Source organism: Moschus berezovskii, chromosome 25, assembly GCF_049115385.1.
Source record: "Moschus berezovskii isolate FMDL1 chromosome 25, NW_MosBer_1.0, whole genome shotgun sequence".
In the NCBI taxonomy this organism is placed as follows: domain Eukaryota; kingdom Metazoa; phylum Chordata; class Mammalia; order Artiodactyla; family Moschidae; genus Moschus; species Moschus berezovskii.
Window position 1 is genome coordinate 29,711,792 of NC_142484.1, and position 137,818 is coordinate 29,849,609.

General features: G+C 38.7%; 1 protein-coding gene across 1 annotated transcript; it reads right to left on the reverse strand.

Annotated features, from left to right (window-relative positions):
• Positions 1-1,465: 1,465 nt before the first annotated feature.
• On the reverse strand, positions 1,466-111,906 carry LOC129548370 (glycerophosphodiester phosphodiesterase 6-like). The gene is made up of 16 exons (XM_088832221.1): positions 111,727-111,906; positions 105,611-105,714; positions 94,958-95,051; positions 91,816-91,875; positions 86,069-86,167; positions 85,904-85,997; positions 84,985-85,062; positions 84,054-84,199; positions 83,603-83,685; positions 60,503-60,659; positions 49,099-49,320; positions 46,030-46,184; positions 22,051-22,198; positions 12,394-12,476; positions 11,568-11,620; positions 1,466-1,776 (listed from the first exon to the last, which is right to left on the reverse strand). The coding sequence occupies exons 1-16, from the start codon at positions 111,904-111,906 to the stop codon at positions 1,466-1,468; spliced, it is 2,067 nt and encodes a 688-aa protein (XP_088688347.1).
• Positions 111,907-137,818: the final 25,912 nt, after the last annotated feature.

Sequence of the window (137,818 nt, forward strand, 5' to 3'; positions counted from 1 at the left end):
GCTGGAGATTCAGACAGGGAACCAGCTTCTGTGCCTTACCTAGGGCCAGTGGATCCAGAGTGGCCCTTACATCCTGCCATAAATGTCTCCTTGGTCAATCAAGAAACCTCCAAGAACCCCAGAACCTCCAAGAACCGTGCTGCCTGGGGGTTAAATCTTTATGTCCAGTGGGAGCCTGTAAAATATTACTTTGTTACCAGGATGGAACAACCAAGTTTGGACATGACCTGGGCAGCTCTGGGGTGAGGTCTTCAGACAGGGGAGGTGTGATGTGGGGGTGGAACACTCCTCTGGGCTGTGGCTAGGCTGAGAGTTTAGAGAGGTGACAGGAGAATCCTCTTGCCTCTGGCATGTTAAGGATTTGTCCTCAAGGCCCCTGATACTTCAGTTCAGCCAGCCTACCTCACTTGCCCTCAAATGCTCAAGAGTCTGGGGTTGCCTGCATGTAGGTGACAAACTATTCCACAGGGAGTGCTATTCCTGGTCTCCAGATGCCTGTGTGGGAGGGGGAGGGGCTGTTCCTGAAACAAAGTCCCCAAACCACACAGCCCTGTTTTCTAGGATGACAATGCGGCCATCTGAGGCAGCCCTGCCCCACCAATGTTTACAGGACTCCACAGTCAGCCCAGGATAAACCTGAGACACAGGGAAGGTGCTATGGTGTCTGCCCCGGCCCATCACCATATACACGGGAACATGAGCCCTGGACAAGGAGGGTGAGTAGGTGATGGTCACACAGTGGAACACAACTTCCTGCTTCTAACACAGGGTTCTCAGTTCGAGTCAAAAGTCAGCTTCAAGGTCAAAAGCCACTGGGTGGGCATGGGAATATGCCCATCACCCCACTGGAGAATCAGCCAGCGACAAGCTATGAGGACGCACCCCACGCACACTGTACGACAGGATGTGTGAGTGGGGTGAGATCTTTGCCCCCGCTCATGCCCATGCCACCTCTCCTGCTCTGACTCTGGACGGCATCTCTCTGGCACTCCTCCCTTGTCTTTGTCAGCCTTAGTGACCACAGAGGGCCCCAAAGATTGTATCAATTACCTTCTCAGTTCCTGAGAGGCTGCCTTTATTTATAGGCTGATGTTCACCACAGCCACTCCTTTAGCAGGGAATATTATGAAGGGTTAGGATGAGACAGATCCTCTGACACCTGGAGAACAACCAGCTCCAACTCCAGGACCACACTCCTTCCCCTCTGCTCATCCCCTGGAGAGGAAAGGCGAGACCAGAGTGGTTTTCCTGAGAGCTTCCCTGGCTCTTCCGCACCCTTTTCCTGACCTTTCTCTACCATCAGGTCACCCTGGGCACAGAGAGGGAGAAAAAGGAGAAGGAGGCAAGTTGAGGCTAATTATTCTTTGAAGACAGCCCAAAACGGGGAGAAGGACATGCTGGGTGTGGTGGAAACCATCATAAAAGAGGATTATTGGGGGCAGTCAATGGTGGGGGGCTCTTCAGATTACGTTTCAGGAGGAGGCCTCTCCACAGAGGGAACCATTGGTTCATTTGCCTCCAAAGTAGGCAATATGGTTCGGAGGGTAGCCTCTCTGTTGGCTTCCGAAGTGGGTGCTTGGATGGGTTCAAAGGCTGGCTCAGTGGGCACTAGTTGTCCAATGTCATCTGTGGGATGCATGGTTAGTGCAGTGGTTTCCTTGACAACCTCTGGTATAATGACTTCAGAGTCTGGATATTCCATTTTGCTCTTGGTTGCAAGTCCAGGTATTTCCACAACTTCCAAAACTTCATCATGGATGCTTGCACTTGGAGTTTCTGTGGGACAGAAAAGAAAACAACACAGATTCTTTCAAAGTCACTTCTCCAATCTTTTCCCGTCATGTGACAGAATCCTAGTCATCTTTAAAATGTCAGCTCCTCACTTATCATTTTAGATTCTTTCCCCCTAGTTCTCCTCCCTATCCAGCCTTTGGGCAGACTTTGCTATGGTCCTCAGTTTATCAAGGTGCTGGAGTTTAAGAGTCTGTTGTGTGAAGTTCTCACTCAAATGGGAGCATTCAGAAGGGTGAAATCAACATTTGCTTAAAGTTCATGGATTTCATAACCACTGCTTCCAAAGCAGCTTGAATAGAAAAATGAACACATCCTCAATTAGAATGGGAGCTTTTTAAGGACAGAGACTTTGTCTTGCTTGCCACCACATGTACAGTGCTCAGGAATATCTGTCACACAGTAATTGCTCAGAAAATAGTTTTTTATTTCTTTCAAAGTGAACGGTAGAAAAAATAGATGATGGAGACTTTTTCTAGTAATGCAGCTAGGAAATGGACTCCTATCAAGGACAAATTTAGAAACTGGATACTGTACAAAACTAAGAAGACATCTTAAATTTAAGATGTCTAAGAATTTACAATGTAATGAGGAAAAGTAGAGCCAAAATCTAGAAGAGAGTGAAAATCCAAAGAAGTCAGTCCAGAATCCAGTTATTTTTGCCCTGAGTGTAATTTCACTCGAAGAAACAGCTGCACACATGAGCTTCGTTTTTTTGTCAGCTTCATAGAAAGAAGGGGATTTTTATTGCGCTTGAATTGAATTTGTAATTCAATTCAATGATATCAAATATCTACAATATTAAGTTTTTAAATTATTTATGTGTTATATTGCTCCATTTATCTAGGTCTTCTTTTTCCTCATTAAACTTTTTGTAGTTTACAATGAACAATCATCTATCTTTGTAAGAGCTTACAATAATTTCCCAAAACTCCTAGCTAATGTTTTATGCTGTTATCAGTTCAATTTTGGTTGCTAGGTTGTGTCCAACTCTTTGCAACCCCATGGACTGCAGCACACCAGGCTTCCCTGTCCATCACCAATTTCTGGAGCTTGCTCAAATTCATGTCCATTGAGTCCATGATACCATCCAACCATCTCATCCTCTGTCATCCCCTTCTCCTCCTGCCTTCAATCTTTTCCAGCATCAGAGTCTTTTCAAATGAGTCCGTTTTTCACAGCAGGTATTGGCCAAGGTATTGGAGCTTCAGCCTCAGCATTAGTCCCTCCAATGAATATTCAGGACTGATTTCCTTTAGGATTGACTGGTTTGATCTTCCTGCAGTCCAAGGGACTCTCAAGAGTCTTATCTAACACCATAGTTCAAAAGCATCAACTCTTCTTTTATTTTTCATTTATTTTAATTGGAGGCTAATTACATTATTGTATTGGTTTTGCCATACTTTGACATGAATCTGCCCTGGGTGTACATGTGTTCCCCATCTTGAACCCCCTTCCCTCCCCATCCCATCCCTTTGGTTCATCCCAGTACACCAGCCCGAGCATCCTGTATCATGCATCGAAACTGGTCTGGCGATTCATTTCACATATGATAATATACATGTTTCAATGCTCAGCTTTCTTAATGGTCCAACTCTCACATCCATATGTGACTACTGGAAAAACCATAGCTTTGACTAGGCAGACCTTTATCAGCATTTATAACTTTGCTGTTATAAATGATGCTATTTCAATTTTTAAAGTTTCTAATTATTCACTGATAATATATCAACATACAATTGGTTTTTCTGTATATTGATCTTATATCCTGAGGCATTGCTTAAGTCACCAGTTGTATTAGATTTGTTGTTTGAGTCCTTAGAATTTTTTAATGTAAATAATCATATCTTTGAATCAGGAGTTTTATTTCTTCCTTTATGCCTGTTATTTATCTTACTAAACTGGCTAGGATCTCCAGTACAATGCTAAACAGCACTAGTAAGAGAGATAGCCTCACTTTATTTCTGATCTTAGAGAGAAAATGCTGTTTCACCATTAAAAAGTATGTTGGCTGGAGGTTTTTTGTGTAAATATCTCTCATTCGATTGAGGAAGTTTCATTCCAGGTCTAGTTTACTCAGAGCTTTGAACATAGTTGATTTTGTCAAATATGCATTTTCTATTTAACTTTGTTAATATGGTAGATTAATTTGATCAATTCTCAAATGATAAATTCATCTTGCACTACTGGTATAAACATCACTTGCTCCCAATGTTTCATCCTTTTTTCTACTGATGGATTCAATCTGCTAATGTTTTGTTCAGGATTTTTATGTCTAAGCTCATGAAAGATATTGATTTATGAATTTAGTTATTGTACTTACTTTCTTTGTCAGACATTTTTTATATGAGACTATTGCTGACCTCAAAGAATCAGCCCCTCTTTTTTTCAGAGTTGGTATAAAAATTGGTATTATTTATCAAATATTTGATTAACTGATGTAACTTGTTGGGCCTGGACTTTTCTTTGGGGTAGATTTTTGATTCACAGATTTGATTCTGATAGTCAGTGAGTTACTACAAATTTCAGCTTCTTTCAGTTCTGATAAGCTGTACATTTCAAGGAACTTGTCTACTTCATTTAAATTGTCAAGTTTAATGGTTTAAAATGTTTAAAATTTTTCTTTTTATTTCTAGGATTTGGATTTAGTCCCTCTTTCATTAATCATTCATCATACTGTCAATCAATTTCTCTTATTAAGAATTTATCAATTCTATTAATCTTTCCTAAGAACAAACTTTCACTTTTAAAAGATTTCTCTGTTGCTTCATCTTTTCTATTCCATTGCTCCTATCCATCTTATTTCCTTCCTTTTACTTGGAAAAAAATTTACTTAGCTTTTTAAGATTGGTTACATATTGATTAAGTTTCTACCTTAACAATCTTTCTTCTAACATTTAAAGTTACAAATTTCCCTCTAGGTTCGGTTTTACACTGTACCCCACAAATTCTGCCATTATATAGGCATTATCCTTTAAAAATATTTTCCAATTTCCATTGTGATTAATCCCTTTATCAATGAACAGTTTAGAGATACATTAATTTCAAGTATTTAGAGGACTATTTAGATATTTTCTTGTTTCTAACTTAATTCCTTTTGTGATCACGGAACAAAATGTGTGATTTTTATCTTTTGAAATTTACTGATGACACAGTTTATTATATTTTCATATTTTTGGCATCCCTAATTATTGTAATTTTAGTCATTTTTACTACTTTTGTTTTTTTAATCTTCATACTTTCTTTAGAAGTGATCCATCTCCTACCTTTATTATACATGTACATTTTCCAGCGAGATTTTTACTTTTGCATGCTTCCTTATTATCAGTTAGTGCCATTTCTTTTCAACTTAAAGAACTCCCTTTAACATTTCTTACAGAACTGGTTTAGTGGTGATGAACCTCATCTAGCTTTTGTTTATCTGGGAAACTCTTGATCTCTCCTTCAACTCTTGATGGGTAGAGAATTCCTGGTTGATCAGATTCAAGACCATTAATATTAACTCTTTATCAGGTAGACTGCTCATCTCAATTTCATTTAGTTCTTTTTCTGAGGTTTAGTCTTGTTATTTTATTTGGAACATATTTCTCTCTCCCCTCATTTTGCTTAATTCTCTCTGTATTAGGTAAATCAGCAAACTCTTCTAGATTCATTTTATGGCTAGCAATGTACATTTGAAAATGTTGTGTATTCTGTAGTTGTTAAGTATATCTTCTGTCAATTAGGTCATGTTCACTGAAAGTATTCAGATAACTTTTCTGATTTTATTTTTTGGGTGTTTAGTTGTTCTTTCAGGTAATAAGAGAAGAATCTTAAAATCCCTAAGTATGATTTCTCTCTTTCAGCTTTTGTTTAATATGTTTTGAAGCTCTGCTATAAGTATGTATAGTGGCTTCCTGATACATCAACCATTTTATCATTATGAAATCCTCATTTCTAACAATGCTCCATGCTTTGAAGTTTTTTCAGATATTATTTCTGAGTCTTATTGTTTACATGGCATATTATTTTCTATCCTTGTGGTTTTACTCTGTGTTTTTGTATTTTAAGTATTTCTTTTGTAGACAGCATATGTGTTGGTCCTGCTTCTATCCAGTCTGACAATTCCTACACATGTTTTGAGAATTTGGTTCATTTATATTTAATGTAATTAATAAAATGGTTGAATTTGTGACTACCATGTTTCAACTTGTTTTCTATTTGCTTTGTGTATTATTTTGTTTCCTTTGTTTTCTTTTTCCTCAATCCATCTGCTACAAGAGATATTTTCCTGCTGGCTTTGAAGAATTAAGATGTCACGCTTTGAAAAAACCTTATGACTAGGACCTGAAGGTAGTCTCTAGGATCTTAGAGTAAAACTATTCTAAGAATGATTAAGGAAACGGATGGCTTCAGTGTTGTAATTTTAAGGAACTGAATTATGCCAACAACCCATGAGCCTGGAAGAGGACTCTGGTGTCTCAGATGAGATTGCAGCCCAGGCCAATACCTTGATGTTATCCTCATGAGACCCTGTACAGTGGACTCAGCAAAACTGTGCCTAGACTCCTGGCCCAATAAACTGTAAGATGATAAATTTGTGTGGTTTTTTTGAGCTGCTAGGTCTCAGGTAATGTGTTACATAGCAATTAAAAACTAACCATACAGTAATACAATATTTCCAAAATGAAGCACAAAATTAAATAGGCTAGGGACTTCCCTAGCATGGCTAAGACTCCATGCTTTTAATTTAGGGGGCCCAGATTCACTCCCTGGTCAGGGAACTAGATCCCACATGCTGCAACTAAGAGTTTGTGTGCAACAACTAAAAACTCCACATGCCACAACTGTGACCTGGTACAGTCAAAAAAATTAAACAGGCTAAAAATAAAAACAAATCCAAATTGGCTGGCATATTGAGTGCAGCACTTTCAAAGCATCATCTTTCAAGACTTGAAATAGCTCAACTGGAAATCCATCACCCTCCACTAGCTTTGTTAGTAGTGATGCTTTCTAAGGCCCACTTGACTTCACATTCCAAGATGTCTGGCTCTAGGTCAGTGATCACGTTATTGTGACTATCTTGGTCGTGAAGATCTTTTTTGTACAGTTCTTCTGTGTATTCCTGCCTCCTCTTCTTAATATCTTCTGCTTCTGTTAGGTCCATACCATTTCTGTCCTTTATCGAGCCCATCTTTGCAGGAAATGTTCCCTTGGTATCTCTAATTTTCTTGAAGAGGTCTCTTGTTTTTCCCATTCTGTTGTTTTCCTCTATTTCTTTGCATTGATCACTGAGGAAGTCTTTCTTATCTCTCCTTGCTATTCTTTGGAACTCTGCATTGAGATGCTTATATCTTTCCTTTTCTCCTTTGCTTTTCGCCTCTCTTCTTTTCACAGCTATTTGTAAGGCTTCCTCAGACAGCCATTTCGCTCTTTTGCATTTCTTTTCCATGGGGATGGTCTTGGTCCCTGTCTCCTGTACAATGTCACGAACCTCCGTCCAGAGTTCATCAGGCACTCTATCTATCAAGTGGGCCTTAGAAAGCATTACTACTTACAAAGCTAGTGGAGGTGATGGAATTCCAGTTGAGCTATTTCAAGTCTTGAAAGATGATGCTGTGAAAGTGTTGCACTCAATATGCCAGCAGATTTGGAAAACTCAGCAGTGGCCACAGGACTGGAAGAGGTCAGTCTTCATTCCAATCCCAAAGAAAGGCAATGCCAAAGAATGCTCAAACTACCGCACAATTGCACTCATCTCACACGCTAGTAAAGTCATGCTCAAAATTCTCCAAGCCAGGCTTCAGCAGTATGTAAACCGTGAACTCCCAGATGTTCAAGCAGGTTTTAGAAAAGGCAGAGGTACCAGAGATCAAATTGCCAACATCCGCTGGATCATGGAGAAAGCAAGAGAGTTTCAGAAAAACATCTATTTCTGCTTCATTGACTATGCCAAAGCCTTTGACTGTGTGGATCACAAGAAACTGTGGAACATTCTGAAAGAGATGGGAATCCCAGACCACCTGACCTGCCTCTTGAGAAACCTGTATGCAGGTCAGGAAGCAACAGTTAGAACTGGACATGGAACAACAGACTGTTTCCAAATAGGAAAAGGTGTACGTCAAGGTTGTATATTGTCACCCTGCTTATTTAACTTATATGCAGAGTACATTATGAGGAACGCTGGGCTGGAAGAAGCACAAGCTGGAATCAAGATTGCTGGGAGAAATATCAATAACCTCAGATATGCAGATGACACTACCCTTATGGCAGAAAGTGAAGAGGAACTCAAAAGCCTCTTGATGATAGTGAAAGAGGAGAGTGAAAAGGTTGGCTTGAAGCTCAACATCCAGAAAACGAAGATCATGGCATCTGGTCCCATCACTTCATGGCAAATAGATGGAAAAACAGTGGAAACAGTGTCAGACTTTATTTTTTGGGGGCTCCAAAATCACTGCAGATGCTGATTGCAGCCATGAAATTAAAAGGCGCTTGCTCCTTGGAAGGAAAGTTATGACCAACCTTGATAGTATATTAAAAAGCAGAGACATTACTTTGCCAACCAAGGTCTGTCTAGTCAAGGCAATGGTTTTTCCCATGGTCATGTATGGATGTGAGAGTTGGACTGTGAAGAAAGCTGATCGCCGAAGAATCGATGCTTTTGAACTGTGGTGTTGGAGAAGACTCTTGAGAGTCCCTTATACTGCCAGGAGATCCAACCAGTCCATTCTAAAGGAGATCAATCCTGGATGTTCATTGGAGGGACTGATGCTAAAGCTGAAACTGCAATACTTTGGCCACCTCATGCAAAGAGTTGACTCACTGGAAAAGACTCTGATGCTGGGAAATGTTGGGGGCGGGAGGAGAAGGGGACGACGGAGAATGAGATGGCTGGATGGCATCACCGACTCTGTGGACATGAGTTTGAGTGTACTCCGGGAGTTGGTGATGGACAGGGAGGCCTGGTGTGCTGTGATTCATGGGGTCGCGGAGAGTCGGACACGACTGAGCGACTGAACTGAACTGAACTGAAAAATAAAAACAAACGGTCTTGGCAACCCATAGGATAATAAGAAACCACCTAACATCTGATAACAGAAAGAGGGTAGTGGCAGAAAAATATTAGAAAAAATACAGACTGAAAATTTATACTCTTACTGATCTAAGAAGCTCAGCAAGATAAACACAGTCATATACACTAAGGTAAATCATCTTACTGAAAACCAGCAGTAAAAGGAACAATCTTCAAAAGTAGCCAGAGTAAAAGAACACGTTACAAGTAGAGGAACAATGATAAAAAACAGAAGACTTCTTTCTTGAAAGAATTTTCACAAGAAACAACTACATACAGAAGACAGAAGATTGGACTTTTTTTAAAGGGCTGAAAAATGCATCCTAAAGCCAGAGAGGTGGCAGCAGCAGGACACACCTCTCTCTGAGGTAGTCGTGGTGACACTGCTAGTGTTGGAGGCTAGATTCTCCCCACTCTGGTTGGGTCTGGGCTGTGGCTCCTGCTTCTTTCCAGTTTTCCTTGTTCCTTCCCTGATTCTAAACTTAGGCCTTTGCCTTGTAGGCATCTCTCTGAGGTCCTCAAAGAGTATTTCTACACATTTATGTAGATCATGCAAAACCGGTTTTTGTAAATGGGCAACTAAAAACTCTCAAAAACAGGAAGAAGTCTTAATTTATTTTCTACTCATCTTATTTTCTTCACATTTCAACCTGGTGGGAATTCAGGGTCAAGTAAACCGTGCTTTCCGAAGGCATTATAATTACTGCCTTCATTCAAACTTAAACAGTTCTTTTAACTTTCCTTCAAAACTTCTCTTCCATCCATGGTTTTCTCATCGTTTTCACATTTTTATTTCTTGGTTGGATTACTGTTATGGGCTAAATTGTATAACACACAAATTCATATGTTAAAGCCCTAACCACTAGCACTTCGATATAGGACTAATTTAGGAGATAAATCTTTTAAAGACAGGATCAAAATGAGGTCATTATGGTGAGCCCTGATCCAGTCTGAGCAGAGAAGAGAAAATCTGGAGACACTGAGGACACTGGGGGTTCGTGTGTGCGCAGAGGAATCGCAGTGTGAGGACACAAGAAAGTGGCCATCTGTAAGCCGAGGAGAGAGGCCCCAGAAGAAAGCAAACCTGCTGATGCTTGTGCCTCTAGCCCCCAGAACTGCAAGAAAAATCAGTTTCTGTTGTTAAAGGCACCCAGTCTGTGGTATTTTGTTTGGGCAGCCCTAGTTTACTAATATAACTACTAAAAAGCATAAGGCAGCTGGAACACAGACTTCAGTCATCTTAAAAGCCAGCAGAGTGATCTTTTTAAAATGCATAAAACTCAGTTACTGGAAATCTCTATCTTAAGAAATTTGGATCAGCTTGGTTAAACCACTCAATTTTACAGTAGGAAAGACAATTGCTCTTCACATTTCTGAACTTGGTTTTCATGGTCCCTATGGATCCATTCCTGCAACTCTAAGTAATGTATGTGTTGAATACTCTGCCAGCTGGTACCCACCATCTCATGATCTTTACCATTGTCCACAAGAAATTAAACCAATTCATGATTTTGTGACTGCTTCAACTTTACTTAAGGCTCCACGAGCCACGGGAGGAAACTGCATTATGTACTGCACAGTCCTCTGCCTCCTAAATGGTTTTCCCTTGGACATTGCACTGGCTTCCCAAACCAGTGACTCACTGTGTGATTATCCCCACCACCTCCCGAAATATAAACTTTAGCTTCCCTTCCTTTACTGGACCTATCTCACTTACTCAGCCGTTAGTTATGCTGCTGATCAATAAGTTATTCTGCTATTCTTTTTTTTTTTTTTTGATCTTTATTTATTTTTTTTTATTTTACAATATTATATTGGTTGGTTTTGCCATACATTGACATGAATTCACCCCAGGTGTACATGAGTTCCCCCTCCTGAACCCCCGTCTCACCTCCCCCCTCCCTTTATCCTTCCTCTTGGTCATCCCCGCACACCAGCCCCGAGTATCCTGTAACATGCATTGACCCTGAACTGCTGATTCGTTTCACATATGACAACATACATGTTTCAATGTCATTCTCTCAAATCATCCCACCCTCACCCTCTCCCACAAAGTCCCAAAGACTGTTCGATACAACTATGTCTCTTTTGCTGTCTCGTACACAGAAGTCTAAGCATATTACTCCCTTGCTTGAAACTCATTCTCCATTTCCTGATTGCTTATATGCAGAGCCTAGATTCTAGACCAGAATTTCAGGATCTCTGCAATTTTCTCCTTCCACATTCCAACATACATCACAACTGAAGCCACACAAAACACACTGAGCTGTGATGAACACGGCAGCCTCTCTGTCCTGGAACTAGATACCTGAACCAAAGATGTCAACTGTTATACCTTTGCCTGCTTCCTCACTGCTCTCTGTGGGCCAGAAGATCTTTTCTCTTGAACCACCCTCCACAGACAGCTTTCAGGTACTTCAGCCTCTCAGAATGCCTGGCACAAAGCAGGGACTCAATAATAATCGTGTGATGAATGAATATATGAACAAGAGAGCAAATATACACCCACATTCAAAATCTTCCAAGAACTCTCACTGCTTAGAAGATAAAGTCCACAATGAATTCTGATGTCAAGAGCCCTCTAGAATCTGTGCCCAGCCTGTTTCTCCCAACTTCTCACTGGTTCCCATTCCACAATTTTAGACTCCTTAAATTCTTGTTAGAAACATTAAAGGCAGGCCCTGCTTTCTGGAGGCAATGACTTCCTAAAGGCCTCTGACTTTACCTGTGTAACTGGTGATACCATGGAGGGTTTTTTCACTCTGGCTCTCTCTCCTCCTAGAATGAAGCAGAGGGACCATGAGCCTCAAATACCTCTTTCAAAGTGAAAATAATACAGGCAGTGGCCACAAAAGAACATTACCCAGTCAAATGTTACCTTAGGTGGAGGGTTTGTAGTTTCCCCCTTTAAAAGATAACTCAAATGAGGGAATGATGGGCATGATGAGATCTAAAGAACCATGTAGTCTCTTTCAGCTAAAATTCTTCTACCAGATGTCCCGTCTTCTGCCTGAACCTTGTAATCTTGTAGCATTTTCCCCTCAAGAATTCCCAAATGTCATTTTCTTGGACAGATACAAAGACTATGATCTAGAAAGGGGCAGTGATTTTCCCAGGGTCACCCAGCAACTACAGGAAAAGCCAGGACCAAAACCCAGGTTTCCTGGAGGTGAGCTTGCTCTTCACACAGCACCCTGCTGTGTCCCATCCTATGGAAGGTGGGGAGGTGGAGGCACTTGTTCTGAACGACCTTCAACTCCTGTCCTCTCCCAACTGATCCACAAGGGATCTGCAGTAACAGATCTGCAGTAAGCTTTAGTGAGAGTCCTTGACCTTGGGATATGGTCTCACATTGAGGAGGTAGGCAGGGTGTGAGAAGCTGCAGGCAGTATAAGAAGAAATAGGAGGTTTGAAAGAGAAAACCCTGTCTCCCTGAGGATTTGCCATGTGGGACTATGAGAAGAATGTAACTGTTTTTTCTTAAAGTTCCATCAAATCATGTATATTTTTATTTGGGGGAAAAATGTTTAAAATTACAAAAATATGCTTACCAATAAAAATGAAATATGGCAACAATGAAAACTGCAGATAGAATATCCAAGAAAATCCACATGAACAGATAGAACTTTGGTGTCTGCAAAACAGAAAACACAGTTTTAGGCATTTACAGTTGGAGAAGATTGTAAATCATGTGACTCAAGTCCCTTGCTTGAGCGGGAATGGAGAGGGGGCAGAGCAGGAGGAGGAACCTTGATTGCCGGGACTGAAGTCAAACACAGAGAATACCTGCTGCTAACCTAACAATCCCTCTTTACATGGGCCGAGGACTCTACAAGGACTAAAACACTTCACACACATCATTTCCCTAGACCCTCGACAGAGGTCAGAGGGAGTCACAGAGACGTCACAGAGCAAGTCTTCTCTGGACCCAGGACTGCAGCCCAAGTTCCTTGACTTCTAGTGCTCTATGTGCTCATGGCACAGGTTCCCAAACCTGGCTGTGCATCCAGATCCACCTGAGCCGCAGCCTTTCGTAATACAGCTTCCTGGGCCTCGTTAGCGACTCAGGAATCAGAATTTCTTCATCTTTAACAAGCTCCCCAGAAACAAGCAGCCAGTCTGTGAACCAGCATTTAGGAATCATTCTTCTAAGTCATTGTGCTTCAAATAAGCATGCTAAAATTATAATTCTTAACTAAGACTAGCATGCCTACTTGTTGAAGCTCCTTGACTGAATCACCCATTTTACAGACCTCCATATCCTAGCTTCTGAGTTTTTAAATTCCTAGCTTCATCTCCTGGCTTATGAGTTTTTAAATTCCCTGGTTTGATCTTCCCTTTCTACTTTCAATATTTCACCTCCAATACTACATGATGGTACTGGGTCTGGCATTTTTTTCTTTCTTATGCCATTTTCTACTCTATCTCAAGGTCTTTTCTTGGACTGATTAGTAGAAAGAAAGAAGAGAAAGAAATAAATGATAGTAATGATTTTATTATTAGTAATGATAATATTATCATTATTATATTATATAATAATATTATCATTATTATAATATTATCGTAACAATAACACAAATGATGGTGATGATGATAAGAACTAATATTAATGAGCAATTATAGGAGCTAAGGAAGTGTTCTCAGCATATTAAGGGTATTTTCACAGTTAATCCTTCAAACAGCTCTAGTAGGCAGGTACAGCAGAAGCTTTCAATCAAGTTCCACTAACCTAAGGCTCTTAATGCCCTCTCAGAACATGACCAATGCCTTGGCCTGTTCCAGGATGCCCACCAGGTGGGCTGCACAGTCAATGAGAATCAGTTGTTTTTACTGTCCATATGGCTTTAGAACAGCTGCGCTTGTTATGATTGTGTGGTATAATTAAATGGTACTTAGATCTGTACATCCGATCTATCGTTTAGTCCTCACTGTCAGACGGTGAAATACCTGATATTTCATGAGAAATGTTGTAGATAGCAATTTGTGTGTGAATTTGGATGGATGGATGGATAGACAGATGGACAGATGTATATATCTTTTTATCTATGAAATTCATTTTCACACATTGGAGAAGGAAATGGCAACCCACTCCAGTGTTCTTGCCTGGAGAATCCCAGGGACGGGGGAGCCTGGTGGGCTTCCGTCTATGGGGTCACACAGAGTCGGACACGACTGAGGTGACTTAGCAGCAGCAGTAGCAGCAGTAGATCTGTAAAAGCTGAGTAAGAAAAATATGGCATTTTCAAAGGATACTAAGTCAATGCTTTTTAAAAGTTGATGATGTCAGGAAAAGTCATTAAAAAATAAACTGGAGGACTTCCTTGGAGATGCAGTGAATTAAAATCTACCTACCAATGCAGGAGGTGCAAGAGACATAGGTTCAATCCCTGGGTTGGGAGGACCCCCTGGAGGAGGAAATGGCAACCCACTCCAGTATTCTTCCTTGGAGAATACCATGGACAGAGGAGCCTGGTAGGTTACAGTCCATAGGGTTACAAAAAGTCAGACACGACTGAGCATGCACACATTCACTGAAGGGGACATATGATCAATCCCTGCTCTGGGAAGAGTTCACATGCTGCAGAGCAAACTAAAGACCACGTGCCACAACTACAGAGTGAGTACTTTAGAGCCCGCAAGCCACAGCTTCTGAGCCTGTGTGCCACAACTACTGAAGCCCACATGCTCTAGGGCCCAAGAACTACAACTACTGAGCCTGTGTGCCCTAGAGCCTGTGTGACAAGAGAAGACACTGAAGTGAGAAGCCTGCTCGTTTCAACAAAGAGTAGCCTCTCCTTGCTGCAACTAGAGAAAGCCCATGCAAAGCAACGAAGGCCCAGTGCAGCCCTAAATAAATAAATAAAAATAAACTGCAAATGAATTAGATGTGAATGACACACTAAGAGACTGGGGGTGAGGGGATTATTATAAAAATCTGGGTGGATTCCTCATTCTCCCAATGACTTTAAGTTACTATTGTGCTTTAAGACTCGGACATGACTTAGTGACTGAACAACAAATACAAGGAAGCAAACTTAGAAATCATAGCTGGTTCATTTGGAAGTATATATAAGCAAGTGAATACAGAATTCAATCAGCTAAAATACCCTCAAAGGAAAGACCTTGCGTCTATGTCAAAAGGTGAATGAATATTTTAAAATGTATTTGCTATGTATGTGGTAGATTGCTTATGAAACAATCACAATCAGTTCAGTTCAGTCACTCAATTGTGTCCGACTCTTTGCAACCCCATGAATCACAGCACGCCAGGCCTCCCTGTCCATCACCAACTCCTGGAGTTCACTCAAACTCATATCCATCGAGTTGGTGATGCCGTCCAGCCATCTCATTCTCTGTCATCCCCTTCTCCTCCTGCCCAAAATCCTTCCCAGCATCAGAGTCTTTTCCAGTGAGTCAGCTCATTGCATGAGGTGGCCAAAGTATTGTAGTTTCAGCTTTAGCATCAGTCCCTCCAATGAACACCCAGGATTGATCTCCTTTAGAATGGACTGGTTGGATCTCCTTGCAGTCCAAGGGACTCTCACGAGTCTTCTCCAGCACCACAGTTCAAAAGCATTAATTCTTCAGCAATCAGCTTTCTTCACAGTCCAACTCTCACATCCATACATGACCACTGAAAAAACCATAACCTTGACTAAACGGACCTTTGTCGGCAAAGTAATGTCTCTGCTTTTTAGTATACTAACTAGGTTGGTCATAACTTTCCTTCCAAGGAGTAAGCGTCTTTTAATTTCATGGCTACAATCAGCATCTGCAGTGATTTTGGAGCCCAAAAAAATAAAGTCTGACACTGTTTCCACTGTTTCCCCATCTATTTCAAATCCCTTATGATTATACAGTGGAAGTGAGAAATAGATTTAAGGGACTAGATCTGATAGATAGAGTGCCTGATGAACTATGGACAGAGGTTCGTGACACTGTACAGGAAACAGGGACCAAGACCATCCCCATGGAAAAGAAATGCAAAAAAGCAAAATGGTTGTCTGAGGAGGCCTTACAAATAGCTGTGAAAAGAAGAGAAGCGAAAAACAAAGGAGAAAAGGAAAGATATAAGCATCTGAATGCAGAGTTCCGAAGAATAGCAAGGAGAGATAAGAAAGCCTTCCTCAGCAACCAATGCAAAGAAATAGAGGAAAACAATAGAATAGGAAAGACAAGAGATCGCTTTAAGAAAATTAGAAATTCCAAGGGAACATTTCATGCAAAGATGGGCTCGATAAAAGACAGAAATGGTATGGACCTAACAGAAGCAGAAGATATTAAGAAGAGGTGGCAAGAATACACAGAAGAACTGTACAAAAAAGATCTTCACGACCCAGATAATCACAATGGTGTGATCACTCACCTAGAGCCAAACATCTTGGAATGTGAAGTCAAGTGGGCCTTAGAAAGCATCACTAAGAACAAAGCTAGTGGAGGTGATGGAATTCCAGTTGAGCTCTTTCAAATCCTGAATGATGATGCTGTGAAAGTGCTGCACTCAATATGCCAGCAAATTTGGAAAACTCAGCAGTGGCCACAGGACTGGAAAAGGTCCATCTTCATTCCAATCCCAAAGAAAGGCAATGCCAAAGAATGCTCAAACAATCACAATAACCCTCCCCAAATGCAGGCCTGTGTGCAATATGACTTGGTTGTTCCTCTCTGTCAAGAGCTAACGTCTGTTGCTCCCTGCCCGACCTTGAATCTGGACTTGACCATGTCATTATCGTTGGTCTGTGGAACATTAGCAAACATCAGATTAGGAGATCCTTAGAAAGGCACATGCACTGGGGCTTGACCTCTCTCACTACTGAGAACCCAGCACCACCAGGCAAACATGAGTAAAACTGGCCTCCTTGAGGATGAGTGGCCAAATGAAGGGAGACCACAGTCATTCCAGGTAAGATCCTACACATGTGGATGAGGCCATCCTAGACACCCAGTTCAACCAAACTGGAGAAAGCACTCAGCCATTATACAGAATGTGAAAAACAAATATTTTAAGCACTAAGTATTAGGTAGGTTTTTTCCGACATGGCCAAATCCAGGCTTAGACCAAAAAAGTGGGGAAAACCACTAGACCAGTCAGGTACAACTTAAATCAAATTCCCTGTTAATACACATTGGAGGTGATGAAGAGATTCAAGTGATTAGATCCAGTAAACAGAGTGCCTGAAGAACTGTGGGCAGGGATCCATAATACTGTACAGGAGACAGCGAACCAAACCATCCTAAAGAAAAAGAAATGCAAGAAGGTAAAATGATTATCTGATGAGGCTTTACAAACAGCTGAAGAAAGGAGAAGTGAAAAACAAGAAAGAAAGGGAAAGGTATACCCATCTAAATGCAGAGTTCCAGAGAATAGCAAGGAGAGACAAGAAGGCTGTTCTTCAAAAATAGCGCAAAGAAACACAGGAAAATAACAGAAAGTATAAGATTAGAGATCTCTTCAAGAAAACTGGAAATATCAAAGGAATATTTCATCCAAAGATAGATACAATAAAGGACAGAAACAGTAAAGGCCTAATAGAAGCAGAAGAGATCAAGAAGAGATGGAAAGAATACATAGAAGAACTGTACAAAAAAGATTTTAATGACCCAGATAACCACAATGGTGTAATCAGTCACCCAGAACCAGACATTCTGGAGTGTGAAGTCACATGGGCCTTAGGAAGCACTGCTGCCAATAAAGCTAGTGGAGGTGATGGAATTCCAGCAGAGCTACTTAAAATCCTAAAGATGATGCTATTAAAGTGCTGCATTCAATATGTCAACAAATTTGGAAAATGCAGCAGTGGCCACAGGACTGGAAAAGGTCAATCCTTATCCCAGTTCCCAAGAAGGTTCTAAAGAATGTTCAAATCACTGTACAATGGCTCTCATCTCCCATGCTAGTAAGGTTATTCTCAAAATCCTCCAAGCTAGGCTTCAGCATTATGTGAAACAAGAAATGCCAGGTGTTCAAGCTGGATTTAGAAAAAGTAGATGAACCAGAGATCAAACTGGCAACATTTGCTGGATCATTGAGAAAGCAAGAGAATTGCAGAAAAACATCTATCTCTATTTCATTGACTACGCCATTGACTGTGTATATCATAACAAACTGTGGGAAACTCTTAAAGAAATGGGAATACCAGATCATCTTACCTGTCTCCTGAGAAACCTGTATGCGGGTCAAGAAACAGCAATACCCTGAATGGAACAACTGACTAGTTCAGGATTGAAAAAGGAGTACGACAAGGCTATTTATTGTCATCCAGTTTGTTTAACCTATATGCTGAGCACATCATGTGAAATGCACCGCTTGATGAGTTACAAGCTGGAATCAAAATTGCTGGGAGAAACAGCAACAACCTCAGATATATGAATGAAGCTACTCTAATGGCAGAAAGCAAAGAGGAACTAAAGAGCCTCTTGATTAGGGTAAAGGAGGAGAGTGAAAAAGCTGGCTTACAACTCAACATTGAAAAAAGTAAGATCGTGCCATCCAGTCCCATACTTCATGGCAAATAGAAGGGAAAAAAGTGAAAGCAGTGACAGATTTTATTTTCTTGGGCTCTAAAATCACTGTAGCTGGTGAGTGCAGCCATGAAATTAAAAGAAGATTGCTTCTTGGCAGGAAAGCTGTGACAAACCTAGACAGTGTATTAAAAAGCAAAGACTTTGCAGACAAAGGCCTATATCAGTCAGTTCAGTCGCTCAGTAATATCCGACTCTGCAAACCCATAGACTGCAGGACGCCAGGTTTCCCTGCCCATTACCAACTCCCTGAGCTTACTCAAACTCATGTCCATTGAGTCAGTGATACCATCCAACCATCTCATCCTCTGTCCTCCCCTTCTCCTCCCACCTTCAATCTTTCCCAGCATCAGGGTCTTTTCCAATGAGTCAGTTCTTCGCATCAGGTGGCCAAAATATTGGAGCTTCAGCTTCAACATCAATCCTTCCAATTCAGGATTGATTTCCATTAGGATTGACTGGTTGGATCTCCTTGCAGTCCAAGGGACTCTCAATAATCTTTTCCAGCACCTCAGTTCAAAAGCACCAATTCTTCGGTGCTCAGCTTTCTTTATAGCCCAGCTCTCACATCCATACATGACCACTGGAAAAACCACAGCCTTGACCAGATGGACCTTTGTTGGCAAAGTAATGTCTCTGCTTTTTAATGTGCTGTCTAGGTTGGTCATAGCTTTTCTTCCAAGGATCAATGGTCTTTAAATTTCATGGCTGCAGTCACCATCTGCAGTGATCTTGGAGCCCCCCAAAAATTAAGCTTCTCACTGTTTCCATTCTTTCCCCATCTATTTGCCATGAAGTGATGTGAGCAGATGCCAAGATTTTAGTTTTCTGAATATTGAGTTTTAAGCCAACTTTTCTCTCCTTTTTCACTTTTATCAGGAGGCTCTTTAGTTCTTCTTCACTTCCTGCCATAAGGGTGTGTCAACTGCATATCTGAGGTAATTGATAGTTCTCCTGGCAATCTTGATTCCAGCTTATGCTTCATCCATCCTAGCGTTTCTCATGATGTACTCTGCATAGAAGTTAAATAAGCAGGGTGACAATATACAGCCTTGACATACACCTTTATCAATTTGGAACCAGTTTTTTGTTCCATGTCCAGCTTCTTGACCTGCATACAGATTTCTCAGGAGGCAGGTCAGTTTGTCTGGTATTCCCATCTCTTGAAGAATTTTCCACAGTTTTTTGTGATCCACACAGTCAAAGGTCTGTATACAAAGGTCTGTATTCAAGACTGTGGTCTTTCCAGTGGTCATGTATGGATGTGAGAACTGGACCATAAAGAAGGCAGAGCACTGAAGAATTGATGCTCTCAAACTGTGGTGTTGGAGAAGATGCTTGAGAGTTCCTTAGAGAACAAGGAGATCAAACCAGTCAATCTTAAAGTAAATCAACCCTGAATAATCATTCGAAGGACTGAGGCTGGCTGAAGCTCTGCTGTGTGCTTAGTCACTCAGTCATGACTGAGTCTTTGCGACCCCAGGCAGGAGCCTGCCAGGCTCCTCTATCCATGGGGATTCTCCAGGCAAGAATATTGGAGTGGGTTGCCATGCCCTCCTGCAGGGGATTTTCTCAACCCAGGGATCGAACCCAGGTCTCCCGCATTGCAGGTGGATTCTTTACCATACGAGCCACAAGGGAAGACCTGGATAAAGCTACCTGATGCAAACAACTGACTCATTGGAAAAGACCCTGATGCTGGGAAAGACTAAAGGCAGAAGAAGAGGGTGACAAGATGATGAGATGGTTGGATGGCATCACCAATTCAACAGACATGAACTTGGGCAAACTCCAGGAGATAGTGAAGGACAAGAAAGTCATGGGGTGCTGCAGTCCATGGCGTCATGAAGAGCTGGACGAGACTTGGTGACCGAACAACAACAACAACAAAAATGCTAACAGACCACACATCATTTATTTCACAATTGCTCGTTTTAAATTTCTGAATTAACAGACCAATAGCAGAGAGGATTCTATTGGATAAAAATGCTTCCATTGTAGTACTTTTAATCCTCAATTTACAAATAAGCAAACTCAGGCCGAGACAGGCTAACTAACATTTCCAGTTCACACAATAGGTGGTCAGGATCTGAACCTCCATATTCTAACTAGGGTGAGGGTTGCTTAGGAGGGTCCCTGGGATACTGGCTCCACCTTCCTGAACAAACTGACCGTGGGTCCTTTAAAACAAGTCCAGGCCAGGTGTAGAAAGAAGTTTTTAACTTACGTCTTTTACACTCTGAATTTTGATTCACATGAACTTATTAACAATTCAAATATTAAAATGAAAATTTTACTTAATAACGCTTTATTTAATATATCCAAAGGGTCAACTATCAGACATCACTGATGTAGGAGGATAGGATTATGGAGGGGTATACTGCTTTCTAACTTATGCATTTTATAATTATTAATTTTATATACTGAACAAGTTTACTCTGTAATCAATTTTTAAAAATAAAATTGTTAGAAAAGTGTATAGTCTATGCATGAAGGAGGATAGTACAGAGACAGACAAGTGGAGAGGCTTGCCAAGGGACCTGCCACCCAAGGTTTCCTTGAGGGTCATCTGCAGAGTGCTGCCCAAGGCACCAAGGTAGAAGGGGTAGGCAGTTTTACACTGCCACCATAAGGCCTCAATGCGATTGTGTTGGCCTCACTGGCCCTATGAGATTGTGTGCTTGGCCCCGATCACCTCGCACCTGCTCCGGACTCTGATCAAATCAGAAACAAGGGCCAGTGAGGCTGGAACTATGGAGAAAGCAACCTAAAATATTTAAGCTTCTCATTTAGGTGTCTCTGACTAAAACTTTAATGTTCAAGGCAGTTTAGAGTTTGGGTTATTACTCTGGATTAGACACTTGATGCTAAGCTGAGGCCTTTTGGTGATTAAAAAGAACTTTAAAAATTATCTCAGAGTGACTAGAGAAACTATGAAATCTGAGTGAGAGCTTATTCAGGGGTAGGGAAAGACCTAGCTCACAGAGCAGATTTCTGCTGTGGGCTATTGTGCCTGACTCCGTCATCCTGCTCTTTGCTGATAAAAAACACAGGCTCTATAGTAGTTAACTGGTTAGCTGGGGCTCTCTTCATAGATAAGTGATGGGATTTAGTTGCAAGTGTAAACCAGGTGTTCAGATCCCCATGCTTCTAACCAAAAGCAGTAGCTGGATACTCACACTCTCCTTTGCAAAAGCATTTTGCTTAGGACACACAGTGTTCATTTTGGAATCAAGTATACTTGGTTTTCTCCACAAACCTCATGTCACTATCATTGTTGCTCTGCCTTCAGAAAGGAGGGGCTGCAGTAACAAAACTCTGGAGTCAGACCTCATTCTGAATCTTGCATCACGTGATGATGTCAAGGATATTAATAACATCAAATTTCAGATTTCCCATGGGGATACTCCTAGCGGATAACCCAGAGGGCTGAATTACATTATGCATGAAAGGCACATTGTGAGGATTCAATAAAGAGTGATGATTATACCAATAATAACAATTCCTGCCTGAAAATCACAGAAGAATCTGGGTGAGAGAATAGAGAATGCCCCCTCTCCAATGTCACATAAGTCTCTGCTCTTAACTAGCTCCCCTGCAGACTGCACAGGGGCAATGTAAGGTGGAGAGGGGACAGAGACTCCTACTGTACCAGACTTGGAAGAACAACCTGAAGAACAGCTCACCATGAAGTAGTAAGGGTGATTTATCTCCTTCAGGACCTGAATGTTGTCTGTGGTCACGGAGGGAATCCTGGAGCACCAGGCCAGTGAGAAGAGCCAAGGTTCATTGACAAGGTATAAGTTGATGCTGATGTTAGCTGCTTTATACTCTCTGGGAAGAAAAAGAACCCGCAGGAAATTAAGACTTAGTCTCACACTCATCATCTAAAAGGGAACTGGCCACCATATTTGTAAAAGGCTTTTGCTTAAATCACAAGAAGCAGTTGGTCATGTGACATCTTATGATATGACATGCTGAATTAGCTCATCTTGCAATGACAAAGGACTAGATTTAATACCTTTGCTCCTGTACCAACAGTAGTATTTTTCTATTTTTAAAAAATTTTATTGAAATATAGTTGATTTACAGTGTTATGTTAGTTTCAGGTTTATAGAAAAGTGATTCAGTGTATACCTACATCTAAATCTACATTCTCTTTAGACACTTTTCCATTGTAGGTTACTATAAGATCTTGAGTATAGTTTCGTGTGCTGTACACTAGGTCCTTGTTGGCTAGCTATTTTATATATAGTAGAGTGTTTATTTTAACTCCAAACTTCTAATTTATCCCTCCCCCATTTATCTTTGGTAACTATAAGCTTGTTCTCTGTGTTAACAGTAATAGTAAATTACATGCCCTAAAACAAAAAAGGAAGAAAGAAAGGGAGGGAGGGAGGAAACAGGAAAGCCCTGTTAGAAGGAAAAGGCAATCCACTCCAGTATTCTTGCCTGGAGAATCCTCATGGACAGAGAAGCCTGGCAGGCTACAGTCCATGGGGTTGCAAAGAGCTGGACATGACTTATGTCATGTAAATATTCCTACAGTTTGCACCCATAAGTTGATATGCGCCAGCTCCAGTACACTATTGTGTAGCAAATGCACTTACTTTCATCAGAATGCTTAACACCCATTACTCTATCTGCTTTCCTATCAATCTTCTTTACTTGACTGTAGCAGATTAAAAGCAGAGATTCTGTGTTACTTATCTCTGTATACCCAGTACCTGCTTCATGAACAGTTAACTGAAGGAAAAGAGAAATGAATACCAATATGGTAAATATTTATACTTCAAATATAAAGAATTTTTTAAAGCACTTAGTAGGGAAAATGGGACCCAAATTTCCCTATGCGCTGCATGCGAAGTCACTTCAGTTGTGTCCAACTCTTTGCAACCCCATGGACTGTAGCCCACCAGGCTCCTCTGTCCATGGGATTTTCCAGGAAAGAATTCTGGAGTGGGTTGCCATTTCCTTCTCCAGGAGATCTTCCCAATCCAGGCATCAAACCCACATCTCTTATGTCTCCTGCACTGGCAAGTGGATTCTTCACCTGTGGAGAATTCTTCAGGTGGATTCTAGCACCACCTGCACATCGGTAGATATTTGTGCACTGTCTATAGAGACAGAAAATAAGTGGAGCATCTAGTAGTTCTAATCAAGTTGTCATTTTCAGGGAAAACTCACAAAATATACCATGTAAATCCCTTCAAAAATTTTGTTTAACCCTGAGATGACATAGTATATTGGAAACAGCTATGTGCAAGTCTGCATTTGAATCTAGATTTGTCTTATACTAGCTTCACAGGCTGTTAGACACAGTATATAAGCTGTAAGATAAAAATAATACTACCACTTTCTCAGCAGCACTTGCAATTAGTTACCTAATATGCTAGAACTGTCTCTAAGACAATTCTTCAGATCACCAGAAGATTAGGAAACAGAAATAGGGAAACAGTAGTAAAATTTTTTGAAGCCAACACACAAAAACCATTCACAATTTCTATATATTAATAATGAGCCTATAGAAACTGAAACACAATATACCATTAACAATCACCCCAAAGAAATGTAAATACAGAGGTATTAACAAGCATAGGATCTTTAAGCCCAAAACTACAAAGTACTGATGAAGGTAGTCAAAGAATATTTTAAAAGTGAAGAGACATACGTATTTATGAACTGGAAAAGTCAACATCATAAAGATGTCAATTCTCATAGGTTAATGCAATTCTTATCAAAATACCACCGAATTTCCCTTAGGTTTGTTTTTTTTTGTTTTTTCTGTACAATTAACCTGTGCATGTGTGTGTGCTAAGTAGCTTCAGTCATGTTCGACTCTTTGCGACCCTATGGACTGTAGCCTGCCAGGCTCCTCTGTCCTAACTGATTCTAAAATGTATGTAGAAAGGCCCAGTCCAAAATTAACTAAAACTATATTGAAAAAGAAGAATAAAGTGACAGAGAATAACTGCACCCAGTATTAAGGCATACTGTATAGCTACAGTAATCAAAACAATACGGTATTAGGGAAGGAATAGACATGTGGAACATAATTTTAAACCCAGAAATAGACCCACAGAAATGTCAAAATGATTTTTTACAAAGATCCAAAAGCAACTTAATGGGATAAGGAGAAGTTTTTTCAACAAACTGGAATAGAGCAACTGGCCAAAAACATACAGGCATAGGCAAAAAAAAAAAGAAAATTTCAACCTAACACCACACACTTAATATAAAAATTGACTCAATTGGATCATAGACAAATACATAATGTAAACTATAAAACTTTCAGAAAAAATTGAGACGTGTGGGCTAGACAAAGAACTCTTAGACTCAATAGTAAAAGCATGATTCATAAAAGGGAAAATTGATGTTAGACCTAATCAAAATTTTAAAACTCTTCTTCTGTGGAAGACTGTGTAGGAGATGCAACAGACCAGAAATAGACTGGGACAAAATATATAAAAACAAAATATCCAAAGAAGGATTATATCTATAATACAGAAAGAACTCTCAAAATTCAACAGCAATAAAATTCAGTTAAGAATGATAAGACATTTCACTGAAAAGGACAGACCAAGGCAACTAATAACATGATAAGATATTCAGTACCATTACCCACCAAAGAATGAAAATTAAAACCACAGTGGGATATCACTACACACCTATAGAATGGCTACAGTAAAAATGACAATGGCTGGAGTAGGAAATGGCAACACACCCCAGTATTCTTGCCTGGAAAATTCAAAATTCCATGGACAGAGGAGCCTGGTGGGGTACAGTCCATAGGGTCACAAGAGTCGGACTCAACTGACTTTCACTTTCAAAAGAAAGAATGAGAAAGAAAAAAAAAAAAAAAACCACCAGCTAACAGTCACATATTTGGTTCTGAAGGACAACTGTTATTTGATACTGTTTTGATTTCTGGAGAAGATCAGATTTTTTAGTACTCATGTATAGGTTTTCTCCTTTCCTTTAGTATTAAAGGACAAAATTGAAAGAGTATTCTATATATCTATGAAAATTAAAGTGCATATCAAATGCATATCCTATCCCACAAGGATTGATTTATTAGTACTTGCAGAGCCTTGTGAAAAGTACATGACGCACCAGTTCCATTAGGGGCACATTCATTCTCACAGAAAAGAGTAGCATTTCAGGGTCAGGAACCATAGTAAAAACCACCATATGACCCAGCAATCCTACTCCTAGGCATATGCCCTTAAACCAAAACTGAAAAAGACACATGTATCCCATTGTTCATTGCAGCACTATTTACAATAGCTATAACATGGAAGCATGTCCATGCCCATGGATGTCCATCCATCGACAGATGAATGGATAAAGAAGTTTTGCTACATAGACACAATGGAATCTTACTCAGCCATAAAAAGGAATGCATTTAAGTCAGTTCTGATGAAGTGGATGAACCTAGAGCCTATTATACAGAGTGAAGTGAGTCAGAAAAAGAAAGATGAATATCGTATTCGAACACATATATTCTGAATCTAGGAGAATGGTACTGAAGAACTTATATACAGGGCAGCAATGGAGAAACAGACATAGACAATAGATTTATGGACATGGAAGAGGGGAGGAGACAGTGAGACGTGTGGAAAGAGTAACATGGAAACTTATATTACCGTATGTAAAATAGATAGCCAAGGGGAATTTGTTGAGTGGCTCAGGAAACTCAGACAGGGTCCCTGTATCAAACTAGAGGGGTGGGATGGGGAGGGGGATGAGAGGGAGGTTCTAAATACCTATGGTTGATTCATGTTGAGGTTTGACAGAAAACAATAAAATTCTGTAAAGCAATTATCCTTCAATAAAAAATAAAAGGAAAACAAACAAAAAAACTATTACTTACAAAATGTTAAACTTAAAATATTGAAAACTTTAATTTTCATGTCAGATATTTCGATATCCACAAAGCAACTATATGGCAAAATAATTTCTATTCAGTGTTGGTGCATTAAATGGGTTAGCACTGATTCGCAATAACAGAATAAACCGAACTATGGACTAATATATATAAATAAAGCTCAGGGTAAGTTAAACAAATATTTTGGAAAACAATTATGTTCAATATCTAAAAATAAATGGAAATGTATGACTAAAAAAGACACAAGACCAAAGTCTCCAAGCCTTGTAGACTGCTGATTAGAAGCTTCAGGTAATTTCAGAACATAAATCTTTGCTTTGTGTGCTCTTTATTCAAACAAATTAATTCAACAATGTGCAATAAAAATTTTCTCAAAGCAAAAAAGATAAAAATAAAAAGACAATGGCAAAAACTGGTAAGAAGAGAGAGGCTTTGAATCATAATACATTGCTGGTGGGATGTAAAGAGGCACAGGCCCTCTGAAAATGTTTGAAAGTGTCTTACAAACTAAATAAAATTTACAAAGTTTCCTATAAAACTTTGAAAACTACCATATCCAAGCAATTGCATTCTTGCCATTAATCCATTAATCCACTCTTGCCATTAATTCTAGCCATTAATCCCACATAAATAACAACTTATATTCATGGCAAACAATTCTCAGAAGATACAGAAAAAGAAGCCCCTGGAAACTGATCTCATCCTGGACAATTACACTGGTAAATCTGTCTAACATAACTATTAATATTTTTATACCATGGAGACTATTGAAGTCCTACCACTTTCAGAGAAGCTCTAGATATTATAGTTAATAAGTTATAGCTCAGTTCAGTTCAGTCGCTCAATTGTGTCCGACTCTTTGCAACCCCATGAATCACAGCACACCAGGCCTCCCTGTCCATCACCAATTCCCTGAGCTTACTCAAACTAATGTCCATCAAGTCGGTGAGGTCATCCAAGCATCTCCTCCTCTGTCTTCCCCTTCTCCTCCTGCCCTCAATCTTTCCCAGCATCAGGGTCTTTTCAAATGAGTCAGCTCTTCGCATCAGGTGGCCAAAGGATTGGAGTTTCAGCTTCAACATCAGTCCTTCCAATGAACACCCAGGACTGATCTCCTTTAGGATGGACTGGTTGGATCTCCTTGCAGTCCAAGGGACTCTCAAGAGTCTTCTCCAATACCACAGTTCAAAAGCACCAATTCTTCAGCACTCAGCTTTCTTTATAGTCCAACTCTCACATCCATACGTGACTACTGGAAAAACCATAGCCTTGAGTAGATGGACCTTTGTTGACAAAGTAATGTCTGCTTTTTAATATGCTGTCTAGGTTAGTCATAACTTTCCTTCCAAGGAGTCTTTTAATTTCATGGCTGCAATCAACATCTGTAGTGATTTTGGAGCTACCAAAAATAAAGTTAGCCACTATTTCCACTGTTTCCCCATCTATTTCCCATGAAGTGATGGGACCAGATGCCATGATCTTAGTTTTCTGAATGTTGAGCTTTAAGCCAACTTTTTCACTCTCCTCTTTCACTTTCATCAAGAGGCTCTTTAGTTCTTCTTTACATTCTGCCATAAGGGTGGTGTTGTCTGCATATCTGAGGTTATTGATATTTCTCAGCAATCTTGATTCCATCTTGTAATTCATCCAGCCCAGTGTTTCTCATGATGTACTCTGCATAGAAGTTAAATAAGCAGGGTGACAATATATAGCCTTTATGTACTCCTTTTCCTATTTGGAACCAGTCTGTTGTTCCATGTCCAGTTCTAACTGTTGCTTCCTGACCTGCATACAGGTTTCTCAAGAGGCAGGTCAGGTGGTCTGGTATTCCCATCTCTTTCAGAATTTTCCACAGTTTATTGTGATCCACACAGTCAAAGGCTTTGGCATGGTCAATAAAGCAGTAATACAGGTTTTTCTGGAACTCTTGCTTTTTAGATGCTCCAGCAGATTTGGCAATTTGATCTCTGGTTCCTCTGCCTTTTCTAAAACCAGCTTGAACATCTGGAAGTTCATGGTTCATGTATTGCTGAAGCCTGGATTGGATTGTGGTCAATTTCAGCAATTAACACAGTAGAAGAGTCAGACACAACTGAGCGACTTCACTTTCACTTTTCACTTTCATGTGTTGGAGAAGGAAATGGCAACCCACTCCAATGTTCTTGCCTGGAGAATCCCAGGGACCGCAGAGCCCAGTGGACTGCCATCTATGGGGTCGCACTGAGTCGAACACGACTGAAGTGACTTAGCAACAGCAGCAGTTATCCATTCCACATTCCCAGCCCCATGACAGGCAGCTGTGCCCATGTTCCTAGAGAAGTTTGCACACAGCTTGTGGGAGCCAAGATGGGCAAAAAGGTCACTATCCTTCAATTATTGAGGATCTGTGCTCTGATCACTGATTGCTGCTCCTGCCACAGACGTGCACAGAAAGAGGAGTGCAAGCACTGTTGTTGTCTTCCTCCCTGCCTCCTTCCCCCCAACACCACCACTGTGGCAATCTTTCTTCTTCCCACTAAAATGATTTCCAGTGGTTTAAAGGTCCAGTGCTCTTCCCTTCCCATCTTTCAGTTATGTCTTTTTCCCCTTTTGGGAGCCAGACATGAAAGATTCAGTTCAGTTCAGTTCAGTCACTCAGTCGTGTCCGACTCTTTGCGACCCCACGAATCACAGCACACCAGGCCTCCCTGTCCATCACCAACTCCTGGAGTTCACTCAGACTCATGTCCATTGAGTCGGTGATGCCATCCAGCCATCTCATTCTCTATCGTCCCCGTCTCCTCCCACCCCCAATCCTTCCTAGCATCAGACTCTTTTCCAGTGAGTCAACTCATCGCATGAGGTGGCCAAAGTACTGGAGTTTCAGCTTTAGCATCAGTCCTTCCAATGAACACCCAGGATTGATCTCCTTTAGAATGGACTGGTTGGATCTCCTTGCAGACATGAAAGATTAGGACATCCAAAAGCAATTACATATATGGGGAAAGTTACAAAGTTACATATGTCCAGGGAAAGGCACATTAGAGACCTGAGAAGACCTTAAGTTTATACCCCTAGACTGACTGTTGGCATAGAGACAGCCAAATACAAACAAATAACAAAAAAACCAGCAAACCCTGGGGAAAGGGTAGAATCTGATTTCAAGAGTTTCCAGATAATTATTTTCAAATGTCCAGTTTTTAAGAAAAATCACAAAGTGTAAAAAGAAACGAGATTGTAAGGTTCATTCAAAGGAAAACCTAAATCTAAAAAAAAAAAAAAAAAACTGTCCCTGGAAAAGAGCTGATGGCTGATACACAAGACAAAAACTTCTTAAAAAACCATCCTAAAGATACTCAGAGAACTAAAGGAAGATGTAGCTAGAGTTTTTTAAATATATTAAGAAAATGGAAATATTAATAAAGAGACAGAAAACCTAGAAAATACTAGAGCTGAATTCTAGAGCTGAAAATCACAATAACTGTAATGAAAAACTGACTATTAAGATTCAAAGGCAGATTTGACCAGGCAGAAGAAAGAATCAGTGAACTAGAAGATAGATCAATAGATATTTATGATTCTGAAGAAAAAAGCAAAAAAGATTGAAGAAAAGGGAACAGAGCCTAAGATATCTGTGGGACATCATAAAACAAGTCAATATGTGTAATTTTCGGTTCCAAAAGAGGAAGAGAGAAAAGAGGCAGAGAGAATATTTGAAGAAATAATCACTGAATGCCCAAATCTGATAAAAGATATGAATGTAAATATCCAATGAACTCTAATTAAGATGAACTCAAAGAGATACACCCTATGACACACTATAATCAAACTTTCAAAAGCCAAAGGCAAAGAAACAGTTTTGAAATCACCAAGAGAAGCAACTTGCCACATACAAGGTATCCTCAATAATATTCTCAGACTTCTCATCAGGCTTTGGCAGACAGTGAGCAGTAGATCCAAATATTCAAAGTGTTAAAAGAAAAAAACCATCAACCAAGATTCATAAACCCAGCAAAACTTATCTCTCAAATATAAGAGGTATAATACCAAAGAACAAATCTGAGTCCATATTAGACATTTTTTATACATACTTTAATCTGTGTATTCTATTGCTTTTGAGACAAGCAAGAATGTTGCCTACAGCCTGAAATGCTCAGGATAACCCATTCTCAAGGTTCTGACCTCTAAAGGTATAACATTTTCCTATTCGTGGAGAGATAAAAAGTTTAAGAACAGAGAATAACATTTGTCTTGTTGGAGATTTACAGGCACAAGGGGAAATTTAAGACATTCCCAGATAAACTAAAGCTGAAGGAGTTCATGACCACTAGACCAGCCCTGTAGGAAAAACTCAAGAGAATCCTCCAGTTCAGCTCAGTCACTCAGTCATGTCCGACTTTTTGTGACTCCATGGACTGCAGCACGCCAGGCCTCCCTGTCCATCACCAACTCCTGGAGTTTACCCAAACTCATGTCCATTGAGTCGGTGATGCCATCCAACCATCTCATCCTCCCCCTTCTCCTCCTGCCTGCAATCTTTCCCAGCATCAGGGTCTTTTCCAATGAGTCAGTTCTTTGCATCAGGTAATCAAGGGACAGTGAATCAAAGTCTTACAGACACATAAAGATCTCAACAAAAGTCAATGGCAAATATAAAAGTTAATATTATTTTTAACAATTTTGTATCTATAGTCTTTATTTCACACATAATTTAATAAAAGATCTAAAGGAGAAAGTCAGAATTATTAGTCTAACAGCTAGTAATTTTGTAACTTTGTTTTATCAACTCCACATGTTGTCTTCTGCATAATTTGAGAAACTATTGCATTTATAAAAATTATTAGTTTATCTTTGAGGCACATAGTGTATATAAAGATAAAATTTTCTGACATCAGTAAGAGAAATTGGAAAGACTGGAGTTATAAAGGAGAGGAGTTTCTGCATGTTACTGAATTTAAGTTGGTAAAAATTCAATCACAGTGTCATAACTTTAGGAGGGTAAGGGTAATTCCCATGGTAACCACAAAAACAGGTATAAAATGCATAAAAAGGGAAACAAGAAAATTAATTATTTTACTACAAAAAAAACCAACTTAACATAAAGGAAAACAGTAAAGTAGAAAATAAGGGGGAAATTATAAGGTATATAAAAATAACAAATTAAAATAACTGATAACAGATACAATATTCACAAGAAAGACAGCAATAAAAACATGACAACAGTCTTCCATCTTTTCAGTAATTATTTTAAATGTAAATAAATTAAACTCTCCAATCAGATTGGCAGAATGCATAAAAACATATGACCTGTCTTTATGCTGTTTACAAGAGGCTCATTTTAGATCCAAAGGCACAAATAGATTGCAAGTGAAAGGAAAGAAAAGATATTCCATGCAAACAGTAACTAAAAAGATCATGGGTGGCTATACTAACAACAGACAAAACAGGCACTATGTCAAAAAAGCTTGTATGTGGGAAAAAAAGACATTATATATTAATAAAAGCTTCAATATAGCAAGAAGATATATTAATTATAAACATTTATCTGCCTAATGACAGAACAGTAAAATTTACAAAGTAAACACTGCCATAACTGAAACTGTATAATAATAGTTGGAAATTTTAATATCCCACTCTCAATATGAATAGAACAATCAGACAGAAGATAAGTAGGGAAACAGAGGACTTAATCAACACAATAAACTATTTCTAAGACACAGACTGCTCAACCCAATAACAGCATACACATTCTTCTCAAGTGTATATGTGACAATTGCCATTTTAGATATAGTAGACCACAAATTAAGTCTCAACAGATATAAAAAGATAAATATCAAAGTAACCTACCCAACCACAACACAATAAAGTTAGAAGTCTAACAAAAGGAAAATTGGAAAATTCACATATTTGTGGGACTTAACACACCTCCTGAGCGTCCCTGGTGGCTCAGATGGTAAAGAATCCACTTGCAATGCAGGAGATCTGGGTTCGATCCCTGGGTTGGGAACATCCCCTGGAGGAAGGCATGGCAACCAGCTCCAGTAATCTTGCCTGGAGAATCCCCATAGACAGAGGAATCTGGCAGGCTATAGTCCATGGGGTCACAAAGAGTTGGACATGACTGACTGACTAAGAAAACAATACACTTTCAAGAAACTAATGGATAAAGAAAGAAATCACAAGGGAAATGAGAAAATACATGGAGATGAATGGAAATGAAAACACCAAAATTCATGGGATGCACCAAAATTCATAGATAGTGCTGGAGGAGGGGGAATCCATAGCTATCAATGCTTACGTTTAAAAAATCAGAGGATTTTTGCATCTATGTTCATCAGTAATATTGGCCTGTAATTTCTTTTCTGTGATATCTCTGTCTGCTTTTGGTATCAGAGTGATGGCAGCCTGACACAATGAGTTTAGAAGTGTTCCTTTCAAACAATATCATCAATGTCACAGAAGAACACAGGTGCAAAATTCCTCAACAAAATATGAGCAAACCAAATCCAACAATACATTAAAAGACCATGATCAAGTGGGATATATCCCAGAATTGCAAGAATTTTTCAATAGTATCAAATATTGTGATATACCACATTAAGAAACTGAAGAATAAAACCCATATGATCATCTCAATTGATGCATAAAAAACTTTTGATAAATTTCAACATCCATTGATTAAAAACTAAGAAAGTGATAAAACAGAGAATATACCTCAACATAGTAAAGGCCACATATATGACTAACATCATACTCAAAGTTAAAAAGCTGAAAGCACTTCCTCTAAGATCAGATCAGGTATAAGACAAGAAGACCCACTCCCATCACTTTCATTCAACACGGGTTTGGAAGTCCTAGACACAGCAATCAGAGAAAAAAAGAAATAAAATTAATCCAAACTGCAAAAGAAGAAGTAAAACTGTCAATGTTTGTAGATGACATATTATCCACAGAAAATCCTAAAGACACTACCAGAAAACCACCAGAACTCATCAATAAATTCAGTAAAGCTGCAAAATGCAAAATTAATGTGTATAAATCCATTGGACTTCTATACAGTAACAATAAAATATCTGAAAGAGAAACTAAGGAACCAATCCCATTTACCATTGTATCAAAAACAATAACATATCTGGGAATTAACCTACCTAAAGAGGCAAAAGGCCTGTACTTCAAAAACTGTTAAAGTGCTAGTGAAAGAAACTAAAGACAGTACAAAAAGGATGGACAGATATACTATACTTTGGAATAGAAAAATCAATACTGCTAACAACTTACTGACCACAGACCTATCAATAAGTTTTTTGTTACCCAAATATTACTGACTGGAGATGTATTAATATTCACTAACATAACAAATTGCTGGCCACAGGTGTTAGCTTCTGCAAAATTCCCGTTGTCAATAATTTGTACCCAAGGCAATACACAGATTCAGGTAAATCCCTATCAAATTACCAATAGCACTTCAGAACTAGAACAAAAAATTTAAAAATTTGTACACAAACACAAAAGACCCCAAAGAGCTAAAACAATCTTAGAACAAAGGGGCTGGAGGTCACAGTCCCTCACTTCAGACTATACCACAAAGCTCTGTAATCAAAACAGTATAGGACTGGCACAAAAACAGAAGTATAAATAAATGGAACAGGATATAAAGAACAGAAATAAACCCACACATATATGGTCAATTAATCTACAACAAAGGAGGCAAGAGTACATAATGGAGAAAAGGAAGTCTCTTCAATAAGTGGTTCTGGAAAACTAGACAGCTAGAAGCAAAATAATGAAATTAGAACATTCTCTAACACCATACACAAAAATAAAGACCTAAACATAAGACAAGCTACTACAAAAGTGTTAGAAGAATACATAGGTAGGATACTCTCTGACATAAATCACATCTTTTTCAATCCATCTCCAGGAGTAGTGAAAATAAAAACAATAATAAATGGAACCTAATTAAACTTAAAAGCTTTTGCACAGCAAAGGATACCATAAACAAATGAAAGGACAACCCACAGAATAGGGGAAAATATTTGCAAATTAAGTGACTGACAAGAGATTAAGCTCCAAAATATACAAACAGCTCGTTCAGCTCAATAGCAAAAAAAGCAAACAATCCAATAAAAAATTGGACAGCAAATCTAAATAGGCATTTTGCCAAAGAAGACATGCAGATGGCCAAAATGTACATGAAAAGATGCTCAACATCACTAATTATTCAATTCAGTTCTGTCACTCAGTCATGTCTGACTCTTTGCGATCCATGGAATGAAGCACAACAGGCTTCCCTGTCCATCACCAACTCCTGGAGCTTGCTCAAACTCAAGTCCATCAAGTTGGTGATGCCATCCAACCATCTCATCCACTGTTGTCCCCTTCTCCTCCTGCCTTCAATCCTTTCCATCATCCGTGTCTTAATGCAAATAAAAACTACGAGGCATCACTGCACACTAGTCAGAATGGCCATTATTAAAAAATCTACAATCAATAAGTGCTGAAGAAGGTGTGGAGAAAAGGAATCCTCCCACACTCCTGGTGGGAATATAAATTGGTACAGCCACTGAGGAGAACAGTATGGAGTTCCCTGAGAAAGCAAAAAATATAGTTACCGTATGATCCAGCAATCCCATTTGGGCACACACTCAGAGAAAAAATCTAATTCAAAAGATATGTGAACCCAGTGTTCACAGCAGCAATCCTTACTATAGCCAAGCTAAATGTCCACTGACAGATATGTGTATAAAGATGCTATGGTGTGTGTGTGTCACAATGGAATATTACTCAGTCATAAAAAGAATGACATAATGCCATTTTCAGCAACATGGATGAACCAAGCAATGGTCATTTTAAGTGAAGTCAGACAGCAAAAGACAAATATCATATGATATCACCTTTATGGAATCTGAAAAAATTATACAAACAAATTTATTTACAAAACAGAAACAGACTCACAGACATAAAAACAAATTAATGGTTGCCTAAGGGGAAATGGTGGGCAGGGATAAATTAAGAGTTTGGGATTAAGATATAAACATTATCAAATATAAAATAAACAAGAAGGGAACTTGTGTATAGCACATGAAATCACATTCAAACCTTGTAACAACCTATAACAGAAAACAATTTGAAAAATTGAATATGTATATACATATATATGTGTGTATATATATATGAAACAATTTGCTGTACCCCTGAAACTAACACTACATTGTAAATCAACCATAATTCAATTAAAAATTTTTAAAAAGAAATACTATGAATATAATGTACAATATGAAAAATATAATTAACACTGCTGTATGTTATATGTGAAAGTTGTTAAGTGAGGAAATCCTAAGAGTTCTCATCATAAGGAAAAACCTTCTATTTCTCCATCTATATGAGATGATGGATATTCATTCAACTTCTTGTGATAATCATTTAATGATGAATGTAAGCAAATTCATTATGTATGCTGTACAACTTAAACTTACAGAGCTATATGCATATTTTAATAAAAGTGGAAGGAAAGAAGAATTTTAAAAAACAGGAAAGATTTCATATCAACAGTACAACTTTTCAACTTAAGAAACTATAAAAAGAAAAACAAATTGAGCCCTGTAGCAAAAGGAGGAAAATAATGAAGACTAGAGAAGACATAAACAAAATAAAGAACAGAAACCAATAAAGAAAATCAAAGAAACCAGAAGTCAGTTCTCTGAAAACATCAACAAAATTAATAAGTTTTAGCTAGAGGTACTATGATAAAGAGAAGAGACTCAAATTACTGAAATCAGAAGAAAGTGGGCACATTATTACAAGTTTTACAGAAATAAAAGGATTATAAGGGATATAGCAGTATGACCAATTGTATCTCAACAAATTGAATAGCCAAGGTGAAAAGGACAAATTCCTAAAATGAAGAAACCTACCAAGACTGTATCATGAAGAATTAGAAAATATGAATAGATATATAATCAGTAAGGAGACTGAACTATTAACCAAAGTTCTTCCAACAAAGTAAAGCCCTGGATCCAATGACTTTGCTGGTGAATTCCATCGTACATTTCAAGAAGAATTAAAACCAACCCATTACAGCTACATCAGAAAACCAGAAATCAACAAGGATGTGCTAATTTAGAGAAACTGAAACATTGGTGTCGTCCTGTTTTTAGAGATGCTGTGGAAAATGGTAAGGTGGTTCTCAAAAAATTAAAAATAGAATTACTGTATGATTCAGCAATTCCACTTCCTGGTGTATGTCCAGAAGAACTGAAAACAGGGTCTTGAAGAGCTATTGGTACCTTCATTTTCATAGCAGCTTTATTCACAATAACTAAAACATGAAAGCAACCCAAAGTGAAGTGAAAGTGAAAGTTACTCAGTCGTGTCTGATTCTTTGTGACCCTGTGGACTATGCAGTCCATGGAATTCTCCAGGCCAGAATACTGGAGTGAGTTGCCTTTCCCTTCTCCAGGGGATCTTCCCAACCCAGGGATCAATCATAGGTCTCCAACACTGCCGGTGGATTTTTTACCAACTGAGCTATCAGGGAAGTCCATTTATTGATGAATTGATAATCAAATAATGGTATACACATCAGTGAATTATTATTCAGTTAAAAAGGAATACATTTTTCAATGGATGAATTCAACATGGAGGAATCTTGAGGACTTCATCTTAAGAGATACAAATCAGTCACAGAAAGACAAATACTATATGATTCCACTTATATGATTCAAAATCACAGACAGAAAGTAGAAATGTGGTTTCCAAAGTATAAGGGTGGGGAATGATGGGAGTTCATTGTTTAATAAGAATAGAATTTGAATTTACAAGATGAAAAGTGTCAAGTAGGTGGATGGTGGTGACTGTTGCACAATGTATTGACTGCATATTAAAATCACAGAGTTGTATATTTAAAAATTATTGAAAAAGTAAATTTTAAGTGCATTTTAACATAATTAAAACAGTTTTTAAAGAGAGGGAAGGGCTTCCCTGGTAGCTCGGAGATAAAGAATCCAACTACCAATGCAGGAAACATGGGTTCAATCTCTGGTCCAGGAAGATTCCACATGCCATGGAGCAACTAGGCCCTTGTGCCACAACTACTGAGCTTGTGATCTAGAGCCCGAGAGCTGCAACTACTGAGCCCATGTGCTACCACTACTGAAGCCCATGTGACCTAGAGCCTATGCTTTGAAATAAGAGAAGCCACCACAATGAGAAGCCTGCACACTGCAACTAGAGAGTAGCCCCCGCTCACTGCAACTACAGAAAAGCCCTTGTAGCAACAAAGACCCAGCACAGCCATAAACAAAAAATAAAGAGAAGACAGTCTGAATCAGTTATAAAATCTTAGCTAAAAATTATGTTCACATGAAAACCAGTACTGAACAATGAAAACCTACACACAAATATTCATAACTTTTATTTATAATAGTTCATAAACTGAAACAACCAGGTATGTTTCAGGTGATGAATAATTAAACAAACTAGTACATCCATATAATGAAATACTATTCAGCAATGAAAAAGAACCAGTTACTGATACAAGCAACAATCTTTATGAATCTCAAAGGGAATTATACTGAGTGGAAAAAAGTCAATCATAACAAGTTGCACACTATGATTCTTCTCGCTATCTTTCTTAAGAATATAAAATTACAGAAGTAATTATTCATTGAGGAGGTTAGGGTTTGAGCTGAATTGGATGTGGAAGGAAGGGGAATGTGGTTATCAAAAGGCAACAAAAGGAATACTTCTGGTGATTAAATAGGTTTATATTGGTTGTGGTGTTGGATCCACAAACACACATATGATAAAATGGCAGAAAACTACATGTTGTTGTTCAGTCGCCAAGTTGTGTCTGACTCTTCACGACCCCATGGATTGCAGCATGCTGGGCGTGTCTCAATATAGAGAACTAAATATATTCATACCAAAAAAAACACATAAAGATGAATATAAGTAATGCTGGGGAAATTTGAATAAGATTGATACATTGCATCAATCTCAACTTCTTGGTTTTTATATCGTATTAAAATTCTGCAAGATTTATCATTGGAGTAAACTGGGTAAAATGTACACAGGATTACTTTGTATTGCTTCTTACATGCTAACCTGCAACCATCTCAAAATAAAAAGATTAATCTAAAAATATTCTACATTTTTAAAAAAATGTAATAAAATATCGGAGAAGGCAATGGCAAGCCACTCCAGTACTCTTGCCTAGAAAACCCCATGGATGGAGGAGCCTGGTAGGCTGCAGTCCGTGGGGTCGCTAAGGGTAGGACACGACTGAGCAACTTCACTTTCACTTTTCACTTTCACACATTGGAGAAGGAAATGGCAACCCACTCCAGTGTTCTTGCCTGGAGAATCCCAGAGACGGGGGAGCCTGGTGGGCTTCCGTCTATGGGGTCGCACAGAGTCGGACACGACTGAAGTGACTTAGCAGCAGCAGCAGCAAGGACTTAATATTCTACATTTTCTATATTATTCAGTTCAGTTCAATCATTCGGTTGTGTCTGACTCTTCAAATCTTCATGGGCTGCAGCATGCCAGGCTTCCCTGTCATCACCAAATCCTGAAGCTTGCTCAAACTCATGTCCATTGAGTCAGTGGTGTCATACAACCATCTCATCCTCTGTCATCCCCTTCTCCTCTTGCCTTCAGCCTTTCCCAGAATCAAGGTCTTTTCCAATGAGTCACCTCTTCGCAATAGGTGACTAAAGTATTGGAGTTTCAGTTTCAGCATCAGTCCTTCCAAAGAATATTCAGGGTTGATTTCATTTACAATTGACTGGTTTGATCTCCTTGCAGTCCAAGGGACTCCCAAGAGTGTTCTCCAACACCACAGTTCCAAAGCATCAGTTCTTCAGGACTCAGCCTTCTTTGTGGTCCAACTCTCACATCCATACATGACTACAGGAAAAACTGTAGTCTTGACTAGATGGACCTTTGTCAGTAAAGTAATGTCGCTGCTTTTTAATATGCCATCTGGGTTATAGCTTTTCTTCTGAGGAGCAAGTGTCTTTTAATTTCACGGCTGCAGTCACCATCTGCAGTGATCTTGGAGAACAAGAAAATAAAGTCTGTCACTGTTTCCATTGTTTCCCCATTTATTTGCCATGAAGTGATGGGACTGGATGCCATGATCTTTGTTTTTTGAATGGTGAATTTTAAGCCAGCTTTTCACTCCCCTCTTTCACTTTCATCAAGAGGCTCTTCAGTTCCTCTTCACTTTCTGCCATAAGAGTGCTGTCATCTGCATATCTGAGGTTATTGATATTTCTCCCGGTAATCTTGATTCCAGCTTGTGCTTCATCTGGCCTGGCATTTCGCATGATGTACTCTTCATCTCAGTTAAATAAGCAGGGTGACAATATACAGCCTTGACGTACTCCTTTCCCAATTTGGAACCAGTCCGTTGTTCCATGTCCAGTTGTAAATGTTGCTTCTTGACTTTCATACAGGTTTCTCAGGAGGAAGGTCATATGGTCTGGTATTCCCATCTCTTTAATAATTTTCCACAGTTTATTGTGACCCACACAGTCAAAGATAGAATAATATTAATTCAAGGTGGATTATAATTAATTAGCAATACTTTTTATAATCCCTAGAGCAGCCACTAAGAAATAATTCAAAAATGTAAAAAGCCTACAGAAGAGACATAATCCTAAACAATACTAATTTAAGTAAGAAATTTAAAGATAGGAAGGAAAGACTGAAATAATCCACCAAGAATAGAGAGCATACAAAGAAAAAATGTCATGATGGTAATACAAATCCAAGTACATTAGTAAACTAAATATTAACTGACCAATGATTCCCATTAAAAGATTATCCTCATGAATATAAAAACAATAACCAGTAATATTATGCTTATGAGAGATGTAATTTAAATATTGGGAATTCCTGGTGATTCAAGTCTTAGAGGACTCTGGGCACTCAACACTGAGGGACTAGGTTTAGTCCTTGGTTCAGGAAATAAATTCCCACAAGTTGCATGATAAAATAGCAAAACAAAGAAACAAATTAAAATATGGAAAGGAGTTGAAAGAAGGACAAAAAATAACACTAATTATAAGCCAGCATGGCAATATTAAAAGAAGTAACCATTGGACAATTATAACCACAGACAATGAGCATTTCATAAAGAAAGGGTGAATTCACCAAGAAGACCTAACAATTTTAAATGTAAACGCACCTAATAAAAGTATTTATAATATAAGAAGAAAATATGGAAGAATTGCCCTGTATAAATGATTTGAACTACTCTAAGGACACAACTCTTTCTTTAAGCCCACCCACATGTGTCTATCCACGTGCTTTTTTCCTAAGCCAAACAACCCCACCAATAACAAGAAAACAACAATAAATAGAGCGAAAGGGAGAAATACACAATTACAGTTGGAGATATTAACACTCACTTCTCCATAATTGATAGATGAGGCATATAGAGCCCTTAATTTCTCTCTGACTGAAGAGGTTGTACCCAGAAGAAAGAATGCAGAAGACATGGTCTAACCTTCTTGTCAACATGATAGCTATGTCTTTTCTAAATAGAATAATAATATTTGCTAGGAATAGAGGCCTTTATTTATAGAACATGTTCTAAAGAAGGGTGAATAATCCTTTAAGAAGGATGAACAATCCTGGTTGAATATTTCTTTATTACATATTTTGTAAATAAATATTGAATGTGAATTTATGATGCATGGGTCCCTGGAGAAGGTCATATAAGCTAAACAACCCTCTGGGTGTACTTAATGGAGATGTTTTATAAATCAAATGCTTCCCTTCTAAGTGAAACAACTCTACAAAAACTAACTTGGAGGTCTTATATATTATTGTGGGCCATAGTGTCTAATAAAGGAAGGTACATACAAAGCTGAAATCAATATCTCTGATCTCTTCTTGGTTTGTCTAAGCCTCTTGATTGCCTCCTCTATGTCTAAAATTGATTATAAAGTTTCATAGTAAGTTCTCTGATATATGTGAGTTTAACAGGCAACCTAATTCTATGGGTTAACTCAAAAGTAAAAGTAGGGGGTATAATTCAGTATAAAATGTTTTAAAAGACTGTCAACCAATTTTAACTTATTGATATTTATAAAATACCACACCTAACAAGTGCAAGCACATCATTTTTAGATGGACATGAGAAGTCCACCAAGATGAAAAATACAGTTGCCTATAAGTTTAAATACATTTAATATACTGAAATCATACAGAATGTTCTCAGGTCACAATGAATTTAAATCAGAAGTCAATAACACTAAGGGTAGATAAAAAATCCTCAAAGTTTTAAAAAGTTAGCAACATACTTCTAAACAATCCATGAATCAAACAAGAAAATTTTAAAATAATATGAATTAGATTATTAGACAATATGTCAAAACTATTTGTGGAATGCAACTAAAGCAAGGTTTAAAGCAATGAGAAATTTAAAGCATTAAATGTTTATGTTAGAAAAGAAGATTCAGAACCACTCATCTAATTTTCTACCTAAAGATGCTAATGAAAGAAGGGTGAAAGTAAACCTAAAGGAAATAGAAGAAAAAATTAAAATAACAGCAGACAATGAAAAAGGAAAGCAGATGTGCAACAGAATAAAGCTAACAAAGCCAACATCTGGTGTTTGAAATGGTTAGTAAAATTTATAACACCCTAGCAAGACTGACTGCGAAAATAAAAATTTCCAGTACCAAAATGTACTGGAATTAGAGGTGACAGCCGCACAACATCCTGAGTGTACTAAATGTTATTTTAGAATGCTTAGCTTTATATGAATTTCAGCTCACTAAATTAGTTCTTAAAAATAAAAAAATTTTAAAGCACTTCAAAATTTTGACATCAGAAATCATGGGACATCTGTGTATTCATATAATTTGGTAAAAGTAATATTTTCAAAGCATTCTCAGCAAAATGTCAGTGTCATAATATCTTGTGATATTTATCAGTGGTCTGATAAATGTGAGCACTGACCATAGAGAATGTACTGGAAATGTGACCATAATAACAAGTATTCTGGTCATAAATAGTATAAAAATGACTTAAGGTACAACTCTTAAATTTCTTAAAATTTAGTTGTTCTTGAGGGGAATAACCTGGAATAAAGTTTGGTTCACAAACTATCAAGATTAACTTTGCAGTATAGGTATATGGAAAAAAAATCCTTGTTCTTACTAGAATATATGGTTTCCTTAAGAAAAAAGGATGGTCCCTTGTTTATGTTGAATTTTCACATAAAACTAGTGTGGTGCACTGTACATATTGCTTCTCAGTATATATATGCTCTGTCAAACCAAACTGCTTGATTTTCCAATAGAACTCAGTATATGATCCTTCTTAAGTCTGATGCTAGTTGAAACTATGCCCATATAATAATGGCCAAAGAATAACTGAAGAATTACCAGTGAAAGAATTTGGACTTCGGAGTCTATGAGCCTACATTTAAATCTCAGTGTAGTGCCTTACTAAACAACTATACTAACTTTGGTAAATTAACTAACATCTCTGAACTTTTCCTCTTTAGAGACAAGTTTTCTCATTTGAAAAATAGGGATGGTGGTAATTTTTAGGGCACAGTATGTAAGGACTGAGATGATAAAACACCAAGTAACGGAGATCAATCCTGGATGTTCATTGGAGGGACTGATGCTAAAGCTGAAACTGCAATACTTTGGCCACCTCATGCGACGAGTTGACTCACTGGAAAAGACTCTGATGCTCGGAAAGGTTGGGGGCGGGAGGAGAAGGGGACGACGGAGAATGAGATGGCTGGATGGCATCACCGACTCTGTGGACATGAGTTTGAGTGAACTCTGGGAGTTGGTGATGGACAGGGAGGCCTGGCGTGCTGTGATTCATGGGGTCGCGGAGAGTCGGACACGACTGAGCGACTGAACTGAACTGAACTGAACTGAACATCTATGCTGTTTGCATATTTGCCCAGCATTTTGCTCTATACATATATGAATTATCTCACTTAATATTTTAACCATTCCATCAAGTATCTGTGATCCTTAATTTATAAATGCAAACTGATGATGAGAAACTTGTCCAAGTCATAAGTGTAATCATCACCTGGCTGATGGGTAGGCCAGAAATAGAAAATGAGCCTATGGTCTACCAACCACTTCACACACACACACACACACGCACACACGCACACACAAACCCTCAACAAATGGAGTTATTATAATTAATTTCAACTACTAGAGTAATCTCAATCATGAATATGAAAGAATAAAATCATTTCAGAGCCATTTCCTATTTGAAAATAAGCTGGGCAAAGAAAAATCTTCTGGAAAGAAATAAAAGAGAAAACATATATAATTTTCTAATGCTAAAAGAAAAAAGACATTTTTTAATGATCAATTCCACTGTGGCTAGAAAGGCAGGAGAAACAGGAAAAGGAACAAAGGTGGATCAAATAGCCTAGTTCAAGCCATGAAATACAGAAAGGTATTAAGGGGAATTTTACTACCCCAAGGAGATTTTGGATATACATCTATAACTATATATACATCTATATCTGTATATGGAATCAAGATAGCCTAGAGAAACATCCATAACCTCAGATATGCAGATGACACCACCCTTATGGCAGAAAATGAAAAGGAAATAAAGAACCTCTTGATGAAAGTGAAAGAGAAGAGTGAAAACGTTGGCTTAAAACTCAACATTCAAAAAATAAAGATCATGGCATCTGGTCACATCACTTCATGAGAAATAGATGGGGAAACAATGGAAACAGTGACAGACTTTATTTTCTTGGGCTCTAACATCACTGAGGATGGTGACTGAAGCCATGAAATTAAAAGACACTTGCTTCTTGGAAAAAAAGCCATGACAAACCTAGACAGTGCATTAAAAAGCAGAGACATCACTTTGCTGACAAAGGTCCATATATTCAAAGCTATGGTTTTCCTGTAGTCATGTATGGATGCAAGAGTTGGACCACAAAGAAGGCTGAGTGCTGAAGAATGTATGCTTTGGAACTGTGGTGCTGGAAAAGACTCTTGAGAGTCCCTTGGACTGCAAGGAGATCAAACCTGTCAATCCTAAAGGAAATCAGTCCTGAATATTCATTTGAAGGACTGATGCTGAAGTTCCAATACTTTGGCCACCTGAGCTGAAGAGTCAAATCACTGGAAAAGACCCTGATGCTGGGAAAGATTGAAGGCAGGAGGAGAAGGGGACAACAGAGGATGAGATGGTTGGATGGCATCACTGACTCAATGGACATGAGATGGTGAAGGACAAGGAAGCCTGGCATGTTGCAGTCCACAGTGTCACAAAAGGTCAGATATGACTGAGCAACTGAACAACACCAACAATATCTATATCTATAAATTTTAGCTATATCTATATGTCAAAGGAAACTTTGATGAATTTAGAATTATCTGAAAAAAATACCTTAAAATCTAACAGAAAGGTTATATGGATTAATGTAAACAGTGATTAATAAATTTTGAAATGTTATTTTACTCCCAGGTACTTTTAATTCTGAAAATGTATCTCTAATAATAATAATTATAAATGTGATGATTAATAATTTTTCTTTCTTCTCATACTTGGCTGTCTCAAATTTTTTAAAACAATGATTTAGCTATTTATTTATTAATTATTACTATAAAAGATCTGGATATTGGGATCACAAAGCCATTTATAAGGTACTGGAATCTGGAAGAGGAAATCAATAACTATTTGAATTCTGACTTTTCAATACTTCAGTTCAGTTCAGTTCAGTTGAGTTGCTCAGTCGTGTCCGACTCTCCGCGACCCCATGAATCACAGCACGCCAGGCCTTCCTGTCCATCACCAACCTCCGGAGTACACTCAAACTCATGCCCACAGAGTCGGTGATGCCATCCAGCCATCTCATTCTCGGTCTTCCCCTTCTCCTCCCGTCCCCAACCTTTCCCAGCATCAGAGTCTTTTCCAGTGAGTCAACTCGTCGCATGAGGTGGCCAAAGTATTGCAGTTTCAGCTTTAGCATCAGTCCCTCCAATGAACATCCAGGATTGATCTCCTTTAGAATGGACTGGTTGGATCTCCTTGCAGTATAAGGGACTCTCAAGAGTCTTCTCCAACACCACAGTTCAAAAGCATCGATTCTTCGGCGATCAGCCTTCTTCACAGTCCAACTCTCACATCCATACATGACCACTGGAAAAACCATTGCCTTGACTAGACGGACCTTGGTTGGCAAAGTAATGGCTCTGCTTTTTAATAGACTATCAAGGTTGGTCATAACTTTCCTTCCAAGGAGCAAGCGTCTTTTAATTTCGTGGCTGCAATCAGCATCTGCAGTGATTTTGGAGCCCAAAAAAATAAAGTCTGACACTGTTTCCACTGTTTTTCCATCTATTTCCCATGAAGTGATGGGACCAGATGCCATGATCTTTGTTTTCTGAATGTTGAGCTTCAAGCCAACCTTTTCACTCTCCTCTTTCACTTTCATCAAGAGACTTTTGAGTTCCTCTTCACTTTCTGCCATAAGGGTGGTGTCATCTGCAATACTTACATTGTATAAAAAGAAAAATACCAAGAATACACAAAAGTGGGTTGATTGGAAGACAGGCGAAGGGGCCGAAGACTATGTTCCAATAACAGAGTCTACCCTTTGATAAACATTTTAGGGCAGACAGGGAGAAAAGGATAACAAGAGGAAATTTGGGAATTCCTCAAAGATGGCCAAACCCAGAAATCCTGAGTTGGGAGGGGGAACCTAAATAACTTGACTAGGATGCAGATTTTGTGCAAGAAAGGCAACACATGCCAAGAGGGGTTAAACACTTACTTCAAGCCATTGTAGAACAACCTCTTATAGTCAACATTTATTCTAGTGATATTTTCTTTTCTAAGTTCTTCAATGGTGAATAACCGGCCAATGTGCTGAAAACCAGGAGCTTTGCTCCTGACATACTTCCTATCAGAACCTGGTAACCAATAAATCTGCAAGGAGAAACAGGAAGTCTTTCAGTGGAAAATCAGCTGTGTTGGTACAAACAGCCCCATGTAGAATGGGAGGAGTCTCATTCCAGCATGGGCAATAGTCTATAGGGAGCAGAGATTCTAGCCTTTGATGAATGAGTCAACCTGCCCTAATGCTGTCCAGTGAACTCTTAAAATGGGGCTGTCACCAGTTTTGTTCTGGAGCTGAGTTTTCCCAGTTAACATCACGGGACCAAAGGTGAACTGTGTCACCACACTAGCTGAAGAGGATGAGGAGTTTGTAGGTGTGGATAAAGGGTCAGGATCATAAACATCTCCTCTGGCTGATGATGCTATAAATCATTTTGAGAAGAGTCATTTTCTGCCAACAGGAGATGCTATTATGACTCATCTGTGGAAAGAGTTCTATTTGAAAAAAGATACATATTTGTTTCTCTCATAGCATTCTTCCACATTCTGAAAATTAAAGATATTTGGAATGACTGACTGACAAAATGCAGAGCATTCTGGAAAACATGATGAATGAATCTCTGTTCAAATAAGAACTTTCTCCCAGCAAAACCAATACAATAATGTAAAGTAATTAGCCTCCAATTAAAATAAATAAATTAAAATTTTAAAAAAAGAACTTTCTATATCATAAATGGACCTGGTATTCAAAGCCTTAGTGTTCCATACTCAGGCCCTTTTCTAATAGATAGATGTACTTTGGTGATGATGCAGCTCACATCATATAGCCATTACATACATTCCCTTTTATTTCATTTGGTTTGGAACAGCAAACAGCCTCAATGTTTTCCGCACTGATATAAATTTAACTGTCTCATTCTTAGATTGGCACATGTATTGGATTGACCAAAAATTTTGTTTTCTTTTATTATTTCCTGTAAGATGGTTCTAGCAGCACTTAGTTGTCTTTAACTTTATTTAAAACAATTTCCTTATATTGCATTGTAACAGCTGGCACTCATTAGTGACCATTTAAACAAACATAAATTTGGAGAATTTTTGTATAGCCATTTTAATATTGAAGATTGAATAAAAAGTCACATTTTTCACATATTATGCTTTATCATTTCAAGAAAGGTAAAAACACAACTGAAATGCAAAAAAAAAAAAAAAAAACCAAACAAACAAAAAAAGATTTGTGCCATGTATGGAGAAAGTGCTGTGACTGATGGAATATGTTAAAAGTGGTTTGTGGAAGCTTCATGCTAGAGATTTCTCACTGGATGATCCTCCATGGTCATAAAGACCAGTTGAAGTTGAGAGTGTCCAAATCCAGTGTAGAAAATCATTTTTACCACCTTGGTTATGTTAATTGCTTTGATGTTTGCATTCCACTTAAATTAAGCAAAAAAAAAAAACTTTCTGAAGGTAATTTTTGCATGAGATTCTTTACTTAAACATAATGAAAATGTTATGTATTAAAACATATTGTGATGGGTGATGAAAAGCAGATTCTGTACAATAATGTGGAATTGAAGAGCCCATGGGGCCAGCAAAATGAACCACCACTAAACACACCAAAGGCTGGTGTTCATCCAAACAAGGTGATGATGTATAGGGTGGGACTGGAATGGAGTTCTCTATTATGAGCTCTTTCCAGAAAACCAAATGATTAATTATTCAAGTACTGTTCCCAATTAGACCAACTGAAAGCAGCACTCAACAACAAGCAACCAGAATTAGTCAACAGAAAACAAATAATCTCTCATCAGGATAATGCAAAACCACCTGTTTTCTTGATAACCAGGTAAAAACTGTTACAGCTTAGGTGGGAAGTTCTGATTCATCTGTCGTATTCAACAGACATTGCATCTTTGGATTTCCATTTCTGTTGGTCTTTATAAATTCTCTTAATGGAAAAAATTTCAAATCCCCAGAAAACTGTAAATGGCACCTAGAACAGTTCTTTGCCAAAAAAATAGTTTTAGGGAGATGAAATTATGAAGTTGTCTGAAAAATAACAGAAGATAAGGCTTCCCAAGACTATGGTTTTTCCAGTGGTCATGTATGGATGTGAGAGTTGGACTGTGAAGAAAGCTGATCACTGAAGAATTGGTGCTTTTGAACTGTGGTGCTGGAGAAGACTCTTGAGAGTCCCTTGGACTGCAAGGAGATCCAACCAGTCCATTCTAAAGGAGATCAATCCTGGGTGTTCATTGGAAGGACTGATGCTAAAGCTGAAACTGCAATACTTTGGCCACCTCATGCGACGAGTTGACTCACTGGAAAAGACTCTGATGCTGGGAAGGACTGGGGGCGGGAGGAGAAGGGGATGACAGAGAATGAGATGGCTGGATGGCATCACCGACTCTATGGACATGAGTTTGAGTGAATTCCAGGAGTTGGTGATGGACAGGGAGGCCTGGCGTGCTGTGATTCATGGGGTTGCAAAGAGTCGGACACGACTGAGCGACTGAACTGAACTGAACTGAACTGAAGGCTTCCCAGGTGGAACAATGGTAAAGAATTCCCCTGCCAGTGCAGGAGTTGCAAGAGACATGGGTTTGATCTCTGGGTTGGAAAGAATCCTTGGAGTAGGAAATGGCAACCCACTCTAGTACATGGACAGAGGAACCAGGCAGGTTATACTCCATAGGATTGCAGATAATCGGACACAATTGAGCACACACCTTTACCTTATTTTAAGTGAAACAAAACAGTGAATACATTGTTCGATAAACTTCTTGATGAAAATGAAAAATGTGTCTTTTATTTTTGCTTAAAAAATGAAGGAATTTTTGGCCAACCCTGTAGCTATATAAGCAGCCAATTCCATTTCTCTAGGGAGTAGAATTACTTAAGCATTCCAGGGAAGATCTACAAGGTTCATCAGGTTCAAACGCTATGCTCCTGAAACAAATTACCCACTTCCCAACCTCTAGCATGAATACTGAGATAGACATACCAGATGTTGCTCAATCTTAGAGTCAAGGATCACGCTTACTACAAGATGGATATACGATGATCTGGAAGGATGTGATTGTGGAGGAGCATTAAGATCAAATATAACCAACTTTTTTTCTTTCTGTGCAAGTTCCAATAACTCAGATAGTTTTGGAATCTTCTGATTTCTTGCTCTTTTCTTATCAGCCTCTGATAAGGGTTTCATACGAAAAAATGGTTTGATCTAAAAATAAGTACATCAGAGAAAACATTGGCTCCTATCAAAAGCATTTTCCAATTCTGCTCTTAGCCCCACACCCAGCCCTATCTCTGTGCTAATCCATTACCATTCAACCCACCAGGACTTCTGAAATACTGGTGCTGAGACAAGAGTTGCCAAGAAGAGAAATAAAATATAATCTCCATAGCTAGTAATGGTATTTGCAATGATTAATTCTAGAACATAAAGGAAATACAATACTGTGGAATTAAAGAGACCATGTGGCCAGCAAAATGAACCTCCATTAAGCACATCAAAGGCTGGTCTGCATTCAAAAACAGTGATGGTGTGTATGGTGGGATTCTAAGGGAGTTCTTTATTATGAGGTCCTTCCAGAAAACCAAATAAATAATTCTGCAAGTACTGCTCCCAATTAGACCAACTGAAAGCAGCAATCAACAACAAGCCCGTCACATGTTTTATTTTTTAAAGAAATGCAATGAGTCAAATGGTCATCTGAGGAGGCCTTACATATAGCTGAGAAAAGAAGAGAAGTGAAAAGCAAAGGAGAAAATGAAAGATATACCCATCTGAATTCAGCATTCCAAAAAATAGCAAGGATAGATAAGAAAGTCTTAAGTAAACAATGTAAAGAAATAGAGGAAAACAATAGAATGGGAAAGACTAGTGATCTCTTCAAGAAAAATGGAGATACCGAGGAAACATTTCACGCTAAGATGGGCACAATAAAGGATAGAAATGAAGTGGACCTACCAGAAGCAGAAGATACTAAGAAGAGGTGGCAAGAATACTCAAAAGAACTGTACAAAAAAGATCTTCATGATCCAAATAACCACGATGGTGTAGTAACTCACCTGGGCCAGATATTCTGGAGTGTGAAGTCAAGTAGGCCTTAGGAAGCATTACTGTGAACCAAGCTAATGGAGGTGACGGAATTCCAGCTGAGCTACTTCAAATTCTAAAAGATGATGCTGTTAAAGTGCTGCACTCAATATGCCAGCAAATTTGGAAAAGTGAGCAGTGGCAATAAGACTGGAAAAGTTCGGTTTTTATTCTAATCCCAAAAAGGGTAAAGCCAAAGAATGTTCAAACTACTGCACAATTGCACTCATTTCACATACTAGCAAGGTAAAGCTCAAAATTCTCCAAGAGAGGCTTCAATAGTACATGAACCAACTTCAAGAATTACAGGCTGGGTTTAGAAAAGGAAGAGGCAGATTCATGTTTATGTTTGGCAGAAAACAACAAAATTCTATAAAGCAATTATCCTTCAATTAAAATAAATAAATTAACTTTTAAAAAAAGAAAATGCAGAGGAACCATAGATCAAATTGCCAACATCCACTGGATCACAGAAAAGCAATAGAATTCCAGAAAACCATCTACTTCTGCTTTATTGACTACACCAAAGCCTTTGACTGTGTGGATCACAACAAACTGTGGAAAATTCTTAAAGAGATGGGAATACCAGACCACCTGACCTGCCTCCTGAGAAACCTGTATGCAGGTCAATGAGCAACATTTAGAACTGGCCATTTAATAAAGGACTGGTTCCAAATTGGGAAAGGAGTACATCAAGGCTGTATATTGTCACCCTGCTTATTTAATTGATATATAGAGTATATCATGCAAAATGTCAGGCTGGATGAATCACAAGCTGGAATCAAGATTGCCAGGAGAAATATCAACAGCCTCATATATGCACATGATACCATCCAATGGCAGAAAGCAAAGAGGAATTAAAGAGCCTCGTGATGAAGGTGAAAGAGGAGACTGAAAAAGCTGGCTTAAAACTCAACACTCAAAAAAACTAAGATCATGGCATCTGGTCCCATCACTTCATGGCAAATAGATGGGGAAACAACGGAAACAGTGAAAGACTATTTTCTTGGGCTTCAAAACCACTGCGGATGGTGATTGCAGCCATTAAATTAAAAGATGCTTGCTCTTTGGAAGAAAAGCCACGACAAACTTATATGGAGTAGTCAAAAACAGAGACATCACTTTGGAAACAAAGGTCCATCTAGTCAAAGCTATGGTTTTTCCAGTAGTCATGGATGCAAGAGTTGGATCATAAAGAAGGCTGAGTGCCGAAGAATTTATGTTTTCAAACTGTGGAGCTGGATAAGACTCTTCAGAGTCATTTGGACTGCAAGGAGATCAAACCAGTCAATCTTAAAAGAAATCAACCCTGAACACTCACTAGAAGAACTGATGTTGAAAGTGAAGATACAATACTTTGGCCACCAGATGCAAAGAGCTGACTCATTGGAATAGACCCAAATGCTGGAAAAATTAAGAACAGGAGGAGAAGGGAATGACAGAGGATGAGATGGCTGGATGGCATCATAGGTCAGTGGACATGAGATTGAAACAACTCCAGGAGACAGTGAAGGAAAGGGAAGCTTGGTGTGCTGCAGTCCATGGGGGTCACAAAGATTCAGACATGAATGAACAACTGAGCAACAACAATTCTATAACATAGAACCTGCTGTATTTGCACTGAAGGGTATTCTTATTCTTCTCTAGACCTCCCTTTTCAACCTTTTTTTTAAACTTAAGGTAATAAAATTCATATTTTCTTTCATTGGTTACCCACATTTTCTCTTACTGTTTTAGTTATTTGTAGTGAAAAAAAAAAAAGACTTTAGCTTCAGACTGAATTGGACTCAATTCCCACTCTATCACTTATTTGCCTTCCTTGCTGTGTGTGTGTGTGTGTGTGCATGCACAATGTGCCCTCTGTCACGTTCAACTCTTTGCAACCCCATGGAATGCAGCCCAATCTGCCTGGCTCCTCTGTTAACAGGATTTTCCTGGAAAAAATACTGGAGTAGGTTGCCATTTCCTTCTCCAAGGGATCTTCCTTGCCATATTCAACTGTTAAAATCCTTTCCTCTATTTGCAAAGTTCAGTTCAAATGGTATCTCCTTCATGAAGACTTCCTCAAATATTTCTGAACTAAAGTGTCGGACACGACTGAGCGACTGAACTGAACTGAATTGAAAGTGAGCTTGGTGGCATTCAACTCCAATGGTTCATTTTTAAGCCTCTTTAATACTGCGGTCTATCCTTGTTTGTATACGTCTTACACCAAATTCAAATTCTGGCTTCATACGCTCTTGCTTTGTGTAACCTTGATAAAATCACTTATATTTTCAAAGTCTCTATTATCCAAACTATAAAATGGGGAAAGGGAGGAATAATCTACGTATTTCTCAGGGTTATTTTGTTGACTGAACATGATAAAATATTTTCTAAATCTGGAGAATGTCTTGTACACAGAATATTGTGCAATTCACAATAGTTCCCTCACTCTACTGCTTCTACTGACTGCAACTTTCTCACAGTTTCTCAACTGTCACATTTTTGTATATTACACAGCATTTCGTCTTACACCTCAGTCCATATATGTTGCCTATATTGAACTTAGTAGATAGCTACTTTTACCATCTTTGCCAATTTTAGATCAGTTGTTGGTGAGAGAAGGCTATCTCTCAGAGGAATGAAAGAGTAGCTACCTCAAACTTTCTCAAGAATAAAATATGCTCCCTTTGTCTCCACACAATTTTTTTCTTCACACTTAGTCCACTCTTTGTATTTGTTCCCATTCCTACTCATAGAAAACAGAAACCAAAAAGACCTTCAGTGACCTCAAAATATCTATTCAACAGTCATCTTTGCTGAACTTGCTCACCTTCATGATCTTCCAGATAACCGGAAAGCTTTTCTCTTTAAAAGGACTCAAAACAGGAGGCTGAGGTCTAAATCTACCAACAAGTTAACACACATCAAAGACTCATTGCTTAAGGTCTATTCCTTGATCTAGGAGTAACACTTCTTATTTTTGCCTCAGGAGAAAAAAAATGCAGTCTTGGCCACATTAGTCATCTACTCATAGCCTATATGATGAGACTTTAGAGGAAAGGTTTTAGCAGATCATCATACAACATGGAATGCTCTGACTAAAATCCTTAGACAAGGGCCTCTTGCACAGAAGAGAGACCAGTCTATGGAATTCACATATTCCATCACTGATGTATAGCATCTGATCCCCAATTCTGAAAAGAAACACTAGATCAACTTAGGTTTTGAGCTTCATGATGGCAAACTGGTAGTACCAATTAAGCTCAAATGGGTATTTCTTCAAATCTTCCATGATACAACTCACCACAGTAGGGAGAAATTGACTACAGTATTTTTTTTTCCTTTGGACTGTGCAGCGTCTTTGTTGCTGTGTGTGGGCTTTCTCTAGTTGGGGCGAGTGGGGGCTACTCTCTAGTTGCACAGCACAGGCTTCTCATTTCAGTGGCTTCCATTGCTGTGGAGTCCAGGATCTAGAGCATACAGGCTTCCACAGTTATGGTACATGGGCTTATTTGCCAGGCAGCATGTAAACTCTTCCCAGACAAGAGATTAAACCCATGTCCCGTGAATTGGCTGGTGAATTCTTAACCACTGGGCCACCAGGTAAGTCCAAAGTCACTATAGTATTAAATAAAAACCGATGGGGTAGCTTTCTGAGACATCAGAAGATATAAGCAGTTCTTCCCTAATCTATAACCGACATAATCCTAGAAAAACTATAAAGGTCAGACATGAATTGGAACCTTGCGCCAAAGGATTCTTTAAGGATCTCCAAATAAATTTTATTTAATTTCTTCCCTCTGTGGGTTATGAATTTCTACCAGTAATTATATGATTATTTGGGTTATTATATATTTGTGTTCTTTACCTAAGCCATTCCAACCTAGCTATTTAGTGAGAGGTGAAAACATTTTCTTGGGAGTTTTACTCTAAATTAGGTAAAGCTTTGCTCCTTACTAAAATAATTTCCTGTCCTTTAACACAATACTCTTGAAAAGTGGGAAGAATGCATAACATGTAAAAAACTGCAAACAGCCAAACTTCAGATGCTCTTGACATTCCATACCCTCAAAGACCACTCATTTTTTCTTCAACTTTGTGTTCTTTCCCATCAGGTAATCCTAGATTTGCTATTATTATTATTCAGTCTCTAAGTTGTGTTGATTCTTTGTGACCCCATGGACTGCAGGACACAAGGTTCCCCTGTCCTTCACTAGCCAAGATCCTAGATTATCTTCTGTCAGCTAATCACTTGCAGGCCTACATTTCAGAAATGTCTCTACACTAGCTTTAAAACTTTCCAGCTATAGTTTACCAAGATTCTTTCAGGCAAATATTAAAAGGGATTAGGCAATATATCTCACTCATATAATTAACAGAATGGCTCTTTTCCTTGCCAACCACCTCATCAGTGAAATCCAGTGTATAGAAAACAACTCATAGAAAGACTGCCATTGAACATCACTGGAAAGGACCATATCGAATACATCGAATATTCTTAACTCAATAGAGCCATTAAAGCAGAAAGAATTGATCCCTGGATACACATTTCCCAAGCAAAATCACAATACCCATCTGACAACAATTGGAGGGTCATACCCATTAGCAATGATAAACCAGGTTTCCCAGAGAACCACAGAAGTCAACAGTTCAGTTCAGTTGATCAGTCGTGTTTGACTCTTTGCGACCCCATGGACTGCAGCACACTAGGCTTCCCTGTCCATCACCAACTCCCGGAGCCTGCTCCAACTCATATCCATTGAGTCAGTGATGCTATCCAACCATCTCATCCTCTGTCAATCTTTCCCAGCATCAAGGTCTTTTCCAGTGAGTCGGTTCTTCAGATCAGGTAGCCAAAGTATTGGAGCTTCAGGTTCAGCATCAGTCGTTCCAATGAATATTCAGGGTTGATTTCCTTTACAATTGACTGGTTTGATCTCCTTACAGTCCAAGGGACTCTCAAGAGTCTTCTCCAATACCACAGTTCAAAAGCATCAATTCTTCAGAATTCAGCTTTCTTTACGGTCCAACTTTCACACCCATACATGACTGCTGGAAAAAGCACAGCTTTAACCAGACAGATTGTCAATAAAGTCATGTCTCTGCTTTTTAATATGCTGCCTGGATTGGTTATAGCTTTTCTTCAAAAGAGCAAGCATCTTTTAATCTCATGGCTGCTGGCACCATCTGCAGTGATTTTGGAGCCCAAAAAAAAAAGCCTGTCACTGTTTCCACTGTTTCCCCATATATTTGCCATGAAGCAATGGGACCAGATGCCATGATCTTAGTTTTCTGAATGTTGAGCTTTAAGCCAACTTTTTCACTCTCCTCTTTCACTTTCATCAAGAGGCTTTTTAGTTCCTCCTCACTTTCTGCCATAAGAGTGGTGTCATCTGCAAATCTGAGGTTATTGATATTTCTCCCAGCAATCTTGATTCCAGCTTGTGCTTCTTCCAGCCCAGTGTTTCTCATGATGTACTCTGTATATAAGTTAAATAAGCAAGGTGACAATATGCAGTCTTGACGCACTCCTTTTCCTATTTGGAACCAGTCTGTTGTTCCATGTCCAGTTCGAACTGTTGCTTCCCGACCTGTATACAGGTTTCTCAAGAGGCAGGTCGGGATGGTATTCCCATCTCTTTTAGAATTTTCACAGTTTATTGTGATCCACACAGTCAAAGGCTTTGGCATAGTCAACAAAGCAGAAATAGATGTTTTTCTGGAACTCTCTTGCTTTTTCCATGATCCAGAAGATGCTGGCAATTTGATCTCTGGTTCCTCTGCCTTTTCTAAAACCTGCTTGAACATCTGGAAGTTCACAGTTCACGTATTGCTGAAGCCTGGCTTGGAGAATTTTGAGCATGACTTTACTAGTGTGTGAGATGATTGCAATTGTGCGATAGTTTGAGCATTCTTTGGCATTGCCTTTCTTTGGGATTGGAATGAAAACTGACCCTTACCAGTCCTGTGGCCACTGCTGAGTTTTCCCAGTTTGCTGGCATATTGAGTGCAGCACTTTCACAGCATCATCTTTCAGAATTTGAAATAGCTCCACTGGCATTCCGTCACCTCCACTAGCTTTGTTCGCAGTGATGCTTCCTAAGGCCCACCTGACTTCACATGCCAGGATGTCTGGCTCTAGATGAGTGATCACGTTATCGTGACTATCTTGGTCGTGAAGCTCTTTTTTGTACAGTTCTTCTGTGTATTCTTGCCACCTCTTCTTAATATCTTCTGCTTCTGTTAGGTCCATACCATTTCTGTCCTTTACTGAGCCCATCTTTGCATGTAGTGCTCCCTTGGTATCTCCAATTTTCTTGAAGAGATCTCTAGTCTTTCCCATTCTGTTGTCTTCCTCTATCTCTTCGACTGATCGCTGAGGAAGGCTTTCTTATCTCTCCTTGCTATTCTTTGGAACTCTGCATTCAAATGGGAATATCTTTCTTTTTCTCCTTTGCTTTTCACTTCTCCTCTCTTCACAGCTATTTGTAAGACCTCCTCAGACAGCCATTTTGCTTTTTTGCATTTCTTTTCCATGAGGACAGTGAAGACTCAGCAGATGGAGAAGCTCTATACAGGGCATTGCAGTCATTCACATAAATCGAATAGAAATATACCCCCCTTTACACTGGGATATAACTGGAAAAACTGTGTTGTCAATGTCATATCTGAAGATCATATTTGAGATTACATGTCATTCAATCTGACATGACAAGCCCCCAGTCCCCACTAAGGATTCACACAGAATTGGTATTTGGAACCAATGCCTACGCGCCTTCCTAGGCAAACTCTATGGTGTCACTCACGCACATTGTCTCAGAATTACAGGTAGTAAGAAAGATCAATGATGAGCAGGAAAAGGAGAGGGAAATTTGCCCATATTTGTAGCTATACATGTGAAAACTGGTTCAAAAACTTCTAATTTTTAAAGTAGTAGTGAGAAAAAGAGCTCTGGAATGATAGGGACTATTAAAAGCAAAATTCTAGATTCTCTATATACTCTCTAGACAGAACCTCATTTAATAGCCTTAGTAGTTGTTTAACACAATCTGACTCTAGATTTACTGATTATACAAGGAACTTTATGTGTGTTAACTGATCCTTTTAACTGCATTGATGTAAATCAATAGAGCCAAATAATACAAAATCACAACAAGACCAGTCTCTAAATAATCTACAGAGTTTATTTATGATCACAAGAGAGAGGGCCTAAATTATTCAAAACTCAAAATTAAGATTTGTTGAACCCTCCAGCATCAGGGTAGCCCTTTTTCTTACCAGGCACACCTAAGTGTCATTGGATTCTTAGGGGAATGTACCTTTCTTTGAATTATTTACTATTAATTAGGGATAGGCAATATAAAGTTAGATGTTGACTTCTATAAAACTGATAAAAGAGGAAAATATTTTTGTCCAGTCAAGATGCAAATGAGTTTTGATAGAGAACTCTAAAAGTAAACTTTATCATCACAGATTATATTAACCAAAATAATACACTAGATTTGTATCCAACTTAGCAATGTAATTTCAGCATTACTTTGTTGTACTGAATATTTGCATGTTGTTTTCTCACTTTTCTTTTGAGTGGGTTTTGTCATCTTTTTTGTTCCTACATTAACATGTTAATTAAAACTTATACCCTGCTTACTATCTATATGTATGAGAATTATATCTCTGTAATTTTGAGATTTATACTTTCACAAAAAGGATATAAAAATGTTCCACACAAAGGTTGGTTTTACTGGATAAAGGGGAACTCAGCTAAGTTTCCAGGGACAACTCCTAGAATTTCTGTATCTATTTTTATTTCACTATTGATCAGATTAACTACTTAATTTTCACAAGAGATCTCAAGAAGAACAAATATACTAACAAATAATCATCAACTCACTACCGTATCAATCCATAATGATACCCATCCAAATGAAGAGCAACCCAGAATACATTTCACAAAGAAAACCAATTTATCTTGCTATGCCAAATTATCCAAACATCCAAATCTTTAAATTATGTGCTATCATCACTCTGACCACCTGTGAACACACAGCATGCAAGCAAAAAAAGTTCCACAGTCAAACCTGGAGTTTGGTAGGCTACAGTCCATGGGGTCGCAAAGAGTTAGACATGACTGAACAACTGTTACTTGCACTCAGATAACCCTATTTGAAGTTGAGGTCTCAGGATACTCCTCAGTAGCCAAAGCAATAGCAAAACAAAGCACTGCAAGCATACCATCTAAATATGCTGCTGCTGCTGCTAAGTCACTTCAGTCGTGTCCGATTCTGTGTGACCCCATAGACGGAAGCCCACCAGGTTCCCCCGTCCCTGGGATTCTCCAGGCAAGAACACTGGAGTGGGTTGCCATTTCCTTCTCCAATGTGTGAAAGTGAAAAGTGAAAGTGAAGTCGCTCAGTCGTGTCCGACCCTTAGCGACCCCATGGACTGCAGCCTACCAGGCTCCTCCACCCATGGGATTTTCCAGGCAAGAGTACTGGAGTGGCTTGCCATTGCCTTCTCTGAAAATATGCTGATAGGAAACTGTTAATCCTAAAAGAAGCCACCAAAATTTATTACAATAACATATCCAATCACACCACTTACCAGTGTGACTTTTACCAGCCATATGTTACAAAATAGATACAGTAATAATCTTTTCATCTGGAACATGCACTTGACAAAACATTATCTACGGCTAACTAAGCCAATATATACAGACATTCTTAGGAAGCATCTCTAGTTTCTGTGTGTCTATTCATGTATGACGAGATATATACAGAGCCTACACACAGAAACCCATACTATCAGATTGATCCCATTACTTTCACATATGATAATAGTGTTTATAGGCTATGTACATATATGAGAATAAGCATTCTGAGGGATACAGTCATTACAAATCAGTCTTCAGCTATTCTTTATATTAACACTAGTTAATAGAATGAATTTGAAGTGGATAAATCTACCCTCACATAATTCTTTACTTTTCACATTTTTATTATGAAAAAAGATTAAATTTGTCCTCTAGATTAACATTAAATATAAATAATTCCTAGTACATAATCAAAAGTATTTGAAAATTTTATTCCCTAATTACACAATTACCTGATAGGAGAGCTATTACCACAGCTGCCCCCAACTATCCTAGTTATGCTGCCATAGGTGCTAGTAATATGAATGCTTGCTTCTCATATATTTGCTATCAAAATCAAAGATTCAAAATGCAAAAACCATCACAATATTGTAATTATCCTTCAATTAAAATAAATTAATTAATTTTTTAAAAATGAGGATATCTGATTGATAAAACTTAGTTCATGTGGATTTACCTCTAGACATATGATAACCTGGAAAATGTAAGATTTTTTTGTTTTCTTTAACTATTCTGAGAATAATTCTGAGAAAGTCAGGCTTGACTTCCATCACATGCAAATTTGACCTTTTGTTTTACCCATTTAAAAAACTCAGGATAATTCTAAACTCTCTAACTTGTTATTTAAGCACTACTATAGTCTCCTTATGGAGAAGGCAATGGCTAGCCACTCCAGTACTCTTGCCTAGAAAATCCCATGGATGGAGGAGCCTGGTAGGCTGCAGTCTATGGGGTCGCTACAAGTCAGACATGACTGAGCGACTTCACTTTCACTTTTCACTTTCACACATTGGAGAAGGAAATGGCAACCCACTCCAGTGTTCTTGCCTGGAGAATCCAAGGGATGGGGGAGCTTGGTGGGCTGCCGTCTATGGGGTCGCACAGAGTCAGACACGACTGAAGTGACTTAGCAGCAGCATAGTCTCCTTATAACATATTTTCCTGATTCTTCTCTCAATCTATCTCTCCCTTCTCCTCCCTACCACTTCTTCCCTTCTTCTTTCTTACACACTCATACACACACACAAACACATACAGACATACTCCATATCCCACTTGTCCGTTATAGTATAATCTCTGAAACAAATCACTATCATTGCCCTTGGTTCCCCTTAAAAATGATCTTATTGATTGGTTTTGCCATACATTGACATGAATCTGCCCCGGGTGTACATGAGTTCCCCTTTACCAACCAATATAATATTGTAAAATAATTAGCCTCCAATAAAAAAGATAATAAGAAAAAAAAGAAAAAGAAAACTAAAAAAATGATCTTATTTTAGCTCAAATGGTACCTTTGCATGAAATGTTCTTCAACTCTCTCAAGTAGAAACCTTCACATTTGCATCAAAATTACAGCTGTACACACTGTATTTATCTCCAGGAGTAGCATATGACCATACAAGAGAGAGTAGATGCAGGGTTTTGGACCCGGGAAATGCGTCTTACCCATGAATCTGAAAACCATTTGCCTGCATTCAGAGTTGACAGGAAATCCCAATTAAAAAAGCTACTGTGTTTGTGGGAGGCATTTGGCATGACTTCCAAGATATTGGTTGTTCTTCTCAAGTCATAATCATGCATGAGAAAAGCCACCTTATCCAAGCTGCAAGCAGAGGGGAAAAGAGGAGAAAGGATCAGTATATTGAATTCAATTATCTTGGTAGATAGGGTTCTTAGAAAGGCCATCAAGGTCACAATACTAGGGTTCCGTACTCCAACCCAACTCTCAGCACGCAGTTATGTTCAGTTCAGTTGCTCAGTCGTGTCCAACTCTTTGCGACCCCATAAATCACAGCACGCCAGGCCTCCCTGTCCATCACCAACTCCCGGAGTTCACTCAAACTCATGTCCATCAAGTCGGTGATACCATCCAGCCATCTCATTCTCTGTCGTCCCTGTCTCCTCCCACCCCCAATCACCCCCAGCATCAGAGTCTTTTCCAGTGAGTCAACTCGTCGCATGAGGTCTAGGTACCAGTAATTCATAGTTGACGTCAATAGTTTAATGTCCTAGGGATCAACCTTTTCTGGTGTATAATAATAATGTTTATGATGAAAGAATAACTTCCCTGTGCATGAAACTTTCAGAATGGAGAAAAAGACATATACAGAAGTGATGGGAATGTAAAGTGAATGAGGTGAGGATGGGGCAAGGCCTGTGGGCCTCAGAGTCATAGGAAGTAGGCACTCAGGCAATCTTCTTGTGTTTTTCTGGCCCATTTGCTAGCTAGGCACCTGCCATGAGTATTTCTTGTCCCAGACACTTCACATCAGATGGTGTTATTAGAAAAGATTCTGGTTTTGTGTTCTGATGTATACCTTGAAGAATCTCTGCTTTTACGAGAATCTCTCTTCTTTTCTCATTCAAAGACCCAAGAAGTGAACTCTGTAATGGCTATGACAGAGTAACAGGATGGAAACTTAGCATCCTTCCCATAAATCACTAGAAAAATGGACAAAATAAGGCAATGATTTTTTTCAGCCAATGGACCACAGGGAGCACAGTATGATGGTCTTGGAGAAAAGGTAAACAAATAAGCAGGCTCTACCATTCTCCAGGCTTTTCTCTTGCAGGTGAATACTAGACTGTACTACTGGGGAAAAAAAAACCCTAAAAGGGATCCAAAAATTGTGTGAAATGAGAAAAAAAAAAGTCAGATGAAGGACAGGTCAAGAGACTTTGTGGACTAGAGTTCCACAGGGAATTGAGCTATGCTAAAAAGAAGATTGTTAGGGAAATACATAAAGATTTTCCTTCAGTTTATGACTAAATATCAAGGTGTACCCTTGCAGAGTAAAATTCTCTGAAGCTTGCCAAGATCAAGGAAAAGAAAAATTACCAGAAATTTATAAGACAATTTGGATACCTCCTACTAGGTGTGTAAATTATTCAAAGTCTATCCAGTGAGAATGAACAGATGTCAGTAATTACTCAGGCATTCTCTAGAGACTACAGAGGGCAACACTTTTGAAATGGGGATAATTTAGAACTAGAATGACTGTAGCACTTCCACTAAAGAACTTAAAAGCAAGCCTCCAAAGCATTGAACTAATCTCCAAATCAACTTAACTGCCTGCTACAGAAAGTCTAAAATTCTTTCAAGAGAACAAGAAAATTTAGCAACCAGCATGGTAAAATCACAAAGTGCAGCATGTACACAAAATTTACCCGACAGGTAAAGAAGCAGAAAAACACACCTCTCATCAGGAGAAATTATCCAATGATGACAAACTTGGAAATAAAAGAGGTGATAAAATTAATAAATAAGGATATTAAATTATATAAAACATATATATAAATGATGTATAAAACAGATGTAAAATATGAACGTAATGAAGACATCCGTTCCGTTCCGTTCCGTCGCTCAGTCGTGTCCGACTCTTTGCGACCCCGTGGACTGTAGCCTACCAGGCTTCTCCGTCCATGGGATTCTCCAGGCAAGTATACTGGAGTGGGTTACCGTTTCCTTCTCCAGGGGATCTTCCCGACCCAGGGATCGAACCCGGGTCTCCCACATTGGAGGCAGATGCTTTAACCTCTGAGCCACCAGGGAAGCCCAATGAAGACATAACCATAAGAAATAAAAAATGAAGGAATTCCAGAGCTGAAATAATAACTGAAATGAAAATTTCATTGGATGAAATTATAAGCAGATTAGTTATTACAGATGATGTAAAGATCAATGAATTTTCAATGTAGGAATAGAATTTATCCCAATTATATATGTATGATTAGAGTCCTAAGAGGAGGGGCTGAACAGGAAAAAAGTCTGAGGAGATGAAAGTTTAAAAAAATCTCCAAGTTTCATAAAAAGTTTGTACCAATATATCCAAGAATATCAATGAATATGAAAAGTGATAAACATGAGTACACATACACATACGTTAAAACTATTATAATACAATCCTACAGGTTTTCAACTCCTCCAGAACCACAAGACATAAAAAAATAGGAAAGTACAGTCCATTCAAAGGCAAAAGTTAAACCAACAGAAACTATCCTTGAAAAAGAGCTCATATGAGATATACTAGATAAAGATATTACATATTAAAAATACTCAAAGAACTAAAAGAATTTGTGGATAAAGTCAAAAAATAATATATGAATAAAATGGACATATTAATAAACAGATTAAAAAACTAAAAAAAAAAACAGAAAAAAAAAGTTCTGGAGCTAAAATGTAAAAGAACTAAATAAAAAATTGACTAGAGGGATCCAAAAGCAAATTTAAGGCAGAAGAAAAAAATCAGTGAACTTGAAGATAGGACAATGCAAGTTACTAAGTCTGAGGGAGAGAATAAAAAATTGTAGAAAAGTAAAGAGTCTAAGGTCACCCAGACACCAAAGCTAGACAAGCATTACAAAAAAGGAAACTATAGATCAATATGCCTTAGGAACAGTGATGCAAAAATGCTCAACAAAATACCAGCAAACAGAACTCAGCAGTTTAATAACAGGATTATAAACCGTGACCAAGTGGGATTTTTTCTGACATGCAAGGATAGTTCAACATATCAAAATCCATCAGTGTCATACACTACACTGATAGAATCAAGGGGTGGGGAATGATCATCCCAATTGATGCAGAGAAAGAATTTAGCAAAATTTTACACCTTTTCATGATAAAAATACTAAACAGACTAGAAATAGCAGGAAACCACCCCCCGGGACTTCCCTGGTGGTCCAGTGGCTGGGACTCTGTGTTCCCAATGAAGAGGGCTAGGGCTCAATCTCTGGACCAGCAGCTAGATCCCGCATGCTACAACTGGGAGTTCACACGCTACAACTGGAAGTTCATAAAGGATCTGCCGTGTGGTAACTGGGGATACTGTAGGCTCAACAAAGATCCAAGATAATGCATGATGCAACTAAGACCCACCACAGCCAAGTAAATAAATATTTTTTAAAAGAATAAAAAGAATATCACAATATAATTAAAGACATATATGAAAAATCCAGAGTGAACACTGTGCTCAATGGCGAAAAACTGAAAGCTTTTCCTCTAAGATTAGGAAGAAGGGAAGGATGTCTGCTTCTGGGACCCCATTCATAGCAATCCTGGGAATTCCAGCCAGAGCAATTAGGCAACATAGGGAAACAAAGAGAATACAGACTGAAAAGAAATAAATAAAATTAACCTGTGTTTTTAGATGATATTATCTTTTATACAGAAAATTCTAAGATTCAGTTCAGTTCAGTTCCGTCATTCAGCTGTGTCCGACTCTTTGTGACCCCATGAATCACAGAAAGCCAGGCTTCCCTGTCCATCACCAACTCCATCACATACAGAAAAGAAAACCAATAAATGAATTCAGTAAAGCAGCAGGATACAAAGTCAACACACAAAAATCAGTTGCATTTCTATACACTAAGATTGAACAATCTGAAAAATTACAAAAGCAACTGTATTAAAAACCATTTAGCAAAAGAATAAAGTACATAAAAGGGGGTAAAAGATATATACAGTGAAGTTGAGAACACAAGCTGAAATAAAGGATAAAGGACACAAATAAATGGAGACAATCCCATATTCACGGACGGAATATTGACTGTTAAGATGTCAAATCTACCCAAAGCAATCTACAGATTCAGTGTAACCTATTAACAAAATCTCATTAACATTTAAGAAATAGAAAAATTCAACCTAAAATTCACATGGAATCACAAGGATCCCACATAGCCAGAACAATCTTGAAAAAGAAGAACAAAACCAGAGGACTCACATTTCCTGATTTCAAAACGTACTATAAAGCAACAGCAATCAAAATAGTATGGTACTGGCATAAAGACAGATAGACAATACAATAGAATAGAAAGCCCAGAAACAAAGCCCCACTTATATGGTCAAATGACTTTTGACAGGACTGCCAAGGCCATTCAACAGGGAAAAGACAATTTTTTCCACAAATTGTCAGGAAAACTTGTATATTCAAATGAAAAGAATGAAACTGGGCCTTTACCTAATATCATATATAAAAATTAACTCAATATTAATCAAAAACCTAATGTAAGAAATAAAACATTAAAATTCTTAGAAGAAAACATAGAGGAAATAATCATGACATTGGATTTGGCAATTTTTTTTTCTAGGATGAAACTAAGGGCAAAAACAAAAATTTAAGCAAATTGGCTTCATGAAAATAAAAAATGTTACACGTCAAAAGACACTACTGACAACCTAAAAAGGCATCCCATAAACAAGGAGAAAATATTTGCAAGTCATATATGTGATAAGGGATTAAGATTCAGAATATAAAGAAAACTCCTAAATCTCAACAACAACGAAACCAAACAATTCAAAAATGGGCAGAGGACTTGACTACGCATTTGTCTAAAGAAGACTTGGGCTGGGAAATAATTAAATGAAAAGGAGTCAACATCACTAATCACTGGAGAAACGTAAATCAAAACTATAATGAGATACCACCTCACAAAGATTAAGATGGCTCCTATCAAAAAAGCAGAAATCAATAAGGTCTGTTGTTGGTGGTGAGAATGTGGAGAAATTGGAACCCTTGGAAACTGTTGGTGGGAACACAAGGTGGTACAGCCACTTTGGAAAAGAGTAATGGCAATTCCTCAAAAAATTAAAAATAGAATTACCGTATGATCCAGCCATCTCACTTCTGCGTATACACCCAAAAGCACTGAAAACCAGGTCTCAATGAGGTATTTATGCACCCGTGTTATGTGGTATATACATACAGTAGAATATCATTCATCCTTTTAGGAGGGAAATCCTGCAATATGCTACAACCTTCAGGACTTTAAGCTAAGTGACACAAGCCAGTAACATAAAAAAGTACTGTATGATTCCACTTATATGAAGCACTTAGGTAATCAAAATCATACAGGAGGAAAGTAGAATGGGAGTGAAAGGGTTTGGGGCTGAGGAGGAGGAGGGATTCGGAATATTTAAAGAGTAAGAGGTTCCGTTTTACAATGTAAAAAGAGTTTGAGAGATGAATGGCTGAAGGTTGGGCAACATGATATATACATATAATATACAAATTTTATAATATATATATATATATATTCAGTTCAGTCACTCAGTCGTGTCCAACTCTTTGTGACCCATGAACCACAGCAAGCCAGGCTTCCCATTCCATCACCAAGTTCCCAGAGCTTGCTCAAACTCATGTCCATCGAGTTGGTGATGCCATCTAGCCATTACATCCTCTGTCATCCCCTTCTCCTTCTGACTTCAATCTTTCTGAGAATCAGGGTCTTTTGAAATGAGCCACTTCTTCGCATCAGGTGGCCAAAGTACTGGAGTTTCAGCTTCAACATCAGATCTTCCAATGAATATTCAGGACTGATTTCCTTTAGGACTGACTGGTTCGATCTCCTGGCAGTCCAAGGGACTCTCAAGAGTCTTCTCCAACACCACAGTTCAAAAGCATCAATTCTTTGGCACTCAGCTTTCTTTATGGTCCAATTCTCACATCTGTACATGACTACTGGAAAAAACATAGCTTTGACTAGATGGACCTTTATTGGCAAAGTAATACTGCTTTGTAATATGCTGTCTAGGTTAGTCACAGCTTTTCTTCCAAGGAGTAGGCGTCTTTTACTTTTATGCCTGCAGTCACCATCTGCAGTGATTTTGAAGCCGAAAAAGATAAAGTCTCTCACTGTTTCCATTGTTTCCCTATTTGCCATGAAGGGATGGGACCAGATGCCATGATCTTAGTTTTCTGAAAGTTGATTTTAAGCCAACTTTTCACTCTCCTTATTCACTTTTATCAAGAGGCTCTTTAGTTCTTCTTCACTTTCTGCCATAAGGGTAGTGTCATCTGCATATCAGAGGTTATTGACATTTCTCCTACCAATCTTTATTCCAACTTCTACCATATCCAGCCTGGCATTTCACATGATGTAATCTGCATATAAGTTTAATAAGCAGGGTGACAATATACAGCTTTGATGTACTCCTTTCCCAATTTGGAACAGGTCTCTTGTTCCATGAACAGTTCTGTTGCTTCTTGACCTGCATACAGATTTCTCAAGAGGCAGGTCAGGTGGTCTGGTATTCCCATTTCTTGAAGAATTTTCCACACTTTGTTGTGATCCACACAGTCAAAGGCTTTGGTGGAGTCAATAAAGCAGAAGTAGATGTTTTTCTGGAACACTCTCGCCTTTTCAATGATGCAATGGATGTTGGCAATTTGATCTCTGGTTCCTCTGCCTTTTCTGAAACTAGCTTGAACATCTGGAAGTTCACAGTTCATGTACTGCTGAAGCTTGGCTTAGAGAATTTTTATCATGACTTTGCTAGCGTGTGAGATAAGTGCAATTGTGCTGTGGTATCAACATTCTTTGGCATTGCCTTTCTTTGAGATTGGAATGAAAAGTGACCTTTTCCAGTCCTGTGGCCAATGCTGGGTTTTCCAAATTTTCTGGCATATTGAGTGCAGCACTTTCACAGCATCATCTTTTAGGATTTGAAAAAGCTCAACTGAAATTCCATCACCTCCACTAGCTTTCTTTGTAGTGATCTTTCCTAAGGCCCACTTGACATCAGACTCTAGGATGTCTGGCTCTAGGTGAGTGATCACACCATCGTGTTTATCTGGGCCATGAAGACCTTTTTTGTATAGTTCTTCTGTGTATTCTTCCCACCTCTTGTTAATATCTTCTGCTTCTGTTAGGTCTGTACCATTTCTGTCCTTTATTGTGCCCAACTTTGCATGAAATGTTGCCTTGATAGCTCTAATTTTCTTGAAGAGATCTCTAGAGTTTCCCATTCTATTGTTTTCCTCTATTTCTTTGCATTGATCACTGAGGAAGGCTTTCTTATCTCTCCTTGCTATTCTTTGGAACTCTGCATTCAGATGCTTATATCTTTCCTTTTCTCCTTTTACTCTAGTTTCTCTTGTCTCAGCTATTTGTAAGGCCTCCTCAGACAACCATTTTACTTTGCATTTCTTTTTCTTGGAAATGGTCTTGATCACCGCCTATTGTACAATGTCATGAACCTCCACCCATAGTTCTTCAGGCACTCTGACTATCACATCTAATCCCTTAAATCTATTGGTCATTTCCACCGTATAATCATAAAGGATTTGATTTAGGTCATACCTGAATGGTCTAGTGGTTTTCCCTACTTTCTTCAATTTAAGTCTGAATTTTGCAATAAGGAGTTCATGATGAGCCACAGTCAGCTCCCAGTCTTGTTTTTGCTGACTGAATAGAGCTTTGCCATCTTTGGCTGCAAAGAATATAATCAATCTCATTTCAGTATCGACCATCTAGTGATGTCCATGTGTAGAGTCTTCTCTTGTTTTGTTAGAAGAGGGTGTTTGCCATGACCAGTGCATTCTCTTGGCAAAACTCTGTTAGCCTTAGACCTGCTTCATTTTGTAATCTAAGGCCAAATTTGCCTGTTACTTCAGGTATCTCTTGACTTCCTACTTTCGCATTCCAGTCCCCTATCATGAAAAGGACATATTTTGGGGTGTTAGTTCTAGAAGGCCTTGTAGGTCTTCATAGAACTGTTCAACTTCAGCTTCTTACTGGTTGGGACATAGACTTGGATGACTGTTATATTGAATGGTTTGTGTTGGAAACAAGTAGAGTCTTTCTGTTATTTTTCAGATTCAAGTACTGCATTTCAGACTCTTTTGTTGACTATGAGGGCTACTCCATTTTTTCTAAGGGATTCTTTCCCATAGTAGTAAATATAACGGTCATCTGAGTTAAATTCACCCATTCCAGTCCTTTTTAGTTCACTGATTCCTAAAATGTCGATGTTCACTCTTGCCAACTCCTGTTTGACCACTTCCAATTTGCCTTGATTCAAGAACATAACATTTCAGGTTTCTAGGGAATATCACTCTTTACAACATCGGGCTTTAATTCCATCACCCATCACATCCACAACTGGATGTTGTTTTCGCTTTGCCTCCATCTCTTCTCTTTCTGGAGGTATTTCTCCACTTATCTCCCTTAGCATATTGGGCACCTACCAAGCTGGGGAATTCATCTTTCAGTGACCTATCTTTTTGCCTTTTCATGCTGTTCATGGGGTTCTCAAGGCGAGAATACTGAAGTGGTTTGCCATTCCCTTCTCCAGTGGACCACATTTTGTCAGAACCCTCCACCATGACCCATCCATCTTGGGTGGCCCTACAAGGCATGGCTCATAGTTTCATTGAGTTAGACAAGACTAATATATATATTATATTATATAGTATTATATTATATTATAATATATTATATTATATATAGTATATATATATATATATATATAAAACCACTAAAGCATGCATTTAAAAATTATTAAGATGGGGATCATTCTGTTGTTTTTGAGATTGCACCCAAGTACTGCATTTTGGACTCTTCTGTTGACTATGTGGACTACTCCATTTCTTCTAAAGGATTCTTGCCCACACTAGTAGATATAATGATCACCTGAATTAAATTCGCCCATTCCAGTCCATTTGAGTTCACTGATTTCTAAATTGTCCGTGTTCACTCTTGCCATCTCCTGTTTGACCACTTCCAATTTACCTTGATTGATGGACCTAACATTCTAGATTTCCTATGTTCTTTACAGCATTGGACTTCAATTCCGTAATCAGTCACATCCACAACTGGGCATTGTTTTTGCTTTGGCATCATCAGATGGTCAATACTGAAATGAGATTGATTATATTCTTTGTAGCCAAAGATGGAGAAGCTCTATACAGTCAGTAAAATAAAGATGGGGAGCTGACTATGGCTCAGATCATGAATGCCTTATTGAAAAATTCAGACTTACATTGAAGAAAGTAGGGAATCCACTAGACAATTCAGGCAGGACCTAAATCAAATCCTTTACAGTTATACAATGGAAGTGACAAACAGATTCAAGGGATTAGATCTGATAGACAGAGTGCCTGAAAAACTATGGACAAAGGTTTGTGACACTATACAGGAAGGAGTGATCAAGACTATCCCAAGAAAAAGAAATGCAAAAAGGCAAAATGGTTGCCTGAAGAGGCCTTACAAATAGCTGAGAAAAGAAGAGAAGCTAAAGTAAAAGGAGAAAAGGAAAGATATACCCATTTGAATGCAGAGTTTCAAAGAATAGCAAGGAGAGAAAAGAAAGCCTTCCTCGGTGATCAATGCAAAGAAATAGAGGAAACAACAGAATAGTAAAGACTAGAGATTTCTTCAAGAAAATTAGAGATATCAAGGGAACATTTCATGCAAAGTTTGGCACAATAAATGACAGAAATTGTATGGACCTAACAGAAGCAGAAGATATTAAGAAGAGGTGGGAAGAATACACAGAAGAACTATATAAAAAAGGTCTTCATGACCCAGATAACCATAATGCTGTGATTAATCACAGAGAACCAGACAACCTGGAGTCTGAAGTCAAGTCGGCCTTAGGAAGCATCACTATGAAGAAAACTAGTGGAGGTGATGGAATTCCAGTTGAGCTATTTCAAATCCTAAAAGATGATGCTGTGAAAGTGCTGCGCTCAATATGCCAGCAAATTTGGAAAACTCAGCAGTGGCCACAGGACTGGAAAAGGTCAGTTTTCATTCCAATCCCAAAGAAAGGCAATGCCAAAGAATGTTCAAACTACCACACAATTGCACTCATCTCACACGCTCGTAAAGTCACGCTAAAAATTCTCCAAGACAGTCTTCAACAGTACGTAAACTGAGGACTTCCAGATGTTCAAGCTGGTTTTAGAAAAGGCAGAGGAACCAGAGATCAAATTGCCAACATCAACCGAATCACTGAAAAAGCAAGAGATTTCCAGAAAAAATCTACATCTGCTGCACTATGTCAAAGCTTTGACTGTGTGGATCACAGCGAACTGTGGAAAATTCTTCAAGAGATGGGAATACCAGACCACCTTAACTGCCTCCTGAGAAATCTGTATGCAGATCAAGAAGCAACAGTTAGATCCACACATGGAACAACAGACTGGTTCCAAATTGGGAAAGGAGTACATCAGGGCTGTACATTGTCACCCTGCTTTTTTAACTTATATGCAGATTACATCATGTGAAATGTCAGGCTGGATGAGGCATAAGCTGGAATCAAGATTGCTGGGAGAAATATCAATAATTCCAGGTATGCAGATGACACCACTCTTATGGCAAAAAGCAAAGAGGAACTAGAGCCTCTTGATGAAAATGAAACAGGAGAGAGAAAAAGCTGTCTTAAAGCTCAACATTCAAAAAATGAGGATCATGCATGCGTTCCCATCACTTCAATGCAATTAGATGGGGAAACAATGACACACTTTATTTTCTTGGGCTCCAAAATCATTGCAGATTGTGACTGCAGCTGTGAAATTAAAAGATGCTTGTTTCTTGGAACAAAAGCTATGACCAACCTAGATAGCATATTACAAAGCAGAGACATTACTTTGCCAACAAAGGTCCATCTAGTCAAAGCTATGGTTTTTCTAGTAGTCAAGTATAGATGTGGGAGTTGGGTCATAATGAAAGCTGAGTGCCAAAGAACCGGTGCTTTCAAACTGTGTCATTGGAGAAAACTCTTCATAGTACCTTGGACTGCAAGGAGATCAAACCAGTGAATCCTAAAGGAAATTAGTCCTGAATATTCATGGAAAGAACCAATGCTGAAGCTGAAATTCCAGTACTCTGGCCACCTGATGTAAAGAACTGACTCACTGGAAAAGACCCTGAAGCTGGGAAAGATTGAGGGCAGGAGAAGGGAACAACAGAGGATAAGATGGTTGGATGGCATCACCCACTCGATAGACATGAATTTGAGTAAGCTCCGGGAGTTGGTGATGGACAGGGAAGCCTGGCATGCTGCAGTGCATGGGGATGGGGTTGCACAGAGTCAGACATGACTGGGCAACTGAACTGAACATTTTATGTTTTCTAATTTTTCCACAATTTTTTTAAATTGACATAAAATAAAGGCCACCATAATATATGCCCCTTCGGCGATGAGCTTTCTTCACAGTCCAACTCTCACATCCATACATGACCACTGGAAAAGCCATAGCCTTGACTAGACGCACCTTGGTTGGCAAAGTAATGTCTCTGCTTTTTAATATACTATCTAGGTTGGTCATAACTTTCCTTCCAAGGAGTAAGTGTCTTTTAATTTCATGGCTGCAATCAGCATCCACAGTGATTTTGGCCACTTCATGAGACGAGTTGACTCACTGGAAAAGACTCTGATGCTGGGAAGGATTGGGGGCGGGAGGAGAAGGGGACGACAGAGAATGAGATGGCTGGATGGCATCACTGACTCGATGGACATGAGTTTGAGTGAACTCCGGGAGTTGGTGATGGACAGGAAGGCCTGGTGTGCTGTGATTCATGGGGTGGCAAAGAGTCGGACACAACTGAGCGACTGAACTGAACTGAACTGAATATATGCCCCTAGGTAACCAACACAGATATGACGTTTGTTTTTTGGTGAATATTGTATATCTCAAAATGGAAAGATGTAGAATTAAAAATATGTATGCTTAAAAAAGTCATACCTATGTTATTAGTACTATGCTTAAGAAACCTGTGTATTTAGATATGTAAAATAGATAGTCAACTGGAATTTGCTACATGGCTCAGGAAACTCAAACAGGGGCTCTGTGTCAGCCTACAGGGATGGATTGGGGATGGAGAAGGGAAGAAAGTTCAAGAGGGAGGGGGCATATATATGGCTGATTCATGTTGAGGTTTGACAGAAAATAAAATTCTGTAAATCAATTACCCTTCAATTAAAAATAAATAAAAAAATAAATCTTGGTATTTCAGGTAAATTTATATTTGGGCCCAGTATACCTTTGTAACTTCAATTTAAAATGTGAAATAGAGCAACTGACTGAGATTTATGATTATAAAATAAAATCTTATTACATTTACAAAATGATTTAAAAGATATAAAAGCATGAAAGTCAATATAGTTATTCATCTAATGTGCTAGATTTATATGAGTTACTTAAGTATTTTGAAAAGACTGAAATCAGACTACTGGGCACCTAAAAAAGAAATATGTTAAATTTATGACTGCAGTTTAAAACATCTAAAGTATTTAATTAACTAAAAAGTGCACTAACTACTTTTCAAAAGCTCTCAAATAAAATGTTAGACATATAGAGGACAGCATCAGCTGAACATACTTTGACATAAATCACAGCAAGATCCTCTAGGACCCACTTCCTAGAGTAATGAAAATAAAAACAAAAATAAACAAGTGGGACCCAATTAAAGTTAAAAGCTTTTGCACAGCAAAAGAAACTATACACAAGGTGAAAAGACAACCCTCAGAATGGGAGAAAATAATAGCAAATGAAACTGACAAGGATTAATCTATAAAACCAACAAGCAGCTCATGCAGCTCAATACCAGAAAAACAAATAACCCAATCAAAAAGTGGGCAGAAGACTTAAACAGATATTTCTCCAAAGAAGACTAAAGAGACAACAGATGGCTAATAAACACAGGAAAATTTTATTATTAGAGAAATGCAAATCAAAACTACAAGGAGGTAGTCATTGCACTGGTCAGAATGACCATCATCAAAAATTCTACAAACAATAAATGCTGGAGAGAGTAAGGCGAAAAGGGAACCCTGTTGCACTGTTGGCAGGAATGTAAACTGATACAGCCACTATGATGAATAGTATGGAGCTTCCTTAAAAACACTAGGAATAAAATTATGATATGAGCCAGCAATCCCACTACTGGGCATATAATCATAGAAAACCATGATTGAAAATGACACATGCATCCCATATAATTGAGAGGACAGTGCTGACTCATCACAGGTCCTGAGGAGGTACTTCTCTCTCTTCCCCACCCCTCCCTTAAGCATACACACAGACACAAAGACACACATATAGCCTGACCATAATACCTGCAATCACTGGCCATTCCCCAACACTTAACAATTTTAGTCCTCTGAGGATTTTACCCATTTGTACATTTTTAAATTACCACCTAGGTCCTTTCAAATCTAGATTTGCCAGCTCTAAGCTGTAAACTTTGAGCATATTACACCTCTTGTTTCTTTTTCTTTCACTATTTGTAATCTGTTATCTTATCATTCTAGGTAAAATTCAGGAAATGAAAAAGAAAAGAGTTCATCATTGTCCCCTTTAAGTTCTTGCTCCCAGAAACATTTCCTGAAATTCACTGGCCACATACACATACACGTGTGTACAAACATTCAATAGCTAGGACTGGGAAGCAACCTAGATCCCTCAACAGATGAACAGATATAGAAGAGGTGGTATATATATATAAAAAAATATTACTTAACCAAAGCAAGGAAGACATCTGAGTCAATTCAGATGAAGTGGATGAACCTAAGAGACTGTTATATATAGTGAAGTCAGTAAAAGAAAAACAAGTATCATATATCAATGCCTATATATGGAATCTAGAAAACCAGAACTGATGAACCTATTTGCAGGGCCACAGTTGAGAACAGACTTTGTGGACACAGTGAGGCAATGAGAAGGTGAGACAAATTGAGACTCTACATTGACACATATATATTACTATATGTAAAATATATAGCCAGTGGGAATTTGCTGTATGATACAAGGAGCTCAAACCTGGGGCTCTATGACAACCTAGAAGGGTGGGATGGGGTGGGAGGGGGGAGGATGATTCAAGAGGGAGGGGACATATGTATACCTATGGCTGATTCATGTTGATGTATGGCAGAAATCAAGACAAAATTGTAAAACAATTATCCTCCAATTAAATATAAATAATTTTTTTAATGTGGCTAATATGGTAAGTGAATGTTTAACTTTATAAGAAATTGCCAAACTATGTTTCGGAGTGGCTACACTATTTTACAATCCTCCACAATATATAAGAGATTCATTCAGCTGTCTGCATCCTTGCCAGTATTTGCTAGCCAATATATTTTTTCCAACCATTATATTTGTGTGTAGTGATATCTTATGATGACTTTAATTTGCTTTTCTCTAATGGCTAATGATGTTATCCATATTTTCATGTTCTTGATTGCCATCTGTGTATTTTCTTGGGTGAAGTGCCAAGAAAGCATTAGAAGCCCACTTTATAAAGGGCTTGTTTCTTTACTGTTCTGTCGATAGTTTTATTCTGTATACGAGTCCTATGTTGCATATGGATTTGCAAATATTTTCTCCCAGTCTGCATTTTGTTTCTTCACAGGATCTTTCAAAAGACAAATGTTTACTTTCATAAAGTTTAATTTTACAGTTTTTCTTTATGATACATGTTTGTAGTGTCATATCTTCACCTAATCCAAGCTCACAAAGTTTCCTATGGTTTTTTGTCAAAGTTTTGGAGTTCTACATTTAGATCTATTATTCATTTTGAGCTACTTTGTGTATAAGGTATGAGGTAAAGGATGAGGTTCTCCACTACTCTCACCTCCACAATGGAAGTTCAAGTGTTCCAATGCCATTTATTAGAAAGACCGTCTTTATTTTACTGATCTTCAACCTTTGGTTAAAAAAACAAAACACATACACAGGTTCATGTGCTGGGATCTGTTTCTGGAATCCCTATCCTGTTGAACTGATTTGCATGTCTGTTTCTTCTCTATTACTGCATTGTTCAGATTACTGTGGCTAGACAGTATGTCTTGAAATCACATACTGTGATTCCTCTAACTTTATTCTTCTTTATCAGTGTTGGTATAGCTATCCGAGTTCCCCTATCTTTCCTATAAACTTTAGGATCAGATTGTCTGGGTTTTTTTTTTTTTTTTAAGCTGATGGCATTCTTTTCTGTTTAAAAATTTCTATTTTGAGATAACTGTGGATTCACTTGGGTTTGCAAGAAATAATATCATGATATTTCCCGAACAGTAATGTCTTGACCATAGCACAATGTTGCAAGGAAACTGATATTGATAAAATCACTGATCTTATTCAGATTTCATTAGTTTTACATATAATCGTATGTGTGTGTGCTCATTTTACCACATGGACAGATTCAGGTGACAACCACCACAGTCAAGAGGCAAAGCAGTAAAGATGTGAGAGCAGTCTTTTATCGTTTATAGCCACAGCCACCATGCTCTCGCCCCTTCATCATTCCAGGCAACCACTGATTTATTTCCAATCACTTAATTTTATCATTTTGAAAATTATATAATAAAGGAAGCATATAGTAAGTAACCTCTAGAGAACAGCTTTTTTCATGCAGCACAGTTCCCATGAGACTCACCCAAACTGTTGCATGAATCAATAGATCATTCCTTTTTATTGCTGAGTAGTAGTTCATGGTATGCATGTAACACAATTTGATCATTTACCTCTTGAACCTCTTGAAGAACAATGGGGTTGTGCAGATACTGCTCATTATAAATAAAGCTGCTATGAACATTAACATAAAGGTCTTTGTATGAACGTCAAGTTTTTCCCCCCTCTGGAATAAATTTACAGTAGTGTGATTTCTGGGTTGTATGGTAAGTGCATATTTGGCATTTTAAGAAAGTGCCAAACTTACCAGAGCAGTTACACCATTCTACATTTCCACCAGTAACGTGTAAGTGATCCAGTTTATCCACCATCATTAGGAGATTAACACTACTTGTTAAACTTAGCCATTCTGATCAGTGAGTAGTGAGAGAAGTTTTCATTTTCCTAGTATCTAATGAAGTTGGACATCTTTTCATGTGCCTATTTGCTATCTGTGTATCCTTTCAGGTAAAGTGACTGTTCATGAATTTTCTAACTGGATTGTTAGGAATTTTTTTTTCTATCTTGTTGAGTTTCAGTGTTTCCTATATATTTTAGATACAAGTCTTTTGTCAGATATATATTTTACAAATATTGCTTCTTCATCTGATACTTTGCTTTTTATCCTCCTCACAAGATCTTTCACAAAACAGAAGTGTTTTACTTTGAGATCCCTTTATGATTTTTTTTTTTCATTTCACGGATAGTGCTTTTGGCATAAAGTCTAAGAACACTTTGCTAGCCCTACATCCCAAAGATTTTCCCCTCTTTGGTTTTCTAAGTATTTTTTAATTCTACATTTTGTGTTTAAATCCATAATAAATTTTCGGTTTTTTTAATTATTTCCTTTCTAGACCATGAGGATTAGGTTGAGGGTCACTTTTATTGTATCTGATGTCCAGTTGCTCTGGGACTCCATTGAAAAGGCTGTTTTTCCTCCAGTGTTTACCTTTTTTTCATTTATATTCATTGTGGTAAAATATATAAAACATAATAGCTGCCATTTTAAAAGCATTTTAACTATTCAATTCAGTGGCACTGCTTGTATACACAGTGTTATACAAACATCAATACTATCTATTTCTAAAACTTTCTATTACTGCAAACAGAAACTCTGTAACCGTTAAGTAACAACCCAGTCCTCCCTCCCCTAGTCCTGGTAACTTTACTTTCTGTCTCTACATATTTGCCTACTGTAGATATTTCATACACACAGAGTTATACTGTATCTTTTTATTTCTAGCTAGTTTCACCTTAGCATATTATTTTCACCTTCCCTGATAGCTCAGTTGGTAAAGAATCTGTATGCAATGAGGGAGACCTGGGTTCGATCCCTGGGTCAGGAAGATCCCCAGAGAAGGGAAAGGCTATACACTCCAGTATTCTGGCCTGGAAAATTCCATGGTTGCAAAGAGTTGGACACAACTGACTGACTTTCATATTGTTTTCAAGGTTCATCCATATTATAACAACCCTGTTGTAGCAGACTTTATTCATTTTTTATGGCTGAATAATATTCTGTTCAATATATATATACATATATGTATATGAAAATATATATACACACCATATTTTATTTATTAATTCACTTGCTGATGAATCCTTGGTTTGTTTCCAACTTTTGGCTATTATTCATTCCAAAATCCAATATCATGAATTACCCTTGCATTTTCTTTTAAGAGTTTTATGCTTTCACCTCTTACATTTATGTCACTGATCCATTTTGAGTTAACTTATATATATACATATAACTCATAATATATGGTATGAGGCAGTGATCAATGAATTGCCCTGTGTCTTTGTCAAAATCAAATGGCATCAAGAAAATGAAACAGAACTCACAACAGAATGAAATTTTTGCAAATCACATGTCAAACATAGAGGACATTCTCTTTAGCTCATGAATGATCTAGAAGTGGATTTGTTTAGTTACCAAGTGTTTGGAGATTTTCTTGTTAACTTTGTCATTCATTCCTAGTGTGATTCTGTTGTGGTCAGAGGACTCATTCTGTATGATTTCAGTTTAAATTTGCTGAGGGTTTTTTTTGGGGGGTGGGCAGGATACAGTCTATATTATATGATTTGCGGACACTGGGAAAGAACATGTCTTCTGCTGTTCCTGCACTGCGTGTTCTATCAGTGTCATGTAGATCCTGTTGGCTGATGGCATAGTTCAGCACCATCTTGTATCTTTAATAGTTTTGTTTAGTCTTTACATCAGTTACTAAGAGAAAGGTGTTGTTCTCAACTATAGTTTTAGGTTTTTCTATTTCTCCTTTAGATTTGTCAGGCTTGCTTTATGTACATTGGAGCTCTATTCTTGGGTTCACACATTCAGAATTGTTATGTCCTCTTGATGAATTTACTGTTTTAAAGTCATTATGCAATGCCCCTTGTTTCTTCTGTTTTTCTTTGCTCTGAAGTTTACTTTGTCAAATATTAATATAACTACTCCATCTCTGATTTGTATATATTTTCCATTTTTTTATTTTAATCTACCTATTTGTTGCTTTTCATTCACTAAGTCACGTACAACTCTTGGGCTACAGTCCATGGGGTCACAAAGAGTCAGACGTGACTGGGTGAGTCTTAGGTACTAACTTTGTCAGATATTTTTCTGAGTTTCCCTGGTGGCTCAGATGGGAAAGAATCTGCCGGGAATGTGGGAGACCTGGGTTCGATCCTTGGGTTGGGAAGATCCCCTGGAGAAGGGAACAGCTACTCACTCCAATATTCTGGCCTGTAGAATTCCATGGACTTCTCCATGGGGTCGCAAAGAGTCGGACACGATGGAGCGACTTAAACTTATTTTGTCCAGCTCTTTGCATCCCCATGGACTACAGCACACCAGGCTTCCCTGACTTTCACCATCTCCTGGAGCATCAGGGTCTCTTCCAGTGAGTTGGCTCTTCACATCATAATTCTTTGTTAGAAAAATTTTATGATAGACGCTTTAATTTTCTTTAAGATAATAATTCCAACACCTCTTTCTTTTGCTGTTGACATCTATTAATTACCCTTTCTTGTTCAAGTTGAGGTTTTTGTAGGTTTTGGTATGATGAAAATTTTGGATCATATCCTGGCCATTAAGAATATTTGGAGATACTGGTTCCTGTTGAAATTGCTTTTAACAGTTAGTTAACCTATTTTGGTTCAAAATACATGTCCTGGCTCATGTTTATAGACTCTGGTTCAAATTATAATTTAGTTTTCAGAGAGGCTTTGCAGTGCTTCTCTGGTCTTTATGTACTACCCAGAGATCAATCTAAAACATGGATGGTATTCCAAACAAATGTTTAATTATTAAATCTTCTGCTCTGTTATGTCTGTGTGGTTTCATGTACACGTTATATGAAGATCTGAACAGGATTTTATATATAGGTTTTTAGACTTCCTTTCTCCAGTATGGTAGTGCTTCCAAAAATTAAATACAGAATTATTGTGTGATCCTGCAATTCCACTTTGGGGTATATACTAAAAAGAACTGAAAGAATGTTCTTTAAAAAGATAGCTGTACATTCATGTTCATAGCAGCATTATTCAAAATAGCAAGAGATGGAAGAAAACCAAACGTTTTCAGCAAATAAATGGATAAGCAAAATGTGGCATATATATACATTAGAATATTATTCAGTCTAAAAAAGGATGGAAATTCTGTTGCATGAAACAACAGGGATGAAACTTGAGGACATTATGCTAAATTAAATAAAACTGTCACGAAAAGATAAATACTGTATGATGCCACTTATATGTGGTATCTAAGATAGTCAAATTCGTAGAAACAAAAAGTAGAATGGTGGTTATCCAGGACTGAAAAAGAAGGAAAAGGGGAGTTATTTAATGGGACAGGATTTCAGATCTGCAAGACAAAAAAGTTCCAGAGATTTGTTTCGCAGCAATGTGTATATACTTAACATTACTGAACTGGATACTTAAAGACGTTTATGATAGTCAATTTTATATGCTTTTTAACAGAATTTTTTAAAAAGAAGGAAATTCTGTCATCTGTTTACAGTATAGATGAATTTGTCATTCGGCAAAGTGAAATGGGGCTTCCCTGGTAGCTCAGCTGGTAAAGAATCTGCCTGCAATGTGGGAGACCTGGGTTCAATCCCTGGGTTGGGAAGATCCCCTGGAAAAGGTAAAGGCTACCCACTCCAGTATTCTGGCCTGGAGAATTCTATGGACTGTATAGTTCATGGAGTCACAAAGAGTCGGAGATTACTGAGTGACTTTCACTTTCATCCCTTTAGGCTTCCCTTGTGACTCAGCTGATAAAGAATTCACCTGCAATGCGGGAAACCTGGGTTTGATCCCTGATTTGGGAAGATCCCCTAGAGAAGAGAAAGGCCACCCACTCCAGTACTCTGGCCTGGAGAATTCCATGGACTGTATAGTCCATGGGGTGGCAAAGAGTCAGAAATGACAGCAACTTTCACTTCACTCACTTTCAAAGTGAAAGAAGTCAGACATAAAATAATATTGAACAATTACACTTATATGAGATAACTAAAATAGTTAAATTTATAGAGAAAAACAGGATAGTGGTTGTCAGGGTTCGGGTGGAGGGGAGATGAAGGAGCTATTATTGAAGAGGTACAGAGTTTCAGCTTGAGAAGATGAAAAAGTTGTAGAGATGGTGACGGTAGCAAAAGAAGGTGAATATACTGAATGCCATTAAACTGTACATTAAAAAGTAGACTGGGCTTCTCTGGTGGCTCAGTGGTGAAGAATCTGCCTGCAAAGCTAGAGATGTGGCTTTGATCCCTGGGTCAGGAAGATACACTAGAGAAGGAAATGGCAATCAACGCCAGAATTCTTGCCTGGGAAATCTAATGGACAGAGGAGCCTGTTAGGCTACAGTCCATCTGGTCACAAAAGAGTCAGACATGACTTAGTGAGTAAACAATAAAAAGAGTAGATATATGTATATGTATACCAGAGTCACTGAAACTAACACAACACTGCAAATCAACTATGAGTGCTAAGTCATTTCAGGCATGTCAGACTCTTTGCAACCCTACGGACTGTAGCCTGCCAACCTCCTCTGTCCATGGGATTCTCCAGGCAAGAAGACTGGAGTGGGTTGCATGCCCTTCTCCAGGTCATCTTCCCAACTCAGGGATTGAACCCAAATCTCTTAAGTCTCCTGAATTGGCAGGTGGGTTCTTTACCACTAGTACCACCTGGGAAGCCCAACTACACTCCAATTTCAAAAAAAAAAAATTTAATGGTTAACATGGTAAGTTTTATGCTAAATATATTTTACCAGAAAAAAATCCCTTTCTCTAGAAAACGTCTCTCAGTAATCCTTCCTCTACTCTTAAGTAGGCAGAGACCGGAGAGGAGTACTACCTCTGCCATGAGGGCAGAAGTCCTTACAGGGATCTGCTCATACCCTTCAGGGCCAAGAGAGAGGAGAGTGCTCTTCTGTGGTGTTCCCCTGAGTAGGACTGGTATGGTCAAAACATTTAAAGCTTGCTGAGTGACCCTACTGCCAATTCTCTGGCTAGAAAAAGCAGACTTTTGTGGGGCTTTTTTTTTTCCCTCTGCAGCTGTAGGTGTTTCTGTACAGGTCTCTTCAGAGGTCATGTCAGGATACATGAGGAAAAAAAAAACAAAAATAACCAACAGGGAAACTTGCTTTAACACTAGGAAGCTCCTTCAGTCTTATGAACCCAGCCAGTCCACCTTCATTTCTTCACCTTTCAGAGTCTTCTGTCAGAAGTTTTTTGAATTTTTTCCAGTTTTTTTTTTTCACGTGTTTGTCAGTCTTGGGAAGAATAGGGTAGAATGTGTAGAAGTTCTAATAGCTGCTACTTGTGCATTTCCACAGTCCTGTTTTCCTCTTTTATTAGTTAACAGCTTTTTACTACTTAGTAACTCTTGATATTACATTTTCCTGTTCAAGGTACTGCTGTGGTATTCCTGTTCTGGCAATTTTTATTAATGATGAAGTGTAACCTATGACCATTAATATGGATGATGAAGGTATGTAGAAGTAGACTTTGGAAATGAAGACATCAACACACAGAGAAATTAAAGGGTTGGGAGGATCATCTACATGGAAGTTGAAGTCACAAGAGAGAAAGTCCATGTGCCAGGGGCTCACTGTCTCAGCACCATGACCACATTAGGTCATGACCATGAGGCACTTGCAAAACGAAATGAAAGCTCTGAAAGAGCAGCCACTTTCAATCCTGATTCAAATATTCTGCATGGAATAGTTGTCACCATTGACAAGAACCCTAGTCTAGGGTCAGGAAATCTAGCTCTAATTCTGGCTTTATCATGTACATTCTAGCCTTACGTCCTCAGCAATACATTTCTCTTCTTTGAATTCAGGTTCAAACCACTGTTCTTCACTGTGAAATAGGATGTTCATTTCTTTTCTGTTCCTCACAGAAGGCTGGGACATGCCACATTCTCTAATATAACCATCCAATGTTTCATCTCTACGTTCGGGTGCCTAAGTACATACATTCTACAGAAAAGCATGGGATTTGTCCTTGTCCCTGCTAGGATCCAAGTCTTCCATTGTTGTCCCTTGGACATTGCTAGAGCCTACTGCCCAAATCCATGATGATTCTCCCTCACAGATTCTCAGATAAGTCCTTCTAAAACAATAAACTAACCTGTTCTCTAAAACCTACCATGGCTGCCCAGTACACATTTAGGGATCTCTGGGATCCAGTCTCAGTAAGCCTTGCAGCCATACCTTCCCTCTCACAGAGGCCCCTCACATCCCTAAAGTGGACTACTCTTGGCATCCATACAGACCAGCTCACGGATCTACAAACTTGCTATTTCTTTTGGATGCCTTTGACTAAGCTGTTGCCTGTGCCCAGAATATTCTCATTCTCCATCTCTGCTTGGGAAAATACATTTTTTCCTTCAAGGCTCAACCCAAACACTGTTCTGAGCACAAAGATCATTTTGCACAAAAGAGGTGGCCTCTGACTCCTCCACTGAGGTTCCACTGCATCTGCCTTACTCTTCTCTGGAAGGCACTCACCACAAATGGTCCTATACTGTGTTTATTTGTAAACATGCCGTGTCTCCTTCACTGGCTGCAAACAGCTTTTAGGCACAACTCTGTCTCACTCCTCTGCCTCTCACTAGTACTCAAAAGGATATAGTAGGAATACAGATGAGGACTATACAGAGTGTGTGATTTATAAGCCTGTGATTGAGAATGTAGAGATGTAGGTACATGGTTTGTAAAGAAGTGATTCATGTATCGTCTTATGTGCAGATGTGCCAGGCGAATAAGGGAGAAACTCCCAGGGCTTGCCCTCTCTACAGCTTGGGGCAGGCTGGAGTCATCCACTGGTCTTTTCTCCTCCCACCCTGGTCCCTTCTTTCCTACCTTATTTGTACATCACTCTCCAGTCCGTGGGCCCCATGTTCAACAGCCTTCTCAAAGGACATTATGGTATTTTCAGGCCCCAGCTGTGGAAGAAAAGGACATCAGGCCTTTAATCTCACAGTCTTTTCTGCTGACATCCCTTTTAGGGTTGGGAGGGGGCCCAGTTAGAAAGGACTTTAGGAAGAGAGTTTGGGTCCCTTGGCTCTTTGTTCAAATCTGATCTGGAAACTCTGCTCATCTGAGGCAATATCACTGAGGCACAATAAAGAGAAATGGACCTGGGATCTGGAAATTAGGTGACCTGGGTTCAAGTCCAATCTTTACATTTAACTCCTTATTCTTGTCATGTCAAATCAACTCCTTTACTTTTCCGGGGAGTTCCAAGGACCTGCTGTGCCCTCCACAGCCATGCACACCTGTACTCACCAACATCCATCATGCTCAGACCTACCATGGGTGCACCTCGATGTCCAAAGAAGTCTGGCTTGGGCCCTAATTTATCCCTCTCTTGAACGCAGGGAGAATGAATCCCAAATGGCACCACGTAGAGACACAAAAGTATAAGAACAAAGGGCAACCCAATAGCCACTTGTAGAGCTGAAAAAGTTGGAAGGAGAAAGTGACAAAAAGGAAAAGAGGAATGGAGAACCATCCCAAGCGAGTCACTATCCTCAAAAGAACAGTAAGTAAACACTTAGTGCATAGGTTCACTGCATCTGCAGACTCACTGATTTACTGTCAGTTTCTGTCACATCCCTGTATATTTTCAGTGATTTGAAAGTGAAGAACTATCCAAGTAAAAGTTTATTACTATTAAGTCAAAATTATTATAAATGCAAATTTACAAGGGAATGAATTGTACAGGAGGTGGGAAGGAGAGGGAATGTTAAGGAATAACTTCTAAGAAGGAGGAGGAGTTTGGTTGGTTCTGGGAAAGCCCTCAAGCCCTTAAAGGTCAGTGAAAATGCCCTGTACTTAAGACAGGGAGTGACAGTGGAAGAGACACTAGTTGAAAGAAATCCACATTCAAAGCCAGAATTTACTATTTTTTAATTTTGTAACTCAGACATGTTGTTTAACCTCTCTGGGTCTTCATTTTCTTCTTTCTGAATAATGGCGCTATTTTGCTACTAACATCTATCTCATATAATCGATATGACAGTGTGGACTTGTCACTGATCCTCAGTAAATAATAGATACTTCTCTCTTCCCACCCCTCTTTGAGACACACACACATACAGCCTGACCGTAATACCTGTTACCACTGGCCATTCCCCAACACTTCCTATTTTAGAGGATTTTTACTCTGAGGATTTTACCCATTTGAACATTTAAAAATTACCACCTATGTCACTTTCAAATTTAGATCTGCCAGCTCTAACCTCTCAATTTTGTGTGCATGTTACACCTCTTGTTTCTTTTTCTTTCAATACTTGTAATCTGGAATCTTCTCATTCTAGCTAAAATTTAGGAAATGAAAAAGAAAAGAATTCATTATTGTCCCCTTTAAGTTCTTGCTCCCAAAAAAATGTCTTAAAATTCACGGCCACGCACACATACCCACATGTATGAACACTCAATGGCAACACTATCAGTTGCGTTTTTCTCTTTTCTGCATTCTTGCACAACTCAGGAAATAAGCACTCCCTATCCAACCATCAGTAAAAAAGAGACACAGACAGAAAGCCCTCCAAGTTTCTCAGTAAGGGTGCTGAGAGATAACTCCATTCTCAAAACAGTTTCACATACAGCTCTGATTCTTTGTTTCCATGATATTAGGGCAAAGAATGGAGAGGAAACAGTGGCACAGGGAGACATTTCTGCTTCTGTGGAAGCCCTCAGATGTAACAGGAACTCACCAGGGACTGCTTTGAAGGACTAAGATGTATCCAGGGGATATCTTCACCTGGTTCTTAAGTTGAAAATAGCAGTATTGGAATACAACCTAAAAGAACTATGACTTGTACCATCATTGTTCAAAAAAAATTAAAATTTCCTCTACCCTCCCTAAAACTACTCTAATTTATTCCCAGGCAGTCAATTTGTAATAACAGAGAGAAATTCTCATTTTTCTAGAAGGAGAATCCTTCTTTAAAAGAGGGTATGTTTGGTCAGAGAAATGTTATGACAGTCCATGTAGGGTTGTGAGTTTGACCAGAAGGAGCATTCCTAAGTAACAAGCTAAATGAATTTCAAAAAGCTACAGTGCTGGCTATCTACCAAGCTTGTTTGGTTGAGTGAAGTACACTAGCTAAAGCCAGAGCTGGAAGAATCAGGAAAGGTTCCACCCACAGGACATACCTTCTCCTTCCAAATGGATCAAGTAGATGGCCACAGGCCACGAAAGCAAAACCATCACAGATACGCTGCTCAGGTGTATGTAGGGAGCAAAGATCTGGGAGAAAATTCAAAAGTCAGCCTAAACACATCTGGACAGACAAGGCTACAACTAAGGATGGTGCTTACCTGCAGTGACAGCCCAATGGTGAGCCACCTGTCTTTCCAGTAAGTTAATAAAATCCATAACAAAAGTGAGCAAAACAGAGTCACTATCAGAATCAGGATCTGGGGAAATAAAAAGAATACCTTGACTTCTAAGCACTAAACTTAGATCAGAACTGTCCTTGGGAAACATATGTACTCACAATTTCAGGGACCTCATTACCTCATCTTTTTAATCTAACCATTCTTTAACAGTGAAGTCGCTCAATCGATTCCGACTCTTTGCAACCCCGTGGACTGTAGCCTATGAGGCTCCTCCGTCCATGGGATTTTCCAGGCAAGAGAACTGGAGTGGGTTGTCAGCACATGGATCTAATAATTTACATTCCTTACTGCTTTATGGAGAAGGAAATGGCAACCCACTCCAGTATTCTTGCCTGGAGAATCCCAGGGACGGAGGAGCCTGGTGGGCTGCCGTCTATGGGGTCGCACAGAGTCGGACACGACTGAAGTGACTTAGCAGCAGAAGCAGCAGCATGGAGCATGGCTGAAAAAATTTAAGAAAAAACATACATAGCTATGTGGTCTCATTCCTTTACTGATTTATTATCTCCACATCTACTTGGCCCTCAATTTTGCTTGGCCAGTCTCATTCAGTTTTAAAAATAGCCATTACAAATATTCACTGCTTTTTGTTTTTAATACAACTCAATACAATCTCAGGTAAACAGTATTTTGTTCAATATATGTTTTCCCCAAATAGACTATAAGCCTCATGAGATCAGGGATGATATTTGTTTATGATTATATATTTTCTATCTTTAGAATGTCTGACATACAGTAAATTTTCTATAAATATTTGGTGAACAGATGAAAAAACCTGTTGGCCAGAAAACTATATTTAGACATAGGTAAACACTGAGACCAAGAAGATATAATTTTAACTTCTTCCCTTCAAATAGATAGTTTTCTACATCTGTGTAGCTCCTAGACAGTGCTTGGTTTCCTCCCTTCCATAATTCTGTATCTTAAATAACTCATAAAATAACTCTAGGTCTTAATGCCTTCAATGGTTAATTTTTCAAACATTTATGGAAGAAATGCTTCAACTTTAACAAACTCTTCCAGAGAATAAAGAGGGAATTTTCTCTAACTTGTTTTTTGAATCCAACAAAAGCACTGATACTCAAACTCAATAGGGACATTACAGGAAACAAAAACTACAGTCCAAACTCTTCTATATATAGATCCACATAGATGTGAAAATCCTAAACAACTTATCAGCAAACCAAATGCATCACAATACAAACTTTAATAAACAAATCAGACTCACAAGAATCTCATGTGATTCTGTGATCTTACTCAACAAGAAGCTTTACTAATAATTTAAGGAATTAAGCAACTTAGCACACATGCATACACACACTCAAGGTACAGATAAAACAGTTTTCCTTGGAGAAATCTGTGAAATGTAGGTACTCATATAAAGGTCTCTCCTCTCTTATATTAGGTCTGGGACTTAAAATGTGAGGTGTGTTTTGAGCAAAATATGTGGAAACATTACTCCACAGAAGGAATCTTTGAGTTATGGTGGATCCTTTTCTCATATATTCCGTTAACTATACAACTCCAGCCAGCCATGTCTCCCACTTACAAATCTATAAATTCCAGGTTTATTTATTTCAAGCAACCTAGATACAACAGGTTAGAATCCTGTTGTATAGAAATTTTCATAGATAAGGACTCTCCATTGTATTTTGGCTAATAAATATCTTTAGTACCTTTATTAGGAGGTTGGGTTATTAGCTATTTATAAAGAGTTTTGATTGAGATCATTCATTGCTCTCTGAATATGCCTAGGCAGAAGGGAATACACTATTAGGCCTAGTACTAATCCTTTCTTCCCAGATTTCTTCTTTTTTTTTTGGTTTAATTAAGTGATTGCTTTTTTATTTATTTATTTAATTTAGAGGTAATTACTTTACAATAGTGTCATGGGTTTTGCCGTACATCGACATGAATCAGCCATGGGTGTACATGTGCCCCACTATCCTGAAACCCCCTCCCAACCCCCCCTCACCCCATCCAATACTGGAAATAGAACTGCCATACGACCCAGCAATCCCACTGCTATGCATACACACCAAGTAAACCAGAACTGAAAGAGACACGTGTACCCCAATGTTCATCGCAGCACTGTTTACAATAGCTAGGACATGGAAACAATCTATATGTCCATTGGCAGATGAATAGATAAGGAAGTTGTACATATATACAATGGAATATTACTCAGCTATAAAAAAAGAGCGCATGTGAGTCAGTTCTAATGAGGTGAATGAAACTGGAGCCTACAGAGTAAAGTAAGCCAGAAAAAAAAACACCAATGCAGAGTATTAAAGCATATATATGGAATTTAGAAAGACGGTAACGATGACCCTATATGCAAGACAACAAAAGAGACACAGATGTAAACAACAGACTTTTGGACTATGTAGGAGAAGCAAGGGTGAGACAATATGGGACAACCCAGGTTAACTCTTTTCACATCGAAATTCCAAGCTCTAAAGAAACTCCCCTGCCAGGAAGATTTAAACGTCACAGGTTTAAAGGCCTAACCATTAGAACTGGTTCAAATGCATTCTTTTTAATGGCTGAGTAATATTCCATTGTGTATATATACCAAAGCTTTCTTATCCATTCGTCTGCAGATGGACATCTAGGTTGCTTCCATGTCCTGGCTATTATAAACAGTGCTGCAATGAACACTGGAGTACATGAGTCTCTTTCAATTCTGGTTTCCTTGGTATGTATGCCCAGGAGTGTGATTGCTGGATCATATGGCAGTTCTATTTCCAGTTTTTTGAGGAATCTCCACACTGTTCTCTACAGTGGCTGTACTAGTTTCTAATGAGGTGAATGAAACTAGAGTCTATTATACAGAGTGAAGTAAGCCAGAAAGAAAAACACCAATACAATACACTAACGCATATATATGGAATTTAGAAAGATGCAAATGATAACCCTGTATACGAGACAGCAAAAGAGACACAGATGTATAGAACAGTCTTTGGGACTCTGTGGGAGAGGGTGAGGGTGGGATGGTTTGGGAGAATGGCATTGAAACATGTATATTATCATATGTGAAACGAATCGCCAGTTCAGGGTCAATGCATGTTACAGGATGTTCAGGGCTGGTATGCGAGGATGACCCAGAGGGAGGATAAGGGGAGGAGGGAGGTGGGAGGGGGGTTCAGGAGGGGGAACTCATGTACACCTGGGGCAGATTCATGTCAATGTATGGCAAAACCAACCAATATAATACTGTAAAATAATTAGCCTCCAATAAAAATAAAAATTAAAAAAAAAAGGCCTAACCAAATTAGTTATCTAACAAGGGTATTTCAACTCTTCTCATATCCAGTTTCACCATTTTTCATTGGCTATGGATTCATAACAGCAATTTGACTGTATAATACCTCAAGAGATGAAGGCATTTTAACAAAACCCTGTAGAAAATGTGTCAGAATGAATTCAAAGGATGCCAGCCAAAGAGGGGAAAAATGTAATAATTAAGGATGCCAGACAAGGAGAAAATAAAGTAATATTAAATCACCTGGATACCAGCATCTAGGTATTATGCCTCCAGTATTCTTGCCTAAAGAATCCCGTGGACAGAGGAGCCTGATGGGCTGCTGTCCATAGGGTTGCACAGACTCGGACATGACTGAGGCAACTTAGCATGCATGCACACATTGGAGGAAATGACAACCCACTCCAGTATTCTTGCCTAGAGAATCCCAGGGACAGAGGAGCCTGGTGGGCTGCCATCTATGGGGTTGCACAGAGTTGTACATGACTAAAACGACTTAGCAGCAGCAACAGCAGGTATTATGCATCTCAAAGGGGTTCTAATTGCTTGGTTATCTGAAACCTTGGCTCAATAGGAGCCCATGCTTTATAAAATTAGGATGCCATCAATTTCTTGGTGTAGTGTGAAAGAAAAAAATCCAATGATTTATTTAGAAAAGGTTACTGGAATGATATTAATATCACCTATGATAAGCTAAGCTGCTCCATATTGGGCTCTATGGGAGGTTTCAGAAGACACTGAGAAACACATTGGTGAGGAGAGTGTCAGCATCCTTGAAAAGCACTATAGTGGTCATGCTTTATGCCTGGATAAAGGTGAAAGGTGCTGCCATAGAAACTGGCTTCCTGAGTTCAAAGGCCAAGATGAGATTCTGCTGCAGCAGAGGCCAAGTAGCAGCGCTCACTGCCAGAGGCAAGGTAAGCATGGTTTCTGTAATAGACACAAGCCTGGAATGGTAATCAGAATGGTTTAACCCACAGGGACTCTTGGTAGTGACAAACTGCTCATGGTGTCCCAACTCCAAAACCTGTGGGAATCTCAGTAACACCTATATGTTCATGCTTCAATTTCTTCTTGCCTTGCATGATCTTATTAATTCAATTTCCATTCTTTCTAACTCATAAATGTATACTTTCAATTCATACTTCCCTTTTGAGTAAAAGGAAATTTAAGGCAACCACTCAGAGTTTGACACATTCCCTGATTTGAGAAAACACAAAAATGTTATCAAAATCATGCCTGAAAAAGTCTATAAATAGCAAGAGGCTGTGCTGGAGATGCTCAAGCCCATGGCAGAACTAGACAAGGGAAGAAATGTTGGAAATGAGCTGCATGTTTTCAGATGTTGGGTCAGTGATGCCTGCTTCTTCATACCGGATATGGATCCTTTGTTACTGCTAGTATAATTTTATTTTTTAATTTATTTATTTTTAAATAGTTTTATCAGAATATAGTTGCCTCACAACGTTGTGTTAGTTTTTACCATACACCAAATTGAATCAGCTGTATGTAGACATATATCCCCTCCTTTTTGGATTTCTTTCTCATTTAGGTTGCAACAGAGCACTAATTAGAGTTCCCTGGGCTATATGGTAGGTTCTCATTAGTTATCTATCTTATACATAATTATTAACAGTGTATATATGCCAGTGCCAAGCTCTCAACTCATTCTACCCACTTCCCTTCTAGTATAATTTTAAATGGTTCCAAACTAAGGGATAGTCATAGGATCTCAACAAAGAAACTTCACGGAGTATAGGAAGACAAGTATTGAGTGGACCAAGAGAGTTGCAGTCAAGGTTCTCAATGATAAGGTGTTTGAAAATACACAAGGAAAAATCCACAGGATTAAGAGCCAAAAACTGCATCTACTTGGTCCTGATGAAACCAACTCCTTGTGGGACTGTGTTCTTTTACCCTATCTCTCCTTCCCCGATCCATACACTGGGATAAAGGTAAAAGACAATTATACTCTTTCCATCACTGCAGGTTCCCAAGCCTGGGTCATGTGAGACAGGGGAAGGGAAAAGTCTCATAAAGTTGGAGTTCAGTCTACTACAATGAACTGAAATTCTTAATGACTGAAATGAGAAAGTTCCTGTGACTCTAAACGGCCTGGAAAATAATGGAGCTTGCCCAAGATTTTATGGGGATAGGAAGAATAGAGTCACGGAGTGAGTTTTAACATGGAGCAGTGAGAAAAAATTCGGTTTGGGTTCAGTTTGGTTGGTAAGCCAGTTCCATCTCTTGGAAACTGAAAGATTTTAGTTGAAACAGTGTAACCAGATTGCTTCTTTCTAAGGGAGGCAAAGAAAGGGGAAGCTCTGCATTTAACCCTTAGTACCAAAGAGGCACATTCAGTCCTGATCTCAGGTCTCCTATGAAGATTCAAATGTCTTACCTTATGATACCAGTGCAGGTATAGTTGATTTTTTTCCCAACACAACAAAAAACCAAGTACCTGAAAAAACACAGAAGAAAGAAGAGATTATTTTGAAATCACCATGATGCTACCCAAAACACTGTTCTGAACTCAAAATTCCTTACACAGTCTGGCATTATCTTCACTTCTTGCTACACCTGCTCTTTTCAGCATCTGAGATTGCCACACTGTCCCTCTGCCTAAATAGCTGTCCCTCGCCACGCTACTGACCCTTCAGACACAGTTCACATGTCACCTCCTAGTTGTAACTTTCACCAGCAACCCAGAGGGAATTTATTATTATCTTCTCTGGGATTCTGTAACAATCAGTACACTGATATCCTTCCTGAGTTCCTACAATTTTCTCTTCCCTGTGATGGAGCTTATTTGTGGTATTACATGGAGACACTAGTGAAGGAACAGAGGTCAGGAGCCAGCCCTCCCAGGGTTATTTAAAATTTCTCTTTTGGGACTTCCTTGGTGGTCCAGTGATTTAGAATCTGCCTTGTTATGCAGGGGTTTGATCCCTGGTAGGGGAACTAAGATCCCACACACAGAGGAACAACTTAGCCCACACACCACAACTAGAGATTCATGCACCTCCATGAAAGATCCTGAATGATGCAACTAAGACCCAAAGGCAGCCAAATAAATAAACAATTTTTAAAAGCTTTTTTGTTACTGTTGCTAACATTGGTATTAGTCAATAAGTCTAGATTAGATTTGAATCTAAACCTAAGAAATCACCAAATCAGTGTGGAGATGCAGACTGAAAACTGGAGTCTTCAGATGCTTAGGATATTGAGAACTTGACTGTATAAGGCATTCACCTTTTTTTCAAAATAATTTTATGGATATGATTTTATTTGTACTTTGGTGGTGGTGGTTTAGTCACTAAGTCATTCCTGATTCTTGCAACCTCATGGACTGTAGCCCAGGCTTCTCTATAGACAGGCTTCTCTGTCTATTCCATGCAGGAATACTGGAGTGGGTTTGCCATTTCTTTCTCTAGCAGATGTTTCCAACCCAGGGATCAAATCTGGGTCTCCTGCATTGCAGGCAGATTCTTTACCAACTGAGCCACCAGGCCATTTACTTGTACTTAACCAAGCCTTATAAAATGTAATTTTATTAACTATCTCATTTGAAAGAAATAATTCTCATTTGAAAGAAGAAACTGAGGCTCAGAAGAGTTTTATGACTCAGTCAAGGTTACAAAATAACTTAAAGCAGAAATAGAATTCAGGTCTCCTCTGTTGCTGCCATTGTATCCGAAAAGAGGTAACCTAGAGTACAAGGTTGTTAAAAAAAAAAAAAAAAAAGCATGACTTATTGGACACTGGAAGTCCGTCTTAGAAGTTACCTAAACCATTTTTATTTTGATCATGTATGAGTGCAGTACAATTCAGTGGCCAGATTCTTGCCCCAAACACATCATTCATCTGCATTTTCCTCATTAAAAGTTTCTCTCTACAGACAACTTCCATGCAATGACTTTCAGAATAATACTAACTAGAAATCTGATTTATACCATGTGTCTTAGCATACTTTTCAGGCTTTCTAAAATCAATCACAAGCCTATTGTTTCAGCCACATACCCCATATTTCTTCAATATCCTCCAAATGCTAACAGTACGATTCTTCCCTCTTATCTAGTCAAACCCCGTGTATCTCTATCTCTGTCTTGCTGACTCTGTCGTGAAATTCCCATGATCTAGACTTCCTTCCCCACTCCCATAAACACATGTCTAAATCCAACATCCTTTCAAGATGCCCCTCCTGTGCCACCTCTTCCTCGAAACATCACTTAATCCTCTTGACTGAAGGTCTTCCTTCTCAGAACCCAGGCAGAACTTTTCTAGGTCTCTCTAATGACAATTATAATGCTCTGTCTGTGTTGGTTATTTTTGTCTATGACTTACTTCCCTGCTAGATTCTAAACTCATTGAATTAAGGAGTATTGTAACCTTCTCATACCTCTCTATTTGAAGTGCCCTGTATGAAAACAAAAACTGCACCTCTTGGTTCTCTGTAATCTCAGTACTTATCACTCATATGATGATTAATACATTTTGCTGAAATAAATATTTATGCAAATGGAAACTGATTTGGGGGTTGGGTTCTTTAGTATCAGACAGGCAATCAGTGGGGACAAAGAATCATGGAATCAGAGCAAGATACTTATGTCCTATTTTCAAGTGGGCACTGAAAAATTCCAGTAACCTAAAAGTTAGTCTTCCATAAGCTTTCTATTTCTGCAGGCTCCTCTGCTGCCTGGTCTCACTTTTTTCATACTACGTGACACTACTACATCCAGTGTGAATTTCTCACACTACATGACACTACTATGTTCGGAAACAGGTGGTGTCCCTATTGCATAAAGATATTTGCTAAATTGTACTTGGCACCTGACCGGGGGACTAGCTTTTGCACAGGACTAGTAAACAATGGCAAGCCACTCCAGTTCTCTTGCCTAGAAAATCCCATGGATAGAGGAACCTGGTAAGCTGCAGTCCGTGGGGTCACTAAGGGTCAGACACGACTGAGCGACTTAACTTTCACTTTTCACTTTCACACATTGGAGAAGGAAATGGCAACCCACTCCAGTGTTCTTGCCTGGAGAATCCCAGGGACGGGGGAGCCTGGTGGGCTTCCGTCTATGGGGTCGCACAGAGTCGGACACGACTGAAGTGACTTAGCAGCAGCAGCAGTAAACAGATTTAGCACACTAGATAATTTGTAAGTCACAGAAAGACTGATTCTCGGGAGACAGGCTATGAAATGAGTAGATCAATGTGCAGAAGTACTACCATGTGAAGGTATGAACATCTAAAACGACAATACTATGTGAGACAGAAAATAAGCCATGAAACAAAGGAAGAGAAAAACGATATTCTGCCACCCTTACAAAGGGTCAAAGTGGAAAGACACACCCTCTACCAGCAAAAGTCTATTCCCCACATCTATCCTTCCTCCCTAATATTCAAGTAGATGATGCAAATCTGAACTCTGCCAGGAGAGATCTTAGGGCTCCCAGCACCAAATGGGAACCATAACACTGACAGAGCACCTCATGAGGCTACTCAGGAAAGGAGTGGGGAAAATGGGAAACATTACTCACCAGTAGCAATGTTGTGTAGGCAGCCAGGATCCCAAGGAAACTCAGCAAGACAATGGACCAAAAGAACCAGATTCCTGTAGCTAGGAAAACAACCCTGCAAAAATGTGTTTCAATTTCTAAAACATAGAAGTTTGTAGTATCTCTGTCAAGGATACAGTATACTGAACTAGATGAGGCATAAGAAAACAGGAGGATAAGAAGAGGAGCAATTTGGGAAAAGATGTGTGAAGATCTTTGGGGATATTTAGTTGAGAAGTTTTAACTTTGTTTGTAGACAATCAGGTACTTTAATAGCTTTCTATACGAATTGTATGGTTTTTAAGTTTATTTAGAATATATACTCAAAAATTATATACTCTTTAAAAAAATATAGAAATTCTGGAATGTCAAAAAAGGAAAAGTCATCCATAAGTTCACTGCTGTCATATAGTTAATACTTTCCATTTCAGTAGAATTCTTATCCATATATGTTTTCTTATGTAACAGCAAGTCACTATATTAACATCTGTGTTCGGTGTAAGAGTTTGGACCCCTTAAAATCAGTTCTGGTCTTTTTTGTTCCTAAAGTAGTTTATGAGATAACACTGCTAATACATTGATTTGTTAAGTCAAACAATATTATAATTAGTCTAGGTATTATATGTCACAGAATTTAGACTCTTCATTTCAATATAAGAGAAATTATTTCCCCTCCATATGAGACCTAGAGAAATTACATTTTAATGATACAAAATATAGATTACTGAACATATAACTACATTCAATATAAGAAATATTTTTCTTTGGTCAGGGGTGAGAAGGGACACCAAGAGAAAGAAATAGACAAGCAGCTATCCTAGGCAAGATTGATCCCAGATCGAGACACTCAGGAGAGTACTCTGTAAAATGTGATCTCACAGCCAGGAATCAGAAAATGTGTAAGTAATGTTAACAAATTAACCTGTTTGTGTGCTTAGTTGCTCAGTTGTGTCCAACTCTTTGCAACCTCATGGACTGTAGTCCGCCAGGCTCCTTTGTCCATGGGAACTCTTAAGGCAAAAATACTAGAGTGGGTTGCCATGCCCTCCTCCAGGGGATCTCCCCAAACCAGGGATCAAACCCAGGTGTCCTGCATTGCAGGTGGATTCTTTACCATCTGAACCACCAGGGAGGCCCATGAACACTGGAGTGGGTAGCCTATCCCTTCTCCAGGGGATCTTTCCAACCCAGGAATTGAACCAGAGTCTTCTGCATTGCAGGCAGATTCTTCATCAGCTGAGATACCAGGAAAGCCCAATAAATTAACCCAATAAAGTCAACTAATACAATAACTTGCAGAAAAATATAATTAATAGAACAATTAGAAAAGAACCATAAAAAATATATATTCAAGATCTCCACAGAGTTAAATGACTCCTATCCATGTAACAAGAATAGAATATTTAAATGCAAGCAGAGAAATGATCAAATAATGAAATAAAGGAAAAAAACATTCAGGATAGACATCAAGTATTAGTCACTCAGTCATGTCTGACTCTTTGTGACCCCATAGACTGCAGCTCCTCTGTCCATGGAATTCTCTAGGCAAGAATACTAGAGTGGGTTGCCATTTCCTTCTTCAGGGGATCTTCCCAATCCAGGGATTGAACCCATGTCTCCTGCATTGCAGGCAAATTCTTTACTGTCTGAGCCACCAGGGAATCCCCATAAGCAGTCTAAATGTAGCCAAATAATTAATTAAATGGCTTGTACAAGTAGTGATATTAAGTTTACTTTCCAGGTGAGAAAGAAAAGTTAATTTTAGCCTTTAATTGTGCCTCTATCTTTTCAAATCATTTCTCTAGTCACATCAGATTTTTTTCCCTCTTTATCAACATAATGGTCTTCTTTTCTATATTCACTCACATGAAAATATTCAAAATTAGTAGAGTTCCAAATTCTCCTACCAAACTCAGAAGTTCCCACCCACAGGCTGAGTACTTCTGGCAAAGGAAGAACTGTGATATTTTTCTTTTTCTCTCCCCTTCTTCTACTTTAGGTGATGGTGGTGGGGTAACACAAGGGAGTGAGAAGAATGAAAATAGTTTGCTTGAGTGAACAGAGGGAATTGAAAAAGGAACTGGGATTATATAGTTACTCAAGATTATACAGTAGTATGAGTATGACATATATATGCAAAGGTATGACAAACCTAGACAATGTGTTGAAAATCAGACACATCACTCTGCCAACAAATGTCTACATAGTCAAGGCTATGTTTTTCCCAGTGGTTATGTACAGTTGTGAGAGCTAGACTATGAGGAAGGCAGAACGCCAAAGAATTGAGGCCTTCAAACTGTGGTGCTGGAGAAGACTCCTGAGAGTCCCTTGGACAGCAAGGAGATCAAACCAGTCAATCTTGAAATCAACCCTGAATATTCATTGGAAAGACTGATGTTGAAGCTGAAGCTCCAGTATTTTGGTCACCTGATGTGAACAGCTGACTTACTAGAAAAGTCCCTGATGCTGGGAAAGATTGAGGGCAGAAGGAGAAGACAGCATCAGAGGATGAGATAGCTGGATGGCATCACCAATGCAATGGACGTGAACTTCGGAAAACTCTGGGAGATGAAGAAGGACAGGGAGGCCTGACGTGCTGCAGTCCATGGGGTCCCAAAGAGTTGGACACAACTTGCTGGCTGAACAACAACAACTTAATACATAAAGTAACTAGATAAAGAGCAAGAAAATTTCAGTAATTTCCTTTTACTGAAATTAGTAAAAGGAAAGAAATCATAAAGATTATAATAGAAATAAATGAAATAGACACAAAGAAAACAATAGCAAAGATCAATGAAACTAAAAGCTGTTTCTTTGAAAAGATAAAATTATAAACATTTAGTCAGAATCATCAAGAAAAATGGTAGAGGACTCAAATCATTCACATTAGAAATGAAAAACAAGAAATTACAAGAGACACCACAGAAATACACAGGATCATAAGAGACTATTACAAGCAACTATATGCAAAAAAAATGGATAACCTAGAAGAAATGGACAAATTCTTAGAAAGTTACAACCTTCCAAGACTGAAACAGAAAGAGATAGAAAATATGAAGACCAATCATATGTACCAAAATTGAAAGTGTAATTAAAAATCTTTCAATAAATAAAAGTCCAGGACCAAATGGCTTCATGGGCAAATTCCATCAAACATTTAGAGAGGAGTTAACATCTATCCTTATGAAACTATTCCAAAGAAATTGCAGAAGAAAGAATACTCTCAAACTTATTCTATGAGGCCACCAACACTCTGGTACCAAAATCAGACAAAGATATCACAAAAAACAAAATTATAGGTCAATAACAGTGATGAATATAGATGCAAAAATCCTCAACAAAATTCTAGGAAACTGAAAATAATAAATCAAATTAAAAGAATCATACACTATCATCAAGTGGCATTTCTCCCAGATATGCCAGGATTCTTCAACATATATAAATACATCAGTATGATATAACATATCAACAAGTTAAAGAGTAAAAAATCATAAGATTATCTCAATAGATGCAGAAAAACCTTCTGACAAAAATTCAATAACCATATATGATTTTTTAAAAAATCCAGAAAGTGGGCAAAGAGGGAACATACCTCAATATAATAAAGGCTACATATGACAAACCCACAGTTAACATCATACTCAACAGCCAAAAGCGGTTTCCTCTAATGTCACAAACAAGACAATGAGGCCACCCTCACCAGCTTTATTCAATTTTGGAAGTCCTAGCCATGGCATTCAGAGGAGATAAAGAAATACAATAAACTCAACTTGAAAAAGAATAAGTAAAACTGTCACTATTTGCAGATGACATTATTCTATATGTAGAAAATCCTAAAGATGCTACCAGAAATGAGATGAGAAGTAAACTACAAGAAAAAAAAATGATACATAGAAAATCCTAAAGATGCTACCAGAGAATCTTATCAATGAATTTAGTACAGTTGCAGAATACAAAATTAATACACAGACTTCTATTACATTTCTACACATTAACAATGAAAATATCAGAAAGAGAAATTTAAGAAACAAACTCATTTATCATAGCATCAAAAGTATAAAATACCTAGGAATAAACCTACCTAAGGAGGCAAAAACCTGTACTCTAAAAACCATAAGACATTGATGAAAGAAATCAAAGATGGAAAGACAAAACATGTTCTTGGACTGGAAGAATCAATACTGTCAAAATGACTATACACCCAAGGCAACCTACACATTCAATACAATCCATGTCAAAATACCAATGCCATATTTCACAGAACTAGAACAAAAAAATTTAAACTTGTATGGAAACACAAAGACCCTGAACAGCCAAAGCAACCTTTGGAAAGAAAAAGAGCTGGAGGAATCAGGCTTCCTTATTTCATAGTACACTACAAAACTACAGTACTCAAAACAGTATGGCACAAAGGTAGAAATACAGATCAATGGAACAGGATAGAAAAACTAGAAGTAAACTCACACACCTATGCTCAACTAATGCATGACAAAAGAGGCAAGAATATACAATGGAGAAAATACAGTCTCTTCAATAAATGGTGCTGGGAAAACTAGACAGCTACTTTTAAAAGAATGAGATTAGAACATTCTTTAACACCATACACAAAAATAAAATAAGTAACAACACTCTTTCACATCAGTTGCAGCAAAATCTTTTGATACATCTCCTAGAGTAATGGGGGAAAAAAGAAACAAATGGAATCTACTTAAACTCAAAAGCTTTTGCACAGCAAAGGAAACCATTAACAAAATGAAAAGATAACACACAGAATATGAGAAAATATTTGCAAATTATCTGACTGACATGAGTTAATCTACAAAATAAACAACTCACGCATCTTAATAGGAAACAAACAATGAAATAAAAAAGTGGGCAGAAGACCTAAACAAACATTTCTCCAAAGAAGAAATAGAGATGGCCAACAGACACATGAAAAGATGCTCAACACTGCTATTTATTAGAAAATGCAATTCGAAACTACAATGAGATATCACCTCACACCAGTCAGTATGGCCATCATTTTAAAATATCTGTAGCACTATGTATAATAGCCAAGACATGAAAACAACCTTAGTGTCCACTGATGACTTAATTTTTAAAATGTGGTATATACTTACACATACATACCTCAAGGGAGCATTATTCAGTCATACAAAAAATGAAAAATGTCATTTATGACAACATGGATAGGCCCTGTCAGCATTATGCTAATTGAAATCAGTCAGACAGAAAAAAATAAAAACAATATGGCCTCACTTATACATGAAAAATAAAAGCAAACCATCCAAATTCTCATAGACACAGAACAGATTGGTGATTGCCAGAGGACAGGGGTGAGAGGGGGACAAATGAATGAAGATGGATAAAAAGGTATAAATGTCCAATTACAAAATAAACATGCCCTGGGGATAAAATGCATTCAGCATGGTGGCTATAGTTAAAAATGCAGTACTGTATATTTGAAAGCTGCTAAGAGAAAGTAGATTCGAGTCGGACACGACTGAGAGACTGAACTGAACTGAACTGAACTGAAGAGAAAGTTTCTTAAAAATTCTCATCACACACAAAAACTGAAATTATGTGTGATGAAGAATATTAACCAGACTTACTGAGGTGATCATTCCACAATATATAGAAATAGCAAATCATTATGCTATAATATATACTTAACAGAAATGTAACATTACATTTCAATTATATCTCAATGTAAAGTTCTTTAAAACTGAGGGAAATTTGATAAAGAAATGAAACATTTCTTATTTCCAATATTGTGGAGAAATTTAGAACTTATCTCTAAATAAAGAATGCATATAAATGAGAAAATTAGATTCCACAAGATAAATATATTCAAACAGAGAACTAAAAAGAAAATAAGTTACAAAAGAAACAAGTTTTGATACCTGGTAAATAATTAAATAAAATAAAACATTTCATCTATAAAATTAATAAAAACAATTCAAAATTAGAATAGTCAATGCTGTCAGTGGAGGGTTAAAACAGAAAATGAAATACGTCTATTGTGAATGGAAACTGCACTATCTTTTGAGAAATACTTTGATAACAGGCACAATAAGTTTTACTAGTGTTTATTCTTCTTGACTGAATAATGCCACTCGTGGGAATTTCCTATAAGACTGCAAGTCAGAACACAAAGATTTCTCTTCACTCTTATTTAATAAAAACAGAAAATTAGTCATAAAGCTTAACAATAAAAAGTTAAGTAAGTACACTACACTACCTTCATATCAGGAAATACTTTAAAACCATTTAAAGTGATTATCATTAAGAGTTTTAATAATTTGTCAAAATGTGTACAACTATTTTAAATGAGAAAAAAATAAAAATTATATATATGGTATGAACATAATATAAAGATAGGTACAGGAAAAAAGACTGGGAAGTATACCAAGTGATTGCTACTCAAGAATAAGACGATATTATCTACTTTTCTACATTTCTTAATATTTAATATAACACAGACAACACAGAAATACAAAGGATCATAAGACACTACTATCAGCAATTATATGCCAATAAAATGGACAACTTGGAAGAAATGGACAAATTCTTAGAAAAGTAAAACTTTCCAAAACTGAACCAGGAAGAAATAGAAAATCTTAATAGACCCATCACAAGCAGAGAAATTGAAACTGTAATCAGAAATCTTCCAGCAAACAAATGCCCAGGTCCAGACAGCTTCACAGCTGAATTCTACCAAAAATTTAGAGAAGAGCTAACACCTATCCTATTCAAACTCTTCCAGAAAATTGCAGAGGAAGGTAAACTTCCAAACTCATTCTATGAGGCCACCATCACCCTAATACCAAAACCTGACAAAGATGTTACAAAAAAAGAGAACTACAGGCCAATATCACTGATGAACATAGATGCAAAAATCCTTAACAAAATTCTAACAATCAGAATTCAACAACACTTTAAAAAGATCATACATCATGACCAAGTGGGCTTTATCCCAGGAATGCAAGGATTCTTCAATATTCACAAATCAATCAATGTAATACACCACATTAACAAAAGGAAAAATAAAAACCATATGATTATCTCAATAGATGCAGAGAAAGCCTTTGACAAAATTCAACATCCATTTATGATCAAAACCCTCCAGATGGCGGGAATAGAAGGAACATTCCTCAACATAATAAAAACTATATATGACAAACCCACAGCAAACATTATCCTCAATGGTGAAAAATTGAAAGTATTTCCCCTAAAGTCAGGAACAAGATAAGGGTGCCCACTCTCACCACCACTATTAAACATAGTTTTGGAAGTTTTGGCCACAGCAATCAGAGCAGAAAAAGACATAAAAGGAATCCAAATCAGAAAAGAAGAAGTAAAACTCTCACTGTTTGAAGATGACATGATCCTCTACTCAGAAAACCCTAAAGACTCTACCAGAAAATTACTAGAGCTAATCAATGAATATAGTAAAGTTGCAGGATATAAAATCAACACACAGACATCCCTTGCATTCCTATACACTAATAATGAGAAAATAGAGAAATTAAGGAAACAATTCCATTCACCGTTGCAACGAAAAGAATAAAATACTTAGGAATATATCTACCGAAAGTTATGACCAACCTTGATAGTATATTAAAAAGCAGAGACATTACTTTGCCAACCAAGGTCCGTCTAGTCAAGGCAATGGTTTTTCCCATGGTCATGTATGGATGTGAGAGTTGGACTGTGAAGAAAGCTGAGAGCTGAAGAATTGATGCTTTTGAACTGTGGTGTTGGAGAAGACTCTTGAGAGTCCCTTATACTGCAAGGAGATCCAACCAGTCCATTCTAAAGGAGATCAATCCTGGATGTTCATTGGAGGGACTGATGCTAAAGCTGAAACTGCAATACTTTGGCCACCTCATGCGACGAGTTGACTCACTGGAAAAGACTCTGATGCTGGGAAAGTTTGGGGGCGGGAGGAGAAGGGGACGACAGAGAATGAGATGGCTGGATGGCATCACCGACTCTGTGGACATGAGTTTTAGTGTACTCCGGGAGTTGGTGATGGACAGGGAGGCCTGGCGTGCTGTGATTCATGGGGTCGCGGAGAGTCAGACACGACTGAGCGACTCAACTGAACTGAACTGAAATGAAAGAAACAAAAGACCTATATATAGAAAACTATAAAACACTGGTGAAAGAAATCAGAGAGGACACTAATAGATGGAGAAATATAGCGGGTTCATGGATTGGAAGAATAAATATTGTGAAAATGAATATATTACCCAAAGTAATTTATAAGTTCAATGCAATCCCTATCAAGCTACCAATGGTATTTTTCACAGAGCTAGAACAAATAATTTCACAACTTGTATGGAAATACAAAAAGCCTCGAATAGCCAAAGCAATCTTGAGAAAGAAGAATGGAACTGGGGGAATCAACCTGCCAGACTTCAGGTTCTACGACAAAGCCACAGTCATCAAGACAGTATGGTACTGGCATAAAGACAGAAATATAGATCAATGGAACAAAATAGAAAGCCCAGAGATAAATCCATGCACCTATGGACACCTTATCTTTGACAAGGGAGGCAAGAATATTCAATGGAGAAAAGACAATCTCTTTAACAAGTGGTGCTGGGAAAACTGGTCAGCCACTTGTAAAAGAATGAAACTAGAACACTCCATAACACCATACACAAAAATAAACTCAAAATGGATTAAAGATCTAAATTTAAGACCAGAAACTATAAAACTCCTAGAGGAGAACATAGGCAAAACACTCTCCGACATAAATCACAGCAGGATCCTCCATGACCCACCTCCCAGAATATTGGAAATAAAAGCAAAAATAAACAAATGGGACCAATTAAAATTAAAAGCTTCTGCACAGCAAAGGAAACTATAAGCAAGGTGAAAATATAGCCTTCAGAATGGGAGAAATTAATAGCAATGAAGCAACTGACAAAGTATTAATCTCAAAAATATACAAGCAACTCCTGCAGCTCAATTCCAGAAAAATAAACAACCCAATCAAAAAATGGGCCAAAGAACTAAACAGACATTTCTCCAAAGACATACAGATAGATAAAAAACACATGAAAAGATGCTCAACATCACTCATAATCAGAGAAATGCAAATCAAAACCAAAATTTGGTACCATTTCATGCCAGTCAGAATGGCTGCTATCCAAACGTCTACAAGCAATAAACGCTGGAGAGGGTGTGGAGAAAAGGGAACCCTCTTACACTGTTGGTCGGAATGCAAACTAGGACAACCACTATGGAGAACAGTGTGGAGATTCCTTAGAAAACTGGAACTAGAACTGCCATACGACCCAGCAATCGCACTCCTGGGCATACACACCGAGGAAACCAGAATTTAAAGAGACACATGTACTCCAATGTTCATCGCAGCACTGTTTATAATAGCGAGGACGTGGAAGCAACCTAGATGTCCATCTGCAGACGAATGGATAAGAAAGCTGTGGTACATTTACGTGATGGAGTATTACTCAGCAATTAAAAAGAATATATTTGAATCAGTTATAATGAGGTGGATGAAACTGGAGCCTATTATACAGAGTGAAGTAAGCCAGAAAGAAAGACACCAATACAGTATATTAACGCCCATATATGGAATTTAGAAAGATGATAATGAGAACTCTGTATACGAGACAGCAAAAGAGACAGATGTATAGAACAGTCTTTTGGACTCTGTGGGAGAGGGCGAGGGTGGGATGATTTGGGAGAATGGCATTGAAACATGTATATTATCATATGTGAAATGAATTGCCAGTCCAAGTTTGATGCATGATACAGGATGCTCGGGGCTGGTGTACTGGGATGAACCAGAGGGATGGGATGGGGAGGGAAATAGGAGGGGAGGTTCAAGATGGGGAACATATGTACACCCGGGGCAGATTCATGTCAATGTATGGCAAAATCAATACAATAATGTAAAGTAATTAGCCTCCAATTAAAATAAATAAATTTAAAAATAATAATAAATAAATAAATAAATAATAAAATAACAAACCATACTTTACTTCTATGAAGGAAAAGATAAACTATATTACATTTTTTAAAAGCCTCACACTCAAAGATACTCCTTTTTCCCTCAAAGACCAACTAATGGGTATGATATACCAGTCAGGGCAGAAAAACAGGAAAAGCAGGAGCAGTCCAGAGTAGGAATTGGGCTACAAACATGCTGAGATGGGATACCATTTCTGTCTCCAGAGTCTTAGGAAACCCAGTGAGGACAGAAGAAAGTAGTAGAGGCTGGAGGTGAGGCAGAGACATCAGGGTTCATGGACCAAGATCATGAAGACTAACTGGTGTAGGCATCAGTAAACGCAGGCAAAAGAGGCTGAGGAACAAGGGAGTCATCTGAATAGAAGGACAGGAAGCACAGAGAAAGCTTCCCGCTGAGCCAGATTGGGTCTAAGAGTGAGACTGAGCAGGGAAGGGAGGTACAGCAGCTGAGGGCGCTGAGCATGCTTACACTTCCCGAGTCAGGCCTCCCATCCACCAGCTGCAAAACTACAACTTTGTCCACCCTCCCTCTTATGTCACCAGATTTTCTCAGTCTGAAGTAAGATCCATGTGACTATTAGACCAAAGAGCCCTTACACAAATGAAAATACAAAAAGTGAAACTCACCAGTCAAAGCCATTGAATTCATTTGAAGTTTCTATCCATGTGAAAAGTAAAAGCGTAGACAAGAAAAATGACACAATCAACCAAGGGCAAAATAATCGTTCTCTCTGGGAAGAGAAAGAAGGAGGTCTCATTTAGCTCCATTTATCCGTGGTACCTCAGCAACATCTGTTTATACTCCCCAAAGGTCTATATAGTTACAGTGCAGCATTACCCTCCTCAGGCTGGAGAGACTACTGTATTCTTTTGCCCTTGTGGAATTTTGTAGAATCCTATTTATAACATTATAATCATAAGGGATTTGGTTTAGGTCATACCTTAATGACTTAGTGGTTTTCCCTACTTTCTTCAATTTAAGTCTGAATTTGGCAATAAGGAGTTCATGATCTAAACCACAGTCAGTTCCCAGTCTTGTTTTTGCTAACTGTATAGAGTTTCTCCATCTTTGGCTGCAAAGAATATAATCAATCTGATTTCTGTATTGACCATCTGGTGAAGTCCATGTGTAGAGTCGTCTCTTGTGTTGTTGGAAGAAGGTGTTTGCTATGACACGTGTGTTCTCTTGGCAAAACTGTTAGCCTTTGCCCTGCTTCATTTTGAACTTCAAGGCCAAACTTGTCAGTTACTCCAGGTATCTCTTGACTTCCTACTTTTGCATTCCAGTTCCCTATAATGAAAAGGACATCTTTTTTTGCTGTTGGTTCTTGGTCTTGTAGATCTTCATAGAACTGTTCAGCTTCTTCAGCATTAATGGTTGGGGCATGGACTTGGATTAGTGAGATACTGAATGGTTTGCCTTGGAAACAAACAGAGGTCATTCTGTCATTTTTGAGCCTGTACCCAAGTACTGGATTTTGGAATCTTTTGTTGACTATGAAGGGGCGACTCAATTTCTTCTAAGGGATTCTTGCCCACAGTAGTAAATATAATGGTCATCTGAATTAAATTCGCCCATTCCAGTCCATTTTAGTTCACTGATTCCTAAAATGTCGATGCTCACTCTTGCCATCTCCTGTTTGAGCACTTCCAATTTACCTTGATTTATGGACCGAATACTCCAGGTTCCTATGCAATATTGTTCTTTACAGCATCAGACTTTATTTTCACCACCAGACACATCCACAATGGGGTTTTATTTCCACTTTGGCTCAGTCTCTTCATTCTTTCTGGAGCTATTTCTCCACTCTTCTCCAGTAGCAAATTGGGCACCTAACAACCTGGGGAGTTCATCTTTCAGTGTCATATATTTTTGCCTTTTAATACTGTTCATGGGGTTCTCAAGGCAAGAATGCTGAAGTGGTTTACCATTCCCTTCTCCAGTGGACCACGTTTTGTTAGAACTCCCCACTACGGCCCATCTGTCTTGCATGGCCCTACATAGCATGGCTGATAGTTTTATTAAATTAGAAATGTTGTGACCCATGTGATCTGCTTGGTTAGTTTTCTGGGATTGTGGTTTTCACTCTGTCTGCCCTCTCATGGGTGAGGAAAAGAGGCTTGTGGAAGCTGCCTGATGGGAGCGACTGGCTGTAGTTCTTCAGAGTGCCTGAAGAACTATGGATGGAGGTACAGGAGGCAGTTATCAAAAACATCCCCAGGAAGAAGAAATGCAAAAAGATAATGGTTGTCTGAGGAGGACTTACAAATAGCTGAGAAAAGAAGAGAAGTGAAAGGCAAAGGAGAAAAGGAAAGATATACCCATCTGAATGCAGAGTTTCAAAGAATAGCAAGGAGAGATAAGAAAGCTTCCCTAAGTGATCAATGAAAAAAAAAAATAGAAGAAAAAAATAGAATGGTAAAGACTAGAGTCTCGTCAAGAAAATTAAAGATACAAAGGGAACATTTCATGTAAAGATGAGCACAATAGACAGAAATAGGATGGACCTAAAAGAAGCAGAAGATATAAAGAAGACGTGGCAAGAATACACAGAACTACACTAAAAAGACCTTCATGACCCAGATAAACACAATGCTGTAATCATTCACCTAGAGCCAGACATCCTGGAATACAAAGTCAAGTGGGCCTTAGGAAACATCACTACAAATAAAGCTAGGGGAGGTGATGGAATTCCAGCTAAGCTATTTCAAATCCTAAAACCTGATGCTGTTAAAGTGATGCACTCAATATACCAGCAAATCTGGAAAACTCAGCAGTGGCCACAGGACTGGAAAAGGTCAGTTTTCATTCCAATCCCAAAGAAAGTCGATGCCAAAGAATGTTCAAACCACTGCACAATGGCACTCATTCCACACTCTAGTAAAGTAACGCTCAAAATTCTCCAAACTAGGCTTCAACAGTATATAAACCGAAAATTTCCAGATGGTCAATCTGGATTTAGAAAAGGCAGAGGAACCAGAGGTCAAAATGTCAAAATCTGTGGGATCATCGAAAAAGCAACGGAGTTCCAGAAAAAACATCTGCTTCTGTTTCATTGCCTATGCTAAAGCCTTTGAGTGTATGGATCACAAGAAACTGTGGAAAATTCTTAAAGAGTTAGGAATACCAGACCACTTTACCCACCATGAGAGATCTGTATGCAGGTCAAAAAATAAAACAGTTAAAACCAAACATGGAACAATGGTCTGGTTCCAAATTGGGAATGGAGGACGTCAAGCCTGTATATTGTCACCCTGCTTATTTAATTTTTTGCAGAGTACATCATGAGAAACGCTGGGCTGGATGAAGCACAAGCTGGAATCAAGATTGTCTGGAGAAATAAAAAACCTCAGATATGCAGATGACACCACCCTATGGCAGTAAGCAAAGCAGAACTAAAGAGCCTCTTGATGAAGGTGAAAGAGAAGAGTGAAAAAGCTGGCTTAATACTCAACACTGAAAAAACTAAGATCATATCACCTGGTCCCATCACTTCATAGCAAATAGATGGGGAAACAATGGAAATAGTGAGAGGTTTTATCTTTTTGGGGCTCCAAAATCACTGCAGATGGTGACTGCAGCCATGAAATTAAAAGATACTTGCTCTTTGGAAGAAAAGCTATGACCAACATATACAGCATATTAAAAAACAGAGACAATTAACCTGCCAGACTTCAGGCTCTACTACAAAGCCACAGTCATCAAGACAGTATGGTACTGGCATAAAGACAGAAATATAGATCAATGGAACAAAACAGAAAGCCCATAGATAAATCCATGCACCTATGGACACCTTATCTTTGACAAAGGAGGCAAGAATGTACAATGGAGAAAAGACAGTCTCTTTAACAAGTGGTGCTGGGAAAACTGGTCAGCCACTTGTAAAAGAATGAAACTAGAACACTTCCTAACACCATACACCAAAATAAACTCAAAATGGATTAGAGAGCTAAATGTAAGACCAGAAACTATAAAACTCCTAGAGGAGAACATAGGCAAAACACTCTCCGACATAAATCACAGCAGGATCCTCCAAGACCCACCTCCCAGAATATTGGAAATAAAAGCGAAAATAAACGAATGGGACCTAATTAAAATCAAAAGCTTCTGCACAGCAAAGGAAACTATAAGTAAGGTGAAAAGACAGCCTTCAGAATGGGAGAAAATAATAGCAAATGAAGCAACTGATAAAGGATTAATCTCCAAAATATATAAGCAGCTCCTGCAGCTCAATTCCAGAAAAATAAATGACCCAATCAAAAAATGGGCCAAAGAACTAAACAGACATTTCTCCAAAGAAGACATAAAGATGGCTAACAAACACATGAAAAAATGCTCAACATCCCTCATAATCAGAGAAATGCAAATCAAAACCACAATGAGATACCATTTCACACCAGTCAGAATGGCTGCTATCCAAAAGTCTACGTGCAATAAATGCTGGAGAGGGTGTGGAGAGAAGGGAACCCTCTTACACTGTTGGTGGGAATGCAAACTAGTACAGCCACTATGGAGAACAGTGTGGAGATTCCTCAAAAAACTGGAAATAGAACTGCCACACAACCCAGCAATCGCACTTCTGGGCATACACACCGAGGAAACCAGAATTGAAAGAGACACGTGTACTCCAGTGTTCATTGCAGCACTGTTTATAATAGCCAGGACATGGAAGCAACCTAGATGTCCATCTGCAGACGAATGGATAAGAAAGCTTTGGTACATATACACAATGGAATATTACTCAGCCATTAAAAAGAATGCATTTGAATCAGTTCTAATGAGGTGGATGAAACTGGAGCCTATTATACAGAGTGAAGTAAGACAGAAAGAATACACCAATACAGTATACTAACACATATATATATGGAATTTAGAAAGATGGAAATATAACCCTGTATACGAGACAGCAAAAGAGACAGAGTTGTATCAAACAGTCTTTGGGACTTTGTGGGAGAGGGTTAGGGTGGGATGATTTGAGAGAATGACATTGAAACATGTATGTTGTCGTATGTGAAACAAAAAAAAAATAATAATAAAGCAATGGATAGATTAAAAAAATAAATAAATAAAAAATAAACTAAAAATAATTAAATAAAACAAAAAAATAAAAAGCAGAGACATTACTTTGCAAACAAAGGTCCATTAGTCAAAGCTATGGTATTTCCAGTAGTCATGTATGAATGTGAGAGTTGGACTATAAAGAAAGCTCAGAGCCAAAGAATTAAGGCTTTTGAACTGTGATGTTGGAGAAGACTCTTGAGAGGCCCTTGGACTACAAGGAGATTCAACCAGTCCATCCTAAAGGAAATCAGTCCTGAATATTCATTGGAAGGACTGATGCTGAAACTGAAACTCCAATACTTTGGCCACATGATGTGAAGAACTGACTCATTTGAAAAGACCCTGATGCTGGGAAAGTTTTAAGGCGGGAGGAGAAGGGGACGACAGAGGATGAGATGGTTGGATGGCATCACCGACTCCATGGACACGAGTTTAAGTAAACTCAAGGAGCTGGTGATGGACAGGGAGATCTGGTGTGCTGCAGTCCATGGGGTCACAAAGAGTCGGCCATGACTGAACAACTAAACTGAACTGATACTGTCTACACAAACCATGTGTGTCCTTCTAAAAACATGTATTAGATAAAGTCAATCCCCTGCTCACAACTCTCCCAGAGCTTTCTACTATACAAGAATATCACCCAAACTACCTGCCATGGCCCAAAGATTCTACATGGTCAAGCCTTGCCCATTCCTGACCTCCACTCATTCTACCAACTAATGCCATTTCTGAACTCCAGCCACACTGGTTTTCTTTGTGTTTCTAGAACATGACCAAATCTGTTCTCACCTCAAGAGTTTCACACTTCCTGGTTCCTCTGCCTGAAATATTTTTGCCACTATGCATATACATGGCTGGCCCCCACATCTTAACAGACTGCTCACATGACATTGTCTCAACGCAGTCTTCTGTAACCATGTTCCCATCACCTAACACATTTTCCTATGTATTATCTTCAGAGGTCTTCTCTCTAGCCAAAACCATCCTTCTTCATTACCGTTTACTACCTAACTCATCCCAGTAGATTGTGAGGTGCAGGAAGTTAGAAGCCTTAATGGTCTTGTTCACTATGGCACACATTCAATAAACCTGACGAATAAATCCATTTTCTTATTTTGATTTTTATTGTTGACATTCATTCAAAAATGTTCAAAGCCTCCACACTGTTATCAGGATAAATTTCAACTCTTTTAGTTTGACATAAAGATACTTCATAATTTGGTTAAAACATTTTTTCCATCCGGTCACTTACTGTTTATTGCCATGTATAAATAAATTCAACAATGGAAATTCATTTTTCACTAAACACACTACTGTGCTTCTCAATATCTTAAAAATCCCTAGGGACTCTTTACTGCTTACATGGCAGAAATCAAATTCTTAAAACCACACATCTGTCCTGCCTCCATCTCTAGCTTCCCTTGGCATCACTTCTCCCTTCTTATCCTCTGTTCCACCTAAAATACACCTTATACTAAGCCCTTTGACTCCTCCTCTGATACCATTTCTTCTGCCATTCTCTATTCTTTAGCTATCCAATTCTGATCACCTTTAACCTTCTAAATAAAACTATTTTTGACCCATTACACATGATGCATGTAGGCATACACACACACAATTATAGCACTTCTCTCAGACAAAACAAAATGTGGTCCATCTCCCCCTGCCCATCTCTCTGTACCAAAGAGCAGCAGCAGAGTGGTCGTCTAGCTTTCTTCTCCTGTTTGGCTTCCCACTTGCAGCTGTAGCAGCCATTAAGGAAAGTCATATAGCATTCATAGTTGAACTTGCGTTTAATCCATGAATTAAAGTTTTTCCATCTTCCTGTCTCCTCATTCTCAGTCCTGTCAATGTCATCCATGGTTCACCCTTTTGCTGGAATGGTAAATAAAACAGTCAGAATCCAATAGCTTCTTCAAATATTTTCTACCCCACAATTCTACAGAATATTCTATCAACAACAGATAGATCTTTCAAAAGTTCTATCTAAGAAGATGCACTGGATTTGGTGTAGAATAGAGCTTCACCCTTCTTTCCCATGAACTAGTTTAGTGTTTACTGCAGACATTACACTATTCAATGTTTAATTTTCTTAACTCTAAAATGGTACTAATATTCATATTAGTTGCCCTAGCCAACTAATAGATGTTAAAAACATCAAATTAGATAAAAAATACAAATGTGTTTTTAAAACTGTAGTGTGGTCTTGAAGTAGCATTAGAACTTAGAGGCATGGGTGAAGTATATGAAAAAATACGATCCTTGACTAACGAGTTACTCAGACACACATGTGCCTTCCCATTGTCATTCTCTTCTCTCACATATGGCTTTTTGAAAGCCTCAGTCAAAAATGATGGACTATTCAGAACAGCGATGGCTGAAATTAGACAAGTTTATTTTTGCTTTTGCCACAAAAATTTGCCCAAAAATGGTATAAACAAATGTAGTATGTGGCTTCCCAATGCCATTAGAACTGAGACATCTTCCAGTTTGCTCTTCCATTACAGCACATGGCTCCTTCTCAGGGAACAAAACGGATGCTCACTATAACTTCAAATTCCAACTAGCAGAAAGGAAGAAAGACAGAAGGGTGCTCCCCTTTATTTTAAGGATATTTAAAGAAATTGGACATGACATTTCACTAACAGGTGTTTTGTTAAATATCCAAGAACTGAAATTGAAACTGTGCCCCATAAGGTTAAAAAAAAAAACCATCCTGAAACTATACACCATAGGATGACCAGAAAGAGGTGAACAGAAAATTTTGAGCTTGTAGAACCAATCAGCAGATAAGAGAACAACCCGTTTAAAAACACCCTCTGCTTGCAGACTGACTTCACTGATCAAAATGGAGACCCTTCAAGCTTCACATAGCTTAGGAAACCTGGAGTCAGCTCTTGTTCAGTTCAGGCCCGTGTACACTATTTGGGACCACTAACCCTAAAACTGGGCCTTCTCAAATATATGGTGAATGACATTTTGATGTCAGAGTGCCACAAACTTTACCCTCATATCATGATAAGCCTCTCCACTTTTGAACATGCACCCATGAAGAAGAATGTAACTCAGATACACCTGCACAGAACACCGTTTACTTCACCTTTTATCTACCTCCAATTACCTTTTCCCACAGGTAAGACCACCCAAGTTCTTTATCTCATAAATAACTCAAGCCCCTCACCTTCAGGGACCTGGATCTAAGATTTATTTGTTCTCTGCTACAAACCCTGGTGCATTTGTGTTTGGTTTATTGCACATCAGGCAAGTGAAATTGACTTGGTAACAAATTCAGGGAGCCAGATGGGAGGTAACTTCAGAGGGACTTTTTGATCATGATTTATTGGTTCTCTACTGGCATTTCAAGCCTGTGGATGAGTCCAAGCAGCTGCCTGGTCCATCTGTTCCAGGGTTTTGGAAATGCCCTGGATTTCCCCTAGCATAGTACTGCTGACCTTTGGTGCATTATTTTCATGACATGTAAGAAACAGTTTCTGGGTCTGGAAGACATTTGTGTGGCAACCCACTCCAGTGTTCTTGCCTGGGGAATCCCAGGGACGGGGGAGCCTGGTAGGCTTCCGTCTATGGGGTCACACAGAGTCGGACACGACTGAAGTGACTTAGCAGCAGCAGCAACCTGATTAAAAAGTACCAGTGTTTAAACTGTCCAGATAGAATTTGGTAGGATCATGGGCTAGGGCCCCACACTAACAGGGACAATAAAAATGTTACAGCTGGGTTAATGTCCTGAGGTTCTGGCTTTGGGTTTTTCATGTTTTGGCCTAGGTTGTCTTGTCTGTCTATATGCTGCTGCTGCTACTGCTGCTAAGTCGCTTCAGTCGTGTCTGACTCTGTGTGACCCCATATATGGCAGCCCACCAGGCTCCCCGTCCCAGGATTCTCCAGGCAAGAACACTGGACTGGGTTGCCATTTCTTTCTCCAGTGCTTGAAAGGGAAAAATGAAAGTGAAGCCGCTCAGTCATGTCCGACTCCTAGCCACCCCATGGATTGCAGCCTACTAGGCTCCTCCGTCCATGGGATTTTCCAGGCAAGAGTACTGGAGTGGGTTGCCATTGCCTTCTCCGTGTCTGTCTATATATGACTGTCTTATTTGTTAAACAGTAGCTATTTGGAGGCTGAGAACTTGGAAATACTCTATATTCAAATGAAACTAAAAGAAAATGTGAAATGGTGCTTCTTAAGCTTTCCAGCTCCCAAACAGGCAGCCACCCACTGGAATTCCAGCAGGTTTCATGTGCAATTGGTATGGAGCCAACATTTGCAAGAACTCACTTAATTGAGAACTGAAGGAAATCTCACCCTGAAAATCACCAAGATGAGTTTTTTTTGACATTCTAAAAAAAATTTTTTGGCATATGCAGTTAGAGAAGCTGGCTTGATAAAATATCTTCTCAAGATTCTGACACTGAGGGACCAATAGCATTACTAGGAGAAATCCTTAAGTTTTGACACTTACAGTCTTGAAATGCAAACACATGCCTGAGACTATGACCTTGGCTTAATTAGCAGAACCTGAAACTGGTAAAAAAAGGAAAAAAAGGGTGGTGGAGATTAAGATGTCTTTTAAACTCAGGTGGGTAAATTAAACTTATTCTGAATGGTGTATACAAACTAACGAGTTGTAAATTGTAATATACCTAAATCATGACTAAGTTTTAAAATAAAGGCAGATATCTCTGGTTACGTCTTTGTACACATTATGATATATCTTTACCTCTGAAAGTTTTTACCAAAAATGAATTTGTGAGCTTTATTTAACTGGCTTAAAAGAAATTAAATGCCTATATAACTTATTAGAAATATTAAAAAAAAAAGTTAACCTGAATGAATTTCAGGTCCACATGATCTGAGAAATATATGGAATTTAATTAATATCTAATATTAATGTCAGTTTAAGATTATTGGTTTATTTAGTGTAGGCATGTCTTAAGCATTATCAAAATTAGTATAAATATTTTGTACCTAGTTTGAAAGTTAATAAAGTTCACATTATTACTGTTTTGAAATCTGTCAACAAAAAATAACTTTATATGATGAAACTTTTAAGTAAATCACATGTAAATGAGATAAGAACTTTTTCTGGTGAACTCTTTGGGGATGATTATATTTTAGGACTATCTAGTGATAATTAAAATGACCTCTTTAGATATTTGGTAACTTCAAACTTTAGGGTTTTGCTAAATTAAGTTCAATAATGGGAAGTCATTGAATATCCAGACCATTTCCAAATAATATACAAAACTAGAACTTTAGTTGCTAAACAAGGTTGAAGTTTATCTACATTTTTCTGCTTATGAGAGGAAAACTATAGGTGTTTGGGCTATTTGGATACATATCTTTAACAATATGGAGGAAAGAAATTATGCTGTGAGAAAAATGTATGTTTCTAGTGGCTATAGAATGTGGTCATAAGTTTGCCAATCAATAAATTCTGGTATATTTACAGTTGCATGCTTACTGGTTTTCACTGGAGACTAAGATTTTTAAGGGTTAAAAATAGTAAAATACATGTTCCACCTGAAACTATCACAACATTGTTAATCGCCTATCAGTCAGTCAGTCAATACAGCCACTCAGTAAATACAGCTACTCAGTTGTGTCTGACTCTTTGCAACCCCATGGACTGCAGGATGCCAGGCTTCCCTATCTATCACCAACTCCTGGAGTTTACTCAAACTCATGTCCATCAGTCAGTGATGCCATCCAACTAACTCATTCTCTGTCGTTCTCTTCTCCTCCCACCCTCAATCTATCCCAGCATCAGGGTCTTTTCCAATGAGTCAGTTCTTCACATCAGGTGGACAAAGTATTGCAGTTTCAGCTTCAGCATCAGTCCTTCCAATGAATATCCAGAACTGATTTCCTATAGGATTGACTGGTTTGATCTCCCTGCAGTCCAAGGGACTCTCAAGAGTCTTCTCCAACACCACAGTTCAAAAGCATCAATTCTTCAGCTCTCAGCTTTCTTTATGGTCCAACTCTCACATCCATACATGCCTACTGGAAAACCATAGCTTTGACAGATGGAACTTTGTGGGCAAAGTAATGTCTCTGGTTTTTAATATGCTGTCCAGGTTGGTCACAGCTTTTCTTCCAAGGAGAAAGCATCTTTTAATTTCATGGCTTCAAACACCATCTGCAGTGATTTTGGAACCCAAAGAAATAAAGTCTCTCACTGTTTTCACTGTTTCCCCATCTATTTGCTATGAATTGATGGGACCAGATGCCACGATCTTAATTTTCTGAATGCTGAGTTTTGAGCTAGCTCTTTCAATCTCCTCTTTCACTTTCATCAAGAGGCTTTTGAGTTCCTCTTCACTTTCTTCCATAAGGGTGGTGTCATCTGCATATCTGAGGTTATTGATATTTCTCCCAGAAATCTTGATTCAAGTTAGTGCTTCATCCAGTCTGGCATGTCACATGACATACTCTGCATATAAGTTAAATAAGCAGGGTGACAATATATAGCTTTGACGTACTACTTTCCCAATTTGCAACAGGCCTGTTGTTCCATGTCCAGTTTTAACTGTTGCTTCTTGACCTGCATACAGATTTCTCAGGAGGCAGGTCAGGTGGTCTGCTATTCTCATCTCTTGAAGAATTTTCCACACTTTGCTGTGATCCACACAGTAAAAGGCTTTAGCATAGTCAATAAAGCAGAAGTAGGTGTTTTTCTAGAACTCTCTTGCTTTTTCTAGATCCAATATATGTTGGCAATTTGGGTTCCTCTGACTTTTCTAAATCCAGCTTGAACATCTGGAAGTTCACAGTTACTGTTGAAGCCTGGCTTGGAGAATTTTAAGCATTACTTTGCTAGCATGTGAGATGAGTGCAATTGTGCAGTAGTTTGAACATTCCTTGGCTTTGTCTTTCTTTGGGATTGGAATGAAAATGGACCTTTTCCAGTCTTGTGGCCACTGCTGAGTTTTCCAGATTTGCTGGCATATTGAGTGCAACACTTTACAGCAAACATCTTTTAGGATTTTAAGCTCAACTGGAATTCCACCCACTCCATTAGCTCTCTTCGTAGTGATGCTTCCTAAGGCCCACTTGACTTCACATGCCAGGATGTCTGGCTCTAGGTGAATGATCACACCATCGTGATTACTTTGGTCGTGAAGATCTTTTTTGTACAGTTCTTCTGTGTATTCTTGCCACCTCTTCTTAATATCTTCTGCTTCTGTTAGGTCCATACCATTTCTGTCCTTTATCGAGCCTATCTTTGCATGAAACATTCCCTTGGTGTCTCTAATTTTCCTGGAACGATCTCTAGTCTTTCCCATTCTATTGTTTTCCTCTATTTCTTTGCATTGATCTCTGAGGAAGGCTTTCTTATCTCTCCTTGCTATTCTTTGGAACACTGAATTCAAATGGATATATCTTTCCTTTTCTCCTTTGCTTTTCACGTCTTCTCTTTTCCCGGGTATTTGTAAGGCCTCCTCGGGCAACCATTTTGCCTTTTTGAATTTCTTTTCCTTGGGGATGCTCTTGATCACTGCTTCCTGCGCAATATCATGAACCTCCATCCATAGTTCTTGAGGCACTCTATCAGATCTAATCCCTTGCATCTGTTTGTCACTTCCACTGTATAATTGTAAGAGATTTGACTGGGTCATACCTGAATGGTCTAGTGGTTTCCCCTACTTCCTTCAATCACAGGCTGAATTTGGCAATAAGGAGTTCATGATCTGTGCCACAGTCAGCTCCTGGTCTTGTTTGTGCTGACTATATAGATTTTCTGCATCCTTGGCTCCAAAGAATGTAATAAATCTGGTTTCAGTATTGACCATCTGGTGATGTCTATGTGTAGAGTCTTCTCTTGTGTTGTTGGAAGAGGGTGTTTGCTATGATCAGAGCATTCTTTTGGCAAAACTCTGTTAGTCTTTGCCCTGCTTTATTTTGTAATCCAAGGCCAAACTTGCCTGTTACTTCAGGTATCTCTTGACTCCCTACTTTTACATTCCAGTCCCCTATGATGAAAAGGACATCTTTTTGGTGTTAGTTCTAAAAGGTCTTCTTGGTCTTCATAGAACCGTTCAACTTTTTCAGCATTACTGGTTGGGGCACAGATTTGGATTACTGTAATATTGAATGATATGCCTTGGAAATGAACAGAGATCATTCCGTCATTTTTTAAGATTGCATCCAAGTACTGCATTTCAGACTCTTTTGTTGACTATGAGGGTTGCTCTATTTCTTCTAAGGGATTCTTGCCCTTAGTAGTAGACATGATGGTCATCTGAGTTAAATTCACCCATTCCAGTCCATTTTAGTTCTCTGATTCCTAAAATGTCAATGTTCACTCTTGCCATCCCCTGTTTGACCACTTCCAATTTACCTTGATTCATGGACCTAACATTCCAGGTTCCTATGCAATACTGCTCTTTATAGCATCAGACTTTACTTCCATCACCAGTCACATTCACAACTGGGTATTATTTCTGCTTTGGCTCCATCTCTTCATTCTTTCTGGAGTTACTTCTCCACTCTTCTCCAGTAGCATATTGGACATCTACTGACCTTGGGAGTTCATCTTTCAGTGTCCTATCTTTTTGTCATTTCATATTGTTCATGGGGTTCTCAAGGCAAGAATACTGAAGTGGTTTGCCATTCCCTTCTCCAGTAGACCATGTTTTGTCAGAACTCTCCACCGTGACCCGTCCATCTTGGGTGGCCCTACACGGTATGGCTATATTTCAGTATAAAATAAAAGTTAGAAAAATAAAAACTAAAAAACAAAAAGACAGCCCTCAGAATGGGAGAATGTACTTGTAAATGAAGTAACTGATAAGGGGATTAATCTCCAAAATATACAAACAGCTCATGCAGCTCAAAAACAAAATATAAAAGAAATCAAAAAAATGGGCAGAAGACCTAAACAGACATTTCTCCAAAGAAGACACACAGATGGCCAAAAGACACCTGAAAAGGTGCTCAACATCACTAATTATTAGAGAAATGCAAATCAAAATTACAATGAAGTAATTGTAATTACTTCTCTTGTGGCTCAGCTGGTAAAAAATCTGCCTGCAATGCAAGAGACCTGGGTTCGATCCCTGGGTTGGGAAGATCCCCTGGGGAAGGGAAAGGCTACCCACTCCAGTATTCTGGCCTAGAGAATCCCATGGACTGTATAGTTCATGGAGTCACAAAGAGTTGGACAATACTGAGCGACTTTCACTTCACTTCTTCTTCACCACCTCACAGCAGTCAGAATGGCCATCATCAAAATATCTACAATCAATCAATTCTGGGGAGGGTGTGGAGAAAATGAAACTCTCTCACAATGTGGAAATGTAAATTTGTTCAGTCACTATACAGAACAGTATAGAGGTTCCTTAAAAAGCTAAAAATAGAGCTATCATATGATTCAGCAACACCACTCCTGGGCATGTATCTGGAGAAAACCATAATTTGAGAAGAAACATGAACCCCAGAGTTCACTGCAGCACTATTTACAATAGCCAGGACATTTAAGCAACCTAAATGTCCACTGACAAAGGAATTGATAAAGAATATATATATATATACACACACACACATACATACATATATATACATGATGTATATGGAATGGAATGGAAACTTTGTTATTTAGTCACTGGGTCATGTCCAACTCTTTGGCAGCCTCATGGACTATAGCTGGCCAGGCTCCTCTGTCCATGGGATTTTGCAAGCAAGAATACTGAAGGGGGTTGCAGTTTCCTTTTCCAGGAGATCTTCCTAACACTGTGATCAAACCCATGACTCCTGCATCGGCAGGTGTATTCTAATGGAATATTAGCCTTTTTAAAAAAATAAGGAAAAACTGTAAATTATGTGTAATTCAAGCTACTAGAAATAATAAGGGAAATATTTCAGCATATAGGAAAGTAAGATACGTGTTTTCAGTGTAAGAAAGTATGAAAAACAGAAATACATTTTGTTAAGGAAAAACAAAGTTATTTTGTCCTAGTCTTGGTTATTTCTAAATGGGAGTGAAAATAAAAGATAAACTAATATGGATACACTGGAAAAGGAAATGGCAACCCACTCCAGTATTCTTGCCTGGAAAATCCCTTAGAAAAAGGATCCTGGCAGGCTACAATCCATGGGGTCACAAAAGAGTTGGACATGACTTAGTGACTAAACAATATGCATACATAAAACTGTAGATGGTTTATGGGAAAGGAACCCTGAGAAAAGAGTTTTGCATGTGGTCAGGAATTATTAGGATTAGATTGGATTGTAATTAGGTCATGCGACGAGTTCACTCACTGGAAAAGACTCTGATGCTGGGAAGGACTGGGGGCGGGAGGAGACGGGGACGACAGAGAATGAGATGGCTGGATGGCATCACTGACTCGATGGACATGAGTTTGAGTGAACTCCGGGAGTTGGTGATGGACAGGGAGGCCTGGCGGGCTGTGATTCATGGGGTCGCGAAGAGTCGGACATGACTGAGCGACTGAACTGAAATGAATCTAATTAGGGACTTTGTTATTAAAAATAAATAAATATAAGACTGAAGTTTGATGTTCTCTGTTAAGAGAATAAAGTTTTCTTGGAATAGTGAGCTGTTTTGGCTTACAGACTTTACATTTCTTACCTATTAAGTGATCTGTTGTAACTTTATTTGCCTTTGGAATCTGTTAATAGCACTTAGGTTAGGTGAATAACTTGTGCTTTACAGTCCCCTTAAAACGCTATCTGACCAAGTATTTTGAAACCTTTTTGATATTTCTGACAAAATTCCAAGGATCAAATTCTAACTAAAGTTTTTTGAATCTTGAGTTAAATTTGGGATATTTCAGAGGGCCCCTGAAGCATCTCAGTGAGAAATATTAAACTAATTAGGGTTACTTGATATTTTAACACCAAAATCGGATTGATTATATTCTTTGCAGCCAAATATGGAGAAGCTCTATTCAGTTAGCAAAAACAAGACCAGGAGCTGACTGTGACTCAGATCATGAACTCCTTATTGCCAAATTCAGACTGAAATTGAAGAAAGTAGGGAAAACCATTAGACCATTCAGATATGACCTAAATCAAATCCTTTATGATTATACAGTGGAGGTAAGAAATAGATTTAAGGGTCTAGATCTGATAGAGTGCCTGAAGAACTCTGGATGGAGGTTCGTGACATCGTACAGGAGATAGGGACCAAGACCATCCCCATGAAAATAAATGCAAAAAAGCAAAATGGCTGTCTGGGGAGGCCTTACAAATAGCTGTGAAAAGAAAAGAAGTGAAAAGCAAGGAGGAAAGGAAAGATATAAGCATCTGAATGCAGAGTTCCAAAGAATAGCAAGGAGAGATAAGAAAGCCTTCCTCAGTGATCAATGCAAAGAAATAGAGGAAAACAATAGAATGGGAAACTCTAGAGATCTCTTCAAGAAAATTAGAGCTATCAAGGGAACATTTCATGCAAAGTTGGGCACAATAAAGGACAGAAATGGTACAGACCTAACAGAAGCATCTTGGAATGTGAAGTCAAGTGGGCCTTAGAGAGCATCATGACGAACAAAGCTAGTGGAGGTGATGGAATTCCAATTGAGCTATTTCAAATCTTGGAAGATGATGCTGTGAAAGTGCTGCACTCAATATGCCAGCAAATTTGGAAAACTCAGCAGTGGCCACAGGAATGGAAAATGTCAGTCTTCATTCCAATCCCAAAGAAAAGCAATGCCAAAGAATGCTCAAACTACTGCACAATTGCACTCATCTCACACACTAGTAAAATCATGCTCAAAATTCTCCAAGCCAGGCTTCAGCAATATGTGAATTGTGAACTCCCAGATGTTCAAGCAGATTTTAGAAAAGGCAGAGGCACCAGAGTCAAATTGCCAACATCCGCTGGATCATGGAGAAAGCAAGAGAGTTCCAGAAAAACATCTATTTCTGCTTCATTGACTATGCCAAAGCCTTTGACTGTGTCGATCACAATCAACTGTGGAACATTCTGAAAGAGATGGGAATCCCAGACTACCTGACCTGCCTCTTCAGAAACCTGTATGCAGGTCAGGAAGCAACAGTCAGAACTGTACATGGAACAACAGACTGTTTCCAAATAGGAAAAGGAGTATGTCAAGGTTGTATATTGTCACCCTGCTTATTTAACTTATATGCAGAGTACATCATGAGGAACGCTGGGCTGGAAGAAGCACAAGCTGGAATCAAGATTGCCAGGAGAAATATCAATAACCTCAGCTATGCAGACGACACCACCCTTATGACAGAAAGTGAAAAGGAACTCAAAAGCTTCTTGATGAAAGTGAAAGAGGAGAGTGAAAAGGTTGACTTGAAGCTCAACATTCAGAAACCAAAGATCACGGCATCTGGTCCCATCACTTCATGGGAAATAGATGGGGAAACAGTGGAAACAGTGTCAGACTTTATTTTTGGGGGCTCCAAAATCACTGCGGATGCTGAATGCAGCCATGAAATTAAAAGACACTTACTCCTTGGAAGGAAAGTTATGACCAGCCTAGATAGCATATTAAAAAGCAGAGACATTACTTTGCCAACCAAGGTCTGTCTAGTTAAGGCTATAGTTTTTCCCGTGGTCATGTATGGATGTGATTTGGACTGTGAAGAAAGCTGATCACTGAAGAATTGATGATTTTGAACTGTGGTGCTGGAGAAGACTCTTGAGAGTCCCTTGGACTGCAAGGAGATCCAACCAGTCCATTCTAAGGGAGATCAATCCTGGGTGTTCATTGGAAGGACTTATGCTAAAGCTGAAACTCCAATACTCTGGCCACCTCATGCAACGAGTTGACTCACTGGAAAAGAGTCTGATGCTGGGAGGGATTGGGGGTAGGAGGAGAAGGGGACAACAGAGAATGAGATGGCTGGATGGCACCACCTACTCAATGGACATGAGTTTGAGTGAACTCCGGGAGTTGGTGATGGACAGGGAGGCCTGGCGTGCTGTGGTTCATGGGGTCGCAAAGAGTCGGACACGACTGAGCAACTGAACTGAACTGAACTGAACTGATATTTTAAACTACATGAAAAGCATTATAAAATAAGTGGTGATAAATCTCAAGTTATACTGTATGGGTAACTGTCATTAATATAAATGTCCTGGAAATCATGTGAAATTTCTACAAATTGGCTATGTCCTAGTATAATATTACCAGTCATAATTCTAGCTACTATTGTCACACATTGTATGTCATGTTGGTAATACTGTTTCTTTGTCAGTTGCACTGTGATCAGATCTTTAACCAAGACTTTTAAGTTTTATTTGTCATTCAAAGAGAGTTATTGTTTCACTCTGATGCTTTTTGCAAAAGGGGCTTCTTTTAAGATTCATAGAAAGGAATTTTGACAAGTACAGGTTTCTGAAAACATTCAGATCATACCATTAAACTGAGCAAGAAATTACAGAAATCTAATGGAAACACTTTTGGAACCCTGATGGTTTATTCAAACTGTTAACAAAATATTAAGATCAAGGATTAGTGTGTAGGACAGATGAATATAATTATGATGATTATAACTGATGAATATAATTATGTTTTATAGTTTTTATCTGAAATATTACTAAGTTTTAATCTGTGATTTCCAGATATGGGTAAAGCTTTCCTCTTAAGCTAATTACGACATATAGTAACCTGGTAGGTTACATCTTTATAAGTAAAATTGAAAAATTTATCTCTTCTCTACCCAAGCCCTCCACAATTGGAAACTCAGTATTTTTACTTTCATGGAAATATAGATACTTGCACGAGTTTCTAAGAATTTGTTCTCCTTATAACAGGACACAGTAATGATGGCTATATTACCATGTCTTTATCTGGAATGTCCTATTTGGAAAATATATAAAATCAAATACGACCTGACAGGGTTAAAGAACTAAAGCGGACTTTATGGAACCACAAAGCCCCTTGAAAAAAACAATTGTGATTCCGTAACAAAATGTTATGGGTATACCTCCTGGCTACAGTACAATCAAGCCAAAAATCAATCAAAAAATGATAACTAGAAAAACTCATATTTGAGAATGAAACACTGTATTCATTAAAAAAAAAAAAACAACTATGAGTCAAAGGAAAATAATTACAATTAAATGAGAAAAAAGTTTTAATTGGTTGGTGTTGAAATTGCAATACGAATTGTAATACAGATATTGCAAATATTGGTCAAAGAAAGACATTGTGAACAAAAGTTATGTGACTGGGAGGAAGGAAAACTGTTTAAATACTGCATAAAAGAAAGCATTCTAACCAGAATCATTACCATAATCATATCCCACATATCGACCAATTCTTTACCTTGCATTTACCAGCCAAGGTGGCCAAATTCACATGAAAATTAAGTAATATTTAGAGAAAGACTAATAAACATGGTTTCTCTTACAGGATTACTTGGAATTACTCACATATTTGATTCTCTGGTTTCCAAACTCATACATCCAAAACTCTACTACAATCTCAATCTGGTTTCTCACAGGTATCTCAAAATTTCATATATCCAAAACCGAACCCTTGACTTTCCCTCCAAAACCTATTTCTCTTGAGGTCAGTTTCATTAGTAAAGGGTACCACCTGTTCACCCAGTCTTCTGAGGCAAAAATCCAGGATGCGGACATTAGGACTGAGAAAGTAAAACAAGAGTTACCCTACAGACATGAAAAACTAAAAAACTGGACAAAATGCATGAAACAACTTTCGGATCTCGAAAAAGCAGCCATGAACAGTGACCCTTGAGAAGAGAAACAAGCGTACCATCCACACCTGCAGGACTTCCTCATAAGCTGAGCCGCTGGGCTTGCCCAGGGACTGAGGGGCTTGGTGACCACCCCCACCCTAACCCCACCCCACCTGCCCCGCATGGGGGCTGTGGGTCGACTTATGGGCACAGGTGCCCTCCGTTCTCAGAGTCCTTCCTTGAGCAGAGGAGGATGATTCGCCAGAGGTAGTGAGCTGACAGGATATAGTGCCGCAGCTGTGCCTGTCAACTTGAGAGTATTAATAATGTAGCTTCCGCCTTCTGGAGATGCTTAAGGGGTAAGCAAGGAGTTGTACGTACTGTGATTTCACAACCCTTAACCTAAATCGGGAATTCAGGCTAGAAAAGGCCAACGTCTCTCAAGATGGCGGCCAGGCAGCAGGAAGCGCCCTTGGCTGCAGGGGCGGGTGTGCATGGCCAGGGGCGTGGCCTCAGGTGTCCAGTCAGACACTAAGGCTAATGCCCACCTTAGTTCAGAGCAACACATTTTAAATGTCTTCTAAGTCATGGGGTCGCAAAGAGTCGGACACGACTGAGCGACTGAACTGAAGGTATAGCCGGTTTGTTTTGTCTTGCTCTTTCTAAACATAACTTACACATAAACTTATTTCTTGTCCATCATTTAGTTCAGCCATTAACTAATTCTGTACCCCAGTTTGTCATTAATTTTTTTTTTTTTGCTGTTTTTTCTTTTTCTCTTTACTAATCTGCTTCAAAAATGAACCTGTTTTACCTTTTTTGTTTGATCTCTGATTCTTCCAGGCATTTCTCTAGCTCTGACTTCATTTCTGACCCCTAGACTCATATTCAACTGCTTACTGGTCATCCTCATCTGAATGTCCTGCTGTAGACACCTCAGACTCAGGAAACCCTAACCTGAATGATCTTTCCCTTCGAATACACTCCGCCTCTGCCTCCAAATCCCTAAATGACAAGATTTGAAACCAATACCTCATTTGTGATTCTTCCTTTTTTCCTTTCCAACTCCACTCCCATGGATACCTACTAAATTCTGATTATTATTCTTCTTTCTCATTTCCCCTAGTCACTTGATTTCAGTGCCCACTAGGTCCATAATCATCATCCTGGTACCAACTACTTAGTAGTTCTATGGTAAGTGTTAAGGTAAGACTCTCACTACTTCCAGTTTAACTTTCCCAAAATTTACCTATCAAGGGTTGGCTAGTGATATTTTTAAAAACACAGAACTGACCATGGTTAAAATTCATTCCTAAGGTTAAAGTTTTAGCTCCTTAAAGTGGATCCTGCCTTCCTTTCCAGCTTCATCTTCTGACTACTCTCCTTCATCCCCACTCAGCAAAAGTGGGGAAAACTCCCACAAAAGCAAATCCCTTTACTGCTCCCCTAGTCATTATCTTTCTTCATGTTGTCCCTACTGCCAGGTTGACCCACTTACCACCCCCAGCTTTCACCTGTTAACATCTCTTGTTGGTGTAAGACTCAGCTCAGGAAGCTGATAATCTTTGATCATCACCTCAGAACCATACTCAGTTAAATACTTCCTTCTCTTGTTCTGTGTGTACCTTGAAATCATTGTATCCAGTGAGATTAAGCAGCAATCAAGGGATTATGAAATATTTTGTGATTTGGAGATTTTCTAAAACTTTATTCTGACTCCTTCTTTAGACACTTTTTCCTCTTCTCTTATCAAGAGAGAATGAAACAAGTTCTAGAGATTGGACCCATAATAAGGCCTGAGCCTATCATTCTTGACTTTAAAGTAGAAGCAAGACAAAATTAAAGCATGCAAAGCAGACTATAAAAAGCGTATCGAAGTGTTTATCAAATAAGTCTAATTATCATATTCTTATTTCAAAGCACTTAATCTCTGTATATGGCTTCAAACCTGACTGCAAAAAATAGTTAAAGAAGTTGACTTAAAGATATGATGTAGCATAAGAGACCACAGTTCCCACTGATATCTGGGAAATATTTTTTCCCAGCTCTATTGTCCTAAAAGAACTGACACAGTTTTCACATGTTATTCATCTAATTAATTGGTTATTTTGTAATGAATACTGTTCAAAGTCTAATGGGCCATAAATGATCTTAGACAAAAAGTAAGATGAACTCATATAAGATTGTACTGGAAAAACTGAGTTATTTATTAAAGACACTTTCCAACCTGCAAACAAAGAATGTCAGTCATTATTTTCAAAACTCCACTCTCCTGTAGAGTAGGAGCTCTTCGTCAAAAGAGCTTCCAAAAGGAGCTCTTTCATTTCCAAAAGGAGCAAACCAACCTGAAATAAAGTCTTTTTTCTAGTGATCACTGTTACACTATCATCAAGGGGAAAATTCTACTGAAAACAACATAAGAGTTTGCAGTTTGCTATAGTCCATAAGACCTGTTTTATATACTTTGCAAACATATGTATACACACACAAACACAGTCATTTGCTATTTAAACATCTAGGCTGGCACACTGTCACTTGGGCCTTTTGTACAGAAAAATATTTGAAGCTAGCAATATTTTAAAAAACACCCAAATTCTTATCTTGCCCTGCAGTGTACAGTCTAGTCAATAGCAATACCAAACTTTATTTGTAGCTTTCTTATTATTGTAAGAGCATTCTGTTGATTACTGCTTGGACTGAAGGATGAAAGTGTTTGTCACTCAGTCATGTCTGACTTTTTGTGACCCCATGGACTGTAGCCTGTCATGCTCCTCTGTCCATGGAATTTCCCAGGCAAGAATCCTGGCGTGGTTAGCCAATCCCTACTCTAGGGGATCTTCCTGAAGATCTGAAAGGTGAGTCAGGAGTTAAGTACCAGTTACCTAAATCTGCAAAACAATAAAATTGACACAAAAAAGATAAACTCAAGACCTATTGATACATTCCCTCACCAGCTGAGTGCCAGCCTTTGATTTCTCTATCTTGACATCATGCTGGGGCTTGATGCCAGACTCTAGTCAATTGTACAGCAGTGTATCAAGTCCAAAGTCTGAACATTATCTTTGCTAAATACATATGGTATTCTTATTTTAGCAATGGTCCTTTTTATTAAAAGTAATGAATCTCCTCATGAAAGCTCATTGAAATTAATATTTTTGCTCTTAATACACTCATAATGAAGAAATACTGAATAGCAAATTTGAAAGAGCTACTAAATGGTACTATTAGGATTGAAATCCTTAATAATTTGACAAGAAAAAAAAGAGAATCCCATGCTTTTGAACAGATTCAGGTGTTATCAGTGTTGATTGGCCTTTGATTCTATGGATAGAAACCAGCTATTGGCTAAGATGCTTAAGTATAACTAGTTATTGATTCTTCTACAAAACTTCCATATTAGCGCATGCAAAAGGTTTTGTGGCATAAAGTCTGACAAATCAGGTAATTCCAAGCACTGTAAAGTGAAAGTGTTAGTTGCTCAGTAGTTTCCAACTCTTTGCAACCCCATGGACTGCATTCCTCTGTCCATGGAATTCTCCAAGCAAAAATACTGGAGTGAGTAGCCAATCCCATCTCCAGGGGATTTTCCTGACCCAGGGATCAAACCCGGGTCTCCTGCAGTGCAGGCAGATTCATTACTATCTGAACATTATAAAACAGGACTGCATTTTTGTGTTAAATACATTGCACATATTATTTATTTCCCCACATTCTTAGCATTAGATATCACCATTGTACTCATTTCACAGGTCTAGAAACTGATACTCAAAGGTTAAGTAGCTTCTCCACAGTCGCATATACATCTGACTCATAAATTATTCTAGTCTATTTGATGCAACATTTTTTCCCTAGACTTGGGTTCTTCAGTTAAGTAACTATGAGACACCTGTGGCTAATTAAGCTTTAATTAATAAAAATTAAAGTCATTTTCTGAGCTACTAACCACATTTCAAGTGCTTAACAGCCATGTATGGCTAACAGCTACTGTACTAGACAAAAAAGGTAGAGAAAGTTAGTACTGTAAGTTTACTGGACAGTGCTGGTCTAGAATCGCAGGTAATTGGAATACCCTCCCTCTTTGCTGATAATGAGAATTACATGAAGTACCTTGTTACTTTGACTTCAGGGAAGTTCAATTTCAAAATTTAAGCTCAACTATAGCAATACTGACTTGCAAAGTTTAAGCTTAAGTATAACAATTTTTAGCCCCTGTGAAAAACATATCTGCATCATCATTTCCTTGAGCCTAATTTTCTGTGTTTATTAATTACTGTTGCTGCTAAGTCACTTCAGTCGTGTCTGACTCTGTGCAACCCCACAGACGGCAGCCCACCAGGCTCCCCCACTTCATTGAAAAAGTTTTTGTTGGTGGTGTTCTTAAGTCATTTGCCACAAAGATCAGGAAATAAATATAAATAAAAATCAGGACACCTCATCTGATTTTGCATGACCTCCCTGGTGTAAGGTGCAGAATAGTCAACCATATGCTATCTACAAGAAACTCACTTCAAAAATAACAATATGATCAGGATGAAAGTAAGTGGATGGAAAGGCTATATCATGTAAACATAAATCAAAGGAATGCAGAAGAGGCTACATTCATACCAGATAGATTATATTTCAGAGAAAAGATAATTACTAGTAACACAGAAGAACATTATATAATGATAAAGGGCCAGTCCACAAAGAAGACATAGCTATCCTAAGTCTGTGTGCAGTAGACAACAGAATTGCAAAATATGTGAATAAAAACCTGATAGAACTGAAAGGTAAAATACATGGATCTACAATAGTTTACATCTTCAACACTAAATTCCCAAAAGTTAATAGGACAATTAGACTGAAAATCAGCAATTATATATAGGAATTCAACAGCATCAACAAATAGGATCTAATTGATATTTATAGAACATTCCATTCAAAAGCATCAGTATCTACATTCATTTCAAATTCTTATGGAACATACACCAATATGACCATAGTGGTCTTAAAACAAACCTTGACAGTTTAAAAGGAGTTAAATCATACACAGTGTGTTCTATGATACACTGGAATCAAATTAGTAATCATAGCAGAACGATAACATGGAAATCTGCAAATACTTGGAAACTAAACCACACACTTTGAAATAAACTATGGGTAAAAAAGCAAGTCTCAAGGTAAATTATAAATATATGTTGAACTCAATGAAAGTTAAAATATAACACACACAACTTGTGGGTCATACCTAAGGCTGTGATGAAAGAATTCTAACAAAAAACATTCAATGGATAGCAAAATAGATAAAATGAAGACAAGATTTGAAAACTCACTTCACAAAAAAAGTAAAAGCACAATAAAATACTATAATACACACACCAGATTAATTATGATGAAATGGTCTGAAACCATCAAACGTTAGCAAGGACTGAGCAATGAGAGCAACACTGAGCAAAGGATATGAACTCCCAGATTGGTGGCTGATAAAACTGGCACAACTTCTTTGGAAAACTCAGGAAATATCACACAAAGTTGAAGAGATATATGTTCTACTATCTAATAATTCCACACCTAGAATATCTCCTAGGTAAACGTGCTTATGGGCACTAAATGTACAACACTGTTCATAGCAGCATTGCTTGTCATAGCCCCAAAGAGAAGAAGAAAAAGAAAATCCAAATGCTCATTGATAAGAATTAATAATGTCAGCACATTCAGGCAACTGAATAACATGAAGCAAACAAAGCCAGATGGCCAAACGGTACATATACCAGGCCTTTATCATAGGATTTATTGGAGGAAACCAATAGCAGGTTTGGAAGTCTGCTGCTGCTTATTCCATTTGTACTCAACACACAGGAATGAGAAGGCCCCTTGGTCTTACATGTATACGACTGTGTACTGTCGTCTAATCCCCTCCTGTCCCCCTTCACTGCCAATGAGGGAGGTTGTTGCTTCACAGAGGAAGAGGTTGGAAAAGCATAGAATGGTGAGCCTCAAAAGAGTTGTAATCCAATAGCTACATGACATGGCAGAACTGTGGCTTCTAGCCTCTTCCATCATTTCATCATATATCAGTTAGGAGATAGGCTCTCATCAGACCAACCATTTACCACCACACACTCAAAGTGAGGAAATCCTTGGGTCAATATCAAGCCTGCATGCTGCTGGGCCAAACCATGATCTAACATTCCTTCCATCTTAGTAAGATAAGAAATCCAATTTACTTGACCTTTTAGTAAGAGAATGCAGGATCTCCTGTGCCTTTATTTTTTATTTTTAATTGTTTTTCCCCTCATAAACCAACACTAAAATTCACGAGTCCTTTATCAATCTTGAACCCTTGATCTAAAAGCCAAAACCACATAGCATTATAGGAGATGTCCACTCCCTTAACCCTCCTACAAACAGCTCCTCACCTGGAGGTGGGGATGGAGAGTGTGATGGTTAACTCTGAGTCAACTTGACTGGGCCATGGGAAGCCCAGTTCAGTTCAGTCAGTTCAGACGCTCAGTCGTGTCCGACTCTTTGCGACCCCATGAATGACAGCACGCCAGGCCTGCCTGTCCATCACCAACTCCTGGAGTTCACTCAAACTCATGTCCATTGAGACAGTGATGTCATCCAGCCAATCTCATTCTCTGTCGTCCCCTTCTCCTCCCGCCCCCAATCCTTCCCAGCATCAGAGTCTTTTCCAGTGAGTCAACTCGTCTCATGAGGTGGCCAAAGTATTGGAGCTTCAGTTTTAGCATAAGTCCTTCCAATGAACACCCAGGATTGATCTGCTTTAGAATGGACTGGTTGGATCTCCTTGCAGTCCAAGGGACTCGCAAGAGTCTTCTCCAACACCACAGTTCAAAAGCATCAATTCTTCGGCGATCAGCTTTCTTCACAGTCCAACTCTCACAGCCATACATGACCACTGGAAAAACCATAGCCTGACTAGATGGACCTTGGTTGGCAAAGTAATGTCTCTGCTTTTTAATATGCTATCTAGGTTGGTCATAACTTTCCTTCCAAGGAGTAAGCGTCTTTTAATTTCATGGCTGCAATCAGCATCCGCAGTGATTTTGGAGCCCCCAAAAATAAAGTCTGACACTGTTTCCACTGTTTCCCCATCTATTTCCCATGAAGCGATGGGACCAGATGCCATGATCTTTGTTTTCTGAATGCTGAGCTTCAAGTCAGCCTTTTCACTCTCCTCCTTCACTTTCATCCAGAGGCTTTTGAGTTCCTCTTCACTTTCTGCTAAGGGTGGTGTCATCTGCATATCTGAGGTTATTGATATTTCTCCCGGCAATCTTGATTCCAGCTTGTGCTTCTTACAGCCCAGCGTTCCTCATGATGTACTCTGCATAGAAGTTAAATAAGCAGGGTGACAATATACAACCTTGACGTACTCCTTTTCCTATTTGGAACCAGTCTGTTGTTCCATGTCCAGTTCTAACTGTTGCTTCCTGACCTGCATACGGGTTTCTCAAGAGGCAGGTCAGGTGGTCTGGGATTCCCATCTCTTTCAGAATGTTCCACAGTTTATTGTGATCCACACAGTCAAAGGCTTTGGCATAGTCAATGAACCAGAAACAGATGTTTTTCTGGAACTCTCTTGCTTTCTCCATGATCCAGCGGATGTTGGCAATTTGACTCTGGTGCCTCTGCCTTTTCTAAAACCTGCTTGAACATTCGAAAATTCACGGTTCACATATTGCTGAAGCCTGGCTTGGAGAATTTTGAGCATGACTTTACTAGCGTGTGAGATGAGTGCAATTGTGCGGTAGTTTGAGCATTCTTTGGCATTGCTTTTCTTTGGGATTGGAATGAAGACTGACCTTTTCCATTCCTGTGGCCACTGCTGAGTTTTCCAAATTTGCTGGCATATTGAGTGCAGCACTTTCACAGCATCATCTATCAGGATTTGAAATAGCTCAACTGGAATTCCATCACCTCCACTAGCTTTGTTCGTTGTGATGCTTTCTGAGGCCCACTTGCCTTCTCATTCCAAGATATCTGGCTCTAGGTGAGTGATCACGCCATCATGACTATCTTGGTCATGAAGATCTTTTTTGTACAGTTCTGTGTATTGTTGCCACCTCTTCTTAATATCTTCTGCTTCTGTTAGGTCCATACCATTTCTGTCCTTTATTGAGCCCATCTTTGCATGGTTCTGTGGTTTTCCTCTATTTCTTTGCATTGATCACTAAGGAAGGCTTTCTTATCTCTCCTTGCTATTCTTTGGAACTCTGCATTCAGACGCTTATATCTTTCCTTTTCTCCTTTGCTTTTCGTTTCTCTTCTTTTCACAGCTATTTTTAAGGCCTCCTCAGACAGCCATTTTGCTTTTTTGCATTTCTTTTCCATGGGGATGGTCTTGGTCCCTGTCTCCTGTACAATGTCACGAACCTCCGTCCAGAGTTCAACAGGCACTCTATCTGTCAGATCTAGTCCCTTAAATCTATTTCTCACTTCCACTGTATAATCATAAGGGATTTGACTTAGGTCATATCTGAATTGTCTAGTGGTTTTCCCTACTTTTTTCAATTTCAGTCCGAATTTGGCAATAAGGAATTCATGATCTGAGCCACAGTCAGCTCCCAGTCTTGTTTTTGCTAACTGTATACAGCTTCTCCATCTTTGGCTGCAAAGAATATAATCAATCTGATTTCAGTGTTGACCATCTGGTGATGTCCATGTGTAGAGTCTCCTCTTATGTTGTTGGAAGAGGGTGTTTGCTATGACCAGTGTGTTTGTTTGGCAAAACTCTATTAGCCTTTGCCCTGCTTCATTCTGTGTTCCAAGGCCAAATTTGCCTGTCACTCCAGATGTTTCTTGACTTCCTACTTTTGCATTCCAGTCCCCTATAATGAAAAGGACATCTTTTTGGGGTGTTAGTTCTAAAAGGTCTTGTAGGTCTTCATAGAACTGTTCAACTTCGGCTTCTTCAGCGTTACTGGTTGGGGCATAGACTTGGATTACTGTAATACTGAGTGGTTTGCCTTGGAAACGAACCGAAATCATTCTGTCATTTTTAAGATTGCATCCAAGTACTGCATTTCAGACTCTTTTGTTGACCATGATGGCTACTCCATTTCTTCTAAGGGATTTCTGCCCACAGTAGTAGATATAATGGTCATCTGAGCTAAATTCACCCATTCCAGTCCATTTTAGTTCACTGATTCCTAGAATGTTGACGTTCACTCTTGCCATCTCCTGTTTGACTACTTCCAATTTGCCTTGTTTCATGGAACTAACATTCCAGGTTCCTATGCAATATTGCTGTTAACAGCATCAGACCTTGCTTCTATCACCAGTCACATCCACAACTGGGTATTGGTTTTGCTTTGGCTCCATCCCTTCATTCTTTCTGGAGTTATTTCTCCACTGATCTCCAGTAGCATACTTAGGGGGTCCCTTAATCCAGTAAGTCTCATGTCCTTGTTAAAAAAAAATATTTTTTTGAAACAGATGCTCACAAGAACACCATATGCAGTAAAGGTATTGCAGGAGAGGGAATGTCATGTTCTGGGACCTGCAGGAGTCTTTAGCATGGAGTTCCAAGCGAGGGTTCTTGGCTTCCCACTGGCAAGAATTTGAGAGTGAGTCAGAGGAAAGATAAAAAAAGTTTATTGATAGAGACACACATTCTATAGGCAGAATGTCTCAGAAAGTGAGAGCAGCTCCAGAGCATTACTATAGGGGGAATATTCTTGATATTTCAGGCTAGGGTGGGGATTTCCAAGGAACTAGGCCACTGCCCATTTTTTGCCTTCTATGGCCCATCTCCAAACTGTCATGGGGTAATGAGAACTGATTTTTAGTATTACAAAGAAAGTGTAAGTAATGGTGTGTTCACTTGTAAATAATTAAACAAGGTAGGGGCTCCCCTGGTGGCTAAGTGGTAAATAATCTGTCTGCCAATGCAGGAGATGTGGGTTTGATCCCTGGGTCCAAAAGAGCCCCTGGAGCAAGAAATGGCAACCCACTCCAGTACATGCCTGAGGAAATCCCATGGACAGAGGAGCGTGGCGGGCTACAGTCCACTGGGTGGCCAAAATGTCAGATCCGAATTAGGGACTAAACAATAACCAATAATGAACTAAAGGTCAATGACTGGACTATTTCCAAAGCAACCTCTGTTGCAGCTGGTTCCAGCAAGTCTTTATCCCATCCCAACAGCTGAATCCCTACTTCATTATCTAGCACTTGAATCCTGCCCCTTTCCCCTCCAGTCTCAAATTCAGAAATCAGAGTGATGGCTCTTCAAGACAAGAGATGCCAAACACTGTCAGCAAATCCCCAGAAGTGAGGGGCGAGGCATGGAACAGATTTTTCCTTACAGCTCTCAGAAGGAACCAACCCTAAAAACACCTTCATCTTGGACTTCCAGACTCCAGAATTGAAACAATAAATTTCAGTTGTTTAAACCCCCTATTTTGTGGTAATTTGTTGCAACAGTTCTAGCAAACTAATATAACCCTCTTCCAATTGAGTTTCAGGTTCTTGCGATTAGCTAGACCTCAGCAGCCATCTACAAATGCAACCCAGCTAAACAGGCTTAAATATTTACCTTCCTAGGCTCAGCCTGCTCAGAGAAGGCAATGGCACCCCACTCCAGTACTGTTGCCTGGAAAATCCCATGGCAGGAGGAGCCTGGTAGGCTGCAGTCTGTGGGGTCGCTAAGAGTCAGACATGACTGAGCGACTTCACTTTCACTTTTCACTTTCATGCACTGGAGAAGGAAATGGCAATCCACTCCAGTGTTCTTGCCTGGAGAATCCCAGAGATGGGGGAGCCTGTTGGGCTGCTGTCTATGGGGTCACACAGAGTCAGACATAACTGAAGCGACTTAGCAGCAGCAGCAGGCTCTTTCTTCCTAGATAGGGACCTACAGAGTCAAGATTTAAAAAATCTGTAGAAACCTTCCATTTCCTCCAGCCAGGGTTCCTCCTCCTTTAATCTCCTAGGGAGGAGGTAGAGAACAGGGCCATGTGGTCTAAATAAACTGGCAGAGAACTCCCTACATATCACCTGGCAGTACTGGTTTCAGAGGGTAACTGCAAATCTACCATTTATGGTAGCCAGGCACGCGCTAAGAATTCTGTTTGCATTATTTCACCAAATACTTATGAAATGCTACAAAACAGATATTAATAATCCCCATCTTATAGGTAAGGAAACAGCTACTTCTTTTTAATAATTTGCTTGGGGCTTGACCCTTCCTGACAAGTATAACCTACCACCGCCCTGAGGAGCTGCAGTGTTGGGAACATCCATTTCCCACTAGGAACTCCGGTCTGAAGGGCCCGGTGCAGGGCCCCCGTACAGGTACCCTGTCAAGTATCAAACTTGACATCTAGGCAAACCAGAAACACCTTGAAGGCCAGAATATCCCAGAGTCAAGACCAGATTATCCCTTCTTTAAGATAAGTAAGTGAGGAAAGGTGAGGAGCCCTGAGTCTCTGGTCCTTCCCACTACCGATCTCCCAGGAAAACCAGTTTCTTCTTGTAGGAAAAGTAATTCTCCATGCTATCACAATCATGGCACAAAGTCCTGGGCTCCATAACAAGCTAGACATTTTTCCACCTAGAAATACCTAGGATCATACACCAGCAAGGCTCAGCATTAAAGAATGGAATCCCCAAATTCACCTCTAAAAGAATTCACTGAGCGGTACCTGGGCTGGGCTCAGACAGGGGCTGAACACCAGGCTTGTCTGGGTCTCTCCTTGGAGTTCATATTAAAAGTATAGGCTGCAGCCCTTTAGCTAAAATAAGGCCCCGAAATTCACACTTAAGGCCCCAGTGCCCAGAAGAACTGGGCTGCATTTATATGATCTATTTATTCTGTAGCACTTGTTCTATTGTCTTTCCAGGTTGACGAGTCTGAGCCTTACTACCAGACTGAATAGTCCCAGGGCCAAAGAAAGTGTCAGTACGTTACCAGCAAAGCCCAATAACAACTCCCAGGAAATAAACATAATCTCTGGTGATAAAGTCTTACCCTTATTTCTTCTTTGTGTTGATTAGTCTAGCTTCCCTTGCTCTCAGGGTACCTGTACCAGGGGCCCTGCACTGGGCTATTCAGACCAGAGTTCCTAGTGGGAAATGGATGCCCCCAACACTGTAGCACTGCAGGCCGCGGGTAGAAGCTCAGGCAGACACTGCATTCAAGATGGCGGCCACAGGCCGTGTGCAGAGGGGCTAAGCCTGGCACTGTGCTCTCGAGCCTGAGCAGTGCTGTGTGTGCTGAGCAGTTCTCTGTGCTCCACCTGGGAGAACTTCTCCCCTCCCCCCGCAGAGGTAACCACTAGCAGCCCTGGCCACAGCCTTTCAAGGAGAATTGGGGCTCTAGTGCACAGGCTCACACCCCTCTGTTCTTTTTCAAAGGATAAAACATTCCTCTCCCACAGAGTCCAAAAGACTGTTCAATACATCTTTGTTTCTTTTGCTGTCTCGCATACAGGGTTATCGTTACCTTCTTTCTAAATTCCATATATATGTGTTATTATACCTTATTGGTGTTTTTCTTTCTGGCTTGCTTCACTCTGTATAATAGGCTCCAGTTTCATCCACCTCATTAGAACTGATTCAAATGTATTCTTTTTAATGGCTGAGTAATATTCCATTGTGTATATGTACCACAGCTTTCTTATACATTCGTCTGCAGATGGACATCTAAGTTGCGTCCATGTCCTGGCTATTATAAACAGTGCTGCGATGAACACTGAGGTACACGTGTCTCTTGAAACATGTAAAATATCATATGTGAAACGAATCGCCAGTCCAGGTTTGATGCATGATACAGGGTGCTTGGGGCTGGTGCACTGGGATGACCCAGAGGGATGGGATGGGGAGGGAGATGGGAGGGGGGTTCAGCATGGGGAATACATGTACACTCATGGCAGATTCAAGTCAGTGTATGGCAAAACCAATACAATATTGTAAAGTAAAATAAATTAATTTTAAAAAATAATAAAAGTACAACTGGGGAAAAAAAAAAAAACTTTCCTTGACTTTAAAACCAAACTCAGTCTCGTTCCATTGGCTCACTGTGCTGGAGGACCCTTGTTAGGACCTAACTTGAAAGGGTCAGTAACAACTACACCCCATAGCACTTTATAATAGATTTACATTTCAT

What these genes read in the sequence shown, in the direction of transcription:
- LOC129548370 (XM_088832221.1), bottom strand. Translation starts at nt 111,906, where the DNA reads ATGGATGACATTGACAGGACTGAGAATGAGGAGACAGGAAGATGGAAA. An exon ending in GATCCATTTGGAAGGAGAAG is followed by an intron (nt 85,063 to 85,903) that starts GTATGTCCTGTG and finishes CCTAAATTTTAG; the next exon opens with CTAGAATGAGAAGATTCCAG. An exon ending in GAGAGTGATGTACAAATAAG is followed by an intron (nt 60,660 to 83,602) that starts GTAGGAAAGAAG and finishes CTCTGCTTGCAG; the next exon opens with CTTGGATAAGGTGGCTTTTC.